General features: G+C 39.9%; 5 protein-coding genes across 11 annotated transcripts in view; 1 reads left to right on the forward strand and 4 right to left on the reverse strand.

Annotated features, from left to right (window-relative positions):
* The first annotated feature begins 8967 nt into the window (after positions 1-8967).
* Positions 8968-14294, forward strand: LOC128735493 (uncharacterized). Its single transcript, XM_053829974.1, has 2 exons — positions 8968-11326; positions 14275-14294. Exons 1-2 carry the CDS (start codon positions 8968-8970, stop codon positions 14292-14294), a joined length of 2379 nt encoding a protein of 792 aa, XP_053685949.1.
* On the reverse strand, positions 14295-26659 carry LOC128733650 (calpain-B-like). 2 transcript variants are annotated; one of them, XM_053827388.1, is made up of 5 exons: positions 26543-26659; positions 25228-25450; positions 16168-16851; positions 14704-16108; positions 14295-14643 (listed from the first exon to the last, which is right to left on the reverse strand). In XM_053827388.1, exons 2-5 carry the CDS (start codon positions 25336-25338, stop codon positions 14585-14587), a joined length of 2259 nt encoding a protein of 752 aa, XP_053683363.1. In that variant the 5' UTR covers positions 25339-25450; positions 26543-26659; the 3' UTR covers positions 14295-14584. The 2 variants fall into 2 exon arrangements, with proteins under 2 accessions (XP_053683363.1, XP_053683362.1); XM_053827387.1 differs by lacking the exon at positions 26543-26659 and adding an exon at positions 25661-25785.
* An 11974-nt stretch (positions 26660-38633) lies between these two features.
* Positions 38634-51309, reverse strand: LOC128734341 (calpain-B-like). Of its 2 annotated transcripts, XM_053828487.1 has the most exons (6): positions 51171-51309; positions 39928-41445; positions 39680-39715; positions 39201-39567; positions 38813-39139; positions 38634-38747 (listed from the first exon to the last, which is right to left on the reverse strand). In XM_053828487.1, the coding sequence occupies exons 1-6, from the start codon at positions 51294-51296 to the stop codon at positions 38662-38664; spliced, it is 2460 nt and encodes an 819-aa protein (XP_053684462.1). In that variant the 5' UTR covers positions 51297-51309; the 3' UTR covers positions 38634-38661. The 2 variants fall into 2 exon arrangements, with proteins under 2 accessions (XP_053684462.1, XP_053684463.1); XM_053828488.1 differs by lacking the exon at positions 39680-39715.
* Positions 51310-68887: 17578 nt separating this feature from the next.
* Positions 68888-118619, reverse strand: LOC128734337 (calpain-A-like). Of its 5 annotated transcripts, none has more exons than XM_053828480.1 (9): positions 115473-115575; positions 112868-112956; positions 112630-112788; positions 83678-84349; positions 82758-83615; positions 82040-82181; positions 80987-81214; positions 69557-69883; positions 68888-69479 (listed from the first exon to the last, which is right to left on the reverse strand). In XM_053828480.1, exons 2-9 carry the CDS (start codon positions 112880-112882, stop codon positions 69394-69396), a joined length of 2487 nt encoding a protein of 828 aa, XP_053684455.1. In that variant the 5' UTR covers positions 112883-112956; positions 115473-115575; the 3' UTR covers positions 68888-69393. The 5 variants fall into 5 exon arrangements, with proteins under 5 accessions (XP_053684455.1, XP_053684456.1, XP_053684457.1 ...); XM_053828481.1 differs by having other exon boundaries at positions 115468-115532; XM_053828482.1 differs by having other exon boundaries at positions 112868-113000; positions 115473-115514.
* Positions 118620-137450: 18831 nt separating this feature from the next.
* LOC128735494 (tyrosine-protein kinase receptor) overlaps positions 137451-144179 on the reverse strand; it is a 19609-nt gene continuing 12880 nt past the window's right edge. The window contains exons 5-17 of the mRNA XM_053829975.1: positions 141799-141956; positions 141557-141723; positions 141298-141485; positions 141072-141237; positions 140711-141002; positions 140052-140652; positions 139891-139989; positions 139619-139826; positions 139330-139545; positions 139144-139213; positions 138153-139079; positions 137882-138086; positions 137451-137836 (exon numbers count right to left, since the gene is read on the reverse strand). Of these exons, the coding sequence (XP_053685950.1) occupies positions 137451-137836; positions 137882-138086; positions 138153-139079; positions 139144-139213; positions 139330-139545; positions 139619-139826; positions 139891-139989; positions 140052-140652; positions 140711-141002; positions 141072-141237; positions 141298-141485; positions 141557-141723; positions 141799-141956 (3683 nt within the window). The remainder of the gene's footprint in view (positions 137837-137881; positions 138087-138152; positions 139080-139143; positions 139214-139329; positions 139546-139618; positions 139827-139890; positions 139990-140051; positions 140653-140710; positions 141003-141071; positions 141238-141297; positions 141486-141556; positions 141724-141798; positions 141957-144179) is intronic.

The following is a 144179-nucleotide window of genomic DNA, read 5'->3' on the forward strand; positions in this document are numbered from 1 at the left end:
AAAGCAGAGCCCGAATGATCCATTCATCCATCGAAAAATGGGGTTACTCAGCAGCAAAACGTGCAACGGCAAGACACTAGCTTTACATTATATTTTCTTTTTCTTGCGTTTCTGCGTTTTTTACGCTTCACTTACGCCTCGTCCCTCGAAAGTGCGGTCATAGCCTTGGAGGGTGTGGACCAGCGGAATCGGGGGATAGTTTTAACTCATAGCAGACTATTCGATCATTTGGTTTTTGGTTTATCCAAACAGCAAAAATAAGCAAAATTAGATATTTACCCTTTTTTCCCGAAGAAGCACGTCAGTGATGTCCCTTTTCTATGCAGGCTTTACACCAAGTTAAAAACAAAACCTGTTTTAGGTGCCGGGTACCAGATTGCGAAAGAAGACAGCCACTTCCACACAGTTGCACGACTTTATTCCGTATTTGGGTTCCCTTTTTTCACCATCGCAGCGAGTTTTGCACTTTTTTAGCCACTTTCTCTAGTTCGCCACGGCGCAAGATTTTTTGCGCTCGAAACGTAGAACCCCACCTTCCGGTCTTTATGATGCACAGAATCAGATTGTCTAACCACCGGAAGACCCTAGGTTATTATTTTCGCAAGCAATTTTCCACTTTGAAAACGACCACTTTTTCACTCATTTTTGCTCAAATTTCTTTAGTTGGGTTTCTTCTGCTGCCACCTTTTTTTCTTATTCTGGCTGCTGCCACACACTAGTGCTGGCGCTGCACTGAAGAAAAAAAAACCTACGGCTTTCACACACACACTTTTTTCAGCAGCAGCTCTTCCTCTTTTAACACTTTTTATGACTCCTCAAACTCGACCAAGGTGAAAAACAGGAAAATTTTCTCTGCATAAAATTGGCTCCCACCGTTTGCACACGATCAAAATCCATGAAAAATCTGCACAATTTATTCGCGACGTCAATTTGATTTCACTATTCACTAGCACAGGAGGAAACGCTGCTGGTTTAGCTCAGCTTTGCTGTGGCCCGAAGAAAAATCCAACACATCAAAACTCCTCGGCACAGCCTGCAGTAGGTTTGCCTTCCCGCACGAACGAAACGGAGCCAAACTTACTTCTGTGCTGGCAAGTGAGCTGCGAGACTTGGTTGCTTTCCTTCATCAGCCATCAGCAGCCGCGAGACGAGAGCCTTGCCTTCTTTTCGCCCCTGTTGGTTACAGTGTGCGTGCCAGTTTAGCCAAAGTAGCCGAAGCAGCACTCACACTTTCGCGTTGCGGATTGATGAAATTCGCCTTTTGCCACTTTGCCAGCCCAGTGGACATTTTGTTTTACACATTTTACATCTTCGCACACAGCGCTAGATGCTTTTCGCTCATGGGTCGCAAAAAGCTCCGAAAACTTACACGCAACACACTGACGCAAACTCCTGTCTGGATAGGGAAAATCACCAACACACTTGTTCGACACCAATTCAAGCGAAGCGTGAGCGAGGCCGCGATGGGAGAGAAACTGCAAGCAAAAGTACCGTAATCGCCAGAAGTTGAGCGATGACAGCAGCTGTCAAAGAATTTCGCCGTGCAACTGCTGTAATTCTTTCGGGAACTGCAAACTGGCAGGCAGGGTGCACCCAGTGAGTGTGAACGGTGAGAACGGATGATGTGCGTACACTGAACCAATTTTTAGAAACAGGAATTTATCACTTAAATTTAATATTAATAAATAATCATCTGTAAACATATCTCCATATCTCTGAAGATAAATTCAATATTTACTGCAACTGCAATGATTCACTTGTTGAGAGCTCGTTAATTGGGGGATTTGACAGTTAGGCTTGTATAAATGCAGTGGTTAAGTAAATTTTGTTGGTTTATTCTATAAACATTTATCTGGTTTGCGTGGATAAAGAAGTAAAATGAAAAGGCTAATAATGAATTATTCATTGAGTTCTGTTTTTAGCGGGCTGCTTAACCAGCAGATTTGCAAAGCATTTCAACGATGATGATGTTGAAATTATTAGCTAAACCTAACCAACTTCGAAATCGTTCGAGTTTTCTCAAACGGCACAGAGTGGAATAGTAATCACTAAACAACCCAAGAAACATTTATACGCTGAATAAACATTTTAGCAGCCATAATTATTCAGCCATAGCTGGATATGCATCGAATAAAATTTATGTAAACAACTGTACAATACTTATTCAGCCGAAATTGGAGAACTTATACAACCTATTTTATTCGAGGCGGAAAAACACTTGTTAAGCCGTTATATCGCCTCTGTGCGCCTTGTTTCCAGCTTTGCGCAAATTGGTTATTTAAAAACGCGCAAAAGCCTCTATTAAGCTACATTACAGCTTCAAAGCAGCTATTAGCAAGCCCGAAGCTTGACTTAGATGTTTAAGAGCTGATAAAAGGTTTTTATTTCTAATACTATAGACCATAGTTCAGCCACGGGTTAAATAAATTCAGCTAAAAACGTTTGATCAGCCAGGAATTGTAACTTGGGTAGTTGCTTTAAAGCTGCAATGGAGCTTAATAGAGGCTTTTGCGTGTTTTTAAATAACCAATTTGCGCAATGCTGTTAATTCTATTTTTAGAACGAGAAATAGTTTCGCAATGCTTTTTCAGTCGCTTAATCAATGTCTCATCAACCTTTATGCAGCCAAAAATAATCTATTTTTAAATTTCAAAAAGAATAGAACGCCACATATTTATTTTGCTATGGCGTCGTATGCTATGTTTTAAATTTTGAATAACTTGAATTCGTATATGCACAAACTAATTAAAATTGCATGTCGTCATCTTTCGAGAATTGAACCGCCATCCTCTGATCCATAAGCACTCATCGTATGATCCGCCCCATCTGCACCTACAGAACAGACAGTGAAAATATCTTTACACTTGAAGCAGCCGATAATGTCGATAACTGACATATATTTTTGCTGTCAGTCTAATTGCGAAACTCTATGATCTGATAGTATGTGTGCTGTAAACCGAATGAAAGCTTGGTATTAGTTTGTAAAGCCACTTTAACACCCTTAAGCAGCTTTAAAATAGTTTGAAAGCTGTGAGCCTAATGAAAGCGTCTACTGGTTTATAAAGCCACTTTAACACCTTTAAGCAACCTTAAAACGGTTCTACGTTTATGGCTGTTTAGAAGCGGATTGTTTAGCAGACAAATCCGCTATTAAACTTGTTTATCAGCTTTGGAGGAAAGCTGGTTTGGAAAAACTTAAAGTAGCTTAAACATCGCTTGGTCAAACACCATTTGAGTGCTTACTTTATGCAGTTTGGATCGCCTTAAACCAACTTGTAAACAGCAATTGCTCTTGCTGTTTACGAGTTAGTTTAAGGCGATCCAGTGTACAAGATTTTCGTAAACAGACGATGAAGCCTGCATGTCGTAGGCGAAATACGTATCTGTCACGAATAAATATAAACAGTAGAATTTAATTGGAAAGTTTTTAATTTCAGAAGATGGCGGTTCAATTCCCGAAAGATGGCGACATGCATTTTTAATTAGCTTGCATATACGAATTCAAGTTATTCGAAATTTAAAATATAGCTTATGACGCCAAAGCAAAATAAATATGACGCGTTCCATTTTTGAAATTTAAAAATAGATTATTTTTTGGCTGCATAAAGGTTGATGAGACGTTGATTAAGCGACTGAAAAAGCATAAAAATAGAATTGACAGCATTGCGCAAATTGGTTATTTCAAAACACGCAAAAGCCTCTATTAAGCTCCATTGCAGCTTTGGAAGCAGCTACCCAAGTAACAATTTCAGGCTGATCAAACGCTTTTATAGCTGAATTTATTCTACCTGTGGCTGAACTACGGTTTAGTATTAGAAATAAAAACCTTTTTTCAGCTCTTAAACATGTAAATTTGGTGATTTTATCAAGCATCGCGCTTGCTAATAGCTGCATTCGAAGCTGTTATGGAGCTTAATAGAGGCTTTTGCGCGTTTTTAAATAACCAATTTGCGCAAAGCTGGAAACAAGGCGCACGGAGGTTATATAAAGGGCGATGCATATTCAGCTATGGCTGAATAATAATGGCTACTAAAATATTTAATCAGCGCATAAATGTTTCGTGGGAGGGTTGTTTATTAAGATGATAAATAGTTTAGTCAGTTAGTATAGCACAATTATTGAGAATATTGACGGGTTGTGGAAGGGTTGAAGATGCACCTAATCTGCTTGTGACACTATTATGTGAAGGAGCTGATTTACAGCGCATTCGGTGGCTGCTTAATCATTTATAGAATACAGAGGTCTTTGCTTAAATTTATTCAGCGTCTACCACCTGTATTCAGAGTTAAATCAGCTGTGACCAAATCAGTAGCATTTTAATTCAGCTTCGGTGTTTGTTGGGAATACATTTAAGATAAGAATTTCAGTTTTATAATCAAGTTAAACAACACTAAAATTTTGTTTTCTAGAATTACCTTGTTAATAATCAAAATTGCAACGTAATGTATAAAATTTTATTAAATGTTCTCAATTTTATTTGTTCGCCGCGTTTAAAGCTTAACAGCAGATTCAGGAACCAATATTTCAAGCTAAGTTTAAATATTTGCAGGTAAATTCTAATTCTAATTTACCTGTAAATAGATTCGATTGAGCAAAAACTTGGTTAAAACTATTCAAAATGACCTTAAAGTGTACAAACTAAGTTTTTCAAGAAACACAAAACTCAGCACCAACTTTTCAAAAGGGGTCACCTGCAAATGTAAACAAATCGAGTACAGGCTTTTTTCCTCTGTGCTAGTCCAGCAGAAAATAATCCTAACTCGGTTTGTTTAAATTTTTCAGATTGGCCCCTTTGAAAAGTTGATGCAGAACTGTGTTATTAGTTACAGAGAAAATAATTCAATTGTTGATAGCAAGTAGCTAAAGTTGATGAAATTTTCTACTCAAAATGTGAGTTTGTACAATTTAGGAGAATTTTGAATAGTTTTAACCTTGGGGACGCTTCAAATATGACGTCCATCAAATTTCTGCTTTTTAGACCCCCCGCCCCCCTCTGTCCGATTGTGTCACAAAACTCAGAATCCCCCCTCTCCCCTTTGGACGTCACACACTCAAAAAAAAAATGTTAAAAGTACAAAGTTTCTAAGAATTCCTTATTCTTTCAAAAGTTTAGTGTATGATTCATTAAAAGAAAACAGTCACAAATTTTCTCGGAAAACTAAAATTTAAATTTTCCAATTATAACTAAAAATTTGGTTTCCAAGTGAAGTGCACCGTTTCGCTTCAAAACAGGCTCCAATCTTCGTCGGTGGAGCAGGTTTCACTACATCATGACAGTAGCTTTTAAAGCACGTTTTAAAGTTTAAATTGTACTTTTCTATCAAATTTTTAGTAGAAGGTTAAAAACTTTGAATGCAACTGGTATGGTATGAAAAATCTAGTCATTGACAAATCGTGCCTGACTTTCAATTTGAAACAATCATCAGTTTCAATTGAAGCTTGCTTGAATAGTTCTATTCAACAAAGAAAACAAGTCGCTTCATGTGTAAAGCGAATGAAAGTCAGAATCAGTTTCATTTATTTGTTTCGATAATATCGGGGTACGAGTTCCTAAAGTCAGCTATCAAAATAAATCAATCAAAATAATCAAAATAAATCGATGAGTGATGAATGACTGAAAAATATATTTTTGTAGCCTTTTTTAACCCTTAAATGCGCAATGTTGCTTTAAAACATCATAGTTTACTCTGGGGATGTAAATTATGTTTATCGCCTTTAGATAAGTAAGTTTTCTTTATAAATGAATTTTTCAGCGTGCACATTGAAGGGTTACTTTTTTTTTCGATGGATGTCACATTTGTCTACACCCCCTCCTCACCTCTGTCACAAGCCGTGGACGTCATTATTGAATGGTCCCTTGCTGCTTTTTGCTAATCCCAACCTATTTACAGGTAAACTCAGTTAAGAGCACAGTGGACCCCCGTTCGTTTGAACGATTCCTCATGCTAACTAACGGGATTTGTTTTTAATTTGAACAACTGGCAACCCTAAATATGCTGGAACTTGTATGAACTGGCCGCTCTAATCTATTGCTTTGGTGGTTTGATTCAGTTGGTAATTGCAAGCAGCGAATATTTCATTCTTCGATCGGATTTCTATCATAATCGTTGGGAAAACACAATGCGAAACATATTAAACACGATAGACTAGCACAGAGAACAGACATTCATCTTAAACTCGCTACGTGTGTAAAAGCTCAGCCGTCATTTTGAAAGTAAGTTGTAATGCTCCCGCTACGTGGCGCTCATATCACTAAGAGGATTCATTTTGATTTTTAATGTCTGTCAATGCATATCAAAGTATTCATGTTTTCACCAAGGCGTCGCTATAGCACTAGCGTGTTGTTTATGCAATCTGTTGAACCAAAAATGAAAGTAAACAACATTTATTAAAAATAGCAGTGCTTGAGTTATTCCTTTTTAACTCATCCGTGAAACTATCTTTGTGTAAATAAACCAACTTTTTTGCATTTTGGTTCAAAAAGATTCTGTGCGGCTTCCCGCACCCGTTCGTCTATACGAAAGTCTTCATAACGGTAAGGTTCTCTGGAATGTGATCAAAGTTGAGAAGGCTGCTGCATGTGCCGCCGCCTTTTGGTTTCTATTTTCGATTTTCAGCCAGGTTCAATAAATAACATAAACAAAGTTACTGCCGTTGCTACAGTAACTTATATCAGAGTAGCCCTAGGTAGCCAGTATTTCGAATATGCAGAATATAACAAAACAATATATTAAATTTGGCAACGAGGATATTGGACAACTGGTGCACCTGATGTGAGATGTCGCTAGTGTCTTATTAAAAAGTTTACACACCATTTGCTTGATATTTTATATGAGCATAAATGTCTGTTCTCTGTGAGACTAGTACAGACAAATCGTGTTTATGTGCATTGTCTGCATAAGAAAATGTGGCATGCTGAGAATGACATTTGAACAATTCTCGCGTAACTTTTCAAAAGGACCTAAGTAACAGACTCTATTTGGCTCTTCTGATTATTACGGCGACATAAATGCATTCTAACAACAAATTTCCTCATGCTTAACTAGATAGTGACGCTAGCAACCGATTCATGCAAAGCTGGTACTTTAAAGTGCATTTGAAATGCCGTGGGAGGTGAAAGAGAAGAGGCACAAAGAGAATCTCTCATTGTTACTTAGGTCCTTTTGAAAAGTTACGCGAGAATTGTCGATCAACATTTGAAAGGGGCGGATAAGCCAACTGCCAAACAGAACGAGTGAGTTATTTTTTGCTGGAGCAGCACAGAAAAATGAACTCTCACTAGTTCTGTTTGACAGTTGACTTATCCGCCCCTTTCAAATGTTAGTCGACAATTTTTAATTCTAGATAGAATTAACAAAAGGGCTCACTCGGTTTGTTTACGCCTGCGACATTCGCCCTTTTGTTAATTCTATCTTCAATTTGCACGTCGTGCAAACCAGCGGGATTCAAATTAAAAAGTGTTCAGATTAAAAACGGTCAAACGAACGGGGGTCCACGGTATACATTTTTGTGTGAAGTAGACGTCAATTTATAACTCCGTTGGTTATTTCACAGACAAACCAACATAATGCTCACTTACGCATACTCCGCACGCTATAATGATCATTTCAAATTTTGTTTTGTTTGAAAATATCTCCGTATTCGGCGAATTGGCTTCTTTTTAGCCAACGAAGAGTATCGAAACCATCTATGATCACCTTGCACTTCCGTAAACTGTTTGCCGAAGAACGAGCTGATCGTCCGTATCGCATTTACCAGTCGAGAGCCGGGATGGCTTTGTACTTCACCAAAAATAGTCCGTAACACCTTTCGTTCAAATACAGCTAGTGCATGTATGTCTTCCGTAAGCAAAGTTACTGTCTCAAGTCCGTAGAGGACTATCGGTCTGGTTAGCGTTTTGTACATCGTCAGCTTTGTGCGGCGGCGTACACTCCTAGATCGAAGTGTCTTGAGGAGGGAAAAGTGACACGATTTCCAGCTTAAATGCGTCGATGGACCTCCTTACTCGTATTATTGTCGGCGGTGACCAGAGATCCCAAATATACGAGCTCATCAACCACTTCCAGTTCATCGCCGTCAATAGTCACTTTTCGTGGGAGACAAGCGTTGCTTTCTCTGGAGCCTACCATATAGGGTACGGGAGAGTATTTTCAGCAGGTTTCTAAATTCAGCCTATTTGCCATTTCTTTCGCCAATAAATATACTTTGCCGACATACAATTTTAATATGTTATAACTATTTTCTCGAGACTGTAAGTAATCTACTATTTTTATTCAAAGAACGTCAAAACCACCTGTTCTTCCACTAGAACTAGACCATAGGTCGAAAAAATAGATGCTATCGCTTAATGGGCTGAAAATACCCTCCTGTACTCTATTTAGTTTTCAACGCATTGATTTGTAACCCCATCCTCCTAGCCTCCGTTTCTAGTTTGGCGTAGATATCCTCCGCCGTCCCAAGGTTTCTAGTAATGATGTCGAGGTCGTCTGCGAAGGAGTAGGAGTAGGAGAACTGCTTTCACCAGTCGATCACCTTGCGCTCATCTCTCCACATATTAGTTTTAGGTGTGTAGCCATATTGAGCTTAATTCATATTCTTGTAAAACTTGCGCGTGTCATTAATCCGGAATAGTTGTTCCAGCTCATCACGATCTCTGTCCTACTTCTGGCGCTTTTTCCTCCTCAGGATCGTGGTCAACTCATTCCGTGCTCGTCGATACTAGGCCAAATTCTCACGTGGATTTGCTTAGATTTCACTTCCACTTCTCTTAGTTGAATAGATGCGAAACTACATCTGGAAAAGTTTATAAAATTGAAACCAGGAATAAAAACTACAAGGTATACAGCCCTAAGGGTTGTACGAAAGGGTGACGTAGGACTGTGTCATATAATACTCATTACATTGATAACATGGCCTACCAGAACCACTCGTGACCGTTTTACTGCCAACCTGTTACTGCCAACGGGCATGTCTCATCTCGTCAACATTCAACACCCGTGTCATCGTCCGAGTCATCATTTTTCACCACCGGGACGCTCATTGGACTGCACTTTGGAAGCTCCTGGTTCCTCTAGCCCAGTCGTACCGTCCCCTGCCAGTATCCAGCAAAGTCGTCCCGGACCTGTGGCTAGATGTGGATCAGGGGTCTTCCAACTTGCCCCCTCATGCAAGTATAGTCACGATATTGTTCATTCGCTGCCTGATGTTGATCCGATTCACAGTACTGTGGACTACGTTAATTTTCGCGAAAATGGTCCAGTTGCGCCATCTTTTGACAAGAGGATAGCCCAGCCCGCCGACGACGGCGAGAATCCTGTTTGCTTCAGCATCGAAAATGGACAACATCCACCTAACGTATTTGTCAGAGAAACGGATTGCTCCACTCCGAGCCGCAAGGAAGATATCATCGTCTTCTACCAAAACGCCGGTGGAATGAATTCTCATGTTGAAGAGTACCGACTAGCTGTCTCAGATCGCTGCTATGATGTCATTGCCCTTTGCGAAACATGGCTCGATTCCCGAACAGTCTCCAGTCAAGTGTTTGGATCCGATTACGAGGTTTTTCGTTGCGATCGGAACCCGAATAATAGCCGCAAAGCTATCGGCGGTGGTGTTTTGATAGCTGTCCGTCGCGGGTTAGAAGCCAGGGCTATCGAGAACAATGCATGGAACTGTGTAGAGCAAATTTGGACGGCCATCAAGCTAAGTGATCGCACACTTTTTCTTTGCGCTTTATACATCGCACCTGATCGTGTCCGCGACAACGATCTTATTGATGTCCACTGTCAATCGGTGTACTCTATTATGAGAGGGGCGACTCCTCTAGATGAGATCATCATTCTGGGCGACTTTAACCTGCCAGGTATATCATGGAAACCTGTCCATAGCGGATTTCTCTTCCCGGATCCTGAAAACTCGACGATTCACGCTGCTGCAGTAAACCTTCTCGACAATTATAGTGCTGCAATGCTCCATCAAGTTAACCATGTAGTTAACGAAAACAACCGTTGCTTGGATCTCTGTTTCGTGAGCTCATTAGAAAAGCCCCCCTTCATCACCGCAGCTCCATGTCCGCTAATTAAGCCAGTTCTGCACCACCCACCCCTGATAGTCTGTATTGAGGACAAGCCCCTTCGCGACTTCATTGAATTTCCCGCGGCTATATCCTACAACTTCCGTAAAGCTGATATGCATAGTATTAATGGCGTATTGTCCAGTATTGACTGGGCAGAGATACTTGACCCAGAGGACGTTGAAGCTGCGGCGCAAACCTTTTCACATGTTCTGTTATATGTTATAGATCGACACGTCCCGAAAAGAAGTCACCGCAACACTTCTCACCCCTCTTGGTACACGAATGAGTTGCGCAAACTGAAGTCATTCAAAAGAGCAGCATTGCGGAGATTCACGAAGCATCGCACGCTTTCGCTAAAACGTCATTATGCGAGAGTGAGCCACTTATATAGGCGAGCCAGTAGGCAATGCTTTTCACGGCATCAACAGAGCATTCAACGGAAACTAAAGCGTCACCCGAAGTGCTTCTGGAACTATGTAAACGATCAACGCAGAGAGTCCGGCCTCCCGTCTTCTATGGAGTATAACGGGGAAATCGCTGCCGCACCTCAGGATATATGCCGTTCCTTTTCCAGCAAATTTGCAAGTGTTTTCACTAACGAGGTATTGAGCGTCGACCATGTTGCCCTAGCAGCATGCAATGTTCCAATTTATGGTCAAACACTAGGTGCCATTGATGTCAACGTCGAGAAAATCTCAAAAGCCGCTTCCATGCTTAAGTCGTCCTTCAACCCTGGACCTGATGGAGTACCTTCTGCATTCCTGAAGAGACACATATCCTGTTTGTTGACGCCATTGCTTTACCTATTCCGAATGTCTATCTCTAGCGGCGTATTCCCATCATGTTGGAAATTTGCGCATATGTTTCCTGTGCATAAAAAAGGTAGTAAACGAGATGTGAACAACTATAGAGGAATCACATCGCTCAGTGCAGTTTCAAAACTATTTGAGTTGGTAATCATGGAACCTCTATTGTCACACTGCAAACAATATCTAAGTGCCGATCAACATGGCTTCATTTCCCAGCGCTCTACCACTACTAACCTGCTGTGTCTAACATCATACATAACGGGAAGTATGGACCACCGTGCTCAAACCGATGTCTTATACACAGACTTGTCGGCCGCTTTTGATAAGATAAACCATGACATCGCAATTGCAAAATTGCATAGACTGGGCGTTAGCGACAACCTTTTGCGCTGGTTTCGCTCATATCTGACCAATCGACAGTTGGTGGTTGCCATTGGAGATTGTAGGTCCGATAGCTATCTAGCCTCTTCAGGTATACCTCAGGGAAGCCATCTTGGACCTTTGATCTTTCTGCTCTACTTCAACGACGTTAATTTGGCTATCAAATGCCCTCGACTCTCGTATGCAGATGACCTAAAAATGTTTTCCCAGATCCGTTCGACAGACGATTGTCACTTTCTCCAAAATCAGTTGGAGGCCTTTGCCGCTTGGTGCGATGTGAACCGCATGTTAGTGAACCCGGGGAAGTGTTCAATAATCACTTTCTCCAGAAAAAAAGACCCGATCCTGTTTTGTTATGAGCTCAATGGCACACCCATCGAACGTGTTTCGTATATAAAAGACCTGGGAGTTATCTTGGATCCGCAGTTAACGTACAAGGAGCATATTTCGTACATTATCGCTAAAGCTTCGAGGTCATTAGGCTTCATTTTCAGGATCGCGAAAAAGTTCTCTGATATATATTGCCTTAAGTCACTATATTGTTCGCTGGTGCGGTCCATCCTGGAATACTGTTCGCCCGTTTGGAATCCTAACTACAACAACAGTACAGAGAGAATTGAATCAGTTCAGCGCCGATTTCTTCGATTCGCCTTGCGTAGGTTGCCATGGAGAGACCCGTTCCGTCTACCTAGTTATGTAAGCCGCTGTCAGCTGATTGACTTGGAACCTCTCTATGTTCGTAGAGCTGCCTCTAGAGCTTTGTTTATTGCGGATTGCCTGCAGGGTAGAATAGACAGCCCTGTGCTTATGGAGCAGATTAACATAAATGTACAACCACGAGCACTGCGTAATAGCGCCATGCTGAGACTACCAGTTCGTCGCACTAATTACTCTATGAATGGCGCTTTCGGTGGCTTGCAGCGAGTTTTTAATTAAGTGTCGTCATTATTCGATTTTCATCTGTCGCGTCGAATACTTGGCAGAAGATTTGCAAGCTTTTTTTCGGGAGCAATAATCCGCGAGTGATGTAGACTTATATTTTAACTGTTTTTGTATTTGTATTTTACTCACTTGACTGTATTTTTATGTAACTATCGACAATCATTGGGGCTATCTCGAGCCCGTTGATTTAATAATAAATTAACAAATTAACAAATTAACATGTTTTAATCGATGAAGTATAACTTTATGTCTGATCCTTAGATCAAAGACTAATGCAAACTGCATTTATGGCATATGCATATTTGAGTATCTGTGAGTATCATTGTTTGAGTGTTTATTTATAAAAGAAGAGCGTAATATTCTGATTTAATTCTTCATTGAATCAATTGGTGGTTTTGAAAAAAACCGTTTGAAATTGTTTGGTGGCCCTGAAAAGAACTATGTTTGAGCTGATAGCACTTCTTAAAAATCAGTACTATAATTACTGTTGCCAATATATAGATATGTCGCTATTCGGTCCTTCAGACTCTAGGATGATGGCTGCCCGCTAATACAGGAGTGATAGGAAATACCAAATCACTGTAAAGTAGAAATGGATTAGTTTTATCAAAATACTGACCGTTCGTCAGTGCGATAAATGAGCAGACGGCGAACCTAGTGTGCTATTTTATAGTCACTGGCACTGCCGTTGCTACTTGTGTAGGTGTGGGAGGAACCAGATCGGCTGCTGCTGCTGCTCAAATAATTATCCGAATGGAACGTTAACCATTTAGAAAATGTAGAAAAATCTTTCCATTCTTCAATTACTATAGCTCTTATAAGAACTGTTTAAGACCACAACGGCCTGCTGCTGAATTTACTGCCAGTCAGTCGTTCCGTTTCCGTTTGCCATCAGTGTTGGTTTACGATAATTGCGATCGAAGTTGCCGCCAAAATGCCATCGGGTTTGCCTCGAATTGTCATCGAAGCTGACATTAATTGCGGCAAAAGTCCTTGGATTTGTCTCCTATTGCCGCCAAAATGCCATCGTTTTTACCTCCCAATTGCTATCGGTGTTGCCTCCGATCGCTGGTGTTGCCGCCAAATGCCGTTGGTTTCGCCACCAATAACCGTCGATGGTAAATACTGACCGTCCGTCAGTGCGATTGTGCGATGATTGAGCAGACGGCGAACCAAGAGTACCATTTTATAGTCACTGGCACTGCCGCTGCTACTTGTAAGCTAGTGTAGGTGGTGGAGGAAACCATATCGGCTGCTGCTGCTTAAATGATTGTCCGACACTGATTGAGCAAGCTATCGAACAATTTCGCATGTCTGCGATGGGGATAATGCAAAATGTAATGTTAAGTGCATCGTGTGGGATTTACGTTGGCCATTGTCCTCTGATTCCGCTTGTCTTCGGGGTCGGTGTTGCCGTCAATAGCCATCGATGTTGCCAATTGGATTGGAAAAGGGGTGTGGCTTACAAAGTGGTCTCAAAGGTTATCATTTGGATCCAAATCCTTTGGTGTATTTAATTGTCATCCGTGCCTGTGAAGCTAGGCGATCAAAAGGGAAATGTATGGGAAAATTCGACCTTAAAACTTTACACACATTTTCACTATTTAGCGTATAAAAAATTATTATTAATATGTTACTATAAAATTGCTGGACATTTTATCTATCCAACGACATATTAACTGTTGTTTCGTTCAGTAGTATAGTAGCTATTAGCGTTTGAAATATTTCATTCAAACGTTACACTTCTATTTTTCGTTTTTACAAAATGCTACCCAGTCCCAGTATAGTAAACAAAGACGTAGTCCTACGTCAAAAAACCTGTATTTTAAAATTTGTTTTCGGATGTTCTCATGAAAAATATTGTCATTTGGTTTGAACCAGCCTCAAACCCATCAATGTTGCCTTGGTTACCTACTGCATTACGTAAACAAACTAGAGATATGGAATTCTAACGAAGTCGCTTCGAATTAAAATTAATTTAGACTTTTATCCGTGTAAACTTTCAAGAGTGCTTCGAATAGTAACCGTGTTGAAAACCTTATTTTAAGAATCTACCTTTCGTTGTAGGCAACATGAACGTTAAATAACTTAAAAGAAGTAATGTTTAGGGCTTTTAGTTCCTGCTACTTACCGCAGGTTAGTTGCTTTATTTTTATTTCACTAAAATTGAAATAGAATAACAGAGAATAACGGCTTCCGTTATTAGCTAGTTTGTATATATAAGCATTTAATATTTTTATCCCACTTATAGCGATTTGTTGATTGTCATTCATTTATCAGCATAATATAATACGTATTGATTACAGCTTCTAATAAAAGTATTGGCACATTGATTTTTTTGTAAGCGTGTGTAAAGCATTGCATTTATAGTGACGTGCTATTTGATTCGACTGATGGCAGAGTTGGGAGCTTGATTATCCTTCAGTTGCAGTTTTTCTAAAAAAAAAATAAAACTATGAAACCTCCAAAAACTGCAATCGTTTAGCACTTTCTTACCAATAGCATTCCGTCCTTCTACGGCACATAACACGAAATCCACTAACTCCATTGATTCCAGTCCTCGCTCTCGGCATCGCTTCATGAGTTCATGAAGAACACGATTGTTAACGTTAAAACCGGAAGAGTTCAGTGCATTTTTAAGCTCCTTTCGATCGAGGTGACCACTGTTGTCCTTGTCGTACAGTTTGAAAACAGCCTGCCATTGTTGTACATCTCGGATGACCGTACGAAATTGATCGTAGTTCAATTGCGCCGACTTGTTCAAGTTAACCCGCGAGATAAGCAGTTGAGAAATCTTCTGTACAACAGCTCGGTTTACCGTGCTTGCACGTCCGTTGGGCTGCTTTGGTCGAACCGAGCAAATCCAGAAGCAAAATAAAACATGCTGAAATCTCAGTTGAACATCTTTCCAAAAGCTTGAACGTTTTTTCGGTTTCGGTGGAGGAGCGAAAAAGAATTTATTTAAAATTGCACCCAACGCTAGGTGATCAATTTCTCCCTTTCGATCGGCCATATCGTAGAAAGAACGAACCATCTGCTCCCAGTCGCCGTTTTCCAGCAATGGCCCGGACACTCGATCATCCATTGTTCCGAAGCAAATCGTGCAGTCGTTCTCTTCCAAACAGTTTTGCATTTCGGAGAAAATTCTAAGTAAAAATTCACCCTCCTCGTTGGGTTGCAAGGTAGTAGGTAAAATTAGATAGATTCCGGGACTTAGTTTCAATCGGCAGCTGACCTCTCGCGAATTACTGTAAATGGATCGCGAAACAATTCTGTATGCATTCTTTTTGAAAAATTTCAGTGGAACTGGCTTATGACGGAGATCTTCTTCGGTAACTCGATAAACAACGAAACCAATGGTCAAACTGGCAAGATCCTCAGCTCTACGATGTTTCTGCATGAGCGCAACAACGACCGTACACATTCCAGTGTTTCCATCACGATCCGGTTGGTTCAGCCTTATCACATACTGTGGGTTTGTCCAGAACGATTCCATAAAATCAATACATCCACCACCAGTGGATCCTTTTACCCATTCTCCATCGACTGTTGATACCTGCCAGCCGCGCAGCTTAGTTTCCGGATCGTCTAAAGGATCTGGCGACAAATTGCAAATTTCTATACGGTCGAAACAACGAAGAAAATCTTTAAAATTCATCCAAAATTCGCCATCGTTGTCGATGGTGAGCCCTATCTCCTTCCGTTGAACTTTGGGAATCGCATCCCATTCCTTGGATCGATCGCTCCAAGGGCCACTCCACTCGATACCGTCACCCCACGGGTTGCGTAGCCGCACCAATTGGTGCAAGGTGGGATCGAAAACGTGTGCTTTGGTAATGGAATATGAGTGGCCTCTTAGTAAACCTTCCGGGGTGTGAACTGCCGAACTTTTTGGGTCAGGCTAAAATTTTAAAAACAACTTAAGGTCAAAGAAATTCGTTGAGAATTAATACTAATTACCAGAATGTTGCAAGCGAACATAGATCCCCTTTCGAACCCACTGTGTATGATCTCGAATAAATTTTCTGGTGGAGTGTCTGCCCCTTTCCACCGATAGGCCTCCGTAATGCCTCCAGTAAAATCTTGCATCGCTTCTCTGGCTGTTCCACCATTCAGTGCTTCATACGAACCGTGCAGCTTAGCGTACGCCTTCTCCAGCAGTGCACTCCAAAATTCGTTCTTGTGGCTAGACCGCATATAGATCAACTCACCCTTCCGAGTCGGGAGACGATCATCGATCACTACGTCAACCCATTGTCCAAACTGCCAGAAACGAAAGTGAAATATTCCACCGTATTCGTCTTCGGCGAAGGAATTATCCAAAGGAACTGCCTTCCGAAAGAGTCGTTGATTAGCGGTAAGATTAGCGGTCGCCGTCAGGAGCCAACAGTCGTTGAGACTGCCCTGTCGAACGTCGAACCGAGAGGCACCGTCGATGAAGAACTTGGGCTTTCGGCACATTTGACCGGGACGTAGCCATTCGATCGCCGGATCCGGATTGGTGGGACGTTTTGTTAGGGAGCTATGATCCGGTGGAAAGTCCGGATCCTCGAAAAGTGTTCCCTCCGCTATGCAACGCTGCTTCAGATGGTAGAAATCTTGGGCTGGTGGGTTCTGGTGCACGTTGAATGATTTGTGTGCGATCTGAAAGGGAGAGAAAATTGGAAAAAATATGAATATTGTGAGTTTCATTGAAAGTTAACCACCGCGCAAATCAAAAATGAAATGCTCTTTCATGGTTGCCGGATCGATTATGATGCTATTGGAAGAAATTACACAGAGAGGATAAAGTTTTAGTTGTTTTTGGCACTACAGTTATGTGAACAACACCTTTGTTTACAGCATTCTGGCAACAGTTCTAGCGCGGTGTTTGCTTCCAGTGCGGTGTTTACTTTAGACCGCGTTTAACTTTGGGCAGTGGTCGCAGTGGTCAAATCTTCCGACAAAAAAACTTTGGGCAAAGCTCCCAATACCTAGAGTTGCATTGATTGATATAATACAGTGGACCCCCGTTCGTTTGAACGATTCCTCATGCAAACTAACGGGGTTAGCTTTTAATTTGAACAACTGGCAACCCTAAATATGCTGGAACTTGTGTGAACTGGTCGCCCTACTGTTTGTTATTGTTTTGGTGGTTTGATTCAGTTGTAAGTTGGAAGCAGCGAATATTTCATTCTCCGATCGGATTTCTATCATAATCGTTGGGAAAACGCAATGTGAAACAGATTAAACACGCTAGATCAGTACAAACAAATCGCGTTTATGCGCATTGTCTGCATAAGCAAATGATGTCATGTTGAGAATGACATTTGAACCATTTTTAATTTGCACGTCGTGCAAACCAACGGGGTGCAAATTAAAAAGTGTTCAGATTAAAAACGGTCAAACGAACGGGGGTTCACGGTACACATTCGCTCAAGCGCAAATCAAATACTTGGGCTACCTGCTCGACGGCCACGGCCTACGACCGGATCCAGCGAATATCCAAGCTATCACTGACACGGTTTCTCCCACCGATGTTTCCGGTGCACCTGGTACAAGCAGCAGCGGTATTTGCTCTTTCCTTGGAGCGGTTAACTACTACGGCACCGGAAATTTAACCACAGGATGACTCTCTTCGGTACCTGTTGGATTATCTGTTCGGGGCTGGAACGACAGAATACCGTTGGTAAACAGAATGGCAGCAAGCGTTTAGCTTCGGATTTGCTCCTTACGCATCACAATCCGAAACTCGACATCATCGTATCGGCAGACGCTTCTCATACCGGCCGAGCGGAACTACAGTCAATCTGATTGCCAAGGCCTAGCGATCAAATTCGCTGTGACACAGCGACAAAGACAAAGTTCCACCGAATACTGTTTGGTAGGCGATTCCACTCGCAGACCGATCATGCGCCGCTTTTTCGTATTATCGGTTCGAAGAAGGGCATTCCGGTCTAAACGTCCAACCGACTGCAGTGATGGACACTAACGCTGCTCCTGTACGATTTTACCATCGACCAAATACCTACAACGAAGTTCGGCAAAGCAGACGTACTCTCTCCACTCATCAGCCAGCACGTGAGATCGGACAAGGATTAATTATCGCAACGTTATCTGCACGACGGGTGGCCAGCATCGAAGCAAATCGACCCTGAACTGAAATGTTTCTGTAACCGTCAGGAGTCCAACCACCACTGTCCAAGGCTGCATCCTATTCGGCGATCGTCTGGCCATTCCTTCGATGTACCGTCGGCGCTACTTGGAGCAGCTTCACCGTGGTCACCCTGGCATCCAACGGATGAAAGTAATAGCCAGCACCTTTGTCTACTGGCCTTTTCGTGGACAGCGAAATTTTTCGACTACTTCAAGTCATGCCAACATTGCGCCACCGCTGCAAAGTCTACACCGAAGTGTGCTCCGGTATCGTAGCCAAGAGCTACGGAATACTGCTTCGTCATCGTGGATTCGTACTCAAAGTGACTCGAAATGTTCGAAACTCGTAGCACGACAAGCGAAGCAACAATCGAAATCCTGACGAACGTATTTACTAGGTTTGGCAACCCTCCAACTTTGGTCAACGACAATGGGCCGCAGTTTACGTCCGGGAAGTTTGAAGACTTTCGTATGCGGAGATCCATCAAGCACCTAACCATTGTGCCGTTCCATCGACAATCTAACGGCAAGCCGAAAGATTTGTTGACAGCTTGAAGCGGTTTGTTAAAAAAAAACCAGCAGGGAAGAGGCATAACACGCGAAGTACTCCACACCTTTCTGGGCACCTACCGAAGCACTCCTAATCTTTCTGCTTTAGACGGTAAGTCACCGACGGAAATCATGCTCGGTCGTCGAATCCGAAACTTCGTCCGCCGTCTGACCGCTCGAACCACAACCAACCGTTGAAGTTTATCAAACGATGCAAAACTTGCAAAACTCTAAGTCAACAACAACTGGCACTGGCCACCTGGAGTTGGATATTACCAATTCTCGGGTAATTCTCGGGAGGATTGGTCACATATTACCAATGTACGCACACCAGCCTAGGGGGGCTAGGAAGGAGAGAGAGATACAGAGAGACAGAGAGAAGGAGAGAGAGATCGACGAAATTGCTTTTCCCGATGCCACAGTTCCTGTCTGGATCTGGACCTGTCTCTGCGTCCACTTCGCTTCACGATCGTCCATCAAAATACTTCCATGTTTATCCCGAGCCCGACACATTTCGGCCCGCGGTACAAAGCCATTACGGGATGCGTTCAGTGCCGCGTTTCTTGAAAAAGGTACAGCTGCTGTTCCAACTCCACATACTCCTGCTCCAGCTGCATAACCAGGTAGCGCATTTTTCCCGTTCTTCTTAACGAAGACTTTTGGCTTTATCCCATGCATTATCGGATCAGGTAGTCCGAGTCTACGTTAGCTCAATGGCTCAAGTCGTCAATGGCGTCTAAAAAGTGCCGACAAACAATCCGAACGTGGTCGATTGTCCGTAACTGTGATTCTGATTTGCTGACCTTCAGGTGTACTTATGCCCAAGTTTTGTGCTGAGCAAAGGTAACATGTTCTTTAACCCTCCGTTATTCACGCTGTTGTATTATATACAACGCCTGTGAACCGTCACCGTTATTCCAGAATAACTCGGGATTCCAGCAATATAGAAAATTACTATTTTTTGAAACGATGGTTCTACAATTGATGAAGGGACGGTAGAGAAAAGTAATGAAAAGTTTTTTGAAAATAGAGGGGAAAGCGTGGAAAGGTGAGGGCGCTGGGGGGCAGGGTTATTGGTAGTTACGGTTAACGTGTTGCGTATGACGCTGTTCGTCTGTCAGCGTGTTAGTCGCGATTGTCAGCGCGGGTTTTCGGGAGAAGGCTTCGTTCCTATGAAATAGACTAAACCTCGTGTTTTTAGTATTAACCTTGAAATGTTGTGAGTTCGAATCCGGTTCTAATTTCAGATTATAGCTTGGTTCGACCCATGCACCTTCCAGCATTGAACAAAAGGTATCAGGCATAACGACAACTTGTTAAGCGTAGCTTATATATGTTTGAGCGCATTTCAAGGTCAAGACTAAAAACACGAGGTTTAGTCTAGAAAATTACTGTTTTCAGTAAAGTTGATCCGCAGACCAAGATCTTTCAAATGGTGGAAAAAGTTTCATAAGTTTTTCATCAAGTGACATTAGTATTCGAGTGAATTCTATTAGGTTTTAGCATGCCTATAAATCCAAGTTGGCGCGAGTAACGAAAGGTTAAAGAGGTAATGTCTGTAACGCGTTGGATCGCGCTGAATTTTAAAATTACTGGTTTGTATTCCTCCTTCTGACTGATTTGGGCGTTGAAATCTCAAAGTTTGGGTAATGGTCGAATTCCTCCTTGTCATCACATTTCTAATTCTACCTTTCGCTAACTGTTAACCACTTTCACTTCTGAAGCGACAACTGCCACACTTTCCCAGCTTCTGGGCTTTAAATGTTACTAGAAATTAGAATTAGGTATCAGCATAAAATTGGTTTTGAAATCGGCAATGAAATGGAGGTTTAAATTGAAGTTATGTGCCCCATCCAGGTTACGATAGTGACTGGAACCGTTGGTTGCCATTATTGGAGTAATCGTTGAAGAAACAATAGAAACAACAACTACAGACCTTACTAAACTCTCCCCAATTGTTGCCCCTAACGTCACCGAGACCGTTGAGATTGCTGTTTAATTCCGTTCTGCTACTATATGTGCAATCATTGGCGTAGCAGGAGGGGGTACTCAGGGGACCAGGCCCTCTCCAGACTTCTACAGGCCCCTCTAGAATTTGGAAACCGGATAAAATTCCGTATATATGTTCCCAAAAATAATTCCCTTCTTATTTTTCTCGCGCAAAAGCCATTCGTTTGGCATTAACAGCTTTGTAGTTACGATATTACACACCGAAGCCTGACATGTGATAGGGACGAAGAAGGGAATCTAATCAAAAACGAGCGCGAGAGGGTCCTCAGGGGGAAGCAGTTCTTCGATGAACACCGCAATGACGAAGTTCCAAAAGGAGGCGAAACGGAAGTTAAAGTGGAAGTGCCCATGGAAGATTGTAATGTCTCAGCACCTGATCTTCCAGAAGTCAAACGAGAAATCAAGTTACTGAAGACCAATAAAGTCGCTGGTAAGGACTTTCTACCGGCAAAGGAACGCTGACAACGGCTCTACAGTGGGTTATTTCCAAGATTTGGGAGGAGTAGAAGCTACCGAAGGAATGAATGGAAGGAAAGGCATAACGCTGATAAAGCCGCCTACAAAGTACGCGCCCAGATCTTGTTACATCGGCTGTTACCGATAGCACACACCTTCGTAGGGAATTACCTGGCAGGCTTCATGGAGGCTCGTGCAACTATGGACTATATTTTTACCATCCGACAGATCTTGCAGAAATGTCGAGAGTAAAACGTGCCCACTGATCACATTTTTGTATTTGAAGCAGCATACGATACAGTCGATCGAAACCGGTTTTCCGCATAAACTGACGGGACTGGTCAGAGTCACATTGGGTCGAGTGTGTTTTTCGTGCGCATCTCGGAGACGCGCTCGAGTCCCTTCGAAACGCAACGAGGGTTGAGACACGGTGGCGGCTTGAACGGATGTACAAAATTATCATTAGATCGGTAGTTCTTTATGTAGTTGAAGCCGGAACGCTGCTCACGGACGACATACGCGCCATTGCCATGTTCGAGCAGAAAGTGCTGCAGACGATATTTGGTGGAGTACAAACTAACAGCGGAGAGTGGCGGAGGCGTATGAATCACGAGCTAATGGTATTGCTTGGAGAGATTCCCGTCGTACATCTGGCAAAAGTCGGTAAGCTACGGTGGTCCAGATACGTCGTATGGATGCCGGACGAAAATGTAACGAAAATAGTTCTCTTCAACAACCCCACCGGCACCAACAACAAAGGGGCTCCACGTGCAGGATGACTCGACCAGGTCAAAAGTGGCTTGCTTCGTTGAGACCTCTAAGACGATTGGGAAATTGCCGACGAGCCACTCCGGCTCTATGCTGTTGACAACAACGACGACGATAGCGCTTGTATGTTTTTATACAAAGTGATTTTTTTGAAAACCCCCCTAGGCCCGTCACAGGGAAATTTCCTAGCTACGCCAAGGTATGCATACATACTAGGTCTGTCTAAACGGTAGTATCGGTAGTACCGACCAATTTTTGGATACCGAAATACCGGTTTTGAAAAGGTAAAAAACCGGTGTTTCCGATATTTTCTAATATCCTAGTTTTTTAAGCTCCTTATCGAAGAATTCAAACTAAGTTTGATAGAAGATTGTGAAAATCATAGTAAAACAACTTGGTATTAATTCTGATGATGATGCTAGCAATTAAGAGGGTGAAGCTGTGGGCCAAATAATTATAGTTCTTGAACCCGTTTAAGGCACAGTAGAGCATCTTTGCTATAAAAATTTTCGATTGTATAAGCCAGACGTCGCGTTTAAATTTATTCTTGAACAACTTGATATTTAAAAGTCACCAAATTATTCGAAGCTCTCAAATAACGACTTTGCGAAACAAGATCAGCTCCCAGCAACGTCACTTACAATAGTAAATCATCACTCAACAATGAAGTAATGAAGCTTAAGTTTCAACTGATGCAGCGCCGCTTCGTTTCAAAATTGATTTCAATCAGCGTTAATGATCAGCGTTAACGGTCTTCACTTCATCACATTGCATGACGATCGGCTTAAAACTTTCATTTGTATTTTTCTATCAAATATTCAGTAGAAGGCCAGGAACTTTGAATGCAATTGAATTGATTTGAATTTGATGTTACTCATTCGAATTTGAATTTGATGTTCCTACAACTTAGCGCATATTGTAATTACCCTACTCAACATCGACAAATCGGGCCAAACTGTCAGTCGTCTTCATTTCAAACAGCTACTAACGTCAGCTGGAGCTAGCTTGAAACGTTCTGTTCAACAGAACTCCATGTATGAAGTAAAGATAAGAGAAAGTCAGCGTCATTTATTTGTTTCGACAATGCCGGGCCCTGATCAGAAATGGTGATCTTTGCGTTTTTTGAGCATTCTTGCCATCAAAGGATTTGTCAGAAAAGAATTTGGAACATTTTCCAAGTCTTTCGAGTGATACATTGATCAAACTCCAAGCCTCTATTTGCGAATAGTCGGATTGATAACAGAGAAGACAAGGTATCTGTAAACGATAATGAAGAGGATACAAAGGTCCCATTTGGCCGACCGCCAGTACAGCTAGGGCTATTTGGGATTGGGATACAAAGGTGTTTCGGTTTGGGGATGGAGAAAAAATTCATGAAGATACTGTAAGAGGCCGGGGCGTTGATAGTGCTGGAGGCTGCAATACCGGAATTTTCGAAAATAGTTTTGAAAGCAGGTTTCCCTACAATAAGCTCGAAGAAATAAAAGGAAAATTACTGATGCGCTTGGAGCCGTTCGTCAGACTTCGATGAAAGCGGAAGTTTTCCAATCGTTGGACGCGTTGCAACAAAATCCGTTCTAGCAAGGGAAATAAATCGCTAAGCGTATTATATCTGCTTAAATTCTACTTTGACAAGTACCAATACTGAAGCTAAAGTATGAAAATAAAGACTTCTACTGAAAATCATCAACATTTCTATTGATTTCGAATAATCTGCAAATACCGGTATTTTATCGGTATTACTGGTATTTTCCACGCCAATACCGACATACCGGTTTTCACCAAAAGGGCCCAATACCGACAGCCCTAATACATACATACATACTACGTTCGAAACTACAATTTTTCTAACATAATCTATCACGTCACATTCCGCATATAGCCTTGAAGCTGTGACGCTCCTCACATCTTCTTATCTATATATATATAAGAGCCTTGTCTGTAGCCAAAGCGAGGGGCGCAATATATTTTCGTGGTAACAATCGCCCACATTAAGCAGACTTAAACCAATCATACCAGATTGCATTCAAGACGAGCAAAAGTATCGTGGTTGCACCTCATTGAGCGTTAACATTACGTAACGTACCTCCGATTTGCTCTCAATTAGACGTGACGCGACGCATGCGGGCTACAGCCCTAGTAGGATATACGCGGCCTTGTCATTTTCAGGTGGAAAGTGCTGCGGACGATGGGCCCTATTCTCACAGTCACCTGACTCACCACACTTCTCTCACGCGTCGTATTCTTACAGTCACCCTCTCTTCACCTTACGAGCCTCATTTGTCGACCAACATTTGAAAGGGGTGGATAAGCCAACTGTCAAACAGTTATTTTTTGCTGGAGCAGGAAAATGAACTCTCACTCGTTCTGTTTGACAGTTGGCTTATCCGCCCCTTTCAAATGTTGGTAGACATTTGATTTGTACAGTCGCCCAGGGGAACGGAGTCACCTAGGTAACTCTCAGAATTGCAAATTTTCTCTCACATAAAAAAATTAGGTGAGGTAACTGTGAGAGTAGGGCCCGATATTTAATGGAGTATAAACTGAAAGCGTAGAGTGGCGCTGCTACAGGCACTGTTTGGAGAGATTTTCATTGTACATTAAGCGAAAGTCGTAAGGATATCTAGCGACAGTGCGATAAAACTGGTTCTCTTCAACAGCTTCCCTGTACCAGGAATGGAGCAGGCCAACGTGTGAGATGGCTCGAGCAGGTCGAAACGGAAGTGACTTCTTTCGTAACATTCTCCGTCCGACGTCGGACAGGTGCAACCAAATCTTTTGCTTGCGTCCGTCCAATGTCTGACGTAGAATTCTCACTGAATTGCGAGTTTTGAAAGGCCTCGGAAATTGCTGACGAGTAGCCCAAGATCGAGTTGAATAGAGACGACTGTTTGAAGCAGCACGAGCTACGCTGGCTTTATGCAACCGACTAGGACGACTCCGTAAACCTTGACAATTTAAATTATTATGTTTATAAAAATATACCCTGAATTTCAATTTATGGGATGGGTATTAATTCCGTAATGATTCCGTTCATGATTTTTATACCGATTTGTTCTTGATTTTAAGATATTTTACACTTATTTATAAAATTTTACTCACCTCTTCATTATCATTTGTAAAATCCACCACAAGAAACTTGGAAGACCGCCTACTAATTGTCGAAGATCCGTGGTTGCCACCGACACTTGCTTCTATTATCCGCTTTGTCATATTCAACTACTGTTTGCCTTGTAATTTTCGTATGCAACAGCTCACCTTATCGTTCGAACATCATATCACAGCCTATTTTATTTTATGCTGCGTTGGGTAAAACAATTGAACCCTGGAAGTAGCAAGGTTATCAAAATTCACTTGATAAATCTAAATACGTTCAATTTGGTACTAATAAAAATATGCACAGTACACACCGATCACGGCGACTGTCAACAGTTCACTGACAAGAGTAGCGCCTGATAATGATCGCACATAGTCGCCATTCGGCGTGGTTCATGAGACACCGCGCACTCTTTTCTTTGTTTACCAAGATACCTACCAAGGCAATATAGCCAATGCCGGCTGCGCTGGCAATAAAAAAAATTCATTCTCAATTCTGCACTGATAGCCAGCTCAAACTTATGCTTGCGGCGTGCTATCTCTGTATTATATTTACTACCAGCGTAATGATTTCTTACGCTGCAATTGTGTGAAAGGGGTAAAGAGTGTAAAATAAATATATATTTCGTTTTTATATCAAGAATAGTATAGTACTGAAACTGGGAGATAGTTTCTTTTTTATGTAAAACACTAATTAAACATTTTATTTGTAACTCCTTCAAATATTATGTTGTGAAACTACTCAGTATATTTTAAAAAGCACTTATGTTGTATCACTAGAATATGCACACGAGTAAAGCGGTTTGTTTTTGTTTTCAATTTGATTCTTCGTTCTACTGATCCCAGATCTTATTGTTGATTGAATATTTTTTTATCTTGTTTGAATTAATTTAAACAAATAATGCTGCTACCGTGGCAACCAGTACTAAAACCAAGTTGCTTCGTCACCAATCATTGTTACTGCAATTAAATGGAGACGCACGGTGTATGTGAGGATCAGTTCTACTGACAGTAGGTTCCCGTTGCATCGTTAGCACGAAACAGCTGTTTAAACATATCCACCCTGAAGGCATTGCAACTAGAAGGCGAATTGATGACGCAGGCAGTCGCGGGCACTCGTAAAACATTCGTTACCATATGGAACGACAGCCTTTATCATACGTATCAAACAACTTTGAAGGATTTTCCTTGTTTCAAGTGAAAAGCCGGCGAAGTACACGTTTTTATTGATGATTCTTCCGGCAGGTCAATGCACCAGCCGAGTTACTAATAACTAACAGCAATATTGCACGTGCACTAGCTGGTTGTTTGTTGTACTAACCATTTGTACTTTTTCTGCCACTGACTGCCAGAGTAATTTGATCGAGACGCAGTAGTTTCAACCGAGCAACGATAACGGACTGAAGCAACGGTGCACATCGAATAGGTTGTCACCGAGTGGCATGGCGTTGATGAGACAAAAACTCAAACCAGTTTTATCGAATGAACGAATGGTTCACAAGAGAACTACTCTCCTACTCTCCTGGATGGTTTTGTTTTGTTTAGGATGAAGTAAATGTTTGAATGTAGACTAGTTTACATTCATGTTTTAGTGTTTTACTTGTTTATAGTTCATGTTTTAGTGTTACATCCAGCACAAAAATCCTATCCTGGAGAAGCTCTTTTTTCCAGATAACATCTTTAGGTTACCTGTATTGCAACAACAACAAAATAAAATATTCAACCTTTCTGCAAAGAAACAGTTGTTTATGCTTGGATGTGTCTTGCGAAAATGAATATAAACTACTTATAGTTTTAATGAGAAATTTATATCACCAAAAGCTTTGCTACACGCATTCGACAAAAAATATTATTTAGATGAAATGAGATTTAAACAAATCAAATGAAAAAACCAAAAGACAAAAGGGTAATACCAAATTAAAAGAAAATAGAAATAAAATTAATACCGAAATTAACTATACATCCACAACCGTTCAAAGCTGGTACGACATAAAAGCAAGTTTAAAATAAATTAGGATAAAACGTAAACGAAGTTGAGATACACGCATCATAGTCAAAATGAAACAAAATTGAAGTGTATAATAATAGTATGGGTTATTATAAGTCAATTTAACAAGAATTCAAGTTGAAAAAACATAATTAAAGAAAAGTTTAAATCAAATTAAAATAAATTATGAATAGAAATAAAATTATAATAGCAATACAAAAAGTAAAATAAAATAAAGATAGGGTTTAAGTAAAATAATAAATTTTTTAACAGTCTGATTTCTAACCTTTTAAATCTGGTTCGAAAGATTAAATTAAATCAAATTAAATGAGACGTAAACCTGTTAAGGATATTCTAGAGCAGGATTTATCTTGGTATATGAGAGTTAATATAATCATCTAAATGAGATTCAAACGTGTTTCTGGTGGTTGAAAGACATCGAATTTTGGCGGACCTTGGGATTCATCAAATGCAAATTGCCATTCAGTAATTACCCATTTATTTTATTGTAAATTTTGAAATCTACTATGATGAAACCAAGGACAGGTACAGCAAACTTTTAAAAATCTAATGTCAAATGAATCTACCAGTAGAATCCGGTTTACGAACGTTGACTTAAATGTAATGTTTAAATTTCTTATTTAGTTATAACTAGTTGAGCCCGAATCTTACGATCCGAAAAATATAACTGTCTGTTCAGAATCTCAGAAAACTGCGGATACATTCCATTGGCCAGCGTGTGCGAAGATGTTTAATCTTTGTATTAGTTCTTTGAGTTCTTAGATTGCATAATATAGCCCTAAGATGTTGTACACAAAAGAGTCAGCCGAAAACTGAAACAAATAGTTTTTATGTTCGTATTGGATTTTTTTAACCGAATAAAAACTTCTGGCTGTTTGCAACATGTATGTAGTCTGATTAAAGTAAAATGTTGCTTAGAAAATTCTTGCTGTTCAGTCAAGCAGTCCGGCCGAGCAGTTGAGTCGAGCAGTTGAGTCGAGTAGTCAAGTCGAACAGTAAAATCGAGTAGTCCAGTCGAGCAGTTTAATCGAACAGTTAAGTCGAGTAGTCCAGTCGAGCAGTTGAATCGAGTAGTCTAGTCGAGCACTTGAGTCGAGCAGTCGAATGGAATGGTTTAGTCAAGCAGTCGGGTCAAGCGGTTAAGTCGAACAGTTGAATTGAGCAGTTCATTCGAGCAGTCGAGTCGAGCAGTTGAGTCGAGTAGTGCAGTCGAACAGTTTATTTGAGCAGTTGAGTCGAGTAGTCCAGTCGAGCAGTCGAGTCGAGCAGTCGAGTCGGGCAATCGAGCCGAGTAGTTCAGTCGAGCAGTTGAGTCAAGTAGTCCAGTCGAGGAGTTAAGTCGAGCTGTCGAATCAAACAGAAGTCAAGCAGTGAAATCGAACTGTCAAGTCGAGCAGTTAAATCAAGCTGTTCAGTCAAGCAGTCCAGCCGAGCAGTGCAGTCGAGCAGTCGAGTTGGGCAGTTGAACCGAGCAGTCGAGTCGAGCAGTTAATTCGGGCGGTCAAGTCAAGTAATCCAGACGAGCAGCTGAATCGAGTAGTCTAGTCGAGCAGTCGGGTTAATCGGTTTAGTCGAGCAGTTGAGTCGAACAGTTGAGTCGAGCAGTTCAGTCGAGTAGTCCAGTCGAGCAGTTGAATCGAGCAGTTAAGTCGAGCTGTCGAATTAAACAGTTAAGTCAAGCAGTTGAGTCGAGCAGTCGGATTGAGTGGCTAAGTCGAGCAGTTAAGTCGAGTAGTCTAGTCAAGCTGTTGAATCAAGCTGTCAGTTGAGTCGAGCAATCAAATCGAGTAGTCTAGTCGAGCAATTGAATCGAGCAATCGGGTTAAGCAGTTGTGCCGTCCAGTCGAGTAGTTGAGCCAAGCAGTTAATTCCAGCAGTCGGGTTGAGCAGTTGAGCCGAGTAGTCCAATCGAACAGTGGAATCAAGCAGTTGAATCGAGCAGTTGAGTCGAGCGTCGAATCGAATAGTTGAGTCGAGCAGTCTAGTCGAACAGATGAATCATGCTGTCCAGAGAAACAGTCCAGTCGAGCAGTTCAATCGTGCAGTTAAGTCGAGCAGTCGGGTCTAGTAGTAAGTCAAGCAATCGAATCGAGTAGTTAAGTCGAGTAGTCCGCTCGAGCAGTTAAATCGAGCTGTTCAGTCAAGCAGTCAAGTTGATCTGTCCAATCAAGCAGTTGAGTCGGACAGTCGAATCGAACAGTTCAGTCGACCAGCTCAGTTAAGCAGTCCAGTCGAGCAATCAAATCGAGCAGTCTAATCGACCAGTCCAGTCGAGCAGTCTAGTCAACCAGTTGAACAATCGAGTAGTCCAGCGATCGACCCGGGAGGTGACTGAGAATACAACCCATTGCATTGCTACGAAAGCATGACGTCCTGTCAGGGACCTGTTTTTAGTTACCGATAAGCCTCTTATGACGTCCTGTCAGAGACCTGGTTTTCGGTACAGACATAAGCCTCTTATGTAAATAGATTATAAAGAAAAATAGATTAATTCCTGAGAATAGTGTTTGTATTGTTGGTTTATGCCTTTTGCAGTTTGATCGGTCAGACTGCCAGTGGTATTAGGAACTATAGCCAAGTTGAACAAATAAATTTTTGTACCAATGTAAGAACACTACAATCACTAGATACAATTGCGGACAAGACACAATAACACTTAGGTATATCTCTTACAAAATGTTAGTGATATAGCCAAGTTTGCATTATCATCCGGAATGTTTCCGTTCAGGAAAGCTGCTTACCATAACGCTCTCTTAATATTTAGATTCGCTGAGGTCGTGCATACAACGAAACCAGATTGGGGATCAAAATGTTAACATCAAAATGAGATTTGATTAGTAATTATTGGCAATTAATAGAAGCTTAAAAACGTGTTTCGTTTCTTAAGAGGCGCTTCGTTGTGCGAGAAATCTACTCCAGCCAGTATAGGTAATAATGGAACGTCCCGAGGGTTGCACATTATGAAGATTTCGGTCCAAACTACAACCATTATCCCGAATGATGTGTTAGTTACCTAGGGCATTATTTTGACGTAGGACTACGTCTTACGGCAAGGTTTGAGATAGGGTGTTATTCCAAAAAATCAAGAAATACGAGCGTCACGAAAATATGAAAGATTTTGAACGCTAATGGCTTTGCCAATTATGAATGGATTTTCATGGTTTAGATACTGATCGACTTATAATAGATGTAGCAATCGACGAGATCCACAATCTCTTTTACTCTCACGAACTTTCCATATGGCGTATGAGTGCAAATCTGTGCATTTTTATTCCTGTCTTTTGCACTCTTTAACAAATTCCTATCCCAGTTCACTCGTATCGTAAACTTTTATAGGTGGCAGTACCGTAACTCCGTGATCGCGAATAGGTCGAAGATTCTTTACGACGTTCAGACTTATACTAATTCTGTGCTTGGGAAGTACGCCAGATGAAGTGATAAAGTCCTCTCATCCTAACGAGGTTTCTTAGGACCGCGACAAACCTAGTCCAATTTGATGTCCTGAAAGTGAACAGTTTAATAAAAAGTGAGCGATCAACCCTATCTTTTGTCCGATTGTATCCGCATACTGCAAGAATGTATTCAAATCTGATGTCTTGTATGAAAAAGGAGTTAACGGAATATCCATGCATGTGACGTGATGATGCGTGACATCTTCAAAGTGAGGAAGGAGTGTCTAATCCGAAAATAGATTTTGAGTGCTTAAATTGTTGCTTTACAATTAGTTGCAAGCAATTGTTTCTATACTTTCGATTGTATTGCTGCCAGTGAGAACTAATTGATAAACAGAGTGTTAAATAGAACTATCAATGTGTAGAAAACGTTAGCTAAATGATGATATTTTAACTGTCACAATGATAATTCGTTGTTTGTATGTTTGTTGTTATATTATTATAATTACATTTCAAATCAACCTGTCACAATAAATGGTGTATATCAATTGTATATCAACTATTTTCTAGGAAATTGACGGTTGCGAACCAGTAGTAAACGATAGCTCAGATTATTCCTTTATTTTTTCCGTTCAATCGTAAGATGTGCGTCCAACGACAAATATGTTAGGTTTTGAGCAAGATCCTTAAACCTAAGTTGACTAATGGTACATCACACAAACATTTCCAAAATGTGATATCATCAGAAGAACTCTGATTGTGGCCTGATGAAAGTCTTAGGTCCTAGTGAAATACAGGTATCAGCATCTTTGGCTCGAGCAGCACGTAGTGATATGCAGACCACGGGCATTTAGTAAATTTAAACTTATCTTCCTTTATTTCTTGTCTAAATGTATAGGAATGTTTTCAGAGCATTTATTACAATGCAGTAAATTAAAAATTTGGGTGATAAACATTTGCAAAAGGTCAAGCTTTGTCGAATTGAACCTGCATTCGTAGTCCTACGTGAGTCTCTCGTATGTGCCTCTAGGCACAGACCTTCATACTTTTTCTGTATTTGGATAGTTTGGCTAAATATAATAGTGTATGATAGACAGACCACGTGTAACGTGGAGTTTTCAAAATTCAACATTTGTTGCAATATCACCACTTGCGATACATAAATAATGAATATTAAAATTTCCAGTTGCTAAAGAATAGAACCTAATTACATTAAAGTTATCCTGGCAAATGGTTAGATAATGCGGAATATAGACCCCAAAGTGGTCGTTAGTCTCTTATCTAGCAACTCCGGTCCCGACCTCCTCGTGGCACCAGGCGGAATACGAGCAACCTTAGCGGAGATCGAGTAACCAACCCCGGTGGAAACTAAGGTCGTATACTAACCGGGAAGGAGGTATAGTGAGTCTCGGCACTATAAGATGGCAGCCCCATCGCGAGACTCGGTAGTGTTGCGCCAGTACCGCTACACACCTAAATTAAAATACAACACTTACAAAATTCAAGCAAATTCGTAGCGGAATATTCGGCATCGATCTAGGCGACGGAACAAGGACGACGAATGGAGCCTCGGTACTTGGAATTGCCGATCGCTAAATTTCGCAGGTTGCGAGCGGGTGTTGATTTAACAGCTTTAACCCCGTAAACTCGGCATCGTAGTTCTGCAGGAAGTCTGTCGCAAAGGATAGAAGGTGTGGAAGGTCCGTGGCAGATAGCCCCAGTTCTACCAGAGTGGTGGCACTACCAACGAACTAGAAACGGGCTTTGTAGTGTTGGGCGGAGTGCAGGATCGCGTGATAGATTGGAAGGCGATAAACGAAAGAATGTGTGTATTGAGGATAAAGGGCTGTTTCTTCAATTATAGCATCATTAACGTGCACTGTCCGCACGAAGGTAGACCCGACGATGAGAAAGAAGCGCTCTTCGCGAGGCTGGAGCCTGCTCGCCACGGGACATCAAGATCATCATCGGGGATATGAACGCCCAGGTCGGTAGGGAAGAAATGTATAGACCGGTGTAGTGAACGGAATACGGCAAGAGGTGGTACTCTGTTGATAAAAAATAATTAAACGTCGACGTGTTTGTTACGAGGCAAAACCCCGACTTCAAAAAATATATTCAAATAACTTACAAACTTACCTGACCCTAGTCTAGGATAACGAAAAAAATCTAGTACCTCTAGGAAACCTACCCATATCGGTATGTTCGCGTTGGTCGCTGATTGCGTCGATGTACAGCAGAACGAAAACAGAAACGAGACGAAAAACAGATGCAGCACGCCGTTGGTTTACTCGCAATAAACGCATCACCGATAGAGTGCATTACCGGATGATGATCGTAAAACTGCAGCAGTCGCCTCGCTTTGTTTTTTCGTGGCTCTATTTTGGATAAACCATAAAGAGCAATAGTTTATTTTAGATAACTTTCGCTCGCCTTTTTATGGTCCTTTATCTTCCTGCAGTCGAGGCGGCATGGATGGAAAATTTACAAATTTACATCGATAAGTTGATTACGCGTTTGGAGTTTATCTCCCGCATGTTTAATGTCTTTTTCTAGGAAAACGTTCGTTCGAAACGAACCATACTTCAAATGGTAGGCGATAAGAAAATAGCAGGGTGAGTGGCTTTGCAATAGGACCCCATAGCCTGCACACCGACACGAACGATAACGGCCAACGATGTATAAACTTCGCAGCTTCCCGAGGCCTGGTGATCCGAAGCACCTTTTTCCCGCGCAAGGATATCCACAAAGCCACCTGGAGATCACCTGACCAACGTACAATGAACCAAATTGACCACGTTCTCAAATAGAGGGCTGGTTTTTCTCTCACATCACGAACGTACGCTCCCAACGGGGTGCGGTTATTGATTCTGACCATTACCTAGTAGCAGTACATGTGCGCTCAAAGCTGTCCACCGTATACAGGACACGTCAAAGCCGCCCTCCTCGGCTGAACATCAGGCAGCTAGATAACCCGCAAGCTGCCGAGAACTACGCGCGAATACTGAATGAGGCACTGCCTTCTTCCGAGGAGTTAGGTGTTTCAAACCTCGAAGACTCGGAGTACACAAAATGATTGGTTTGATGGGGAATGCCAACAAGCAGTGGAGGGGAAAAACTGCTTGGAAAAATTATCTCAGTATTGCCACTAGAGAGAATCTGGCCAAATACCGACGAGCTAGGAACCAGTTGTCCACGATCCTGAGAAGGAAAAAGCGCCAAAAGGAGGATAGAGATCGTGAAGAATTAGAACAACTATTCCGAGCTAATGACACTGGGTTATTTCGAGGATTTAGGAGGAGGAAAAGCTATCGGAGGAATGGAATGGTTTGTCCCATCTACAAAAGGGGTGATTAGCTAGACTGCTGCAACTATCGCGGTATTACGCTGGTAAACGCCGCCTACAAGGTACTCTCCCAGATCCTGTTACGCCGGTTGTCACCGATAGCACAAGGTTTCGTTTCGGAATTATCAGGCGGGTTTCATGGGTGCTCGCGCAACTACGGACCAAAGTTTTACTATCCGACAGATCTTGCAGAAATGTCGGGAGTACAACGTGCCCACGCATCACATCTTTATTGATTTCAAAGCGGCATACGATACAGTTGATCGAGACAAGCTATGGCAGATAATGCACGAACGCGGTTTTCCGGACAAACTGACGCGACTGATCAGAGCTACAATGGATCGAGTGATGTGTTTCGTACGCATCTCTGGAACACTCTCGAGTCCCTTCGAGACGCGGCGAGGGTTGAGACAAGGTGACGGTTTATCCTGCATGCTGTTCAACATCGCTCTTCAGAGGGTGATCCGACCAGCGGGCATCGAAACGAGAGGCACGATTTTTACCAAGGGTAGCCAACTCCTAGGCTTTGCAGAGGTCTTCGATATCATAGCCAGGAACGCGGGAAATCGGGCTTACTTTGCCCTTCGTAAAACGCTACGATCAAGAAGCATACGCCGCCGCACGAAGCTAACAACATACAAAGCCTTATTAGACCGGTAGTTCTTTATGGACTTCAGGATAGTGATCGCTCGGTAGTTCTCACAATCCAGCTTATCGCCTTTCTTGTAGATAGGGCAGATAACCCCGTCTTTCCACTCCTCCGGTAGTCGTTCCGTATCCCAAATCTTGACAATCAGTTGATGCAGACCCAACTTGTCCGGGCCCATTTTAATAAGTTCCGCTCCAATGCCAACCTTCCCCGCTGCTTTGTTGTTCTTCAGCCGCTGGATGGCTTCTTTAACTTCCCTTATCGATGGGGGTGGCACATCTTCATTGCTTGCTACACCAATGCGGTCACTTCCTTCGCTATCATGGTTTTCCGCCTGCACGCCATTCAGATGCTCATCGCAGTGCTGCTTCCACCTTTCGATCACCGCACGGTTGTCAGTCAAGATACCTTCATCTTTATCTCTGCACATTTCGGCCCGCGACGCAAAACCTTTGCGAGATTCGTTGAGTCTCCGATAGATCTTCCGTGTGTCATGAAAGTGGTACATCTCGAGCATTCTTCGCACTCCTTCTCCTCTTGGTGGCGCTTCTTCTCCTTGAAGAGTCGGGTTTGCTGTCTCCGCTTCTGTTTCTATTGCTTCACATTCTGACGGGTGGCTCTACGCAGCATTTGTACTCGCGTTGCGTGATTCTCTGCCAATATCTGCTGGCATTCCTCATCAAACCATTCGTTACGTCGATTCGGTGTCACACGGCCTCGGACGTTCTCCGCTACGCTGTTAATGGCTGTTTTCAATGCCAATCCCAGCAGTCCTCAGAAGGGGCTTCATCCAGCTCACCCTCTTCTGGCAGCGCGGCTTCGAGAAATAACGCGTAGTTTTCGATGACATCCGGTTGCTTCAGTAGCGCTAGATTATACCGAGGCGGGCGCCGGTATCATATGTTGTTCACAACAGATAGTTTTTGACATATCCTTACCACCACTAGGTACCCAAGTAACACTTTCAGGCTGATCAAACGCTTTTATAGCTGATTTTATTCAACCTGTGGCTGATCTATGGTTTAGGTTTAGAAATAAAAACCTTTTTTCAGCTCTTAAACATCTAAATCTGGTGATTTTATCAAGCTTCAGGCTAATTAATAGCTGCTTTCGAAGCTGCAATGAAGCTTAAGAGAAACTTTTTTGCGCTCCTAAATAGCCAATCTACGCAATGCTGTCAATTCTATTTTTAGAACGAGAAATAATTTTGCAATCTGCTTTTCCAGTCGCTTAATCAACGCTTCATCAACCTTTATGCAGCCAAAAAAAATCTATTTTTAAATTTAAGAAATGAAGCGCAGCCTTTATTATTTTTTGCTGTGAGCATGTTTCGAACGCGATATTTTTAATTTCGAATAACTTTAATTCGTATGATTAAGCTCTACTTAAAAATGCATATCATTTTTTCCGGGAATTGAACCCGCTTTAATTTGATCCTTAAGCACTCACCGTGTGATCCGCCCCATTTGCATCTGCAGAACAGACAGTGAGAATATCTTTACACCTGAAGCCTAGCCCGCCTAGCGTGAAGCGGTTGATAATGTCGATAACTGACAAACTTTTGCTGTCAGCCGAATTGCGAAATTCTATGATCTGACAGTATGTGTACTGTGAGCCGAAAGAAAACTTGGTAGAAGTTTGTAAAGCCACTTTAACACCCTTAAGTAGCCTTAAAGTAGTTTGAAAACGGTGAGTCTAATGAAAGCTTCCACTCTACACTTTAACACCTTTAAGCAACCGTAAAACGGTTTGATGTTTATGGCTGTTTAGAAGCAGATTTTTTTAGTGGAAAAATCCACCATTAAGCTTGTTTATCAGCTTTTGGAAGAGAACTGGTTTAAAAAACTTAAAGTAGCTTAAACGTCGCTTGTTTAAACACCATTTAAGTGCTTACTTTATGCAGCTTTGATCGCCTTAAACCAACCCGTAAACAGCCATTGCTCTTGCAATTCAGCTACCATTGTTACTTGGGAAGGCTCCAGAGAACGCAATGTTTGCCTTCCATGGAGTGGATTGACGGCGACGAACTGGAAGTGGTTGATGAATTCATATCTATTTGGGACCTCTGGTCACCACCGACAATGCGAGTAAGGAGATTCAATCACGCATTCAAACTGGATGTCTGGCTTACTTTTTCTTCCGTAAGATGCTTCGAACAAGGAGCATACGCCGCCACCCTAAGCTGACAATGTACAAAACGCTAACTAGACTTCGGGAACCGTAAAGTTTGATAGAGAACCTTTCTCGAAATCCAGGAATCTGATTAAAATGAAAATTTTTAGGCGGCCATCTTGGATCGCCGTTTTCGGCATAAGCCCCTAACCTATTTTCAGCTGAAGCTGAGAGCTGCTTCAAGAAACATTCATAGAATTAGGTGTGCATTGGGATTAATTAAATAAAAACACTAATTATCTGTAGCAACGTTTACAATTTTCATATAATTAATGTCACATTTCTAAAATTTGCTATGATATAAACAACAAACGACAGGATTTTGTAACGAAGCAGGATAAGACTTTCATATAAAACGAAAAAAATGGCGGCCATCTTGAACTTGGTCGCCATATTATATTTTATCGAAAAATCGTCGTTTTCGTCATGAACCGACCGATTTTAATTTTAAAACCACTTTTGGAAAGCTGAGAAAAAATTCTGCAAGAAATATTCTTCAAATTAGGTGTGCATGGGTAATAACTAAATGAATTAGGGTATGTTGCTGCTTCGTTGTAATTGCCTATTCCTGTCCTATCCAACACAAATTATTCAAAATATCCGCAATTTTTATGACACACAATGCAAAATTAGTTATTCCCTAATATTTTAGTTTGTTTCCTCTCATGCGCGATCAAACAAAGTGAGCTGAGATCTATTTGAGTGCTTTTGTTCATTAAAGAATTCCTAGCAGCCAAATTTCCAACGTTTTTTCGTGCGACGAAGAAGAAAATGTCGACTAATCGTTTCAATTTCCGTCATTCATAAAATGAAAATAACTCATGCAACGCATTGTTGTTATTCTGCAGCCGAGAAAACTTGCATAACCTACAGAAATTTTGCAGAATAATATTTGTCATGCTGTCCTACACAAATGCATGCGCGCTAGCTTCGTAAATATTATTATGATTTTTAGTTCGAACGATGAAAAATTTTGATGGACGCATTTAAAAACGGTACGACGAATTTAGGATATAAAGTCAGTTGCGTAATTTCAATCAAATGCTTTATTAATCGCTTTTTAGTGAATTCAAAGGGCACGGATCGGAAGATAAGTGTGTTTGAGTCAAATCAGCAGCAGAGCTTTTGGAGTATTCATTAAATCTACCTGAGAAATGATGAAAATTATAGTGACTTTCCTTACTATGACGGGAATTAGAAATAAACCCTAATTAAATATCTGTAGCAAGGTTTACATTTCTCATGTAATGCTAAATCTTGCTATTTGTTTCATTTAGTTAATGCTCAGCTCATGCACACCTAATTTGATCAATATTTCTTGTAGCATTTTTTCCAAAGGTGATTTTAAAATTTAACGCTATTGTGTAGTTCGGGATTATTTTTCCAGTTCTTTTCAAAACAAAAATCGTTAGCTGATAAACTGGACAGTATTTAGTGATTATATAGCAGATATTCTTTTCACCGATAAGTAGACTGGTTCATGTTTAGCAATGGAACTTGAATTTCATACTAGCAATCAATAACAAACTGTTGATTTAACTTGAAAAAGTGGTTTATACAACACATCCCATCTTATTCATTCTCGACTTATGGCATGATATACAATACAATAGTTTATTCTGAAAATTTTAATAGGAAGATTGGAAACTCTTTATTATTTTAGTACACGAAAGAGAGAAATTGCAAAATTAATTTGCTGAAAGTGATAAACAAATCTCATTATTTGGCTGCATTTTCATGCACACAAAAGTACAAAAATGTTCTTTTAAGTTTTAAGTGGCAGTCAAAAACTCTGCAGTTAATGGTAAATGAGGAGATTTAATGATTTAAAATTACAAATTAGCCGTAAGACACACTTTAAAATAATGAAAACCTAAGAGTAAATTGTTTTATGGATCCATTCGTCCATATTGAATGAGGCCACGTTCGTGCCATTGACGTCCTTCGCTCGGAAAATGTCTAAAACAAAACAAATGTATGTTACAATTACGTTACCTAAATATATCATTTTCAATCGTCATTACCAATCATGGTTTTAATTTTCACCGCGCAGGTAATGAAATCGTCAAACCAAATTTCCCCCTCCTTCGAGCCGTATCGATGCATTAAGCTGTTGAGAATCTTGTTATTAAGATGATATCCGGCCGACTGCAGTGCCGTTCGCAGCTCGAACGGATTCAAACGGCCGGTACGATTCTGATCGTACAGTTTGAAAACCGCCTTCCACCGAGCGATCTCGGTCAGCAGCTTCTGGAACTCCACGAATCCTAACTTTCCGGATCCGTCTTCGTCCAGCATGGCAACCATCGAGCGGCAGGCGTCCTTCGAAAAGCCTCCACTTGTGGCGACCGCTGAAAAAACATGTGAATTTTTTATGAAAAAATACTTTTGATAGATGCAGTTCTTTCTTACCGGAAAGCAACGGAACTTTTTCCTTTGAAAACACCGCATCCGCGGAAGTGGCTTGCTCAGGCCGGTTATCACCTCCAGCCATGTTGACGTACCAATCCTGCAGGATGGCCAGCAATCCACAACAGACCGGTTCACCTGTGGCAATAGCGGAGGGACTTTTCAAGTGTGTGCCCAGCGGAGCGAACCGATAGCTTCGGGAAAGTCCTTTCGCCGCGATGGCAATGTCATCACGGAAACAATGATCCAGCACCATCTTCAATTCCATCCAGTCCACTTCACCATCTTCTCCGGCTACGTCGATGAATAGTCGCTCCATTGCTTCCCGCTGAGGGTTGGGTTTTGTCGGATCCGGAAGGGTCTGATCGATCTGGGGAAACAATTTATTTGAATGATTAAACTGGTCTAGCTGAAGTGCATAGTAAAAGCATCAACTAAAGTGAATTGCAAATAATAATTTCACACAAACATGAAACACTTACTGCTGCTACTGGACTGCTACTAACACCGGCTGGAACCTTAAAATATTAGCGAAATATACAGCAATGCATAAACATAAATTAGGTGAGATATTAGCGATTTAACTGACTAGTGCAACATTACATCTACCAAACTGCACTAACACTTTGCAGACATTCATTAGAATGAGAATGAAATGGGAGGAAGGCATCTGTCAGGCAGTTAGGAACATAACGTTATGCAGATCAAGTGCAATTTCAAGCAAACTTACCCGAGGGTCCATATCGCAGACGCCAACACATTGGTCATTTTCGCTCATACAGCTGGGGCACTCCGAAAACACCCGAATCAGGAACTCGCCTTCAACGTTCGGGTCGAAAGTGGATGGTATTATCACGTACGTTCCGGGATCCAGTCGGAATCGGCAGGTAACTTCGCGCAGATTGATGAAAGTGGACCTAGCTACGGATGCATTGCGGAGGAAAAATTCCTTTGGCAGAGGCTTATTTACGAGATCAGCTTCGGTTACTCGATATATTATGAACCCTATCGTTAGGCAGTCTATTCCTTTATTGCGTTTCGAACGCCGATGCTTCTGCATCAGTGCAACGATCGCTGTTGCTTTGGCATCATCATCATCTTTGTCCGGATCTTCTAAACTAATCACATACTGAGGATTGTGCCAGAACGTGTCCGGATAATTTCGACAGCCTCCGGCTGTGCTTCCGATCGCCCATTCTCCTTCGAACGATGCTTGCTTCCAAGGGTATTCCCCCTGTTGACGAACGATCGGGCAATTCGGACTAAGATTACAGATCTCAATTCGGTCAAAATGTTTAACGAAATCCTGATACGACATCCAGAATTCTCCATCCACTTCAAAAATCAATCCAATTTCCTTCTTGGTTTCCTCCGGAATAAACCGCCATTCTGGTGACTTATCACTCCACGCCCCATTCCACTCATTTGCATTGCCCCACGGATTTCTTAACCGCAAAAGGGGTATCTTTCCCTTGGTTCTAGGAGTTTCAATATCCACCATCTTAGCCATAGTGATTGAATACGCATGCCCCTTAATTAAACCTTGCGGAGTTTCGGCTTCAAACTTAGTTGGATCTGGTTCCAAACTACAAGCAAACATAGCGTGGTTTCGAAAACCTTTCTCAATAATTTGGAACAAATCTTTCGGAACATCTTTCATATCAAACGTTTCCGTAACACCTCCGGTAAAATCTTCCATTGCTTCACTAGCCGAACCACCTCGTAACGCTTCATAAGAACCAAACAGCTTGGCGTAAGCTTTTTCCAGCAGCGCACTCCAAAACTCATTCTTCTCCGTCGACCTCATATAGACCAAACTCCCATTGATCGTCGGCAACCGGTCATCGATCACAACGTCACACCAGTGACCGAATCTCCAGAAGCGGAAATGAAATATTCCGCCGTAATTCTCCACAAAACTGTTATCGTCGGGAACAATCCGCGAGAACAGCATTGGATTCTGCGTTAAATTGGCGGCAGCCGCCAGCAGCCAACAGTCACCGAGTTCGCCCTGGTTTATGTCGAACCGTGAGTAGCTGTTCTCGAAGAACACCGCCCCTTGGCTGATCTCTTTCGGCCGCAGCCATCGAATGTTCAACCGATAGTCACCGCTGAAGCTCAGCGATGAAGCATTGGCGGGAAACTCGGGATCTTCGAAGAGGGTGCCACCGCGACGGCAGCGGTCACGTAGCTCGTAAAAGTCTTGCGCTTCCGCAGCGCTGCGGGGGTCTTTTTTGAATTGTGGTTGCTGTGGAAGATCAATAGGTAGTTGATTAGTGAATATTTTGCATAGAGGTGTAACCAGCTGCCTGAAATGAATTACGTATTCAACGCTCGACAAGATTCGCAATTTTAATAATTTTATTGTATTACCTATTCTGAATCAAGTATTTCTTCGATAAGAATTAAGATTGTGAATTATATTAGGGTGATCTAAGAATGTTGCTTTGTGCAGAATCTTTATTTTTTCGTTATTCGTAATCAAGATATAGATTGTTGTTTACATTCTTCAAGTTTAATCAAAGTTTTTACGAAAACGGTATGTGAATTAAACCGATGATTTTTATTTGGTAGGTACAACTAGGAGATGCTTTTATAATCATCTCTTCGAATGTCTATCCCTATTCTTGTTTCTAATTCTTGGAAAACAGTTATTGATCTGACATAAATATTAGAATATCTGTAGAATTATTCTCTTTCCTGGTGGACATTATTTCTGCAATTTTATATTACCTCTAAAACCTGGAAATAGGTCACAAATTATTGTTATTAAATTTGAAGATTTTCCCCGCCGCCTGTGACTTGACTTAGATATCGCGCTGATATCAAGAGTTTTGCGATGTTCTGCTGTCTAATATTCAAAAATTTAAAAATGCGTGCTAAACATAGCATAACGCGGATTAATAGTTTCGGCAAACGGTTGCGTGGGTTACTTTGGCACACGGTTCTCCGACCGTTTGCTGAGCTTCAACTGGCAGAACTCGTGAAATATAGCGCAAGATAACTTTTCTTCACAAGGATATTAAATTTCACAGCGTTTACTGTCAACTAAAAATGTCATAAACAAAATCCAGCCAAATCTGATCTGTCTTCTTTAGATACAATTATGAATCAACATTAGAAAGGAAAGTCAAGTCAAGCGAGTCCAAACTTTGCTCTCTTCTATACTGAGAAAACTGAATTTAAATACAATGTTTAAGTTTGATTTAGGTTTTTTTGCAAAGGTGAACCAAAAACATGCGTTTTTACCAAAAAACAAACCATCATGCCAACAAGTTCTTAGTTTTCCGGAAAAAATCTATACCTATAAAGAAGGATTTCTGTCTGTCTGTCTGTAAGTTCCTTATAGAATCGAAAACTACTGAACCAATCGGCATGAAAATATGCATGTAGAGGTTTTTTGGGGCCAGGAAAGGTTTTAGTGATGGTTAGAAACCCCTCCCCCCACTAAGAGGGGGGGCTCCCATACAAATGAAACACAAATTTCTGCATAACTCGACAACTAATCAAGCAAATACAACAAAATTTGGCATGTGGGTGTTTTCGGTGACAAGAATTTATTCTATGGTAAATTGAGACCCCTCCCCTCTTTATAAGGGGAATTATAACTCCTCTCCCCTTTAAGAGGGGGGGTTTCCATACAAATTTCCTCATAACTCGAGAACTAATCAAGCAAATGGAACCAAATTTGGCATGTGAAGGTTTTCGAGGGCAAGAATATTTTCTATAGTAAATTAGGACCCCTCCCCACTTTAAGAGGGGGGGCTCATGTACCAAAGAAACACAATTTTCCTCATAACTCGAGAACTAATCAAGCAAATGGAACCAAATTTGACAAGTGGGTGTTTTTGGAGACAAAAATTTTTTCTAGGATGAACTGGGACCCCTCCTCACTTTAGGAGGGGGGCTCCTATAGAAATGAAATACAAATTTCCTCATAACTCGAGAGCTAATCAAGCAAATGAAACCAAATTTGGCATGTGAAAGTTTTCGAGGGCAAGAATATTTTCTATGGTGAATTAGGACCCCTCCCAACTTTAAGAGGGGGGCTTCTATACAAACGAAATACAAATTTCCTCATAACTCGAGAACTAATCAAGCAAATGGAACCAAATTTGGCACGTTGGTGTTTTTGGAGACAAATTTTTTTTCTATGATGAATTGGGACCCCTACCCACTTTAAGAGGGGGGGCTCCTATACAAATGAAATTCAAATTTCCTCAAAACTCGAGAACTAATCAAGCAAATAGAACCAAATTTGGCATGTGGAGGTTTCTGGAGGCAAAAATATTTTCTATGGTGAATTAGGATCCCTCCCAACTTTAAGAGGGGGTGCTTCTACACAAATAAAATACAAATTTCCTCATAATTCGAGAACTAATCAAGCAAATGGAACCATATTTGGCATGTGGGTGTTTTTGGATGTAACCATTTTTTCTATGATGAATTAGGACCCCTTACCTTTTTAAGAGGGGGGCTCTCATACAAACGAAATACAAATTTCCTCATAACTCTAGAACTAATCAAGCAAATGGAACCAAATTTATCATGTGGGTGTTTTTGTAGGCAAAAATATTTTCTATGGTATATTTTCTATGGATTTCCCCACTTTAAGAGGGGGTGGGCTCCTATATAAATGAAAAACAAATTTCCTCATAACTCGAGAACTAATCAACCAAATGGAACCAAATTTGACATGTAAGTGGTTTTGGAGGCAAGATTTTTTTCTATGGTGAATTGAGACCCCTCTCTTCTTTAGAAAGCGAGTTATGACCCATCTCCCCTTTAAGAGGGTGGGCTTCCATACAAATGAAATGCAAATTTCCTCTTATTTCGAGAACTAATCAAGTAAATGGAACCAAATTTGGCATGTGGGGCTTTTAGGGGGCAGAAATTTTTTCTATGGTGAATTAAGACCCCTCACCTGTTTAGGAGGGGGGGCTCCTATACAAATGAAATTCAAATTTCCTTATAACTTGAGAACTAATCAAGCAAATGGAACCAAATTTGGCATGTGGGAGATTTTGGAGTCTTGAATTTATCTTATGAAAGAGACCTCTCACCCCTGTGGTAGGGAGATATGGACTCTCATACAAATAAAACAGAAATTTTTGCGAAACTCAAAAACTAATCGAACTTGAGAAATTCGAGACTCTTCTATAAAACATTCGTCAATAACAAAACCACAAAAACTATCTATAGTCACACTAGATCATTCAGGACGAGACGACCGCGAGTGTTGCCGACGACCCGCCGTTCGGAAGCGCCGCCCACTGGGGGGAGGCAACTCCTCGCAGAAATCACTACAGTCTAGGTTTATTTGTTTTCCTAGGTCTACCTGGGTTTCCTGGAACGAACGACAGCGAGTAAGGAGAGGATCGCAAAATGGTACTTTCCACAAAAAAATTTTCCGTGAAATGGTACATTCCGCCTAAGGTTTTTCGCAAAATGATATTCGGCGAAATGTTGTACAATCATGGCGAATATGGCGAGGAAAAATGGCAAATTTGTATATTAAACTACCCATTCCTGGTAACTAATAAGCATTAACATAAGCAGCAAATCAGCGTGGCATTTTATACTGCACGTTGTTGTATATTAGCTTTTTGACTGCATAGGTGTTGTAAATTGGCATCCAAAATTGTATTCAAATTCTTCGTGTCGGTAATTAGCTGTAAATTAGCATTGTCAGCACTATAAGAAGGTTATCAGTAAAGTAGCTGTATATTTTGCCAAAATAGCATTCAAGCAAAATAGCATTTAAGTAGCATTTGAATAGCATTGGTGATGCTTATTGGTTACTTGGGATGCTTTCATAGTTACGTAACTGCCAAAATGAATCATCTAAGGTCGAACTCCTCAGAAACTTGCAAAACTCGAGATTGTGACAAAGATCATCCGAGATTCATGATTTATGTACAACACAGTTTCATTTGTGGCAATACGAAGTTTATCGGGTCAGCTAGTGTAAAATAAAATTAGATAAGTAGTGCAAAATTACAAGAAATTGCATCATAATATCAGTGTTGTGGTACGGATCGTTATCGTCCCGACTTTGTTTATTAAGGATTATTTTGTTTATTTAGTTCTTATGGAAGTAGATCCGCAAGCATGACGAGAAGTGTTTTATGATCGATCCATCTCACACGTAGGGTCTTATCAGGTAGGGTATAGATAAACAAAAGAAAAGGAAGCAGAATGCACAGGGAGATAAGGATAAAATAAATTCCCGACCAACAGTTGAAAAGGGCCCAAGTCGAAAGTGTAAACAAACCGGGTGAGGGTTTATTTTCCTAGTCTAGCCCAGCAAGGACATAACTCTCACGACGTATATTACTTTCAACAGAGTCCACTTTGAAAATTTCGGTGATCGTCAAGGGTACCCAGCGGGGATGATAAACAAATTCAAATATTTGAAGACCTCTCTTGACTAACCTTTTAAACTCAATCTTGCAGCACAAGTTTTATTACTTTGTATTTTATTTGCCTCTAATATTGTTTGTCTCCACATGAAGAGAAAATAGATATAATAAAGCCGGTATTTATTGAGTTTTATCTGAAAACCCTAATCTGTCCCAGCATACACGGCCTCCCCTGCGATTATTGCGTTGAGAAATTATAGTGTTCTACATTAAATTTCTACAGAAGGTGATGCACATACTGACGTTATCAGTTTTTCGTCATTTAGAACATGTATGCTAAAACTGATTGATGTTTGAGCAGTTTGATATTATTGTCAAAAACGAACATTTTTGTTGTCAAAATCAGTTCGTACCAAAACCGAAAATCCACTGAACATGGATCGAAAGTAGATCCTGGACACTACGGAAGAAAACAATCGTTTTTGAGTCCCGGTACCACCAATAGCGGATATTTCGAAGTACCTAAACTGACATAAATTAAAGCAAAATATCCATTCCACAGCTCGTCGTTAAAAATTTTATTATAGGGTATGTTGCTACTTCGTCGTAATTGCCTATTCCCGTCCTATCCAACACAAATTATTAAAAATATTAGCATTTTTATAACACACAATGCAAAACTAGTTATTCCCTAATATTTGAGTTTGTTGTCTATCACACGCGATCAATCAAAGTGAGCTGAGATCTATTTAAATGCTTTTTATAATTAAAGAAGTCCTGCTAGCCAAATTTCCTACGTTTTTTCGTGCGACGAAGAAGAAAATGTCGACTAATCGTTTTGATTTCCGTCATTCATAAATGAAAATAACTCACGCAAGACATTGTCGTTATTCTACAGCCAGGAAAACTTGCCTGACCTGCAGAAATTCTGCAGAACAACATTTGTCATGCCGTCCTACACAAAAACATACGCGTTGGCTTCGTAAACATTGGTGTAATTTTTAGTTCGGATGATGAAAAATTTTGATGGACGGTTTTTAAAACGGTACGACGAATTTAAGAAAGAAAGTCAGTTGCGTAATTTGAATGAAATACTTTAATAATCACTTTTCAGTGATTTCAAAGTTCACGGATCGAAAGGTAAGTGTGTTTTAGTCAAATCAGCACGAGAACTTTTGGAGTATTCATTAAATTCATCCAACAAATTATGAAAATTGGAATGGTTTTACCTACTACGACGGGAATTAGAAATAAACCCTATGATGATTATATGGCCCATTCTTACTGAGCGAGAATGAAACTGATAACTTTGAGGCAGTCAGTCAAGCAGGTTTATATTCTTATTTCGTCTGCTACTGATTCCACGCCGTTTCGAAATCAAATAACTACGTCAAAGCTGGTGCCAAATTTCTACTGAACCACATTCTAATCCGGTTGTTTTAAAACTACCTGCTTTAAAGTTCGAATAAGCTTTCAATGAAATAGAGCCAAAAGTCGTAATAATTGTTGACATCGGAAACGTAAAGATCAACCGTAACAATCGGCTTTTTTCTATCGCAGGAATCGGTACTCTTCAGTTAGTAGAACAGACTGGTAGGCTGATCGACACTAACGTGATAGTATGGTGAGCAATGTTGCTTTTATGTTTGTTTTTCTCCCAAAAATCGTTGTTTTTGTGTACATAATGGGTACTTTAGAGAGTTAAACTCGTTAAACTGCAAGCAATCTGCTAATATAAAAAATACAGCAATACAGTAGGGTATTGTCGTTATCGTCGGGCCATTGTTATGGTCGGGCCATCACGATTTTACAGTTTTAGTAACTCATGATATCTATGATACAACCACTGTAAAACTTCTTACTGTAATAGCTAACTTTTCACAATATTGTGAGTTTCAATCGTGTATTCAAAACACCCGTACTGAATTCGGTGACTAAATCTTACAAAAAAAGTTTTCCAGCCGCAATGAACTTTTCTTCAAGGAATGATTCATGAAATGCAATTATCTAGATAAATTTTGAAAATGAATGAAGTGTGTTGTGCTGCACACGAAGACTATAGAAAAATCTCCTCCAGTAAGGTGTTTGGGAAGGCTAAGGTAAAATACTAGAAAAGCGCTATTTGTAAAGGTCGGGCCACTTGAGTAGTCACGGTTAGGCCACCATAATTTTAAGCGCAGAAGCGCAATAATCGCTAGAAAATATCAGTCACGTAAAATGTGATGAAATAAAGCAAAATTTATACGATAAAAACCTAGATTTTTGTTGTTTTTTTCATTGTAGTTGAACATTTTGGAAAAGGCGATTGTAGCAATATTAATTTTACAAGATCGCTAAAATTTCGCAAAAATGCAATAAAAAATAGAGTATTCGTACCTATATGAGCCGTTGTTGAAGGAATTCATTCTTTTCATGTCTCTATATAGAATTTCAATACGTATGTCTTAGATTTTCTGCGGTGGCCCAACCTGTACAACATGGCCCGACTATGACAACATTTTTTGTCTTCACGTAAATACCTATAACTTTTTTATTTTTCAAGCAATCAGTTCAAAACTTACCGGAGATATACCTTATTGTTAGACCTTTGCAACGATGTATTTAAATTTCCAAAATTCCTTTTGGGTATGGGCGAATTCCAAAACGTGGCTCAACCACGACGACACTCCCCTAATAATTATAATTTTTTGCCCCTTACTCACGTTACGAAAATATTGGTTGATAGTGCGAGGCGCAGGGGGGAGGAATAACTTTAAGAAAATATTTGTGTAGACCCAATTAGTAATTTAAAAAAATTATAAATGTTGATGTAGAAAATCAGATAATTCCTCTAGATAGATCAATTCGTCTCATTACAGACATTTAGAGAGTTGCTAATTTAGATTTAAACCAAGTCGGAGAAAATCGATTCAAAAATTTATCTTTTTTCTCATTGCCTGGCGTGGGTTTGCACAATAAAAAGTTGATTACTAACAAACCGGCTATGTATGTTTTGTGTAATATCGATCTGGACTAAAATTTAAAATAGCACCGGAAATAAATTTCGTCAGCATCATATGAGAATTACGACATGATGCTGAAATTCATTCTCTCTGGTTGCCTATGCGCCATTGGCGTAGCTAGGAAATTTCCCTGGAGGGGGCCTAGGGGGTGCCTTCCAAAAAATTTTTGATTATGATCTTGTTACTCTGACTGTCACCGATAGCACAAGGTTTTGTAGGGAAATACCAGGTGGGCTTGATGAGGGTCCGCGCAATTACCAAAAATGTCGGGAGTACAACCAGCTATAGAAGATAATGCACGAACACGGTTTTCCGAATAAACTGACGCAACTGAGCAGACCTACATTGGAGAGAGTGTTGTGTTTCGTGTGCATCTCGGAGATACTTTCGAGTTACTTTGAGACGCGGCGAAAGTTGGGACAAGGTGACGGCTTATTTTGCATGCGATTTTTTGCGATGTTGAATACGCACTTGAAGGGGTGATTCGAAGAAATCGGAATCTAGGACGAGTGTTCTAAACATAAATGCGGCCAAGACCAAATACTCACAGGAAACAAACGCGTGTCTCTCGCGGACGGTAACTGTTAATGGCGACGATCTAGAAGTGGCAGATGGGTACGTGTATTTGGGATTGCTGGTGCACACGGACAACAACACTAGTAAGGGGATCTAGTTGGGTAATTAAGCGGGAAAATAGGCTTCCTTTGCCCTTCGCAAAAGCTAGGCATACGCTATGTTCGAGCGGAAGGTACTGCGGGTAATATTTGGCGGAGTACAAACTGTAAGTGGAGAAAAATGGCTCGACCAGGACGAAAGTGATTTGCGACTTCTGTGACTGGGAAATTTGTGACGAGTAACCCAAGATGTAATTGAATGGAGACGAATGCTTGAAACAGCATGAGCCGGGGTGGCTACTAAGCTACTGACGACGACGACAACTACGCTTTTGCGATGCCTAGTGAAAAAGAAAATATCTACACAGCGGGAACATATAGACTGTGCTTTTCCCGGTTTCCAATTCCAATGAGGAAAATTACTGGAGGGGGCCTGCAGAATTCTGGAGGGGGCCTGGTACCCCAGGCACCCCCTCTAGCTACGCCAATGCTATGCGCACAGGCACAATCGATGAATATGAAAAAAAAACTGTGGCATGGCAATAACGAAGCTCCCGAGAAGAAAGTTAGTTACACAGTGGAACCTCAAGGTTGGAATTTCGCAAAAATTCTCATTACACGACAACGAAGCTAGTAGATTGTTACTCATCGGCAACATTTAGACGCGGGCAGTAATTTCTCACCAATTTATGACTGTGGTGCCTTTGTTGATAAACGGGCGGTTTGCTCTTATCACTGATGAACGATTTACGAATTTGTGCTGTTTGCTTACGATATCACACGTTTGGCCCCCATTTGCAATGCATTAATAGTAATATTTTGCAGCTGACTTATCATTATGTATACAGTAATTCCATGAACAAAATTAAACGAATATTTTAGGCAAAAGAAATGCATATTTATGGCATGTCCTTGTCAAAAATAATGTTTTTTCTTTAAAAAGAAATATATTTTAAACACTAAAAATTGTACACTTCTCCATTTTTTGTATGTTACAGAAAAATCCTCTGCTTTTCAGAAAATTATAAGAAAAAATCGGAGTCCAACACTTTTCTAAAAAACACATTAAAATATCTTTCATTTGGTATCAAAATCACTCAAATCGGTTCAGTGGTTCAAAAACTATGAATCTTTAAAGAAAGAAAGGTAAGAACCACCAAATTTCTTGTAAAGGAATAAGTAGGGTAGACGCACCATTAGTGGTGGTAGTACCAGTAGTGGTGGAAACTTGAATTATTCCTTTATTTTTGCAGATTTTGGTACAAGTTTGATAAGTATCGAACTACCGGTAACAGTATTATTTGAAATATATCAAACTTGTACCAAAATCTGCAAAAATGATGGAATAATTCGAGTTTCCACCACTACTGGTACTACCACCACTAATGGTGCGTCTACCCTAGATAAATATGAACAAAATCAGAGTACTTTGATTTTTTCTATGTCTTTTGTGGATTTTCTGAATATAGAACCATTTTCAAAACAATCCGGATTTTTCTCGTACTGCTCGTCTCGTACTGGAACTGCCGGAGGCAGACATCGTTTGTTCGCATGTCCACATCATATCAACAGGTAGCGAGAGAAGCCGCCACGGTGTCTGAAATCTTCTTGCTCGTTTTACCCTTGACAATGAATTCTCATCGCCCCATCATCGATGCGTCGACGTCCAAAACACTATTAATAATTTTAACGCTGTGTTACTCTTCTTCAAATTACTGGCTTTTGTTGCCAAATTCCCCAGCACAAATCATTCGTTTTCCTTTCATTTAGATTGAGATTAGACGGACACTCGCTTTTCGCACTGTGACAGACAGTTCACATTCGTTTTCACTCACGTCGTCGTCGTCGTGGTTGTAACCGAAAATAATGTGTCGCACTTCTGTTGGCTAACTATTTCTAAAATTATCCGTTGTATTAGAGCACACAAAGTCTTGTCGAGCTTCGATTAAAATCCTTTATCATTCGTTCTTTTTTTCCTAGAACCATATCTCTTACCCCATCTCGACCGAACGTAACGGGCATAAAGCGCGTTCTGGACTGGTGCAACCGTTTCGGACCACTGGTGTTATCATTGAATTCCTTAACCAAGGATTCGATTGTTGTACGCACTGATAGCGGCATGATGATTGATTAGCACTTAGTTAGGATCACACACGATCCGCACAACCCGATCGCGATAGACGACACAGCGTCCTGGCGAGCTGCTAGTACGAACGCGTGCTACAGATTCAACGGCCACTGACGGACTAACGAGCTGTTTGCTGTGGTCTGTGGACGAGAGCTGAGAGCTTAGACGATATGCTCCACTCCACATCGGAAGCAAAAGTTAATCCAATGTTGTTGTTATTATTTATATTTTGCCAAAATAAAACCACGATGAGCGCGAGAGTTAAACCGGCATTGCCGATTGGCACTGTATTTGCACATGATTCGTCGGTGCGGTGCTGTTATTTGTCAATGAATGACCGGAACGGAGAGTGGAATTGTGGATCAAACCGGTACATTGGCGACGTGCTCGATCGATCCATGCCGCTCGCTCGGTAGGAAACTCCAAGTCTGGTGGGTAATAGTAAATACGTCACAAAGCGCTTGGCTCGGGGGTTCGGCTTAGGCTGGGACGGACGATGATTCGTTCGTGTTTGATACGCACGTAAAGGCGCACACATATGGTATTCCCACAAGAAGGCCGTCCAATCCATCAAACTCATTGGCGGTAATTGTTCGGCTTTGTAAACCAATACAAGTTAATCCTAGATTACTTGGTGAATCATGTAATAAGAACAATAAATCGCGAATCTATTTTAATCAGCAACTTCGATTACAGAGAAAATTGATTATCGTTAACTGATAAGTGCAATCAGCGATAAAAGCAAAACAAACAGCTCTATCGAAAATTGTTTTTTTAACAGCCTGTTTGTCATAATTTTTTCGCAAATCTCGATCTCAATCGATTCTATAGATCTTGAAATGAAATATTGCTAGGTTAAATACATAAATTAATTTTGAATATTTCTTATTGAAATATTCATCAGTCCAATCATTTTCTTATGTTAGTACCGCAAAACATAATTTTCACTCGGTTTGTTTGCATTTCGTGTATTGGCTTTTTCCAATGTTGATTGAGATATAATTCCAATTCCTCTTTTCAAAAATATCTGTTCATCTGTTTAGATAAAGGATGTTACGATCAAAATTTGGTCAGACAGAATACGTATAAATTGATTAAATTTTTCATTTAAAAAAATTATAAAGTCCGATTAGTATAAAATACTGAAAAAATGTTCAGTCATGTTTTCGGTTGAACGAATCCGAATTACCATGCTTATTGTTTAACTCCTGCCATCAGATTTTGCACAACCATCAATCTCGTCCACTTTGTTCGCCTCAGAACGCTATCTTGACTGCTTCTCACATCCAACTGTTTTTCTTCAGGTCGACGATGATGACCCTGGACCCAATACATTTGATTGGGCGATGGTTTGGTGTATATGGAGGGTTCTTGTCCTTGGGTACTAGCTGGCACGTAGTTGGCAGCGCACCACTCCATGGTCTTTGATCCGTAATGGTAGCATGCCCAATCTGGCCAAAACAGCACGGAACTACTGCGTTACTGCAGGAAAGCCAGCTACAGTGTTAAGCACCAGTATTGTAATCTTTTGCTGCGCAAATTACTCATGACATTCAGATAAAAATTTATTTAAACGGTTAAAACACTTTACAATTTACTAATTCAAATATAAACTACGACAGTTAATTTGAAATTAGCGATTAAAGAAATTATCGATTGGTACGCTCTGATGGATTCCCGACTATCGACAGTCGTTCCCCGAACACTTTTATGACGTTTGTGACAGTTGACTTGGCCTTTTATAACGATTTTGCTAACTCGACGTGCGAGTAGTTCTCGATGTTCGAGCAAAATTTTAAGCTGTGGCTTCTTTTGCTTGGTTGGATTTGATTCAAGTTGACTGACGAAATAAAACGATCGAAAATAAGTATGTCTGTAGATCACATATCTGAACGGCCTAGGGTACGCAACCTCGCTAACAGGGAAGTGGACACAGTGGCTCCCGCCCGTCTTAAGATGGCAACCCCGTCAGCGGGATAAGGACCTTAGGTTAACAGCCTCCTGTACCGGAAAACCAAACGCTAGTGAAAATGGAAGAAGAAGAAATCTATCTGGATAATTGACAACGACCTTTAGCATGAAAACACGGAAACGAATCATGGAACAGGGAACATACTGACCCTTGTTCAGCAGGGCAAGCTGACTCAACTGGTGGAACGAGGTCCGCTGGCCGGGTACTGGCGAACACAAGACATCATCTGTGCAAGTCTTGCTCTGGCATACGAGGTGAAAATGCTACTCGAGAAAGAGGAGTTGTATTCCTACTGAGCCCAATGCCACATGCGGCCCTGATGAAGTGGGAACCGACAAACGAAAGAATAATCGTTTCCAGATTTTGAACACAGGGAAGAAACCTTACAGCAATCCAGTGCTATGCGCCAACAGATGCTACCGACCTGCAGGGCTGCAGGAGAAAGAGAGTTTCTACAGCCAGCTGAACAGCGTGGTTGAGAGAATCCCGAACGGGGACATCCAAGTCCATTCGGGCGACTTCAACGCGAAGATTGGCTCAAACAACGCGGACCGTGAACGAATCATGGGATGCCATGGCTTAGGAGAAGTTAGCGAAAACGGGGGAGACATTACAACACGTTGTGCCGAAAAAAATAAGTTTTTTTGGATAATTAAGATAATATATGAGATTGATAGTATTTAGGTTTATAGCAAACATTTATAAAAGGTTCATGTCTTGGCTGATTATGAGATTACTACCCAAAGGGTAGTCTGGCTTCTGGCTACTGTGAGTCCTGGCTACTGTATAAGGCGGCAGAGATATGTTCCTGTACTAAACGTACAAAATCTCGCGATTTAGATCGGTAGTTTTAAGCGGCCATATTTTTAATTTATTTAATTTTCAAAAGATTATCCGCAAACAATTGAAAGGCAAGCCGCTTAAAAGCAAGCGAATGAGCTTAAAGCGGACATTTTAGTAACGGATGGGCTGGAATAAAGAAGTTGAATCGGTGAAAAGATTCACATTATTAATAATTTAATTGTTCAGAAGAATTGAACTAGTGCCTTTATAGTTAATCAAAAAGGTGTGTAAAGTGTAAATTTATTTAATTGTTTATTAGATAGCTAATTATAGTGTTTTATAGCTATATGGTTCGGTGTGTTATCGGGCAGCATTTCTGTTTGCGTTTGCCGTATTGTGAATACGGTTTTGTAGTAGTTTTCGTCCGTCCGTTGAGTCTGCAGTTGAGCCGTGCGAGTCGTCCCTGGAGAGTTCTCAAACTAATAGTCGGGCAAACACACGACCGGTGGTCTCCTGTATTCGGGAGTGGCGCAAAAGCCACCGTGTTAACCGTAAAACTTTCTCTCGATCTCGCAGCGGTTACACTGTTTTTACAGAATTTTGTAGTAATAACGACATGGTCATTGGTGGATCGTTCTTCCCCCATAGACCAGTACATAAAGTCACGTGGATTTCCCGCGACGGCCGAACAGAAAACCAAATCGACCACATCTGCATCAGCCGAAAATGACGAAGGAGCCTTCTTGATGTACGCAACAAACGCAGCGCTGATATCGCATCCGACCATCATGATCTTGTTACCGCTGAAATACGTTTGCTCGTCGCACGTGCCCAACGGACGGGAGGAGAAAGTTGGGGGCCGCTACTATGTCCGCCGATTAGAGAATCCTGAGGTGAAAAGGGCCTTTGTCGAACAACTTGAATCCCGAGCCTTGGAGTTGCCACCTGGTGGAACTGTCGAAGAGCAATGGACCGGCATCAAGTCAAGGACGCCTTCATCACGACCAGTTTTGAAACCCTCGGCAACCCGCGTAGCAGGCGGAGGGGGAATGGATTTCGGATGAAACTTGGAGGAAGATCGACGAGTGGAGAGAGGCGAAAGCCGGCGTTGAGCGAGCGCGAACCAGGTCGGCTAAGACAACTGCCCGTCAACGATACGCCGAACTGGAGAGGGCTGTTAAACGTGCTTGTAGGCGGGACATGAAAACCTGGACTAACTCTCTAGACGAACAAGGAGAAACCGTCGCCGCCAATGGTGGTATCGGTTTTTTGTACGATATTCCGGCTTAGTGGTGCCAGGATGAATACAAAGATGCCGCTAAAGGACAGAGTTCGTCAATTACTGACTGACCGTACAGAACAGCTTAAGCGATGGACCGAACATTTTGACCAAATCTTCCGAGTTTTAAATGTCAGAGACCAACAAAACCAGCAGCGTATGACGCCTACAGTTCGTCGAATTTTTGCGTCAACTCGGAGGCGCCACCGCTGAAATTGTAACAGCCATCAAGAGTATGAAATCCAATAGAGCGCCAGAGATAGACTGTATTTCAGCCGAAATGCTCAAAGCTGACCCATCTTTGTCAGCCAAGATGATGCATCAGCTTTTCAACAATATATGGGAAACCGCAACTTTTCCGGTGGACAGGATGCAGGGCATATTGGTCAAAGTCTCTAAAGGCCCCCATACACGTACGCATATGTTGGGTTGGAAATGAACAAAATGTTGGAGGTTCATTCCGGTCGAGCGGCGAGCCGAACATTTTCTTCTGTCAGCTTGGTTCGTGGCACTCACACACCGGCGAGCGTGTTGGACGAGCATGAATTCACCAACATTTTCGGCCAACATGTGCGTACGTGTATGGGGACCTTAAGAAAGGAGACCTAACTGAATGCGGTAACAGGCATGGCATTACGTTGCTTTGTATTACTCCCAAAGTACTATGTAAGGTATTCCTCAACCGGATCCAGGAGAAGATCGACGCTACTCTCCGGGGGCAGCAAGCTGGATTCCGTGCTGGCCGATCATGTGCAGATCATATCACAATGCTCCGCATTATATTGGAGCAGATCAATGAATTCCAGGACTCTCCAGGGTTCCCAGAGTCCCCCAAACATGTCCATATATGACCAAACTTGACCCAAGATAGCAGCTTTGGCTTCCATTGACCTAGCTATTGAATTCTAGTGTGATTTAGGGTGCCGCACGATAAGTTTCTGTTCATGGATGAAACTGGTCACTTATCTGGGAGTTCCCTGAACTTGTCCAGATATAACCAACGTGGTGCTAGGTAGTTGATCTGACTTCGATGGATCTAGTTTTTAAATTCTGGCGTTTTTTGAGGTGTCGTATGATAAGTTTTTGTTCATGTTCGATACTGGTCATTTCCCACAGTGATAACTTAATCCGGAACATTTGCGGTCAGTCTCAATACAGCGCAAAACTCCTAAAATGGTCGCCAATGGGCATATGTTGCATAAAACATCAATACCGGCTGTGACTTACGTTCATTTTGGAAGTGTCATTGAAGATTTTTATTTACTTTATTTGAGCAATCTGCTCTTTAAAACTTCAAGAGGGTGTAACTCAAAATTTCGTTGAACATTTTTTTTTAATTTGGCTCAGAGGCGTGTAGGATGGCAATACAAACCAATTTTATTTTTTAATAACGGTATTTTGAACACAGTGCATCAGTCTATTAAGAAATTTGATGAAAAAATGCGATCCTGGCAAAATTAATTGAAAGTTACTAAGTACATTGCTTTTTTAGTTTGGAGATTTTCGGATTCGCGAGTACCGATTTTCATAACTTTTAAAGAGCATCGCAACAAGAAATTAGTTTTTTATGCTGAATAATATTAGTCATTGATTGGACGCCATGTTACCAAAGAAAGGGCAATTCTGAATCCACAGACAGACAGACAGACGAGACACTCGCGTTAATTCCATCGTCCATTCAAAAACCACTTATTTTTCAAAAAAGCATGTTTCTCAACATGGCCACACCGCGGCGCCCGAGTGTTGCTTCGAGTTTCCAGTATAAAACCATACAAATGTAAAAAACCTGCAAATGTTAAAAACCTACAGTACAAAACCCTGCCAATGCAAGCTACTCCGCAACATGCATAACAGAGAGCGCTAGTGTGCAAGCAAAACGTGTCCTCTGTAGGACGATGGTTTTTGAAGAATTTTCTTCTATGTGTCATGTCAGTTCGTCAGTGCTGAATCTGACCTAAACATCTTAGGAAGTGCGTCAATTAATTGAATAAATATTGTTTGAATCAATATTTTATACCATTGACTAATTAGCATGCGTATTCTAATAACCTGTTGAGACAATCTTCTTGGCGAAGATGCTTGTGCTAGTCGACAATTTAGTATGTATATTCGAACATGTGCGGAGGTATATACATATACAACATCTTATTACCGCGGGAGTTCATTTTCCTACTAATTTGGAGACCATATACGTACAATTTATTTAACAATTTATTTTAAATGCAGCTGGCAAAAGCCACATAATCGTTTTCAGTCATCCATGTGATTAAATGTGGTATAAATTAAACATCACATCGTTTGGCATATTTGCGACGTCACATGCAGTGATTCCGACATTCAATCAGTATAAAGGTAAGCTAAACCAGGTAACCAAAAAGCATTACCTATGCAATTTAAATACAAGTCAATAGCCATTTAAAGGACGAACACAAAATCATTGTTACACAGTAAATTTTCTACCAATTCTTTTGTATTTTTTGACGTAGGACTACGTCTTTCAGGAAGGTAGCTGGTATAGGGGATCTTTCCAGAAAATCGAAAAATGCGAGCGTCACGAAAAATGAAAGATTTTGAGCGCTGATAGCTTTAGCGGTTTTTCGAGCAATATTCAATATTTTTGCACAAATCGATCGGAAAATCTTCTACGCATCCACACCAATAATGAATCCTATTGATTTCAAAGTACGTACTATTGAAAAATTGAAAATAAAGAAGCATTGTCCAACTGGAAATCCTCGCTTCGTGATTGCTTGGAAGATTCTTTACGATGATCTAAACCTATATCAATTTGATATCTGTGCTTGGGAAGTAACTCAAATCAAATGAAAAGGTTCCTAGTCTTAACAAGATTTCTTAACATCACGATTAAACCTAGACCATTTTGATGTCCTTGCTTGGGAAGTACGCCAGAAAGAGTGATAAAACCCCTTCGTGCCGACAAATTTCTCACGAACGCGATTAAAGTTAATACAATTTGATGTCTGTGTCAGGGAAGTGTGCCAGAAAAAATGACTAAAGTCCATTGCCCCAACAGATTGCAAATGCTTTACGGCGAGACGATTAAACGGTGATTATCGGCGGATTTAATATCTGTTGAAAAAGTGCGGTACAGCTGTAATGTTCGGTTACAATATGATTCTGTATCGATACGCATGTTTGCCGTTGCATTGGAAGTGTGGTGAAAAAATGTGCTTAAATAGGATTGAATTGGTAAAATCCATTCAACGTGGAGGAACCATTGGTAATAAAAACAATCTTTAATTTCTGTAACGTAGCAGCAAAGCAATTTGTGTTCTTGATTTTGTTAAATTGTTTCCATATGCACATAGAAATAACTCTGAAATCTATTGAGGATTGAACGTTTACAATGTTACTACTTTGATAAATGTTACATACAATACATGCATATAGCATGTATATGCATGACGAATCGAATGATACATGCAAGTATACGTGCTGCCATCACTACAAAGAGATTTACGTAGTCCTGCGTCACCTACATATGCGGGCGTGTCTTGTACAAAAGCTCTCTGATTATTTAATGTTTATTTTAATGCGATTTTAACCAGTTGGTCATTCACCACGCATACCGTTTTGTATTTATTGGATTAAAAACCAATTGTTTTTCAATGGTTCATGGTTAATTCTTAACGAAAAATTATGAAAACTATTTCAGTGTGGATTCAGTAATTGAGCAAAAGCATCAAAACTGTGCAAAATATCAAGAAACGCCATAACATCAGAACCTACAAGAGACAACGAGCACATAACAGGACACACTGCACAGCAAATTTCCTCGAAGAAAAGGTCACGGATCTACGGTATATTTTCTCCTGGAAAAGTCCGATCGATGTGTTTTGCTGGATGATGAAACGTACATCAAATTGGACACAAGTACACTTCTGGGTCCCCAATGTTTTAACACTGTACAAAGGACAAGCGTTCCTGATGAGTTACGATATATCAGAAAAATTCAGAAGCAGAACAGAAAAGTTTGAAAAGAAGGTTTTGGTATGGCAAGTAATATGCTCGTGGGGATTGAAAAGTTCGTCGTATTTCACAACGGGCATAATTAACTGCCAGGACTATAGGAAAGAGTGCATTAAATTTTGCAATTTTGTACATATGCAACGCAAATTTATGAATTACTTCGAAAATAAACAGTTTCCTACTAATAATAGGTGTCCACTTTATAAAATGAATAGTCTTTAATGGTAGTTAACAAGCTGCAGAGAACGTTCGCTTAATGATCTTGGTATGATTTTTCCTCCTTTGTGTTTACGGATCCGTGATATTGATTTTTTGGTCGAATTGTAATCGAATAATTTTTCCATGTAAAAAGCAAACTTTGGAAGTCAGTTTGAGATTGAGCCATTCGAAAAACATAAAATTCTCGTATGTGTCCTATGGCTATCCTCGTCGCAAGACCTATGGCAGTCAAATAGTCCTTTTAAACTTCAAAGTTCAAACAAAATAGTCAACTTCTGTCCTAAACTATAAAAATGAAATTAAATATATTAGTATATCAACGCAAGGGAAAACACTGACAAGTGAAACACTGTTTAGACGCCAGTCAAAACGTGAAAATAAATCAACCGTATAAGTACCACTGGGAAAACACCGCCCCGGCAAAGTGTAGGACGGGTTTTATTTGCATTTTTACTAGCTCAACCGACAAACAAAGGACACATATATTTTCTTTTTCTAGACCGGGTGCGACAATATGTTAAATATTTAGCATCTTCCACCCGGCAGCATGGGACAGATAACTGATTCGCACTATTCGAAACTGACATTTGAAGCTGCAGAGAAAAGATGAAACGGCAACAACTTCGGTGATCAAGGTCATTTTCGGTTGTTAAATAAACGTGAGCTCCCGATCTACAATGTGTTGACTATTAATTAGTTTTTTCTAATTAGATCTTGGCGAACATTATGCACGCAGCTAATCTACTCGTATGCAAAGATATACAAAACTTCAGTCAACCATAGCTTATAGGAAGCAGGTGTTAAATAGTGCAAATCGATTGCGCCACAACGCAATAGGAATCTCTACTGTTTAGAACTATATTATTCACCCTTTGCGATAAAAATTGCATGCTTTGAACTGCATGAATGTGTTACTCACAAGGGGTGTTTGAGCACATTTTCAAGAAGATCGATTTGAACAACAAAACAAACCTTTTGTTTGTTTAAAAGTAAAATAGCATCAGAAAGGAGCGTTGTTAGTTTAATTTTTTCCTTTTTCTAAGCGGATCTACAAATGCGTGCGTCACGAAAAGTTGTTAAATTATGAGCGCGAAAAATTCAGCGATTTCCTGATCGTTTAGAACCAATCGACTGGACATTTTTACTCGTCGACTTTAATAAAAAAAATGCGCTATTGAAAAAGCTGCCTTATGTTAAACTATAACTAATTTTTATCATTTTCGCTACATTTGCTAATAGTTTCGAACGAGGTGTTTTACTTACAGAGACTGTAGTTTACAGAGGCGTCGAGACACTCAAAATCCGCTAAATTTTGAAACAAATCGGAGAGTACCATCATAAATAAAAGTAACTCTCCGTTTTGTTTCAAAATTTAGCGGATTTTGAGTGTCTCGGCGCCTCTGTGCTAGTAAAACTACAGTCTCTGTAGTTTTACTAGCACAGACATCATCTTGTCAGTACAGGTGCAGACAAACGTAGGTACGCTTGTTTTGCGTTAACGATACATATGCTTCCACTTTCAAGGGTTTGTTATTGGAGTTAACGTGGAGTTGAGAGTTTCGACCGCGATTCTACGAAATATTTGTGTAGTGTATAATTTTGGTAACGAAATACTTTTTAGTGAATATTTTTGTGCACGAAGTATTTGTGAACGTTTTGAAACTTATGCTAAGAGACTCAGAACTTCTCATTTCAATAGATTTGAATGGAAGACATTGTTTTAGTGTTGAGCACCCTTCCAAAGAGAATCATTGATTCATCAACCGATTGTGATGATGTGGGCTTTGCTGCCCATTGGCATGCAGTTTTTGACAAATTAAGAAGTGGACGAACCTTGTACAACTTGTCAAATTTATCGGAATCCCTTGGAGGCATTGCACGGTTGATATTAAAATATAGATTTTTCAAAATTTTCTTACAACTCTTGCATGGCATAACGAATGCAATCTCACCTGTACGATAAAACTAGTACAGTTTCTTGGCTAGTACAGATCAATGTTTGGCAGTGTCTTGTGTCTCATTAGAATGGAAATCTGTAAAAAAAGCTTTAATTTCTGTTTCAGTATTGGCTCCCATTGTCGGCTGTGCTGTTGATTTGTGTTACGATTAGTTGTATAATATCGTTTTCAAACATAATAAATAAAATGTATTTTCAAATGTGCTTCAAGCAAAATAGGCTACAGGTCTTGTGTTGCTTAAAGGATAATCTAAGACTTGCAGAAGTGTATTATCTAAGCTGACTGCAGGTATCTATTTGAATTGTAACTAAAATCTGTAACTAGGGAAAAAACTCTGAAACACTTACGCATCTGAAGACCTCGTCCAATGGTGTTTGTTTAGATATTTGAAATAACATCCCCGGAAGCTCTAGAACTAGATTTATTCGTACCGGAAATTGCAGTAACTGTCCGATACTCAGTTTCAAGTACACTCGTGTCTTTATACCGTTCCTTTTTTGAATGTGATCATTTTGCAATGTATGGAAGACTTGTAGGCCATATAATTATCTATCTTCAGAAAAAAAATCATTGGCTCCTGAGATGGTCTTTTTTGGAAAACCGATTTTTAGTTTTTAAAATACCTTTTCTTAGTGATAGAAAATAATTTTTATTTTTTTCAGTATTTTTTATGAAGTCAGAATTTTTTTTTAAAGTCACTCATAGATAATTTTTGACGTAGGACTACGTCTTACGGCAAGGTTTGGGATAGGGTGTCATTCCAGAAAACCTCTCGAAAAGTGGTCAGGTTTTGAATGGTAATAGCCTAGTGGTTTCTCGATAGATTTTTAGATAGGTCTTTTATATCGTCATATAAGCAGTATTAGTACATATTAGCAGTTTTAGTGACATCTTTTGCGTCTTCATATAAGAATTTCTTCATTCTTAAAAGAACGGTTGTTGGTAATTGATGAAACTTAGGAAACTTGGAACTTAGGGCTTTCACTCGGTTTTATTTAGTAACACAAATCCATCCATCACCAATGCTACAGTAATATGTAGCGTAAGTTTTCTTTGGGAGCAAAAGGTGAACGCCTCACTTTGCTCATTTGTTCAGAGTGAAGTTGAAATGCTCCAGTTTGTTCAACGTAAATGATGGAATGATGTTCCATGGAAAAAAGGCGGGACCGTTTTTTGTCGCTTGCTCTGGTATATAACTCGACGTAAGTCGGCGAACAGCATTATTTAATCGCTAACTGAGCTACTGCCAACACCTCATTGGCATGTCTGGACGCGACAAAGGAGGAAGCATCAAGGGCAAACGAAAGTCACGCTCGAGTCGTGCACGTCTGCAGTTCCCGGTCGGTCGTGTCCATCGGCTGCTGAGGAAAGGAAAGTATGCTGAGTTGAGCGTGTTGGAGCTGGAGCACTCGTCTCGCTGCCGTGACGGAATATCTGGCTGCTGAAGTTCTGGAATTACCAGGAAATATGCTGTTCGCGACAACAAAACAACCAGAATAATCCCACGTCACTTGCGGCTGGTCATCTGGAAAGGTATTTCATCGTGAATCATGACCAAACACGAACTGCTTCGTCGATCGCATAGCTGCTGAGGCTTTCCGGTTGGTCCGTTGCAACAAGCCGTGCCTGGTTTGCGGTTATCGGTACTCCAGTTTACCGAACAGGGAATTACGTTAAGTGCGTTAGAGCAAGCTGGAGTTATGATAATCATACAATCGGTCCTTTTAAGGGCCACACGACGATTGAAGAGTTTGTTATATTTTCTTGCGCCGTTAATACCATAATAACACAGGCAACGAACGAAAACTTGAATTTTTCGCCATTGCGGACGACCAATAAATGACGGAAATAAGTTTGCTGGTCACGGGCGACATTTTCTGCCACTTCCAAAACGTTTGCAGCTTGTGAATGTCTTTGTTTGTTTATTTATTTGTACATCAACAGGCCTTGTGGCCCAAATGATAATTTAACCTAAAAACTACGCGCTATTGAAAAAAAGCGATTTTTCAGCACGTTACGGCTGACGTCAAATTCGAAGCTGGTGTAAAAGCGGTTAAAATGGCGTTGGAGACCGGTAATCGTGCTGAAGCTGCTGTAGTTAGTCCGTCGATTCGGCACGTGTAAAAAGTGGCTATTGCGTAATGTACGACTCCGGACGTGAATATCAAGGTTTTGCAATATATACGGGCAATCCACCCGTGAGGTCAATAAATCGGAAACAATTGTTGCTCTATTTACATCGCGACGAACATGAAGGGGGTCCAGGTCGATGAGCTTACAGCGTTGTTCGTAGCTTGGCAGCTGGAAAGGGTTATTCCACGGAAGTTTCCGAAGAGCAAAACGAATGAATCTCCGCTGCACTGACTCGATTCGGCTAACTCCATTTTGATAGTATGGGCTCCAAACTGGAGCACAGTATTCAAGGTTGGAGCGGACTAATGCACAATAAAGAGCTTTCAAGCAGTAAACATCGTTGAAGTTCTTGCCGATGCGCATAATGAATCCGAGGTTTCTGCAGGCTTTGTCCACGATGTACGCGATGTGCTGTTTGAATGTAAGTTTAGAGTCGAGCAGTATCCCCAGATCCTTGACGCAGTTTTCACGACGTAATGGCGTATTTGACAGCTTGTAGTCAAAAGCGAACGGGCTCAGCTTTCTGGAAAATATGATGACTTCACACTTGTTGGGGTTAAGCAGCATTCGGTTGTCGACACACCATTTATCAAAGGTCGATAGTTCCTCCTGAAGGACAGCGGCGTCGGATAGATTTTCAACTTTTGAGTATAACTTGAGGTCGTCAGCAAACAAGAGTCGCGGACCTTTAACCAGGTAGTTGACGTCATTAAAGTAGATTAGGAATATTAAAGGACCAAGATGGCTGCCTTGTGGTATTCCAGAATGAGCAGTGAACGATCCAGAGAGACTGCCCTCAATGTTCACCTTTAAGTGGCGATCGGATAAGTATGAACGGAACCAACGCAGCAACGGACCACCTATGCCAAGCTTATCCAATTTAGCAATAGCGATTTGGTGGTTCAATTTGTCGAAAGCAGCGGAAAGATCAGTGTAAATGACATCTGTTTGCGACCGAGCATCGAAACTATTTATCACGTAGGATGTGAGAGTCAAGAGATTGGTAGTCGTGGAGCGCTTGGGCATAAATCCATGTTGGTTATCAGAGATGTACGGTTTGAAAAATGCAAATACTGGTTCAAACAGGGCGAGCTCAAACAGTTTCGAAATTGAGTTTAGAGCAGAGATTCCTCGATAGTTATCTACGTTTTTCCTATTTCCCTTTTTATGCACAGGGAACATGTAGGCCGATTTCCATGCTGAGGGAAAGACACCTGAGTTAACGGATAAGCTGAAAAGATGACTCATTGGAGCAGCGATAGCGTGGATGCATTTTTTCAGGAACACAGGTGGTATACCGTCCGGTCCAACGGCCCGAGAAAGTTTCAACTTCGCGGCGGCCGATGTAACCATCACTTCGTCGATGGTGAGGTTGTTCAATGAATGACCCAGGAAAGGAACACACTCGGTCGCTGTGGATATCTCTGCAATCGTCAAACCAAATGTCTTATTAGTATTCTGTTGTAAGCCGCAGAAAAGTTGCGCAAAATTTTCAACTTTTTGGAAACTCGCGCGTACCGTCTATCGATTACCAGAGGAAAAGCACCGAAACAGATCATGAATATTTATTTACTTTTTGGTTTAGTGTGACTTCGATTCGTTTTAATAAAATTGATTCATTCAATTCATGGATATAACTTTAAAATCGATTGAACTATCTATACCTATAAAGAAGGATTTCTGTCTGTCTGTCTGTCTGTCCGTATGTTCCTTATAGAATCGAAAACTACTAAACCAATCGGCATGAAAATATGCATGTAGAGGTTTTTTGGGGCCAGGAAAGGTTTTAGTGATGGTTAGAAACCCCTCCCCCCACTAAGAGGGGGCTCCCATACAAATGAAACACAAATTTCTGCATAACTCGACAACTAATCAAGCAAATAGAACAAAATTTGGCATGTGGGTGTTTTCGGTGACAAGAATTTATTCTATGGTAAATTGAGACCCCTCCCCTATTTATAATGGGAATTATAACTCCTCTCCTCCTTAAAAGGGGGGGCTTCCATACAAATTTCCTCATAACTCGAGAACTAATCAAGCAAATGGAACCAAATTTGGCATGTGAAGGTTTTCGAGGGCAAGAATATTTTCTATAGTAAATTAGGACCCCTCCCCACTTTAAGAGGGGGGGCTCCTGTACCAAAGAAACACAATTTTCCTCATAACTCGAGAAGTAATTAAGCAAATGGAACCAAATTTGGCATGTGGGTGTTTTTGGAGACAAAAATTTTTTCTATGATGAATTGGGACCCCTCCCCGTTTAGGAGGGGGGGGATCCTATACACATGAAATACAAATTTCCTCATAACTGAAGAACTAATCAAGCAAATGGAACAAAATTTGGCATGTGAAAGTTTTCGAGGGCAAGAATATTTTCATTGGTGAATTAGGGCCCCTTCCAGCTTTAAGAGGGGGGGCTCCTATACAAACGAAATACAAATTTCCTCATAACTCGAGAACTAATCAAGCAAATGGAACAAATTTTGGCACGTGGGTGTTTTTGGAGACAAAATTTTTTTCTATGATGAATTGGGACCCCTCCCCACTTTACTCCTATACAAATGAAATGCAAATTTCCTCATAACTCGAGAATTAATCAAGCAAATGGAACCAAATTTGGCATGTGAAAGTTTTCGAGGGCATGAATATTTTCTATGGTGAATTAGAACCCCTCCCCACTTTAAGAGGGGGGCTCCTATACAAATGAAATTCAAATTTTCGTCATAACTCGAGAACTAATCAAGCAAATAGAACCAAATTTGGCATGTGGAGGTTTCTGGATGCAAAAATATTTTCTATGGTGAATTAGGACCCCTCCCAACTTTAGGAGGGGGGGATCTCATACAAATGAAATTCAAATTTCCTCATAACTCGAGAACTAATCAAGCAAATGGAACCAAATTTTACATGTGGGTGTTATTAGAGACAACATTTTTTTATATGATGAATTGGGACCCCTCCCCACTTTAGGAAGGGGGGCTCCCATACAAATGAAATACAAATTTCCTCATAACTCGAGAATTAATCAAGCAAATGAAACCAAATTTGGCATGTGAAAGTTTTCGAGGGCAAGAATATTTTCTATGGTGAATTAGAACCCCTTCCCACTTTAAGAGGGGGGGCTCCTATACAAACGAAATACAAATTTCCCCATAACTCGAGAACTAATCAAACAAATGGAACCAAATTTGGCACGTGGGTGTTTTTGGAGACAAAATTTTTTTCTATGATGAATTGGATCTCCTCCCCACTTTAGGAGGGGGGGCTCCTATACAAATGAAATACAAATTTCCTCATAACTCTAGAACTAATCAAGCAAATGCAACCAAATTTAGCAAGTGGGTGTTTTTGTAGACAAGAACATTTTCTATGGTGAATTAGGACCCCTCCCCACTTTAAGAGGGGGGGGGCTCCTATACAAATGAAAAACAAATTTCCTCATAACTCGAGAACTAATCAAGCAAATGGAACCAAATTTGACATGTAAGTGGTTTTGGAGGCAAGATTTTTTTTCTATGGTGAATTGAGACCCCTCTCTTCTTTAGAAAGCGAGTTATGGCCCATCTCCCCTTTAAGAGGGTGGGCTTCCATACAAATGAAATGCAAATTTCATCTTATCTCGAGAACTAATCAATCAAATGGAACCAAATTTGGCATGTGGGAGATTTTGGAGTCTTGAATTTATTTTACGATAGTTAGAGACCTCTCACCCCTGTGGTAGGGGGATATGGACTCTCATACAAATAAAACAGAAATTTTTGCGAAACTCAAAAACTAATCGAACTCGAGAAATTCGAGACTCTTCCATAAAACATTAGTCAATACAAGACCACAAAAACTATCTATAGTAACACTAGATCATTCAGGACGAGACGGTCGCGAGTGTTGCCGGTGACCCGCCGTCGGAAGCGCCGCCCACTGGGGGGCTTGCAAAACTCGAGATTGTGACAAAGATCATCCGAGATTCATGATTTATGTACAACACAGGTTAATTTGTGGCAATACGAAGTTTGTCGGGTCAGCTAGTGTGAAATAAAACTTATAGGCTTACAAAATGGTGCGAAAAAGTTGACAAAATATTATTGTCACTAATAAATATTTTCAATATTCGATTTATCTGGATATTTTTTGAATTTTTTTTCTACCATAAATCAGTTGCATTGCAAGCGTTGTGCAATTTTGCGGTGGTTTCGCTTGCCGGTTAATACGATAAATTGCAATATTTACAAATTTTGCTGGACTCGGTGCGATAGGAAAATTTGCTGCGGTCATTGTGAAGCAAATATTGTAATTACCCAGCAGGGTGGTGGCGAAAACATAGTAAACAAATTTATCACAAACTCAAAAAAAAAGTTTTGTAGAAATTATGAGTAACGGTGAAAAAATATGTAATTAAGTATTGTGAATTGACCAATTTGCATTGATATTATTTTTTAAATAACGCTTATAAAACAAAGTCTGTGTGTCTAGAGAACGACTTAAATTTCTGCCTTCGGTGAATAATAACAATAACGGTTCAAACAATCAAAAACGTTTACTGACATTTGGTCAATTTTTCCTCGTCAACCATAACCCTGTTATCGATACCTTTCTTGTTCTCTATATCGATTCTGCCTGTCGTAAATTAGTCCGCGCAGTGCTATATAAATGCTATTTCCTTCGGAAAGTAATCACATAATGCTTAAGTTTGCTCTAGTTACAGGAATGAAGGAGTTTTACTGATAAGATTTAAGTTAGTTAATAAGACTATCGGTAACAAAAAGTTTCATACTCAGTCGAAAATATATTTATAGGAAAATAGATCGTCACTAGGATCCGACGGTGTAGCAATGAAGGATAGAAAAACATTAGCGACAGATGATGAATTAATCCTTCAGAATTGGCAAAAATTCAAAAATATACAAAAAGGTGAGTGTAAGTGTTGCCATACGTAATGCAACTTAATCTTTTTTGTGTTCACTTACAGACTGTTGTTACTGCATCGTTGATCATCGAAATCAAGTGCGGTTTACGATGAAAACAAAAACGCTAAGCGTAAAAGACAAACTGTCTTTTCCAATTATTGTTTTCATTTCTATTATTTCGTTTATAATAATATTGTAGTAAGAATCTGTAATGGTTTTAGTAAAAAAATAAAATTACAAAAGATAATAAAACATTGTTAAAAATGGTGAAATACGAGTTATTGTTAAGTAAAAAGAAGGTACGTGATATCTTCTCACTTGTAGGTTAACATATTTTCGACACGAACACAGATTTATTAGCTGTCGATCAAAAAATATAATTTAGAGTAATCGTAAATAGTTTCGAGTTTGTATTTAGTTTATCTGTTTCCGATTGACGGATTTTTCTTTAAAAGCACTTCAACGATTTCGAACACGCGTTCCTTCATAAAAGTGAATAATAATTTATAATCGTTTCATACATGTTCAAAATTGCAATTCGCGACAGTGGTGCGGTGCAAAACTTATTTACACTAGCAGAGATTAAATAACATTTAAAATACACCGATGCTTACTGATAAGTGGTAAAAACAGAAAAAAATAATTAATACAAAATAACATGGATAGAACTAGACGGGTTGTTCATATTATTTTATCTTGCTGATGGGCGGAGGGAAATGCGTTCTGTTTGTTTTTGCAAATTTTGTTTTGTCGGTTAACAACTAAATTTTCAACAATCATTTACAGTAGGTAAATAGTCATAAGTTGGAAGATTGTTGACGGTACATTTCAGAGCCAGAGGCGATCGGCACATTACGAGTATAACGTTTTCTCGACCCATTCGTCCATACTGAAGGTGGCCATGTTGGTTCCCTCGGTATCTCGTTCTTTGAAGATTTCTATCGGATCAGCAAAGAAAAACACACACAAAAATGATTTCAGCGTTCTTCAATACACGACTCCTGGAAAAACTTACCGATCATGGTTTTAATCTTAACGGCACACATAATGAAATCGTCGAACGCTATCGAGCCATCCCGGGAACCGTACCGATGCACCAGCCCGTTGAGGATTCGATTGTTCAGATGGTAGCCGGCCGAATTGAGCGCTTGCCGCAGCTCGAACGAACTTAGCCGCCCGGTCCGGTCGCCGTCGTACAGTTTGAATACCGCCTTCCAGTTGGCGATGTCCGTCAGCAGCGTTTGGAACTCTTCGAACCCGAGCTTGCCGGACTGATCCACGTCCAGCATGGCAACCATCGAGCGGCATACGTCCTTCGAGAAACCGGTTCCCACTTGATCCACTAAAGGCAGAGAGGGTAGAGAAAAAAAACGATAATAGGGAATTATTGATATGGCAACAAATGGGTACTCCGGAGGAAACTTTTTGTTATCCTAAGCATTGTAATGATTTAAGCACAGAAACTGGACTTTATGTCGAGATCAACTAACCTTGGAATACAGAAACCAGCTTAATCTTACGCTGACGTGACAGAAGCATATTTTAGTTACTGAAGAAAACTTTTTGGGAAAATTAGGAACAAATTCAATGATAATAAAAATCGTATTCAATCATGTTCTAAAAAAATTGAGGTGAATATTGCGGGGAGATTTTTACCCATCAACGTCTTTGTTGTTCATTTGTTACTTATTGTTATTTACAGTGAAGTTTTCAAAATCAGCATTTCCTAAGCATTGGTATATTTGGTACCGCCATCCGGGGTGAGATTGTGCCAAAAACCAAAAATGTTTATTTGTGAAAATTTATTATGTCTATAGAAACAGGTGACATAAATTCAAAATGATGATGAAAATAACATATTTATTCATAACTTAGAATGGAACACGGATAATATTAGCAAATTATTTAGCCTAAACAGGGTTTCAAAGTTCGCGATCAAAAATACGCGGAAAAAACGCTTGTAATAAATGGCCCGCATAAACTAACCCAAACAAGAAATCGCATCAACTTGCTATCTTGAAGGTATATAAACTGATCATTTACAATGTATGGAAAGGTTATTATGCGTTGGATAAGTTTTGATTACGAAAATAATATTTTTCGAAACTTTGTACTTTTCAAGCTTCACGGAGGTGAGATTGTGCCAAGCCATAATGATCGATCCAATTTGTGGATTTCACATACACAACAAAAATACGTCAGAATACACCAGTCCACTCACATTCTTTACTATTGAGCACAATATTTTGACAGATTAGATTGCATCATCCATTTTGGAGCAAACAGCATCATAGGTCTGCTAACTAATTTAAACTAATTTTTACTTTTTCTCTGGAAATTTCAGATACTTTGAATAAACACTCTAATATAGGACGAATATATTATACCGTGTATAAACTGCTAGTTTTGAGGAGGGGGAGGAGGTGGGATAGGCCACATGTTTTGCGGCCGCGGGTTCTCGAACGAAGTAATGGTTACTTTTGAAATAGGTATGCCCCCTTAGGATACACCTCTTCATATATCTCCCCCTTGTTAACCCTAGAAACGCTATTGGCTATATAAAGGCTGTCCATTGACTACGAACTCATTTTTAGTTATTTCAGACCTCTCCGGGTTATTTTCGTTAATACTTTTTGTATGATGCGTTGTTTTTGGTCGACCCCCTGCCCCTAATAGTCCACTTAGTTCAGGATGGCTAGGATGGCTCCATGTGAAGTACTTTATACTTATATTTATGAGTATTGTTTATAAACATGCTAATGTTCACTGTGTAGGTTTTTAGCCTAACTTTATGTTTTTGGCACAATGTCACCCCCTAGAAGGGGTGAGATTGTGCCAAAGTTCATGCACTTCCAGTAAAATTAGGTTTTATTGTAACTAAACCATCTCTACGGTAGTTGTTAATTGAACAATTTAGGATATATATACAGGTTTGAAATCAACTTAGTTCCTAAATTGTGTGTATACTGAGCTAAAGACCAAAAATATATGCTTTTTTGGCACAATCTCGCCCCGGATGACGGTATTTTAAAAGAGATTGCATTTAATGAAATGTTTCAGAACGATCAAGCTTTATAGGCATTTACATCAAAATCACAATAGAACAAAATAGTGATCGCAGTGATAGGGTCCATTCAGAAAAAAAGAATTAACATGCTTGAATAATTTTCGTCATTTCCCACAATAATTTTAAAGGGTTGTTCTGGTTTAGTAGATATTCAATAAACTACCCAAGTAACATTTTGGGTTTTATTACACTCATATGATGGCATTTAAGACCAAAATTAGTCATGAAGACCGCCATAAGAGTACAATAAAACTTGCATTGTTGCTTGGGTATGTTGAATTTATGTCATAAAAGTATCATTTGCTTTTTGATTCGGCAACTACGGTAACGGTCATAAAACTAAAACTGCAGGAAAAAAATTTCACACAGACACCCAACGATGTTTACAGAGAATTAAACATACATAACCATTGTAGCTCTGTTAGTATTAGTGCCACATACGTTTTACATAGGCTACTGGGATTGTGTGCTTATTGCGTCTATCGAAAACACGTGTTGAAAACAAGTTAACAAGTTACTATAACCATATTGGGTGTTGCAAGGTCCAACGGTTCTAACAGTTTTTGAAAATTTACTCGTTCAGATAGCGTAAAAATGCACAGAGAAATTTGTTTTGATTGAGAAATAAAAGAAAATGATTTCTTCCTATAAGGATTTGGGATCAATAAATCGGATAAAGTAGTAAGAAAATATTTGAAGGGATCCAGAAAACTGTGCTGCAACCAACCGAAAGTCATAAAACCGAAGTTGTCAGTGAAGAGTCAACGATCCATTGTAAAATTGCCTTTCTTTCCATCTAATTTCACCATCTCACTATCGAAAATCAGGACTGCGTCGAATCTGTCACTTAGCATGAAAACAGTTCATAAGATTTTGTACGCCAGCCACAATATTATTCGATATGAAATGAACAAACTTCTACCTACATTTAACTCATATTCATGAAAAACGTTAGAAATTCGCTAACATGGCACACCCTTGGAACTTAGCAAACCGGTTTCGTCGAAGGTCTACAGATTAAATATCTACATTGCGGCATATTCTTCGAAAGGGCCGTGAATACAGAGTTTTCACGCACTATTTGTTCGTTAACTTCAAAGCTGCATATGATACCATCGACCGTGGCTATGAAAAATAAAATCATGAATGAGAACAGCTTCCCCAGGAAGCTCATCAAACTGATTCAGACTACGATGGATGGTACTCAGTGTTGTGTTCGGATATCGGGTTGATTGTCGAGTTCATTCGAATCCTAGTTTTTGACGAAGGGTTACGTCGTTGTTTACTATACTGGGTAGGGCTATGTGAAAACGAAAATAGAAATGTAACGTTTGAATGAAAGATTTCAAATGCTTATAACTTCTATACTACTGAACAAAACATAACAGTTAATATGTCGTTGGAAAGATAAAATATCCAGCAATTTTATAGTAACATACATATTTATAATAGTCTTTCATACGCTTAATAGTGAAAATGATTGTAAAAATAAGGTCAAATTTCCTTAACATGGAAGGATAGCGGTAAGTACGAATGACAAGCGGGAGCAGACTGCAGTGATAGCTGCTAGTAAAATCTTTTCGGTGCAGGATACAATGAATCGATGCCGATAACGTACATGCCTGTTGCCATCAGGGATGTGAAATTGTCAAAATTTCCATCGATCGCGACAACTCTGAAGTAGCCTTCATATCGAAAATAACAGCTAGTAATATCTTGGAAATTAAATAAAAAGATAAAAGTCTTTTTATTTAATTTTCAGGTTTCGTATTCTTCTAAGACGCTCCAAAAACTTCAGCTAGTAATAGTTAAATTATTGCTAATAGGCTGTGTGTAAATGCTTCCTGATTAGTTTCAGTTGTTTTAAGATGAATCAATCAGTAAGTAGGTACTAGGGCTAAAAGTACCAGAACCAATAAGTGGGACATGGACCCACTGAATGGTTGCTATTCATACCAAAAGGGAAGACATTCGACTGGCACTGCATATTTGGCTTTGATGTTATTTGTAACCAATGCACTATGGTCCAGAAAGCGATTTAGGCTATATCTTATTACCTCATGTAGATAAAGCAAAATAGTCTTCTGGAAAAATATCACTCTCTTACGTATAATAAATTTTGTAGAACATCATATTAAGCTACCTGTTGAGATAAATGAGTTATAAGAGGAAATATGATTTTACGGGTCGCCCATAAACAAAGCTCCACTGCTGAAAATACTGCTGAAGAGTTAGAAATTTGATATGTTCAGAAAAGTTATGTTGAAATTAATTTATTTTTAATGTTTTGAAGCTAAAATGAAAACAAACTTATTTGAAAAATTATTACTTGAATTGCTGTTACAGTATTATCTGAACATTGGACGACACCTACAAAAGATGCATCATGTTTTCATTCAAAAAGTTGCCGAAGACTTCGTTGAGCTAGAATATCTCGTTTAGGCGCAATCATTTTTGTCCGTCTAAAATTGCTTTCTGGACCATAGTGCAATGGCCCTTTTCAGGGCCACCAACAAATTAAATGAAGGTTAAATAAAATTTTTCGTAATCTGCACTTCACATTTATAATTTCAAATTAACTTTCTTGTGAAAATGTTTAGTTTATCGTACCTAAAACGCTAAATATATGTTACTTTTGTGGCTTTCCCTTCAAAATACTAAGTTACAACACTGTAAAATTCCCTAAAACAATTTTGCCGTTGCTGATACATCGAAGAGGTATGTTCAACTGAAAGAGAATTATTACTTTTACTTGATGTTGAAGGCCACCAAGCCGGATTGATGAATGATATTTACATTTATCTTGAAACATTTACTAGGAGCTCGAATGTCATGATAATTATGTGCCTTCCGGGACGGCATTGTGGCTAATTCACTCACCAACAAGAAACGAACGAAGATCTGAACCTTACGAGCGGTTTCCGTAGCGCATCTGCTCACTGTTTTAACGAACCAAGCTGGAAGCGATAGATACTTATGAATATACATATGCCGGAAATGCAGTCTGCATTAGTCCTTGCTCTAATGATCTGACATAAAGGAATACTTCATCGAGTAAAACATGTTATCAATACAATACAATATAATGTTAACATAGGCCTACGTCACCCTTTCGTACAACCCTTATGGCTGTATACTTTGTAGTTTTTTCTCTGCAAGACGCTTCGACCAAGGAGCATATGCCGCTCCACAAAGCTGACGACTATGGACTTGAGACAGTAGCTTTGCGTACGGAAGACATCCGTTAACTTGCCGTACTTCAACAAAAGGTGCTGCGGAGTACAAACGGAAAGCAGAGAGTTACGCAAGTGTGTGAGCCCCGACCTTGAAGAGATTCCCATCCTCATCTGGCGAAAGTCAGGGGACTATAATGGGCCGACTACGTGGCAATGATGCCGGACAACTGTGCTGTACAATGACATTGACATCTGTTCTCTTCAAGAATTCATCCGGCACCAGACACAAAGGGGCCGAGACGCTAAACGAATTTGTGACGAGTATATCAGGACAGATTATACCTACTGTAAATTCCAAACTGTTGTGAACACAGTTTTCATATTGTCAATTCAAAACTAGAAGTGAAGGCCGAGACAAAATGTCGGATCGCTCTCTCGTAGAATGGAAGATCCGCGCCCGACTATTTAGCGTTTCTAAATCAAATCCATCGAGGGAGATAAAAGTAAACATCCAGCGCCTATCAACAGAAGAAGCAGCTGCAAATTACTCGCTCTAGGTTGCTGAGCGGGACAATAAGCCAGTTGAGAAGGCACTGAATGAATAGTTTACCACTACGCGAAAGGCGCTGGACACGACTGCAGTGGTCACCCAAGTTCAGGAAATCGTGCGAAATTCCAAAGCCAGTAAGTTTTACTCGAAGTTTATTAAAGTTTTATTGCGGAATTAATCATTACCTTTGGTTTTAATACGATATTACGCAATATCAGGAGGATGCGAGTCAAAACACCCTTATAGCTATAAAACCATAATAAAACGGTTAATAAAGCAAATTTATTGTGGTTGCTTATATTGCCATACTTCAGTATTTTGTTTTAGTTAACAAAACGTCATCAAAGCAAAGTGTTTTGCACAAAGAAAGTTATTATCAATTGATTTTCCTGCTACAGGAAGCAACTAAAATGATTTCCAACCAGTTTCCGAAAATTCATATCAATATACACGATAATAATTTAATGCGCATATGCAGCAAACCAAACCGGAGATTTATTTAAATTTATTAAATATTCCATGGGTTATTTTATTATGGTCGCTATAAACCAAATCGATCAGGATGATCTGACACTAAAACTTCAACTTTTCAGCTCACGGATGTATTGTAAGTTGACAAAGCTGTCGGACTGATTTATTAAATTATGGCGGTGGCTGTCAAGTTGTCAGCGAAAGCTTAATCAGTTTTATTGTTTTTTTCAGCGGAGCGACTACTAGAGCTTATAACCTGATCCTTAAAGAGGTTATAAAAACCTCCAAGAGTGGACCACTTGTTCGGAAGGCAGTTTTATGGTGGTCATCAGAAAGTATTAGAGGTTTTATGATATCGGCTATGAAAACCACTAGAGGAACGTAATAAAACCTAGAATTGTTACTTGGGACGTTGGCTACAGTTGTGACATAAGTCAGTGCAGAACGAGATATCGAAATGCTAGAGCAGCCGTAAAGAGACTCGCGGAAAGTTAGATCAACACTATAAACTTCTTCTTGCGGAGACGCGGGATTATTTCTGCAGGTACGATGCGTGGAGCTACTGTAAAGAGATCAACAGTATCAACAATGGGACCGTACCAATCCTCGTTATGTGAAATCCTTACTAGCACGCCAGGATTCCTGCTTTTAGAATCTCGGGGAGTCCTATTTCATAGGGAACGTGATTCCTTAACCGAGTTAAAGCTATCCCGGGGATTCAACTGTTGGATTCTCATATAAGAATCCTGGTTATATAAGCAATGCATTCTGTACGACTGATCTGCAGAATTCATCGACATGATTCCTGTGCGAGGAATCTCAGAGACTCTGTGCGAAACTTTTTGGTTCGTCCGGGATGTCAGATAAAGGAACCAGATTGCGAATAAATTGGAGATGGCCAAACGATGGCGACAATATGGTGCTGTTGAATAGCGAGGGAAATGAAGTTGAAAGTAGCAGAGTTAGAGATCGAGAATTGCAGGTAAGATGTAGTAGCCCTAGTAGCAAAGTTGTTACAAATTAGTTGTGGCAACTGACATGTGACTAATTACAGTCATAAATGCGTTGCTGCAACTAAAAGTTTCTTCTTCTTTCAACCGAGTTTCGGCAGTATTTGATTTTAATTTATCACAACGAGTGTTACGTTCGAGTTTTGTCTCTATGTTTCGACGTTTTATGTATTAGTTATTAAGGTCCATTAGGGCAAGTCTTGCCTGTTGGTAATAAATTTGAAATTTGAAATTTAAAAGTGCCAAATGTGTGCTGCGTGGGGATGCACCAACCTTGCTTGAGATGCAGGAAGCAGTGAATGGGCTGAAGAAGAGTAAGGCAACAGAGGAGGACCAGGAGAGCACATCCACCGGGCTTTTGAAAGACGCAAGCCTTGTGAATTCACTAAACCGACCAGGTAGCTTCGAGGTACGATGCTGGTACCTCGGCTGGGGAGTGTTGCTTTAGTCAGCAAGATCCTTGCACTAGCGTAATTGTCCTGTACTCTAATAATCGGCTGTAAAGTCTATAGATCCAGTCTTAAGGACGCCCAAGGCCGCCTTTCGTAATCCACTGGATCATCCTAAAGGCATGGAACTACGAAGAATTACTTCAATTCGCGAGACCATTATGTTCTGTTTACAAGAAAGACCTTCGTCTAGACTGTAGTAGCCACTGAGGGTTATAACTTTCCTCAATTCTGCACGTGAAATTCTCATCTCATCTTGTACCACACACTGTGGCTGATGCAGAGAACTTATATTAGCGAAAATCAGTGTGATTTTCAGAAGGAACGGTTTCACAACGAACCAAAGTTTACCTTGCGACAAATCCTCGATAAATTTCGAGAATTTAACCTGCAGATCCAATATCTGTTTACAAACTTTAAGGTAGCGAATGATTCAGCAGAACTAGACGTGTCACCTTTGATGATTTTGCATTAATAAGATTGCTGACTGGTACGTAACGTACATTGAAGCTAGACTTCTTAAGAGAGAAGTTGCGAGAATTTCACACATCATCATGCGAGAATTCCACACAGGCAAACAATTTAGTTACGAATTAGTTTCGAAGTGTTGGGAATTAGTTTCGAAGTTTTGGGAAAACAAAAGTAATGAATGAAAAATCCGTTCATTGCTGTACGCTGGGCTTGAGCGAACACCTGTGGAGAGTGCCCACAACAAAATGAATGAGAATCATCATCGGGGAAGTAAAATCACACATCTGGAGGAAGGAATTCTCCAGTCCTGTCATTGGCAGACATATCCTTCAATTGTCAACCAATGATAAAAGGTCTGACGCTTATAAATTTTCAGGTCCTTCGTCGGCCGGTACCAAGCTAGTTTTCGTGAGGGTCTTCCCATGGATCAGAAGTTTACCCTGCGTCAATTACTAGACATGTTCCGGGAGTGCAACGTGCAGACTCATCATCTGTTTGTGGACTTCAAGGCGGCGTTCGATTTAGTCAAACGAACGTATATGGTTGCTGGCAGGAAACGTGGGAGTCCGAAAGGTGTTGATGCCAAGGTGGAGGTGGATGGGGAACGATATGAAGTAGTTGAACAATTCGTATGTGTCGTGATGTGTGACAACGATGTTAGCCACGTAATAAAACGACGAACTGCAGGGCGAAATGGGCTTTCTACGAATTACTTAACCAACTCGAATGCCGTAGCACAATGTACAATGTGGCAAGCTGCAGTGGAGTGGGCACGTAGCAAAATGTCCGATAAAAGAGTAGTGAAAACTATATTCAGCAAAAAACCAGGCAGAGACCGTAGAATTCGGGCAAACCCCGCACCCGAACCCGATAGATGTGCATTGTCGAGGACGATGCACGTTCAATTGGTATTCGAGGGGATTTGAGAACGGTAGCCCAGGACTGACAGTCGACTAGAGGACCATAATTCGTTCGGCGCAGGCAGGATCGATAACGGGCTGTCACCACTAAAGTGAAATAAGTATAAGTTTTTGTCTGATTGGTTACGAAACTAGAGATAGGTATGTTGCTGCTTCGTCGTAATTGTCTATTCCCGTTCTATCCAACACAAATTATTAAAAATATCAGCATTTTTATGACACACAATGTAATACTAGTTATTCCTTAATACTTTAGTTTGTTGTGTATCATACCCGATCAATCAAAGTGAGCTGAGATCTATTTAAATACTTTTAATCATTAAAGAAGTCCTACCAGCCAAAATTTCCTACTTGTTTACGTGCGACGAAGAAGAAAATGTCTACTAATCGTTATAATTTCCGTCATTCATAAATGAAAATAACTCACGCAAGGCATTGTCGTTATTCTATAGCCTGGAAAACTTGCCTGAGCTGCAGAAATTTTGCAGAATAACATTTGTCATGCCGTCCTACACAAATACATGCGCGTTAGCTTTGTAAACATTGTTGTGATTTGTAGTTCGGACGGTGAAAAATTTTGATGGACGGATTTTAAAACGGTACGCCGAATTTAAGAAATAAGGTCAGTTGCATAATTTTAACAATACGCTTTAATAATCGCTTTTCAGTAATTTCAAAGTTCACGGATCGGAAGGTAAGTGTGTTTTAGTCAAATCAGTACAAGAACTTTTGGAGTATTCATTAAATCCATCCAATAAATGATGAAAATTAGAATGGCTTTACTTACTACGACGGGAATTAGAAATAAACCCTAGCATAAAATAGCATTTCAATTTTTAAAACAAAGAAGCAATATCCCCAGTAAATTTTTGCCCCACGCTTATCTGACCAAAATAGTATATTTTTATGCTATAAACACATAGTACTGATCTACGGTATACCTAGTTTCTCCCTTTTACTGCAATGTTAGTAAGCAAAAAGTAAGCGGAAGAAATAAAGCAATAAATTGAAAAAAGCAAAAGCGAAACAGTCAAACAAATAAAAGCAATAAGTTCATAAACAATATTTAAAAAAAAGAAACATAAAAATATCAAAATTTTATACTTCAGGTGCAGACGGAATGTTTAAGAAATAGTTCAAGTTCTAGATAACTAATCGATAGTAAAACGAAAATATGATAGAACACCTATAACTATAGCATAGCATAGCATAGACAACTGTACACACCATGTAGAATACCTATAACTATATGCCTAAATATAGAAAAATAGGTATGAAATTCGACAAGGCAAGGATAAATTAGAGATTTCGTGTAGTGAACGATTATGATAGCCTAAAGAAACCAACCAAATTTGCAACAATTCGTGCAACAATGTAACAACAAATCAATTTCGCGCATAAATGTTTAGTCTGATGACTTAACTCCACACTTAACTCCAACTCTCTCAGCTACATTAACATCTTATTTGACATTTTAAGAAGAACAAGAGCAATAGCAGTTATTTTTGAGTAGGACTAACTATGGGCTGAAAGTAAGTTTACAAAAGAATGAAGCATAGAACCTGTGAAGATATATTTTTTTTTTTGAAACGATGGTTCTACAATTGATGAAGGGACGGTAGGGGAACGAAATGAAAATTTTGGTGAAGGAGGGGGAAGAGCGGAAAGAAAGGGGGGGGGGGGGGGGTATATTCATTTCGTTCCCCTACCGTCCCTTCATCAATTGTAGAACCATCGTTTCAAAAAAAAAATATTAATATATGTATGACCTCATTCCAAGGTCAAGACTAAAATCTTGAGATTAGTCTGTGAAGATATGTCAAACGTGCCTAGAAACCGTGCTTTTTCAAATTGCTGCAAGATACAGTTGAAACTAGGACTCCGAAATATTGACATTTAGTCGCAATTTCTTCATCTAAATTGACCATTAATATTGCTTTTTACAATATTTTCGTTGTCATAAGATTATACAAATAGAGAGCAAATCCAATTGATCTAATTTACGGATCCGAAGCAGAAGCCAATAATGTTAAATTTATCTGCTTTGTGGTTGAAGCAGATATTTCTAGCCGTAACGAGCACAATTTTGAACAATTTTCAAACAACAATCATTTCGATTTCATATTCTTAGGGGATAGTTTTTAGACACAAAGTTTGCCTTTATTGTTTTAGTACCGCGGTAGTGCTAGTTGCATGATTCATAAGCAAAACGAAGTTCAGATCACATAAACACAAATTTCGTGATTTCTTTGTACTATTACACTTTCCCAACAAAAAAAAATCAACCTGAAAGTAGACAAAACGTAAAAAATTAGCAAAAAAATCTCTCACCGTGTTGGATGGGAATAATTTCATTCTGTACATTCGTGCTGGTATCCGCCGGTCCACCGCTGGAGACACCGAACGCTTCCGCCAGGGGTGTGTCCTTGCACAGAAGACCACACAACTGAGCCAGCAGGCCACCGTTCGTGTCTTCACCACCTCCGTCGTAGTTGGCCGCATTTTGTTGGCTCGCGTGTGCCTTGTTCAGTCCGTTCATCGACGACGATTTGGGTAGATCTGTTCGGGTTACAATACTCACGTGGGTCACGGTTGTGTGGTGTGCGGATGTTCCAGCCGAGGTTGTTGTTGATGTTGTCGAAAACGCGTGCGTATTTGTGTGTAGTGTTTTTGGGAAGATGGGGTAGTTGGGATGGATGGGTTCGGTTGGTTTTTGGTTGAGAATAATTCAGAAAATTTGTTTTTTTGACGATCATAAAATCAACATATTACGCATGGGAAAAGAGAAAGATAGTGGGAAATTTTCATGAGATTCTAGTTCAACTAGTTGGATGAAAGGATAACATAAAACAAATTATACTACAATACGACGCATGATTAACCAATTGCCGAACCAGGACAAAACACGGTTTGACGGGGACGACGAGTAACTTTCATAAACGTAATTTGCAATGCATAGGATTTGCTTGATGGAAGTTTCTGGTTTCTTGCAGGTTAGAGTATTAGTGAAGTTAATTTTGTCTATACAAAAAAATAATTTGGCCAATGACACATGGTACGGTATGATTAGTTTGTTTTTACAGAATACTGTACTAAAGTTAATCCATTTACGACAAAAAATCACATCGAGATCATGGCTACCAGTTCTAATAACCATAACTAACTGTTTCAGAAAACCTTTTGGAAATACTCTATCCTATTGGAAAGGGAATTTAAAAATAACTAGCAGTTAAGAAACTTTACTAAGAAGTGCAACGAAATAAATAGTAACTGTAACGTAACATACGAACATCCCACAGTGGTATTTGAGTGCATTTTTAGAACCACGGTAAAAGACTAAATCATCCCGTTTTATCAAATAATGCAGAAGTTTGCGGTACTCACCATCACGGAACGAGTGGTCCAGGATGCGCTTCAGTTCCATCCAGTCGACCTCACCATCAGCACCGGCCACGTCCAGAAACAGACGTTCCATGGCCTGGCGCTGTGGCGAGGGTTGCGACGGAATCGGAACGTCGGGTGCGATCTGTAAGATAAGCAAAGCAGCGGAAATGAGTTGATTAGAAATTTGTGCTTCGAAACAAAACAGGAACGAGAAATAAATATAGCTCGAAATCCATGCGAGGAATTAGAATAAATCAAAGAGGGATAACGAACTGGACTTACGTATCCATCGAAACCATCATGACCGTGGTTGGCCTGATAAGCAAAAATTGATTAGCGTTTGTTTTAGGCCGCATCATTTGTAATTATTTGTATTAAAAGCAGGTCACAAAAATCATACTAAATGACACCTTTTTGGCGGTCAAGTGCGGGGAGATTTATTTATATTTTACTTTTTTAAATTTTGAAATGTTCATCACAGATTTTTCCAAACGTTCATTTTTAAAATATGCACAATTGTAATCTGAACAAAACACAAATTGATTCTAGCTAAAATTTCAACTTGCGGTCTGAGCCATTTTCTGAGCACCAATAGATATTTTCTACCTTGCTGGTCAACTTGAATTCCTCACTCATACAGAACATAATGCAACATTGTTTAATTTAAACAACTTATCTAAAGTTGAAGCAATTAATCAATTATCAAAATTGCACTCACCCTATCGTCGATGTCGCCAACGCCGACCTCTTCGTCGTTCTCCTCCATCGAGTTCTTGCTTTCGGAGAACACTCGAATCAGAAACTCTCCTTCCTCGTTGGGTTCGAAAGTCGACGGCACAATCAGATAATCCCCGGGCGGAAGCTTAAAGCGGCAGCTGACCTCACGCAAATTGATAAAGGCCGGCGAACGCGCCACTGACGCATTGTACTTGAAGAAATTCATTTTCAGCGGCTTCTGAGCCAAATCTCGCTCGGTAACACGGTACACGGCGAAACCGATCGTCAGGCAGTCCACGCCCATGTTTCGTCGCGAGCGTCGGTTCTTCTGCATCAGTGCGATAATTACTGTACACTTGCCCTCGTCGTCGTCCTCATCCGGATCCTCCAGGTGAACCACATACTGAGGGTTATGCCAGAAAGTCTGCAAGTAGTTACGACAACCACCGGCAGTGCTGCCCATTGCCCATTCACCTTCAAAGGTGGACATTTCCCACCGCAGTTTACCACGGTTCGCCTGTTCCTCACTGAGTGAATCGGGACTCAAATTACAGATCTCAGTACGATCGAAATACCGAATAAAATCTCGATATGACATCCAGAACTCTCCATCAACATCAAAACTGAGGCCAAGCTCCTCTTTCTGTTCGTCGGGAATGAATCGCCATTCCGGAGATTGATCACTCCAAGCACCATTCCATTCTGCTTCATTTCCCCACGGGTTGCGCAGCCGAATAAGTGGGATTTTACCAGAAGTAGATGGAGTTACAATATCGACCATCTGTATCTTGGTAATAGAATAAGCGTGACCCCGGATAAGACCTTCGGGGGTTTCCGCTTCCGTTACGTTCGGATCTGGCTGCAAATTAAATTGTAAGTTTAGTATTTTTAACTATCAAATCATCCAAAAAGGCAGCTTACCTCAATACTACAGGCAAACATCGAGTTCCGCTTGAAACCCTTCTCGACAATTTGAAACAGATTCGGTGGAGTCTGATCCTTCAGATCGTACATTTCCGTAACCCCTCCGGTGAAGTCCTCCATCGCTTCACAGGTGGTGCCACCCTTCAGTGCTTCGTACGACCCGTGCAGCTTAGCGTATGCTTTCTCCAGCAAGGCACTCCAGAATTCATTCTTCTCCGACGATCTCATGTAAATTAGCTCACCACGGTAGGTTGGCAGCCGATCGTCGATGACCACATCGACCCACCTTCCGTACTGCCAAAAGCGAAAGTGGAAGATACCGGCATATTCGTCCTCGAAGCTGTTGTCCTCCGGCACGACACGAAGGAACAGTTTCTGATCCTGAGTCAGATTGGCACAGGCAGCCAGCAGCCAGCAGTCGCCCAGTTCACCCTGCTGCACATCGAACCGTGAGAATCCTTCGACGAAGAACTCCGGACTATCGCTGATCTCGTGCGGACGAAGCCACTCGTAGTGTCGATCAGGACGGCGTGAGTACATCAGCGAAGAGGATGTTGCCGGAAATTCCGGATCCTCGAACAGGGATCCATTTTCGAGACACTGGCTGCGTAGAACGTAGAAGTCCTGCACATCGGTTCGGGTTCGGTAACCACTGCCCTTTTCACCGAGCTGGGGAGAGAGAAAAATTGGAACAATTAAAAACTTGTTGTGGCATATCGACGATATATAAGATTGCTTTCGAATGAAACGGGATGATAAACTCTGTTCTGTGGCACCAGCATTGTTCCCAAATATTATATGAAAAGCATATGAAAGCGCCCAATTTTTCCCTAACAAAATTACTTTTATCCCTCATATTTTTGGGTCATCAGAAATTTTATGATTTGAATTTGTATGTTTTAAATTTGTTGGTTTTTGGAAATTACAAAAGTCAGAATCTAGGGTGTCTATTTTGAACAGGCATTATGCGCCCTCAATTTTGGAAATTCACGGCAAAATCAAATGGAAATATTCAAAATAGAGTACGCGTAACCAAAACAGATGAATCACCATATTTTCCAACAAAACTTGGTTTCGAGTCGAGTTTGATATTCATGAAAAAATGGAATCAAAATGAAATTCGGGTTCGTGCAAGGTTTGGGTTTGGGAAATATAAAACTCGATCATTTTTTGTAGAGAGTTCCACACGAATGCGCGTTCGATTGCGATCGACTTTTTTCGATTCGGTTAAAGATTGTATTTTGGATAAAATTGCATATTAACGCTGTTGTTTTTCGGAGAAAAATGCAGCAATTTTGTTTTAGTTTTTATGAATTTGTTTCATCTTCGAGATTTAGAACAAAAATCAGGTATTTCTAATATTTTTAATTTTCTCAGATAATTCAAATTTTGGTGATTTGATGATTTCTGAAAATGTTTGTCGAACGTCAATCATCTTTACCATTTATAAATATTTCTAAAAATCAGCATTCAAAAATAATTGAAGCCCGGTTTGGTCTCTGCTCATACCGGAATACTAATACATGCAAATTTCCACTTGTTTGATTCAGAAATATAGAAAAGGACACTTTACTCTTCTTTCTCCTTCTTTTTTTATTGGAAACTTCGATTACTTCATCCATTATTTCAACTTTTGTGTCCTCCTTCTTGACTATTAAGCGAAACTGGTATACAACACTATATACACTCAAATCTTTTTTTTACACGGGGGATGCATGCCGTGTAAAATAAAACCGTTTAAAAAAACCGCGTTAATTCGAAAAATGCTGTGTAAAATACCGCGTAATTAAAAAATCGTCATAAAATAAACCGTGTTAATTCAAAAATCGATGTAAAAAACTGCGTCAATTCAAAACCACCAAAAAAACCGCTCGAATTTAAAAATCGCTGAAAAAACCGCGTTAATTCGAAAAATCGTCATTAAAAAAACCGTGTCAATTCAAAAAACCAACTCCCGCTGCACTGATCCACGCCACTGCACAAAACTTATAACACAACCCAAGCAACCATTTAAGCTTTATTGTACTCATAACGCAATTTTCAAGACCTAGATAATAAAACTACATAGTAATGAAGCTTCGAAATCACCCACAACCTCCTGATAACAGCTATAAAATCGCTGTTGCACACGTTCAACCCGTAGGTTTCCACTTAGCTGCTTGGGAAACTAATATAATACTTTAAAATAGAGTGCATTCTTGAGTTTCAACAAATCTTAAAGATGAATCCAAGCTGCCGAGACGCTTTGGAGGTAACTGGCTTACGATAAAATTTAATTTCAAATTGTAACCAAAGAAGGTGACCGTTTTAAATCGTTCACATTTGAATGTGTCGTCTGTATGTCCTATTGATGCAAACAATTGCAGTTAATCGGTGGACACTAACAATGTAGCCCAAGTGTAACGCCACATCGGTAAATAACAAAAAACTAAAGATCCCATGTTGCTGCCTTGAGAAACTTCAAACTTATTGGTAAACACCAAGTTACCACTGCGGCATAGTTTAACCATTCAACAATCTATTGGCAAGCACCAAATCGAGACAGTTTCCGTAAGAGTATTAAGCATAAGCATAAGTATAGGATGCCGCCTGTGTGCTGCTACTTCGTTATCGACCAGAACCGATGAAAATTGCAAAATGATTACAGAAATAAGCACGCTTGGGACAGCACGTGCACCTCATTGTGTAATCTTATAAAGTCCTTGCATGCCGATCAATACCGATGCCGGTCACGTCTGAATGCGGGTCCTGGCGGAATGGAAAAAAGTAAGTCCAATACTTGTTGATACTAAATCGAGTTTCCGTAAGATTATTCCATTAAAACAGTTGTCGTCTTTTTTTGGGTATTTCGCGCGGCTGTTTCAAAATGCGTGTCGTTTCTCCCGAGAAAACCTAACGAATTGTGCACAAATGGGGCACCGTGAGTGGTCTTTCGATCAGAAAACTAGCTAAAAATGAAGGTGTAAGCGTCTGAACAGTTCCACCCGTGTAGAGGAAGCATGGAGAACAGTGCACGTTAGAAGATTACCTGAGGCGTGGTAGAAAATGGCCTTCTGCGACTGTTGCTGGAATTTGGCCATTTGGGTTTCGGCCGTTCGTGATACGGCTATTTGTGTTTCGGTCATTCGGTACCAGCCTGACGAAACCTACAAAAATATCGAATCGACTATAAAACTCTGCCAGGACCGAAATTTTATACCTCACCGAAGCGGAAGGACGTTCCTGGATCAGTAAAAGCTTTTAAAACCGAACAAATCGGCAAGAAGGTTCTGGCGTAACGAAATGCCAATCCACAAAAATGTCTCATTAATTCATTACAACGGCAAAATGAATGGAAGAATTATGTCAAAGTGGCTGGTACCGAATGGCCAAAACACAAATGGTCGAATCACGAATGGTCGAATTTCAAAAATAGTCACAGAAGGCCGAAAATTCGTTTTGCTGAATCACGAAAGGTCGAATAACGAATGGCCGAATTTTCTCGGAATGCCTAAATGACTATTTAAAATTAAAAACATGAATCGGCAAGCACTTAACAAATAACTTTAATGAATCAACAAGTAAAATAAGCAACACATCTGTTTACTATAAAAAACATGCTTGAAGAACGCCTTTGTTTGGCTTCTTTCTTCTCCTAAGTGCAAATGATTTACGTTCATTATAAGGTGCGAGACATATTTACTGCGTCAGTAGCAAATGTTTCTCAGATGATTTAGGGTGAGATGGCCGCAGGCCGCAAGTGTGCACCGGTGATCCGCCGTCGGAACTCCCCCGGGACCGCTTCTGTTTAAGTGCATGCATTTTTCTAAGTTTACTGAAGAGCAGGGATTATCCCCTGGTTAAGTCCGAGCGAGCGGTAGCGAGTAAAGACAGCATGTACCCATCGTTTGTGCAGGTTAAAGGCCGTGAATATTTTCGGCCGAATATTATGTTCGGCCACTCGTGTTTCGGCCATTAGATATATTATGCCATTTGTTATTTCGGTCATTTGTGTTTCGGCCATTCGTAGGTAATCCCGTCAAAGGGTGTGTGCAAAAAAGTTTCCCAGGCTTGATCAAACAACATAACATTGCTATAATCTTTTGGCCTGATCTCGCCTGTTTCGATGATGAAGCCAGCAATGTTACATACGTACCGGGAGACCTGAACTCACTAAGCTATCCAGAGACTCGTCTTATCGAGATTTTTTGAGTTTTGATGAAGGTGAAGTTGAGGAAACACGGGAAACCAGCGAATAGTGTTAAAAATTCATAAGTAATTAGTCCAAAGATTTAAAAAAGGTCGGAGAAAGACCTGTACAAAGGCATCGGCTAGGCCCACTGAACAACATTTGCCGCAGAGATGATTCTTGAAAATGTAACAAAATTAAATATTATTTCAGCAATAGTACATTATCGAATCTACAGCAGAAGAAAAAACGGGGACAACAGTACCATCCATTCCGATATTCCGTAGTTATAAACGTTGGGAATATCATCGCTGAACTTACGTTATTAACCATAAGTCAAGCTGCATTAGATCAAGGCGCCTTATTTTACTCTGAACATATCTTATATTTTGAGCATAACAACTGCTTGTGACAGTCCCCCGACAGGACGCCTTATCCTGTTGTTATAAAGTTACTACAGTGACTGATAAATAACCATTTTAAGTGATACATTAGTTGGAATAACTCAGTAAGTGGAATAAATCAATAGCGTTTTCCAAATGAGGCCTCGCGCACCCCCACGTTTCATTAAAAGTTTAGCTCACAGTAAAATAGTATACGGAATTCCGTCCTCTGACTAACCAAAAAAGTTGAGAACCATTATAGTAGCAGACAAATTTTTTTATTGATACTTTCATATCGCTGATGAGCTTTATGATACTGTTGACTTATGGTCACTATCGAAAAGCAAGTCATGCTGTGACATGCGTTGGTTTGGTCTGCAATGGAAAATACTGACCAAGGCATGTTTTTCTAGCATTTTTTGTGACAGCACCTAATTCAGATCACTTATGGCATGATTCACCTTTGAGTCCTCACTGAAAAGTAAAACTTTGACATTTATTTACATGGTATGTGTCTTCAGCAAGTATTTTCAATTATGTTTCATGGAAAAATATTAAAATGCCTAAATTATTTGCCGAAAGTTACAAAAAATGCATCAAAGTATGATGTATCAGTGCACCTAATTCCGATCATCAATTTTAAGGGGTGATTCTAATTCCGATCACAAGTGTATCTAATTCCGATCACGTCATGATGAGCTGTTGAAGTAAAAAACTATTGTTAACTTGTACCAAATGGATCTGAAATGTTTTGCGTTTATATAGTCTGAGGACAAACCCCCTACCAGTCATCTCCTGCTTGCGTTAATGATCATTATTATTATTAGATTAATATTCATAAAATTTGTGTGCTTGCTCGACTGGCGGATTATGAAACTTTTATCTTCATTTAACTGTTACAATAAAATTGGGCCATTCAACGTATTCATAAAGTTTCGATCATAAATACTAAAGTCGCTTTTTACGCGGTTTGTTTTTTACGCAACTATTTTTACGCGAATTTCGAAATTTACGCAGATGTGCTCAATGTTCAGAGAAATTTCTCAGCATGAAAAACTCTTTCTCATGATATGAATGATTCTTTTCCCCCTAAAAGTAAAATACAAAATTTATTTTTTAAGCAGTAAGAGATAGAGCAAAACAATGTTCTACAAATTTTTTGAGAAGATTATTATAAAGAGCTTTGCTAAAGAATGTCATCTTCTAGCTATTATAGTTGTGGTGATAAGAAACAACTTTTGTGGAAACTTCACGACAATCAACTTTTTGAACACAGTTCTTTCAACAGTGTTTTAACACATTTGACATGTTTGACAATGATTTTCAAACAGTCAAATTACATACTTTTCTAGAATATAGTAACTTGCTATCGTCAATATTTGAGAAGAAAATTCCATTTTTTTGTAAAAATCATGCAACTTTCAATAGCAATAACTCCCAAACATACAAAAACATGCAAGCCATTCATTACCCATGTGAAAGTACAACAAAAATACTACAAAATGCTAAACAAATTAGGCTGACCCTCTACCGAAAAAATTGCATGGAAAGTGGTTACTCAGTTGGCATTATCATGGCGTAGTTCAAAAACAGTGTTATCCAGATTAAGTAAATGTCAGATATAATTATTCAAAATGTGTAATTCAAACAAGATAGATTATTTCCAGAGATTCAGAACAACAATTTCAAATATCCTTTTTGTATGGAATCCAATTAGCTGCAGTTCAAGGTGTACAAGTTTCAAAGTGTATTTGTAACTTTTTCATTATCAGTATCGCTGTTACTGAGAGGCTGAGAGGCGTATTTTGATACCATTGTGATACTATTGTGTAAAAACTGCGAATTTTTTGGAGGGTGGTATCTTTAGAGAAGTTTATTAATTATATATTATTAATAAAATATAGTGAATATTATAATAACTTCGCCAAAGATATCACCCTCTAGCCTCTCAGTTATATGCTAATATATTGTTATTATGCATTTTCTAACACACTTCCTCCCGTAGTACTAATACTAAAATGCACAGCAAATCCCTCCTTTTTCTCTCTAAAGCATAGTATACAGTTCCAAGCGAAGTGAAAATCGAAGCAAGTGAAAAAGCGTGTCTTTTCGCTCGCGGGAAATAAAGACTGTGGATCTCTTCATAATTTCATGAGCTTTCGGTTTACAGTTCATGCGAAGTGAATTGAAGGGTTTACAGTTCGAGCGAAGTGAAAATAAATTTAAAGCCAATGCGGTATTTACAAGTGGGGCAATGGTGCTGCAGTAATTAAGTGTAGCGCAAAACATTATCAATACGTTTTTAAAACCGAAACACCAGTAATAACGGTTTGGCGTGACGTCTAATTCTACAAAAAATCCGCATTGCTCGTTGCGGTATGTTTTTGGAGTCATGAAGTTTTTTTTGCCAATATTAATAAATATTTTCCTTTTCCACACCTCTACACACTCATTGACTTGAAACGTCAAGTTTTCGCTAGCTGCAGCCTTGTTCACGAACGTAGACGCGCGCGAAAGAAAAATACCCAAGTGAAAAAGATGTCATCCACAATCTTTAATTTCGGTGGATCACGTTTGTTTACAGTTCCGAGTGAAGCGAAATGCAGTTTTTGCGCTAGTGAAAAAGTTGAACGTTTTGTATGGGATTTTCACTTCGCTCGGAACTCTATACAGGGCTTAAGAGTCCAATTACTGCTACGCTGCTGCACATTATACATCGTAAAAGCAATAACATATGAAATCTAAGCAGAAAAGCAGTTCATTTTGACAAATCAAAAGCATGATAAAATCGGGAAAAAACGTGACAAAATCGGGGAGTGACAAAATCGGGTTACCACTGTAGTTTGAATCACATAGTTTTAATCGGTTACTTCGAGTGATAAGCAGATTCTTTTCGTCGTATCCAAAGCACTAGCAGGCAGAAAAACGAAAATTGTGTTCTTTTAGATTTTTTTTAAATTGTGCTGAATTACATCAAGAGTGTATGGAATCCCCAGTATGGAGTCCCAGTCCCAGCATCTATTACTCCTTAATTGCCTTTGGCAGAAGTGAAACAATACATAACAAATAAATAAAATTGAGTTTGAGACAACTGATAATTGATAATTGATTTGAAATAATAACGAAAACCCGCACTGTACTCGATAGATGTACTCTCCGTCCGTGGTGTAGTACGCCTTCAGTGGAATCTGCGGCAAATATCTGCGATGTACCGGACACCGATAGTTGTAATTCCTGTAGTAAAGAGCCTCCAGAGGATTCTCCTGACAGTACCGGCCGTAGCACCGATCGTACATTCCGTACTGATACGCTACGGAACCTGCCCTTCTCGTGGCTCCTTCGTTCACACTCGGCGTTCCGGTAAAAATGTCCGGACTCACAAACACCAAATTCCGCTCGACTACCCGCTGAACCAGGGTTTCCACGACCGAGGAACTGGTCATCCCCGAACCGGCACTAGCTGAAGACTAACCGCCAAGTGTCAAGCTGAAAATGCTTGAGTGAGGTTGAGGTTTTCATCTGCTGTCCGAACATTTACGTACGTTTCTCCTTGAAGGCAGGAGGTAAAAGCTTTTGCCATGAACATGAACCCTCCATTACGGCGGTACAGGACAACCCGCTGAGAATTTTCCGCTGTTCGAAGTAAAGCACAGCACACACGGGATATTCGCACGGTGACTGGTTTTCGGTACGAACAATGGTTCGTATTGGTTGATGTATCAATGACGAAAAACTTATGCCATATCTGCTAAATATTTTGCATCCGATAGGTCCTTGAACTTGATTTTGGATGAACGAAGTTCGGTTCACGGTTCACCGGAGCTGGAGTTCAGTTCACGACTTTTGACCGTGATTTGTAATTACGGTAAAAAAGCTCTTACGTCAATAATGACGAGTGGGTACTTTCGATAGTGTTTGTTATAAATTTTAAACTAATTTCGTTGAAATACCAAATATTCTTACTTACCACCATTGGAGGAATCATATAAATCGAATAACAGTAACAAACATGTCAATTTAATGCTTCTGTGCTAATATTGAATCGAATTTTGAATGAAGCAGATTAGTTAAAGTTGTAAAGTTATTTTCAAATGCGATAAGGTTTATCGATAATAGCCGCTCTTGCAATGTTGGAAACAAAAAAGAGTAAACGGTTGACAACAGTTTAGTTTCATTCGATGGACGGTAGAAAAGAAGCTCAATCATAAACTCTTTGAATCTCACGATCTTCCAAATAAATCAAGATTCTCTTCTAACTCAAGATCATAATTTTCTACAATTTAACTATGATTTATATTGCAACAAATAGTGGCGTTTCTATCACGATTCTTAAAGAGGAAAATGGTTATGACAGCAATTAACAGGCCGTCTCCATTGATTTCATACAATAAGGAGACGCATCATTAATTATCTAACATAGCATGGTTTTTGTTCAGCAAATAAAGCCACTTTGAAGGGATAGAGTCTTAAGTTAAGGCTTTAAGTTATTATTTCCAAAACATTGTATTTTACACTAGTTCGGTTCATATTTTTATAAGTGGCACAAGACTTATTATTTTCTTTTAATTAATATGTTAATTGAACACGCGGACCGTTAACGAACATTCGTATGCTATAAGTTTAATCGGATTTTGATCCAGTTTCGGTGCCACTTTAGGGACATGACCTAATATTTTCTGAGTATTATTTAGGCGAATCGCTTGGCGTTGCTTGTGTGAATAATGTGTCAATCAAGAAGAAAGGTGTGAATATATTTGAGATTGAACGATTCTAACACACCTTTAAAGAGGCACGCTCTAATACTCTACTGAAATACTCTATCAGTAAAACCGCGAGCTAATTCGATGTTAAGCACTCCTTATCAACAACGCACAGGTACCGAGTTTTTGTTTGTTTGAAAATTAATTACGCTTTAATGTAGCTGCTTATCAAACAAATCACTATAGAAGCAATCCAGCGGCGATTCGAGGAAATTGTTAATAAAAAGAATCGTAAATTATAAATCCAATTGAGAAAATTAGACTTGTGACTCTGATTACTTCCACTGTAAACTCACATGTTGAAACCTACGAATCGAAGGGAGGAATCTCGTCACTGCTGAGGAGACACTTTTAAGAACTTCTATGATTTCCTGCCGATTGTTAGAATCATCTTCGCAACTCATTTCTAAGCACTTTTTAGTCCTTATTTACCCAATAAACTATGAACACATATTTACACTATCACACAACTTATCTTCCCGCATTTCTAAATCGTTCTGACACGCAACGAAACGACTAGAATATTTCGCACTAACATCGCACTATAGTGTGTCATTTAGTACTGGTATGCCAATTTAATTTAGTTTTTATTCTAACGTATAACGGAGGCCAGCCGGATAGCGGAGGGATACCATCACACATCACACCTCGTGATTGCCAACCAAACCGACTAAAGCCTCCAGCTGAACTGCGCGGATTGAAAACGAAATCCATCTTATCCGTCCAGCGAGTGTACAGGCGCATATGTTTGCAGCACAACAAACGCTGACGCCGCAAAAAGTATGTATATAAAAAGGTATTGGTTTGGATGTTATCACTAACTGCTGTCGGACTAATCTGATGTCGCATAAATGGCACAAAAGCGTGAAGCTGAAGTATCATTTTGCTCCGTTTGTTTTTGACGTAGAATTACTCCTTGCCGCAGGGTGTCATTCCTTAATTTAGATTCTAGTTACCGTCACAAAAATGTAAAAGATTCTTAACGCTAATAGCTCTGCCAATTTCTTTACAATCGCCTCGCTTCTCAGGCAGGGACGACCCTTAAATACACCATCTGTTTATTGCGATTTCGATAACTTTCCTTTTAGGAAAAAAACCTGATTTAATCCACCTAGTGGTGAAAGGAACCTTTGTTATACCGTCTTACTTGCAATTAGAGATAGAAATCGACACGTTTGGTTTACATGAAATTTTTGGAAATTGAATAAGTTTACAAAATTTGAAGCAAATAGAAGCACTTATAAATTTTGATAGTTTCTTTTCTCATGAAATTTCTGAGTAAGTTGTTACTGATGAGGGTAAGTGCAAGTAAAAGTAAGTTGTAAGCTGAAATATTATTCTTTAACATATACATTGCGTAGTAAAGGTCTAGTTTATAGGTTTTTGAACTATGCATAATTTCCTGTAACGCCATTCTATTTGATTCACAACAATAAAGTTTTCTTGAATAAATTTCATCAATTTTTATGAACCTTCAGTTACTCACGTTGTTGTATTTTGTACACCATATGTAGGTTTTTGAATGCCATATTGTTATATAGTTACAAATCGTATATTACGTATATACTAACGTATATTCTTCAATAAACTTGTTATGAGCAAAATGTCAGAATTATTCAATGCATTATTACTTTAAATTGTTAGGAAAATAGATTAGCATAAACCGACATCACAGAAACGAAGCAAGTAGCATGTGAGGTGTACCGCAATTGACCCCAACTGGAATTTTCTTTCGTTTCTTCATATGGAAAATGGTGTCTGTGTGCAGCAAAACTACCAGTAAATGTAAAATGTTTAAAATGTATCCGTCTGTTGGTAGTCGAGTAATTCGGGGTCAAAATCAGGATATTTTTTATAATCAAAGTTCTACAGTTTGTAAACAAGGAAACATAGAGGTATACTATATTCAGCAAAGTTGTGTATTTCTATTATTTATACAACTTTGTAATACATGAAAAAGTCATACAACAATTACAAAAAGAGCTAAAATAGAAAAACTGATTTTTCAAATTCATATACAATAAATAAGATCTCTTCGTTGAAGAGATAGTAGGTTACTGTCTTCAGCAAAATTTCTTGTAATAATATGCTCTAAAACTTTGCAGAACACATCAATGTGTTATATTGAAACTGAAGGAAAATAATTTTTTTATTTCACTTTTAGGGGGATTAATCAATATTCAAATTCTACCAGACGATAGAGCATTCAATTTCAAGAAACTCTTTCAAAGGTTCGATAAACTTAAAACCAAGTTTTCCTAGTCAACACTCTAGTGCGCACGTTTTCTTTGGTTTTGGGCTATTGTGCGCGCGAGTAACCGTGTTACAAAAGTTGGCGCGTATGTTCAAGGGTTAATATCTTTTGACCGGCAAAACCAATTCTTATGAAATTTTGCATATATATTCGTAGTGTGAAAACCTCTCGTTTGATATTAAAATAATTGAAATTAGGTTATTTTTCTTGGTTAAAATCATTATAAATTATTGTTAATTTTGGTGTGGTGTATTGAATTACTCATAACTTTCAAATTAAACATCCAATCAAAAAACCATTCAATAGTGATCTATCCGGCTATATTACCTGCCAAATGAAACTAATAGCACGTAAATCGGTTTGGCCATCTCTGAGAAACAGGCGATCATTTGAACCTTGTCAAAACTGGTTTTTTAAGCATAACTTTCAAACCACTTGTTTGTTTTCAATAAAAATTGGCGTGAAGCTTAGCAATAGTAAGAGCTTTTATTTGGTACTAAGATCGATGAAATCGGTTATGTGGTTCCGGAGAAAATCGTGTCACGTAAATTTCACATTTTTGCTTATAACTTTTAAACTAAAAGTCAGACCACGAAACCATTTAATCGTGATATACTAGGTAAAAATACCTTTCAAATAAAAGTTATAGCAGACGAATCGGTTCAGCCATCTCCGAGAAATAGGCGATTGAAAATTGAAGCGCACACACATACACACATACACACACACACACACACACACACAGACATTGCTCATTCGTCGAACCTGATCGATTGGTATATGTGACACGGCCCTCCGGGCCTCAGATCGATTTCGTGTTTTTCGACCAATTCCTAAACCTTTGTTATATTGTATAACAAAGGTAAAACAGGTCAAAGATTCTTTAGGACGATTAAACCTAGACCAAGTTGATGTCTGTACTTGGGAAATACGCCAAAAATAGGTTGAAGATTTTTTATGTACGACGATTTAACCTAGTTCAATATGTTGTCTGTGTTGGGGAAATGCATCAGAAAAAGTGGCAAAGTCTCCTCGTCGAAGATTATTTCGAATTGTAGAAGAAATCTAGGACAATTTGATATCTGTGTTGGGAAAGTGAGCTACAACTGTACTGTTCGGTTGAATATGATTTTTTATATGTTCATATCTATGTATGGGCATGTTTGCCATGTTATTGGAAGAGTAATGAAAAGAGATTCTATTGTGTTGTGGCAAGGATGTGTCACGTGCTATTGAGAAAAAGGGATCGAATAGGACACCATACGAACCGTTGTTTTTCAAGAGATGGCGCTTTTCTAGGGGTAGTAAAATCAAAATTTCTCACTTATCTATGTTTACCTTCCTGAAAAACAATCACTAATCATATTTTATTTGTGGTACAGTTACTCTGTTATACTTAATTTTCATGACTTGTTCCTAATTTTGATAAAAAACAAACTTTTCCTATACCTCTCTATAGCATCTTACTACCATTCATCCGAGAGCCCGGAAAAGTGATTTGATACCGTACGAGAGCCAGGAGCTGCGATTAGTTATATTGCGATTAGCGATAAACACAAAAGAAACTGAGATGCATGAGAGATTAATATTGCTGTGTTGAGTAAATTTATTGTCGCGCAAAATTGAGCTGTTTCCGAAATGTACAATATGCGATGAAATATTAGCGCCAAATTCTGTTATTCATTGTCAGAAACTAGAGGCGGTGTCCTATAAGTAAAAATACTTAAAACGCGTATTTTTTTGCACGGTCAAAAAAATCTCTGTTTTTTTTTCGCCCCTCCCTTCAAGTGCCCAACACCGGAAGGACAAAAACTTTATAAAATATGTGTAACTAGCTGTAACCCCGCGCGTCGCCTCGCGTCTAATTGAGAGCAAATTGGAGGTACGCTATGTAACGCTAACGCTATGTAACTCTATGAAGTGCAACAACGTTATTTTTGCTCGGCTTGAATGTAATCTGGTATGATTGGTTTGAGTCTTTGCTTAATGTGGGCGATTATTACCACGAAAATACATATCGCGCCCCTCATTTTGGCGACAGACATAAGCCTCTTATATTTATGATGGTCTAATCAGAATTAGTCATATAAGCAGAATCCATAACAACTTTATAATAACTGTGTAGGGATGCCAACAAAATTTTTAATATAAAATATATTAAACACTAAATTTCAACAAACTGTTAAATTACTTCTTGTTGCACAATATCGAAAGCATACACTTCTCTTTAAGGAAAACAAATAAATTTAATAATTATCTGGAGCAAAATTGCAAATTTTTTTTTTTTATATAATTTGAATAAGCAAGCTTTTAACTGTATAAAAAACCAACTTTGCGTGGTCATACATTAATACGGCAGTTAGTCGGAGCCTTGGCCACGAAGTATGCTCTATTGTCCAACGTCCAACATCAAGTAGGTCTCGTCATTCTCTACCGGAAAGATGTTTTTCGCCAGTACCTTCAGCCGTGATTGCCTACTGCTCGCTCAGATATGACCGATCTCGACGGACGCATCCACCTTGCTGCTCTCGGTGTTCCTTTTCAGTTTCTGGAGCGCTTAACCTTTCTCCAGGAGAGAAAGGATGTTGTATGTGCCGAATCGGCTATATCCAGCGAACACGAAGTGCCTTACAGTGTCCAACTTCTGCATTCCGGGTTGCAGCTGACAGTACGAACAAAGCATCTAGTGTAATTGCTTGACTGTTTTTGTCATAGCTGCTGCAAATCAATTGATAACGCTGTCAAATTATTCTGTACACAATAGGGTTGCTACTATAGGCGGATTCATCACCAGCTGGCTGGATACCCTTATGAATAATCGCTAAAATCAGTTCATAAGCTAAAATCATGCATATGTTATGTCCACAAATTAGTAATTGTCAATAGTTATTTTCGGTAACTTTTGGGTAATTTAGATTTAGCGATTAGCGAAGCTTCTGAATCTGAGTTTTTGATTAGCGAGCTAGCTTTTTTGGTTAGCGGATTAGCGGTTAGCGACGCTAAATTTTCCTATGTTGTAAATGTTTTCCCCAAATGGCGTCGAGGTATGATGCTGGTCTAACAAGCCACGTGTCGTATGTTCGAATCTCAATCTCTGTTGAATAGAAACGGAAGGCCAAGTTTCAAAAATAGAATGTAACATTTAGGCTTCATTTTCCAGTTGTAAAAGGCTGTGGTAATAGTTTAGTGAAATTATTAATGAATAATAGTAAGCTTTCCGAGGTACTGCCTTGAGGGCCTCCGAAGTTGTTACTAAACCAACTAGAATGGAACAAGCTCAGACCTTGTGATAATAGTCATTAAGACTGTTGAGTAAAAAACCGAAGAAAAATTGGGGAACAATTTTGATATAGAAATCTTTTATTAATTTAAGATAAACTTTTCTAAAAAAATTAAACTCAGTAGGAATGAGTCATACAAAATCCGCAACATGTCGGCTATACTCATATTTCAGTACAAGCTGTAGGGTCAAACAAGGAAAAACGTTCCCTTACACGTTATTTTATTAAAAAACTTGATCGTATCGTATGATCTTGTGACTTTTTCTACCTTCACAACGAATCGAATTTGGACTGTAGTACTAAATTCTTGAGTATAATGGGGCAAATCAGACATCTAGATTGTGTTGTATCAAAATAAAATTGTTCATATACCATTTTCCTAAAACCAACCAACTTTCCTTACCATAGAATCCCAAATTAGAGAAAGTTTGTACATAATTCTTCCAAAACTATTAGAAAAAAAGGGTGAATGGGGCAAAATGGGCTACTTCTCGTTATTTCCGCGCGTTGAAATCATCACCCATCGATTTTTCGTGATTTTTTATATAAGAAAAGTGACTTTTTACCACTTAAAAATAGCGGCAACAAAAAGTTCCGTTTTTTCGGTCGATTCTGCCCACTGTGCATTGGTTTTAATTCCGACGGAGTGATAAGTGAGAAAGGACAGCATGCGCCCGACATTTAATCTGTCCGAAGGTAAGCAGTTTCGTTCATACCCGGCAAATAATGTACGATTATATTTACTATAGAGATATTATATTCCGAATTTTACCACATTTTTTTCTATAAAATGTAAAACCACTTAGTTAACGAAATGTATTTGCTTTTAGAACAGAAGAGACATATATGCTGTTAGGACAGTTAAATGACTTTCGTTTGATTATATGTAAACAGTAAAGGTAAAATATTAGTCAGTAAAAACAGTACGGCTGAGATAATTGGCACTTTTCCTTCAACGATTTAATTAAACCGGCTTTTGTGAATTGATACTCCATCGTTAGTAGAACCAGGTTCGAGGTAAAGTTGCACTGAGCAAAGTGCTGAACGCATTCTACTGGTATCATAAACAAAGCAGCCGGAAACAACATTTAGTTGACATCTGAGACCTGACATCGGAGTCTGTCTCACAGAAGCTCGCCATAACATATCATTCAAATATTGAAACTTGAAATGAATTGTTTATTTAATATACTTGTTTAACTTTCGGCTAATGATCTGGATTCTATGGTTTGCATTTTGACACTCTATACATAGAAAATTTTCAGTAGAAGTGATTTCATTAGTGTGATGGTAAACTATATAATTCTATATAAATTTACCATACGTCGTCAAATTAGACTTATAAGTGATAGAATCACCGCTGCTTTTTGTTTATATATTCTTGATATTAAATAACACGATAACTTTTTTCGGACTTGTTTATTGTAGTTGAATCGAACGGTTTGTGAGCAAAAAGTGTTTTGAAGCCATGTTATTTTATTGTGATAATAAAATCGTTTGAAATCTAAAAACGAATCCAAATTCTAAATCGATTAGATAGAGTAAATATGTTTTTGGAGAAAAATTAGCTGTGTCGATATAATAAGTTCCATATATTGTCACAGCTTTCAGTCTACGTTTGACTTGCTTCTGATAAAAAATAAACATGTACCCAGTTCCTTTTACCAATGTGTAAATATTTCCGGAGAACTCTAAATGTAGTATTCATCGACGTCAATTTTACGAAATCCAGATAGAAATCAAATGATTGTAATTCCACAGAAACATGACAGATAGCACAGATACCTGCTTACAGTTTATGCCTCCGTAAATGACAAATTGATCGAAAGGGAAGATCTACTAAGAGAACCAACACGTAAAAAATGATTACAGTGGAAAGTTTAATCATCACACCGTAATTACTGCTCTAGCTATTAGTCCCACATCGTCATCAGGTGTGGTGCCTAGTCCTTTAGTGGAGGTATAAAAACAAGGCGCAGTCTTGTAGTTTATTTATCACTCAGTCATGATTGTATTATCAGTGAATCTGTTATGGTGAAGAACTACCTCGAGCAAATTGGTAGGAGTTTTAGTTTTTTTGGTGTGGAAGGTTAGTTTTAAGAAATTACCTTTTTAAATCTTCTCACATACGGTAGAAGTCTGACAATATCCGCAATACTTTTGAAGCAAAACCTTTCCTGCTTCTCATTGGATCGTGATAAAGTAACTTTTTCATTTGCTGGTACCTGGCTGTAGTCAACTGAATCTAATTCTACACCGATATCAGCCTCAAATGCTCTTAGCGGGATACGTTCCTGCTTGCTAACAAAATTAACGGTACAACTTTCAGCTTCACCAGTTTCAATTTCGGAAATTTCCGAATCTAGATCATCCATTTTTTCGATTTTTTATTTTCAATTTGGATTTACAAAGTGACACGGCAAGTGTTACGTCACAAGTTCGCGCGCGATTCTCTTCCTCGTGACAGTGGAGAACCATTCGAAGCAATTTTGTTTTCGGTACTGATAGTCTGCACTGCATAAACCATACCTACAGCAAAGCCGCGCTGCGATTATAAGTTATAAACAGAATACCTAGAGCATAATAATTTCACGTGTCACGGACACCAAAATTGCAAGCGGCCGTATCCTTCCGACCGCGTGTAAATAGACAGTAGATTCATCATTTTTGACCGGCAATCGTATATTGACGAGTCAAAAATATATTGCCCAAAAAACGTCAAAATTGTGATTTTTTGGTGTTTTCAGTGTTGATAAAAATATCAATTATGCTAAGTCAATGCCAGCAGTTATTCATGCTATAGTGATGTTCGTAGGCCAAAACTTTTCTCAAACAACATGTGGGTGAAATTTATTCTAGTACGGTTGATTGCATCGAAGTTTCGGTTGCCTAGGCAACCTTATTTCCGATCAAATCAACAAAACTCAATGCAGTTTGTTCGCACCTCTACCTACAGAAATCCTGTTGCATTTCGTTGTTGTTATCGGCGAAAAATTGAAATCAAAACACGGATATTTAATTGGAACAGCTTAACTCTGGATTAACTGGATTATGCCATAATGCTAAATTATTGCAAAGCATTCTGTCTTGATTTAATATATAAAGTAATTGCTATCCAGATTACTAGAAAATACCATGAAGGTCAATTGAAGCAGGCCAATCTTCTGCATACAACTTTTAATTAGCTGGCAAAGGTTATTTAGCTGCCGGGAAAATTACATAGCGAAAGCGCATCCTACTAGACAACCCTTCTTAGTGAAACAACGCAGTAGGACCACAGACAAATAGACGTGACGTTTGCGCCAGCCAAGCAAAAATCACTCATTCCCTAAAAAAGCATGTTTCGTAACAGGGCCGTCGAGTGTTACAGCTCTAAGTTCTAGCTGTAAAATAAAGTATAACACAAAGTGTCAGTGTACAAGCAAAATACATCTGACGACATTTTTGAAAGAAATTGTTTTAATTAGTCATATCCGTCCGTCCGTGAGCAATACTTGTAGTTTGATTAATTAAAACTATTTAATTATCTAGTCATAGTAAACTATTTAGTTATTTACAATCTCGTGCACATGCGCATATCAGGCATTGTTTCATAATTAACTTACTAGACCTAGCATTTGCACAGTCTACTCCTAGGTTTCCTGGAAGTTGGGAATTGTACTCTTACGGCTTTCTAAGTTTATATTACGTGTCAGTTTATTAGTGTTGAGTTGTTCACAGTCTTCAGTTCTGTACAGACTAGTTTATCTATCAACTTAAATTACCTCTCTGAAATTTGTTTCCATTGCAGTTTTGTGTTATCTTTACTACTGTTTTAAAAAAACGAAATCAGTTCGGAGGCTGAGACGCAATATTTTTGCTATTATGGTCGCTTTTGTTCCTCCTATCATGGTCGAGATCTTCCTAATAGTGCACATTAGCCCTCTCGGCGCTGCGTCCGGTTGTGCGTGCCTAAAACTTTTCCTAAATTAAGGCGGATTATACCTTAATAGATCTCTAATAATGGTCGCAGTGGTTTAATCTACTACAAAGAAAAAAATCTTTGAGAGATTTACATGCTGTTTCAATCACTAATATCAGATACTTAACATGCTGAACTATAGGCGACCGCAATCGAATGCGATACTGGGATGCAATGACCTCGGAACCACCGACCTCTTTACCACAGTCTTGCTAATTCAGTCTTGCCAACGAACAACAACGTCGCGCTTCTGATTATGGGTGCACCCAAAACCCCAGCGCATGCAAATACATAATCTTCGTTAGCAATTTTTCTAATCATGCACCCCCTTTTTAGCAACATGCATGCTCCATAATAGAACTCTTTCAAATCGCCGCTGATCTACTACTAGAATGTGCGTGGGTTTTGCACAAAATTGACGATGTTTTAATGTTGTTGCAGATTCGGATTTCGATCTTCGGTTGCTCGTAAGCAGGCTTCGTTTTGCTCATCTTATGCATACAGAGACAGAGCAATCTGCTTCTCTCAACGATCAAGTGCTTTCGTTTTCTGTTCAACCGTTTCCTCTCCCACCGAACGATGCTTGAATACTGTTTTCTCTTACGACCACTCATCTTGCGCAGAAGGAGCACAACGACAAGCAGAGCTAATATTTTCTTCGCACACTGGAGACACGAGACTATTCGCTCCGTGTCCCAAAGAGAATATACGATAGGCAATTATATGGACTGGAATGATTTGCTCCGTAACTTTGAGAGCATGCATTCGGTAGCGCTCCGACAGAAAAAGAAAGATGAAACCAAACTGATGCTCACTCGCCGGCAGAGCAAACCACTGCAAAAGCAAAACAAAACTCGTCGCGTCGGAGAAGGAAACATCCGACTGAGAGAGAGCAAATCGATTCGGCTTCTGCACTTTGCCAATAAAAAGCCGAGAATTGAGATCTTTTGCAGAGTACAGTAGAAGCCTGCGCATAAGCGCCTTTGCGAATTCAAAAACAACAGAATAGAAGATAAATTCGCTGTAGAGTAAGAATGACATAAGCATAAGGGATATCAACGAATATGCCAACTCGGCTCTATTTTAAACTAGTGTTGAACGGCTTATGAATGTTAATCGGTGATCGCAATCAGCTCGGTTTAGCTGGAAATCTTCCTGCAAACGATGACCCTAGCTTTGGTTATAAAAATTCTAGTGCTTCTGCTTACACTGCTTCTCAGTTTACCCTTTTCTGTTGGTTTCGGGCTTTCTGTTAATTGCTACTATTTAGACTTCCATAGAACGAGTTATGACACCTTTGTCTCATACCATTAGGCAATCTCTGTTTTATTTCCATAACATAATCACAATAATCGAGCAATTTATTAGCACTTGCTTTACTTTGCTTTTCGGCAGCAATACGATTATAGATTCAGTGCTGAATTTAGCATATATCTTCACATTTGTCGTTATGGGTTTCCATCTTCCATCGCTAATAGCATTCGCTTTTCTGGCATCCTGGTCAACAGCGTGCATTCAACGGCTCTGTACTGGCTCTGTTACTCTGTACTGACGCTCATCCGACATCCTAGCTACGAGGCCTGCCTACTGGAGTCTACCGTGTTTTGGTCGCACAATATACATCTAGTATGTTTCATGATTCATGCGCTTGTGTCACACTCCTTTTAATTTACCATCAAGAATTGAATGCAATTGATTAAACTGATATCCTGTCAGCTTCCTCCTTAAAACGCGTATACGCTTCTTCTATTGGTCTATGGCTAACGCCGATAATATCGATGTTGTCTACAAAAGCTAGGAGTATGTGAAGTTTCGTATTGACGGCACCGCTTCCGCGAGTACCAAGTCGATTTCCGATCAGATCAGATGTTTACCCTGCGTTAGGTATAAGACAAGTTCTGGGAGTACAAATCGCAGGCTCATCATCTGTTTGTGAACTTTAAGGCGACGTGCGATTCAGTTGAAAGAAATGAGCTGTGGCAGATAATGCCGAAACTTGATTTTCCGACAAAACTACTTAAGCTTCCTATGAAACGACGCTGGATAGGTCAAAATCATGTATCAGAACAGCGAATGAAACCTCAGCTGCTTTAGTGATGGACTGAAGGAAGCAGATGCACTCTCTAACTTGCTATTCAACATTACCTAGGAAGAGATAGCAAGAGGAAGGAGGAGCAAACGTGGAATAAGGAAATATAACATGTTTCTTGGTCTTGTGGATGCCGTCGATATCAGCGGAATCAAACGTAGAGCAGGCCTCTAAGAGCCAAGCCTTGGGTATAACCGTCATTAGAAATTACTTTTCTTTATCGACAGACCTCGCAGCCGATTATTAGATTACAAGACCGTTTAGGGGGTAGCGTAACGATTCTAATACATTATATGCATAACTTACTGCTTGTAAATATAATACATTACAATACATTTAATGTATTGTATTTCTAAACGCAAAAATATGCATATAAAACAGTTAAAATTAAAATTGGGCCCCCGGCCCCCCCCTTCTGGCTACGTGGCTGATCCTACTGACTAGCAACACCGCCTAGCCGAGATTCAAACATTCGGCTATTGACTTGCCTGACCAGCATCGTACCTCACAGCTGATTGGGCAGAGTCAGAGGCATCTAGGTCTTTTAAATTGGATGCAACCGGTTTGGAACTTAGCATTAATAGCACTAAAACGAAGTACATGGTTGCTGGCAGGGAATGTGGGAGTCCAAATGATATTGATGCCGAGGTGGAGCTAGATGGGGAATGATATGAAGTAATGGAGGAATTTCTATACTTTGGCAAGCTCGTGATATGTGACAACGATCTAAGCCACGAAGAAAAACGATGAATTGCAGCCGAGGATCAGAAGTCCTACGGATTACGTAGTCGGCTGAAGTCCCGTAGTTTGCAAATTCGCACAAAACTGTCTCTCTATAGAACACTAATCTTCCCGGTGGCCCTTTACGCACATGAATCGTGGACCCTGAAGAGAGCTGATTGAATAACGCTTAGGGTTTTTGAACGTAAAATTCTGCGTTCATTACTTTGTGGAAAAATAGAAGATGGATATTGAATAGAAAAATAGAAGCAGATATTGCACCCGATGGATGCGTGCTATTGAGGACGATGCACGTTCAACTTGTGTGCGAATGGATTGAAGACCGGCAGTCTAGGTCCGAAAGTACTAGAGAACTGTAATTGGCTCGGTGCAGGATCGACAATGGACTCTGTAAAGTAAGTAGGTACCGCTTCTCCGAACGCCTGTGCTTCGAGTAACGTTTTTCAACGTTATGTTGAACGGTAGGGTAGGACTGTCCAGAACGCACCGTGGGGGTAGAATGGCCCATGCTATTAATTGCTTAAAAACGCGGAAACTATTTGGTAAAATTATGAATGCGCATTTTATTTTGGTGTAAAACACGCTAATTCATAATTATGTAGCATTTAAAAGCATCAAACATAGCCACATCCAATAAAATCAAGCGATTATCCGCGATCTCATTCCACATGTAAGAAATCACGGTTTTCTCTTAAGCTTTTACCACTAGTCGGTATGCAAATTTCATAATAAATACAGTCTATCTAATTGATATACTGTCATACTCGATGATTCACCACAAAAACGGCATTAACTATGCATATTTTTCACATATAGGGTAGTTTGCCAATTGTTGCTCACCACCCAATTGTTGCCCACTTCTCGGTTTTTGAATAATATCTGAGAATATCTATATTATCGCAGCACTCCAAACAATCAAAACACAAATATATTTCATTTCCTTTAAATATGTGTAAACATGATTGTTAGTAAACAAATATTTGGAATAGTAAAATTCCCTCAAAAAATCCAACTCTTAGTAGAGCCAAAATACGTCGAATGCTTACAGTGTGAATTAAGAAATCACTCATCAAATTTAAGCTTATAGATCTCAACAAAAAGCAAATTTACCCCATATTACATCGTATGCTTTTCAAAATACCCACATTCATAATGTTTGATTAATTAAATAACTAAATGTTACTATTTTTGTGTTCTTATGCATAGTGGTTAATAATTGGGAAAAATTAGGATTTTGTCCATTTCTTGCACACCATCCGCAAATGCCGCTAAGCATGGCCCTACTGTACCATTCTCACTTGATACAACTCTTATTGAAAATTTACCACTATTTGGATGTTGGATTAAAACAATACCAATAATTTTTGATTTCTCTGGAGACTACAACAGCAAAAGCCTAATGATATTACCAGCGTGTAACAATTTTCGTGAATAGAAAATAATGTTCGTATCCGTAATCCACAGTCGATTAACGGAACAATGTGTGCGGAAGTTTATTATGAGAAATTCTTGAGAAATGAACATAATAACGCAGAACAATGCTTCAGCTTCTGTTTAATGGAAGAAGTTATGTTGAGAAGAGAAAAAAGTTATGTTGTGGCTAAAAGAACTTAAAAGTCGAGGTTTTTCTTATGCGCTCGAATGTAAAAAATCGAAAAACTTTGCATTTGAAAAACCAAATCCCAGCCAAAAACGTATACTGCATTTAAATTTGAAAAAGGAAAGATACCGGAAAACAAAATTATATTAATTAATTTTAATTAATACATATATAAATTCAATGGAATAATTTTTACCTGTTCTTGTAAACCATTGTTCGGTGAAGATTGAATTACGTTCAAATACGTGACAACATGGCAACGGTACGGTACTTATAATTGGTAAATCTGTTTTTAAGGAGTTCTTCTTCATGTGTCAGTTTTCTGTACTTGGTATTTCTCCTAATTCCATTTTTTTTTGCCGTGCAACAATTGGATTGAAGGTGTGCAATATTAGGCAAAGGACATTAATCAAGTGGGCAACAATTGGATCTGTATGCTGTTGAACAAAAACTCAAATTGCATAATATGTGCAATATTCCAGGCTATGAAAACATACCAAATGTTTTAGTGAAAGGTCATTTTGTTTATAGGACAAATTTCTATTTTAGTAACGAAATAGTTTCCCCGAGAGATAAGATAAACTGAACGTTCCTGCCTTAGGTGTGCAACAATTGGCAAATTACCCTATTGCAAAAAACTTCAAAATACAAAACAGGGGCAGAATGCATCACAGCGGGATCGAACAGTAATAAAATATTTTTAATTTGCAGTACATCTTTTGTTTCGGATTATTTATGAAAAATGTAGCAATATTATGTATTGTATAGGACTTAGAATTTGCCTTAAACCTAATTGTACATTGTTTAACTTACAATATTTCATCACACATCAGTTGGAGAAAAGTAGATGATTAAATTTTATTGCCAATTATGTTGAGTAATGAACCCATTATGTCCCTGTAAACAAGCGTTTGCAACAAACGCTACAACGAACGCTTTCGCCATTTCGGCAGCCTAGTTATAGGAGTTTATCCAACACGTGATTGAATGGTAAATTTTTTGGTTGCGTTTAACGCCTAGCTGGGCAAACTTGGAGCGTTTTGTCCACGGGCTTTGGCGTTCTGCCTCACATAATGATTTTGACTCTTGCCAAAAATCGTCAAAAATAACAAAAAATACTGGTTTTTGTTAGGAAATTTCACCAGGAGTAAGTGTAAAAAAGATCCCAAAATCTTCTAGAAGTTGAAAAACGTGGAACAAACACGCCGTTGCTCTGCAAAATGATGTTTCGCTTAAGCAGTGCATTCTGCACCTTCTTACCCTACATTCGACAGTCCGTCCTACTCTCCGGTCTTGCCTCAAATGATCTAAAGTCACTAGCGAGTCCTGATGTTATCCTGAGCTATCCTATCCTGTTTGGCATTGAGTCAAGGGTGGCACGTATCAACCTAATCAGTTTCGGTGTAAAGTATCAACTCATTCCGCGTAATCGTATCGCACGCTGCCTTGAAGTCTATAAAAAGAGGGTGGGTGTGTAAGTTCATTTCTTGAAATGCAAGGATCAGTCGCAAGATGAACTTTTGGTCTGTTATGAAGCGTCCTCCCCGAAAAACCATACTAGTATTTTCTAATAGAGAGTTCCTGTAACGTCCGTGGGACAAGATGCGGAAAAGCATTCGATAATCGCTAAATTTGAGTCAATGACCCTTCTTGTAAATAGAGCTTTTGAGACCTCCCAATCTGTCCGACGGTGGTTCGTCCTCGGACCATACCCGTAGTACAATCCGATGAGATGCACATCAGCTTGTCCGTGAGCACCGTCACAGTTTCAAGTCTTTAAAGAACTACCGGTTAAATAAAGGTTTTGTGCATTGCCTGTTTCGTTGCAACTGACTCTTGCTGAAAATGTTGCCTCTAGTTTCTATGATCACTCGGAAAATCACTCCGAATCGGTGCACTATTTGCAATATCTGGTTCGCAGGTGTTCATTAGTCAAAGATATTTAAAAGCTCGAAGTAGAGTGCGGTTTATAGATGAACGAAAATGTAGAAACAGACTAGACTAATTCATATTAGGGTTGAGACGGCACGAAGACTATGAAATACTTTTTTTCGAAGCAATGTTAACACTTCAAAACCAGCTAAATTATTGTATATATGCAGCGAACCTTACTGATATTTACCAACAGATTAGCTATCCAGCGGCTTCAAAATGTGTCGAGAGTGATGGAAACTACGGAGTGATGGATTCATATGGGTCCGTAGTAGAGATGGTCGGGTATGAAAATTTAAATACCCGAACCCGACCCGTACCCGATCAAGAAAAAAATTGAAAACCCGTACCCGACCCGAACCCGCAAGTTTATTATCTTTGATACCCGAACCCGACCGCAACCCGACGGGAACGGGACGGGCCCGGGTACCCGACCATCTTTAGTGTTAAAAAGGTCAATAGAGATACACGACCCGACCCGTACCCGGTTTCAAAAACAAAAATTAAGAACCCGTACCCGACCCGAACCCGCAAATTTTTTTTTTTTCAATACCCGAACCCGGCGGGTACGGGTACGGGTGCGGGTTTTGGGTAAATTTTCCGCTACCCGACCATCTCTAGTCCGTAGCTTAAGATTACCGTGTCCACTTTACAAGTGAGTGGCTGTGGTTCGAATGTTAATAGAATTAGGCCATTCAATGTGGAAGTCACTTTAATTTACCATGGGGATATTCTCAGGCCTCTTATTACCTGGGTTTAATTCTATATAAACCCAGTGAAGCCTTTTTAACAGTGCATAAGTCATTCCTGTTGGTGGTAATGTTCCTCTAATAGTGGATTCCTGTACTAGTGGAATTGTGTTTATCGCTCTTAGTAACGCTTGCAGTGAGCACGTCATCAGGTGGATAACAACGTATGCTTGTTAAGGGGCCGTGCACTAATTACGTAAGGCATTATGGGGGGAGGGAGGGTTCCGCAAAATCTTACAAAATCTTATTTGGGGGGGAGGGGGGCTTAATCATTTCTTACGTAAGATTTTCTCACACGAAAAAATTATGAAAAAGTCACATTTTTAATAGCAACTTATGTTATTTGTTACAAAAATTTTTAAATTGATGAGGTAAGTTGTGAAGTGTCGAAATCTTTCATGCTGCAAGGAAATGCATAGCAACTTGCTGAGTATTTTAGCCTTGTCCACTCAAGGAAATAGCAGTTGGCCTACTTGTTCCAGAGTCTCTGATGTCATCGGTTTATGCTATTATTTATAATTTATAATTTATTCGTATAATTCATAGGACAATTTGGGTCTAAATGAATACTTAAAGATTACTTAATTGTTAGTATTTACATTGTCAAGTGCACGAATACGTTAGCAGTAAATGCGTGATAGTTCGTCAAAAATAAAAAGGTCAGCAAAGCAGTTGAATTGTCTGATCATGGAAGCGATGGGAGAGTTGGCAGCATATTGCGTTGAATAGGAGTCTTCCTGTAGAATCATTCTGGGTCGTAAGACTCTTGAAGGTGCGTAGAGTCCGATTTGCGATAGGATGTCCGGTGCATCATATTCGCCAGTTAAAAGCTTGCAGCCAAACAACGATTGCGAAACCTCTCTACGTCGACTTAGCGTGCTTAAACCCAACAGACGACAGCGGTCTTCGTATGGTGTTAAGTTTTGCTGATCTCTCCACGGAAGGTGACGAAGTGCATGTCGCACAAATTTTCGCTGTACGTTTTCCAGTCTGGCGGACCAGACAAACTCGTGTGGGTTCCAAACGATGCTCGCAAATTCCAGCGTTGACCGTACAATAGAGCAATAGAGAGCTTTGAAGCAGATCGGGTCATTGAATTCACCAGCAATCTTAAATATGAACCCAAGACTACGATTGAACTTGTCAACGATGGCAGAAATGTGGGACTTCATGGTGAGTTTCTCGTCAAGTAATACTCCAAGGTCCTTCACCTGTTCTACCCTATTCAATTTTGATCCGGAAATTTCGTAATCGAACTCTATTGCGCTTCTAGTGCGATGGAAACTGATGACGCAACATTTCTCCACACTCAATAACAATTGATTCCTTACGCACCAGTCACTTAACATGTCCAGAAGCTTCTGCAACATTCTGCAGTCCTCGATTCTTCTGACTTCAAGATAGATCTTCAGATCATCAGCGAAGAAAAGCCTTCCATCTTCATTGAGTAGTAACGCTGCATCATTTATGTAGATACAGAATAGCACTGGTCCCAAATTGCTACCCTGTGGCACACCAGAACCATTTGTAAACGCGGCAGGCCGGCAGTTGCCAAGTTGTACGAAGAGTTGCCTATCCGTAAGGTAAGTTTCCAACCATCTGCACAATCTTGTGGTACACCCAAGTTTCTCCAACTTGCTTAAAAGAATAGTATGATTAACGGTATTAAAAGCGGCCTTCAAATCAGTATAAACTGTATCCACTTGCGCTTTGGCGCTCATACTATTTATGCAGAACTATGTGAAATTCACCAAATTCGTTTCTACAGATTGCCCGGGATCATTCCAACATATTTCGTTGCAATTTCCTATCTCAATCCCGCAAGGCAGCCACAATCCCTTATGATATCACGAGAAATATTTTTGTTTAAAAGTAGCTTACACAATTAATGTATAGCTGTACCAATGGAACAAGTGCTTGATAAGCTACTATACAACAAAAATGTTTCTTGGGATATACTGTTATTCTGTTCCCAAATATCTTGCCTGCCGTATGTGGCCAGAGTGGGGTCAGTATTTTGCTTCAAAGGAAACCGCGGTCATTACAGATCTGTACATTAGACGCAACGCAGTGCCAATTCCAACATAAGACCATGTCGCGTGTCATCTAGAAGAGGCAAAGAAGTTCTTTGTATACTACTTGACGAGGACACGTTTTCAGACGATTTAGATTGGATCAATGCGAATTAAGTGAACGCTAGTGAGTTTTTGAGCATACACCAACATTTATTGACAACCTCAATGCTGAAATACGTTCTGTTCGTGAGGGGGCCATTAAGGGATTTACAATAGATAATTGATATTATTTGTTTTTTTTATGAATTTGTTTGAACTTTGGTTTTTATGAACTTGTTTGAACTTTGTTGACTGTTTCAATATTCTTTCAATGTCTATCTTTTTAAATAAAACTTGAATTTTGATGTTTCAAAAAATCTTACTAAGAATTTGTACGGGGGGAGGGGGGATTGGCCAAAATCTTACAAAATCTTATATAGGGGGGAGGGGGGGTTCAAAAATGAGGAAAAAGGCCTTACGTAATTATTGCACGGTCCCTAAAATGCTACTGTTTGTTACAAATTTCTTAAGGTGCAGTTAACCTTATTGGTCTGCTCAAAACCAACAGCCTAAAATTTAATAGTGCACCTTAGATAAAACTGTTAACAAAAATATATTTAAGGATAGAAAATTGAAATTCTCTCGAAATTATTTTAAAATCCACCAAGATTTTGAAATGTTTCGAGTTTCCACTATTACTGGTACACTCACAATCACTGGTACATCTACCCTAGTTTCCTTGATGGCATGAAATTTGTCGACATTCCCTGATTTTCCTGATCCAAAGGACATCCAAAGGATCCAACATTATGTGACTAACCAGGTAACTCTGAGGTAACAGCCAATATAAAGTTCCACAGAAATTGGAGATAAGATAGAGGTAACGGGTTTCAATTCTCGATAAAATTACTTACTACTTCACAATAAATATCGAATATAGAACCATGCATTTCTATCAATAAATTCAGACTACTTACTACTTTCATGTTCTTAATCGACGGCAGCACTCGCTTCGTATCGGTTTGCTTTTTCTCGAAGATCTCGTTGATGGCATTACCGATGTACTCGGTGGCCGCACTGGTAATCGCTTGACCGGCTGCATCGAACAGCTGTCTGCCGGCCCCGCTCAAGAGGCCCTAAAAGATTAATAAACCATATTATGCTAGTTCATAGTCACCGCCACCGCCGAGGCGGTGGTAGATTCGACTCAAATACCTTCAATTCATCCATGTTTTCTTACAGGACTCGTACCCGCGGTTTCGTGTGCGCAAAATAAGGTTTCGGTGATGAATAAATAGTTTATCCTGAAGTGGCAGTTTAAGAGGATACTGTAATCAATTTTTTCGCGCTACGGCACCGGAAGGGAACCACAATATTCGATTACATTATAAATTTTTGGTTCTGCGTAAGTGAGCATTTTCGATGGATTGGAAATACTACTGCATATGCTAATGATCACAACTATATTAGGGTAACCACCGCAGGCAAAGACTACCTTACACAAATGTACCGGTAGTTTACCTTTCAACCGGTCAGTTGGAAGCGAATTCCATAAATGGGAGATATGGTAATCATTTGACAACACAAACATTCACGCTTCTACTAGTATAGGTATAGTTTCAAGCTACGGGAAATACAACCTGATCTCGCGTCGGACGCGGTAGCGCCAGGTATTTTATCATTCGTTTCGCATGCATACTACGAAGTAGCGATATTCAATTATTTCAGTGAAACAGAACTTGATTCATATTGTTAGGATGGAACTGTTGTAGCACGACTGTGGTGGCTAACGACTGTAAAACAACATTACAATCGTGCTACTAATCACATTCCAGCTTCAATAGCTTGAAACGGTTCGCAGAAGAGAGAGGATCACGAGTGGCTTGTCTCATTTGGTTGTGTTTCGTTTAATGCCTTCAAACTACTCTGACCGCATAACGCACTAAATAATTATTATTCAACAATTAAAAATGATGGTAAACTGTTGGCGACCCTATGCGCCCCAGTCTCCCCTCCTGGATGGGAGTTAAGCGAGCTATTCATTGCGACCTTGCTCTCAACCGTGCGTTAGGTTAAGATTGTTGTTTTGGTATTGTAAATAATTTGATTAACACATATCTAACCCATGTAAATTTTATAAAATTACATGAACAACATGCCATACGAATATGATAGTTCGTTGTAAACATTATGACCTTACACAAGCAGTTTACAGCAATATTGAAATATTTACATGAAATGCCATCTATCGTCACCTTACCCACCTTGCACCGGATATAATATAAAAGAATTTAAAACCCTTCATCTTCTGCAATAATGAAGAAAATATCTACTTTGGAAAATGATTGCTCTAATCTCAAAAAATCATTGAAAATGTGGTGGTCAAACATTCCAACCTCTGACGCCAAAGCAAATAATTTCAATTTAGCTTTCTACTGGTGACTCACCGTCAAATAACGATCTTTTTCATTTTATTCACATCATTTTCCTAGACTTTCGGCGTCCTCCAGTCGCCGTGTTGCTGTTGGTGGAAAATAGGTCACTTTTGTCGCTCTTTGTGCGAGAAAATATTTCGATTTATGGGAATCGTACAGCCAGCGTTGTGAACTTTCCAGGTCAGTCGAATCTCAATGCAGTAAACCGCACGACCAAGATCGAATGTAATACGGCTACTAAAATCCCTGTTCTGTTGACATAAATTTGAGTCTGTGCGAACACTACATATCGGTATGTTACGTACGCATCGAGAAGCAAGATTTTAATTACCGTAGGATGGTTCTTGTGTGTAAATTAAATGTAGGATTTTTTATGCTAACACTTCTCCCCCGTAGAAGAGTTTTAAAAATTGATTTTTGACATTCCAGACAGTGTGTGAACTGTTTCAATAAACAACTTCTTTGTCAATTTGTCAACACTTTTGGAGTATTATAGGTTCAAACAAAAAAAACGGAATGTTAGTTTACAAATTGTAACAGATTTGTTTTTAAAACCTTACAAAAAAATAATGAAGCTAATAACAGTGAGGAACCCCATCTAAGAGTAGTTTAAAAATAACCCTGTCCTTCAAGCCGAATTCAGTGCGTTCTCACACAATTTAATTCCCATGCCAAGCCGGCAAAGCTTCGGCTGTGGAATTGTATGTAAAGCGGAATGATCGTAACTTGATGATACACAAGTGGAACGCGTTTAAAATGTCCAATACTCTATATTGGGTTGGACTACCAGCGATCGCATTAGATGGCTATAATATTTTTATTATTTCCAATTGTCGCGGTGTATGCGTGTATGCGTGCTAGGCCAGTTTGCTATCAGCAAAACTTTGATAACAGCTGGCTGTGCAACGTGAATAATTTTTGTTTACAAACAAATCCTTGGAAAGATTGGATCTCTGCATGCAATGAATTCATGGAACAAAATAATCCAAATGCACTTATAATTTCGCCTTCGGTATCTTTATTAGTGGTGATTAGCCGTCATACATCATCACCCAAGTCTGGAATAGAACACTCAGCGGTCGGCTATGCGACCGAACAGAAATGACATCATCTTCGATGTTTTCCGTCTTCCATCGCCAGGCACAATTTCATAAAACCAACGAAATCCATCGATCTGCAACGTCACTAATGGGGGCCTTAGAGACCAGAATTATACACTGCATATGCTAACACACTTTTATGCAGACACTCCCTCATTAATGCAAAAAGAAAAAATTCCGGTGCACATCAAACTGCTCGAACATTGTGATTTCTTCCGAATCACAAAAGGTTTAACACGCATCAAAAGCTTGAAAATAACACAAAAACCTAAAGATTGACCTCACTTTTGCTCAGAATAGATACAAAATTTAGCCAAATTTCGGGACAAATAACTGCGCACTGTTTACACGAACACTCACTCGCCACCGACTGACTGGTTGGCTGTTTGACTAAAATGAATGAATACTGTGGTTGACTGTATCGAACATAAGTTTATAGGAAGCAAGCACGAAAGTATTCGCTTCCCCCTCACGTGTTGATGTTGTTTAGTGAGAAAGTGAGATCTGTTGGGGTTCGTTCACAGAAGTTTAGGCGCATAGCTTCGATGCACGGTGAGAAGCGTTTGCATAATGGTGATAACCTACTAACATAAATATAACTAATAAATATGTATGGGTTTGCTTTATGCTGTTGGAAAGATAGATGGAAAAGGAGCATAAAAGCATAAGGAGAAACATATCAAAATGATATTTATCTGCTAGCTTAAACACAGTATAGTTGATCTAGTATGCAACAGGGCGCGTTTTATGCCTAATTTTTGATTAAAAGTTACGTTACTACCTACACACAAGTTGAAAAGAAACTATGCTTCATGTGAATGCATAATACCTTTCATTCCAGGACCTATGACTTTAATTAAACAATTGTAATGCAATTATATTAGAATCAAAATGGCATTCAATAATCTACAATGGTTGTACAAAATACAACCCGAGTAACCGAAGGGTAAAGTGCGTTTGCACCACTGCGATAAGCAAAAGAAATACGAAAAGAAACTCTTATTATTAAAATTATTAAAAGAAACTCTTATTATTATTAGATCCTTTTGAAACGTTACGCGAGAAATTTAAAAAAAAACCAAAAATAGTCTGAAAGAATTATAAAAGATTGCCAAAAGATGTCTTATGGAACTCTAAAAGAAAAAAAAATTTACTCATATCCTACAAATTATTTTTTTGCCCCCCGATTTTTCATGCCAATTTCCAAGGGGAGGGGGGGGGTTGACAACAACTTTTAAAATGATTTTCAATGGCCTAATGAATATAAACGCAACTATAGGTGCGCCCACAACTAACGAGTGGCAACTAAAATTTTGAAATTTTTTCGAGCTTGACAACAAACGAGCTCAGAGAGATGAGAGCATATAAATATGTGTTAGCTCTTTCTCTCCTCTTTTTGCCAATTTTTTTGTTTTGTTTATGCTTGCCCAGTATTGCTTAAAATGGCGTTGAAGAATTTTGGGAGCGCGTTGTACACTTCTACGAACTGCACAGAAATCTCGGCAAAAAGTATACGGTACAACATTTAAAAAGCGAAAATGATGCGGCTTCGACTGTTTACCATATCCTAAGATGTCCAACAACTATTCGCAAGCAAGGTAGTGGAAGACCAGCCAAAATTATGGACGCAAAAGGACTTCGTTCTCTTTCACGTGCCTTCAACAACAAGGATTCCAAGATCCAACGCGATGCCGCATAGAAGTTCAACTGTTCCCACTAGTGCATCTGCAAAACATTGAAAAGAGTCGGAATAAACTGTCGAAAGAAGATGTTTGAAGAAAATGTTGAACCCGTGTCAAGAGGTTTCCAGTGTTTCTCCATAGTGTTGTATGTGCATAAAGGATAAATCAATTCATTGCGTTCGTCGGAGGTCTGCTACTGCCATTTGGAAAACATGTTGGGATGACGGCAATAATAACTTAATTCCATGAAGCTTTTGTTAAAATGCTGTTAATATTCTTTTCGAAATAATTCGAGTATAGACTTTACCCCGATTTACCCTATATTTTCGATACTTCACGCACCACATGTTTACCAGATGGCCAGGTCGAAGCTCGAAGCAACACAACTAACGTCAGAGCACCGACGAAGGTAGGGCAATGAATTGGCTTTCCCCATAAATAAACAAACCACCCACAGAGAGAGATTTTCTCTATTTAATGTAAAATTGTTCAATTTTCAATCGATGCAGGATATTGGCAATTGCCAGAGCCACTGTTGCTGGTGTTCAATGAAAAGTGCATAAAGACTAAAGTGTTATTTTTTATTACTTCAGTAATAATACTCACACTTGAAAACATCCCCTCTGCAATCGGGATGGAGACAGCTTGGAAGGGAATTTCCTGTGCTTGTGCGGCATCCTCCGTAGAACTGGAGCCGTACGAATCACCCGGCATTGGCATGGGCATTGAGGGCATTTGTGGTGCATCATAGCCGGCATTTGGCATCGGCATTCCGCCGAAACCCCCGGCGAAGCCCATGGTAGGGTATGGTAAACTGGGCGCTGGAGCCGGTGGATACCCACCGGGGCTAGACGTTGGCTGTACAAAACCATAGGACAGAGACTGACCCGATATGGAGGGATTTAAACTGGAATACCCGGAGGAACCGGGTGTTGGCATCTGCGGTGGATAGGACGGTTGGTTCAGTGCTGCGGGGTTTACCCAACCGAAACCATTCCCATGCCAGTTACGAGGGTAGTTGTAATTTTCATTGTAATGCGACATTTCGCGCGCGGTTATGTTTATGTCCCGATAAGGTGATGTGAAGGTCCACTACTTTTCGTCAACGAACGTCGAACTGTATAACGCGACGGCGGCGAGACGCGACCGAATGCAAAAACGAAACGCGAAATGACCTTCCTCACGCGTAAATATATTACTTTTTGTTATCCTCTGGTTCTTACACGGTTCACGGTACTGAAATTTTTATTCAGTTTCAGAACCACTCACAACACATGAAAAGCCTTGATTATTCAATTAACATGTAAAAAATTTGTCTTATCAAGGCTTTGTATACTGAACCATATGCTAATGGCGAACGCAACGTACAATATCGCACAGCCTCCGGAGAAGCAAAAACACGTTCGCACTCAATTGGCACTCGCAATAAACTGGACGCCAATAGCAGACGAGGTTTCCACGAAAACGAATGATTTTACTGCAGGGATTCGCCGGTTTTCTCGATCTATTTATAAACATTCACTTTCCTTTCCTTAAACATTTGGCATTACAAGCAACTCCTTCCTAGGAAATGTCGTTTTACGACACAACAAAATCCTGACTAACGCAGTCGGTCTGATTTAACGACACAGCCCTGTTTTGCAGTATTTTTTCACAGTTCGATTTTGTGTATTTTCACGCACCACAACACAGTCTAGCCGTGAATGTTCTAATGGATTTCACGAACAGCGTTTCCTATCAATTAAACCCTCTGTTTATCTAGTGACGAACACCACGCGACTGATTGAATCAGCGAATAAGCAAAGACAGCAAAAATACTGTATATTCAGGGTACTCGGGGTGGAGTGGATACGGTGGTGGGGAAGGTTCTATTTTCAAGGGAAAACCCGAAGTTTGACAATTTATCCGATCGCACGGGGAGCACGTCCACAAATGGTTATTGATAAACGTGTTGGTAGCGTGTTGTCTGAGTCACGGTATGGTACTTACGTGACGTTGTTAGTAGTAGTCTGCATCGCATATCAGTAGTGTTTACTGCTGAGTGAGCAGCACGAACGACTGGTGGTCAGTAGTTGTAGCCCCGAAGCATCGTGGGTTCGGTGTGGTGTTTAGTAAACAGCACGATACCACGGGATGGGGTTTATCTATCCACCTACGCGGGGTTATTTTTTCTAAGCTTTCGATTGGTGACAATTTATGTAAGAAATACCGGTTTGTCCAGATAATTTGTTGAGTCAAGAACATCACTGCATAAATTATTCAGATAATTCGATGTATACGTGCAATATACGTAAAAAAAATCAAATTTAGCTTTCTTGATCCGATTTCTTGAACTAATTTAAATGGACAATTAATGTATGGCAAACAAATGTGAAGTTGTTAGAACTATTTGAGCTTCCGAAATATTATTATAGCGTTTTACATTGCTCCCTTATAATTATTATTACATAATTTATCCATATTTTTATATAGAACTAGCTGGTCCGAAAAACTTCGTATTGCCACAAATTATACTGTGTTGTACATAAATCGTGAATCTCGGATGACCTTTGTCACAATCTCGAGTTTTGCAAGTTTCTGTGGAGTTCAACCTTAGATCTAGATAGATCTTTTTTGCTTTGCGCTTTAGTCTGGTGTACTCTTCAGCCACCGCCACAGATGTCCTAAAGATCGTGCCCTTGCCCTGCACGTTGATATTCGCTCAGTTCATAACACCTTGACGAAGCACTCTGTGTGATTCAAATGAACTTTACCATTCATCCGAAATCCGAACTTAGCACTGTGTACCATTTATCGTAGATTGAATCAGTTTGTTGAACTTCCTGGGGAAGCTGTTCTCGTCAATTATTTTCCATAGCTCTTTCCGGTCAGTGGTATCTTATGCGGCTTTGAAATCAACGAACAAATGGTGCGTGAGAACTCTGTATACACGGCCCTTTTCGAGGATCTGCCGCAGTGTAGATATTTGATCCGTTGTAGACCGACCTTCGACGAAGCCGGCAATTGGTGATAGTCCGCGGAAAATGGTTTAGAGCAGCACTTTGTAGGCGGCATTGAGAACGGTGATCGCACGATAGTTCTCACAGTCCAACTTGTCGCCCTTTTTGTAGATCGGGCGGATTACCCCATCTTTCTACTCCTTCGGTGACTGTTTTGTATTACAACAAACGGCCAGCCCCATTTTAATAAGTGCCGGTGCTGATTCCACCTATTCGGTCACCTTACAATCGTCCGTCAGAATGCTGCCATTCTTATCCCTACACATTTCGGCTCGCGACACAAAGCCTTTATGGGATCCGTTCAATTTCTGGTAGAACTTTCGTGTTTCCTGAGAACAATTTGGCCGCATATATCTGCTTTTCCAGCTAGCGCTATTTCTCCAGGAAGATTTGGTTTCGCTGCATCTTCTTCTGTTCTGACATGTTCTGACGTGTGGAACTGCGCTTCTTGGCCGTCCGCGCAGCGTTCTCCTCATCCATCGTTCCGCTGATTCCGGGTCACATGCCCGATGGAGCTCTCCACTACGTTGCTGATGGCTGTTTTGATGGTGCTCCAACAGTCCTCGAGAGGGCTTCGACCAGCTCCTCCTCTTCCAGCAGTGCAGCTTTCAGGAGTGCGCGTAGTTTACGGCGACGTATGGCTGCTTCAGCCGCATGATATCTGACCGAGGTTGGCGTCGGTACTAGAGATGCCAATACCGGGAGGTATTTTGAAACCCGGTTTTTCGGTATTGATAAATACAATACCGGTAAAACCGGTAAAAAACCGGTAAAAGTTAACTCTTGCAAACTTTATTTAAAAATCACATGATTTGAAAAAGATTCTTCCATAATCAACGATTCTCAATATCTGTCGCATAGTTAACCCTCTAGTGCCCAAATTTTTGATTTGCTTGAAAAAATTTTAAAATGCTCATTTCGTGGCCAGAATAATGGAAAAAATATTCTCTAATTACTAAGCTCAGGAATAGTTTGATTATTTATAAAAATTCGTAACCCGTCAATTGGCGGGGTTGGGCACCTGGGAGCAAAAAAGTTGCAAAATCAAATTTTTCGATTTAATTCGGGATATCGATTTCAGAACATCTATAACAGTGCTAGTATTTATGGAACTAGTTATAATGAGCTTCAACTGAAATTTTTGACCATATGGCCGATTCCAGGTCCCGGACAAGTTCCTTTGAAATCCGTTCCGTGCTTGAATCAGAAAAGAAATGAGATGAGGCATGAGATGATCGCCAATCGCTATTTTGTCGAGTGCTGATGTTTTTTGATATGCGACACGACATAATTTACTGATGCTGAAATGTCCCTTTATGGGAATCGGTTCCAGATTTATAATATCCCCCCGAATTCGGATGGCACGCACCATGGCTCATAACTGCGGTAAAGTAACTGATATGTCCACAGTCGATGATATGCTTACAAAAATCAACAGATTTCAATCAAGTTTTAAATATTTGGCAACTTTATCTAAAAGAGCCATGTCACGGTCGCCCTAGGAACTCCGGGACCATATGACATATGACTATTATCTATAGATATTATGAAAATAGAAAATATTTCCGGAAAAATTCCCAAATTTGGTGAAAAAATATTGAAAGATAAAAAAGTTACGGCCATTTTAGTGAATTTTGCAGTGCTAAAAATGAAGTAGACCATAGAGCGGTTAATCGAAGCGTCTTGCGGAGGAAAACTAGACTTGACTTCCAGCTTGAATGGATCATTGAATCTCCTTACCCGTAATATTGTCGGCGGAGACCAGAGATCCCAAATATATGAGCTCATCAACCACTTCCATTTCATCGTTGTCTATAGTCATTGCCCGTGGGAAGCGAATCTTTCCAAACAGACATAGAAACAGTTGTATTTTCGAATTTGGCAATGAATTCAGCAGAATCACCACGATCTTGCCTATTGATGTCCTTATCAGTAAGCAGTTTGCTTTTGGGGATTCTATTACTCCGAATAGTTCCCAGTCGTATATTCCTCTCGTTCCTCTCGAGTGGAGATATAAAATCAATGGTAATGTCGTATAATAATAATCGAAAAATATGATTTTTAAAATCCGGCAAAATTTTAGAAAGGCGAACAACAACATTAGTAGCTGCTCCCAAGTCAGGATTGCCTACATCATAATATGCTTTGAAACTGTAACCTTTGAAAAACCTTTAGAGTCTGATAGAACATGAAACTTAAATCCTCATTTATGTGACTTGTTTGATAAATTGGGTTTTTCATTTTTGTAGTACACATTTGATCACTATAATCTTTTATTGACTTATTCATTCAATTTGTTCATTAACACAAACTTATTAATATAGATTAAAATTTGCTGTTTTAAAATGGTCTATGATAGATCCCATTTTGAATAATATTGTCTTGCTTATCAAAATTTTGTCGTTAAGCAGTAAAATTCGCCGGGTTTCAATGAATCTGTTTCTTGGTTATAGGGTTATGGTTTTCAAATACCATAAAATGCAAAAATGTTTTGTGATATAGCTATAAAGCGTTATATTGCAGCTCGTCAAAAAGGCGCACTGAAAATTAGGTGATAAGTCCTGTAAATTCCCTTTCCATATTAATGCCACTGCATGCTTGTGTATTTTTCAAGGCATATAAAAGAAGCTAACAAGGCCTATAACTATAATTTGTAGTTTAAACACGAAAAAAATCAATAAATACAACGAAAACAACACGTTGTCAAATTACCAAAAAAAAGTTGACGTTAATGCCCAACCCCGCCAATTGGCGGGGTCAGTTCCTTGATAAAAATCGGCCAGTTCCTAAACTTTTTGTCGCAAATTTCCTCTTTTACCATGAAGTACAACTTATCAGCTACTCACCAATAATTTTTTTGTTCATTTATTCCAAGAATTAAGCAATTTACAACAATTTGAATTTCACTCTGCAGAGCAAAATAATTTTTTTCTCAGTTTTCTGGCATTTTTCAAGTTTCGTACGAAATATCTGTTTCAAATTAACGAAATAAAATAAACAAACCACTCGAATAGTTAGGTTAGACTATAATGAGAAGGTATGGGTGGATCTCAACATAAAACGAATAAGCATAGTAGATTTACAACGATTGTGCTGAAGCCCGCCAATTGGCAGGGTTGGGAACTAGAGGGTTAATTGACTAGTTCATTAAAAAATAATATTTAACAATGCGAAGAGAATTTACCGTGCCATCTTTTAAACGAGAACAAATTTCAATGAAAAACTTCCGGAGGCAGAGAATCTTCATTCGGTCTACACAGAGAAAGAAAGAATCATTCCTAGTGATAAATTAGAAATGTAGCGTAGCAAAACCCTTGTTCAATAGCTTTTAATAAGCTGCTTAGATACTGACATTTATGATAAATTATAACTGAAGGTTCAGTTGCTTTGGTTCCTCTGCCAGCTCGGTTTCTCAGTTTATTCCGTTGACTTTTAAAATAATAAAACCTCGCAGAATTTTATTATTAAAACATCCTTGATGCCTTGAAGAATATTACATAGTCATTGCACATAGTGCGGCTAATTATAAAATAAATAAATTTAAATATACGAACTCTCTCTGGAATTCTACCATACAGTAACTCGAACAGCAGTTGGGCGATACTTGAAAGGTGTTCCGAGAGTAGTTTTAGAGTTCGTAGTTCGTAGAGTTTGCAATTTTTCCGGTACAGCAATTCGACAGCAGCCAAGGCTGGTTCTAGCACTGCGACAATTTCTTATTTCTTCATGAATTACTCATCGCTTAAGTAAAGCGTATCCTTGTTTCTCAGCAACGAAAACAGTTCTCTTCAACGACCCCATCGACACCAGTAACAGAGGAGCTCAACATGCAAGATGGCATGATTAGATCGATAGTAATTTGCGACTTCTGAGACGACTGAGAAATTGGCGACGAGTAGCCCATGGATTGGAACGAGTTGAATGGAGACGACTGCTTAAAAAGCATGAGGCACCGGCTCTATGCCGACAGCGGTGAGGTATTTCAGGATTTTCCCTTTGGAATAACTATATAATTGAGTTCTTATTTGTAGAACCTTCAAGCTTCAATCATGAATTTAAGTTTCCTCGTGCTTTAAAAGTTTTACAAGCGATTCAGGCTTCTTGAGTTGTTATTTGATCATGCAAGTAAATACCGAAAATACCGGTTTTTGGTCTTGGAAAAACCGGTAATTCGGTATTGGAAAATAGCCCGGTAATACCGGTAAAACCAGTTTCGGTAAAACCGGTATAGCATCCATAGTCGGTACCGAATGTTGTGCTCAACGGAGAGTTTTGAACGCATCTTCACCATCTAGTTCACCACTAGTTAGTGGTCTGAGTCAACGTTAGCGCTTCGATAAGATCTGACGTCGATACTGTTTGAGAAGTGCTGACAGTCGATCAAAACATGGTCGATCTGTGATTCTATCTGATTTGGTGACTTCCAGGTGTACTTGTGTAGGAGTTTGTGCTGGAAGAAGATACTGCGTACGGCCATATTGTTGGAGGTGGCAAAGTCTTAGGACCATTTCATTGGTCAGCTGGTGTGCACTGAACCCTCCAATCACCGGTTTGTGTTCCTCCTTCTGGTCGGTCTGAGCATTAAAATCCCCAATGACGATCTAAATATCATGTTTTGGGCAGCGGCCGTATTCACTCTCCAACTGCGCGTAGAATTCATCCTTGTCGTCATCGGTACTTCTGAGGTGAGGGCTGTGCACGTTGATGTTGCTTAGCTGAAGAACCTTCCCTTGATTGTCAACCTGCACATTCGAGAATGGATTGGTCACTGTTTCCGCGTTCCGCATCTCGCCCATCATTTTTTTTTAATTCTATATTTGAAAGGTTTTCAGCCTGCGGCTGGTTCGCCTCTATTCGCCCATCATTATAAAAGCAGTACCCAACTCGTGTGTGTTGCGACAGCTCTGGTAGATGGTATGCCCATCTATGAACGTAATTACCGTTGAACTCTTCCAGCACACCTCCTGCAGCGCTCCAACATCGAACTTGCGCCACTTCAATACATCAGAGAGCACTTGAGTGCTCCCTTGGAAGTTGAGAGATCGGCAGTTGCATGTCCCGAGTTTCCAATCCATAGTCCTCTTTCGTCGCGTGGGTCTATTCCAATTGTTTCAGTCCGAATTTCCTTGTTCTTCGTTCATTGCTTTAGTTTTTTTCGGGGTGGCGGCTTGCAAAGCCTGCTACAGCAACCGCTTGTTTCGCCGGAGGATTAATGGAGCTCGAAAGAAGAGTCCTCCTTCCCTGTTAGTATACGACCTTCCACCGGGGTTGGTCACGCGTCCTTCGTCAAGGTTGCACGTATCCATACACATAAATAGAGGCGGTTTACGCGGAGAGCTGGCGCTTCCGAAGGCAGGTCCCCGGGGAAACTCTTCGGCGCATGGTCGAAGCTATTAGACCCTCGTAAATTAACTTTCGTTTAGTGAAGTAAAATATCACATCTTCTATGATCAGTTCGGTCTATCAGCATCAGCATCTTTGGCTCGAGCAGCACGTTCCTCACAATCATGTGGAAGATTTGTGCCTCAGTTCGGTCTAACTTCTGGACGTTCAGCAGTCACAAATCTCACGGAGTGCACATTTGCTACTTTCAGAACATGGAAAACGGTGATCAAAACGATACTTTCCACAAACACGTGAAAATGGCCTTAGGTCGTGTGGACTAGGCTTTGCTTTTGACCAAACTGAAGCAGGTGGGTGTGATGCGAAACTTTGTGGCCTGGTTGAGGTTATACCTACCTGTTTAACGAGATGCCTTTCTGTAATACTGAACAACGTACATTTGAACCAATTTTGTAGTTGAACTGGTATCTCACAAGGAAGCAATCTTGAACCATTGCCATTTCCGCTGCTCGTACTCGAAAACAACGGCTTGTTTACAAACAAGTGCACCCAAATTATTAGTTTTACAGTCTTCTTTGCTCAAAACGAATCGTAAGTGCTACACAATATAAATATCATAAATTGTCACTATTTTTAAAATATAATTATATTTTTAGCGTAATTCGCTAAAAATTATTATATTTTCAGCGTTATTTGCTAAAAATTATTAAAATAATATAATACAGTAATTTTTCTATGGCGGTTTTCCATTCGTAAATCTTCCAATTTTACTTACCAGAAATACTAATTTCGATGGATCATTGAAGTCACTCCAGCCTGTAAATCCTCCACGAAGTAATCGCGAGCTGCAACGGTACCTGCCATAAGGTTCCTTAGCAACGACAACGCCTGCCGCGATTGGCCTGTAGACAGTGACACAATGTTGCGTTACGTTCCCAAGGAAAACCAACAGAAAATAGAGAAAACGTTATTATCGCGCATGAGCACTAGCGGATTTAATTTCGCGTTTAAAACTTAAGTGATGTTGTCGTTGACACTGTTCGGAAAACTAAAAAACTCACATGCGTTGGAATGACACCATCTGCTCGATACCATAGCGATCGCGTACCAACTTCGTAAACGAGTAACCAACGAGGATCGGTATTCCGGAACTACTGGCGCCGGCGTCACTGCTGACCGAACTGAACTGCCTTCCCAGCTGACCGAGTGACGGAGGTCGCAGATATTGCTCAGACTGATGATACTGGTTCACTTCTGCCATTATCCAAACCAGGAGTCACTATGCACGGTTCAACGCTCAGACACGCGGTTTCGACATTGATCTCTCTGCTAAACACACAAAAAAAACAGGACACAGGCGTATGTACTTTGCAAAATCAACCAGACGAGAGTGTCGCGTCGATTCTAATTAGGTGTCAACATAATGAAATATGAGAGATTAAAAATAGGATACGATACAATCGGAAAATTCACGTTCGAGTTTCGCGTAAGAAAAGAGACAATCGCGCGAAACATTTCTACGCTGCAAGGAGGCGTTCTTTTCTGCTATTTTTTTCTACAGAACAATATTGTCGTCATTATTTATTTATTAGTCAGTTATGATAAGGTTTCATTTCCTTTAATCCTCACTATCATCATTCCCCGTCTCAGTTTTCTGTCACTGTATAATAACAATTGTTTGTTTGATCTAACCTTCTTCTCATCGTGCCGTGTGAGTGTGGTTTTGTTGTAGTGTTTACGTTTTTTTTGCCTTCTTGTATTTTGTCTCTCACTTTGCTGTTGTATGGTTTTTATGTCCTCTTTTTTTATACATAAATATCAATAAATAAATAACATTAATATTCTTTTGTTGTTTTTATGTCATACATATTTGTTTTTTTGCTTCTTGAATTTTAGTTACTTTTTATCCATTTTATGACATCCTCTTGTATATAATATATACATATATCAATTAAAGCATTCTTGTTTTCTCCTGTGCCTTCATTACGTTCGTGGTTTAGGGTTTCAACTTAAAACACTAGCTTTTTTAGGTGTGTTTCACTGTCCTGTTGTTTACCACTGTTTATTTAAGATTTTATTTCGCTCACGAAATAACTGAAAATGTGTTTTGTTTTGTTTTTCTATTTAGTTCTAACCAGAGTAGCCACTTCCGAGTTTACCGTTTCCCGGAACTGTGACTGCCACCACTGTGTGTGTTTGTGTGCCTAACTTTTCAATACAAAAATAAATTTGTTGAAAATTTTGCTAAAATTATCAAAATTTATATTTTGTTTTATCAACTAGTAGAGCAATTGGTTTGTGTTTTACTAAATGTCTGTTTTTTTTTGTTTGGTTTGTTGTTGATGTTGTAGTTGATTATACATTAAGTTCATCAATTTATCAACATTTGTTTGCTCACTTAGTTTGTCTGATTAGAGCGTCAGACACAGTAATTCTATCCTTCCGTGGGGGAGGTGCTTCTGAAGCATCTCGCTGAACCGAAGTTCAATCATTTAATACATTTAGCGCTTTATTTTAGTTTACTTGGTAAAAATTGTGGTAACATATTGTTTTTTTTTACATTTATCTTTTGGTTAAGATTTCCTTTATAGTTTTATTTGTTGTTTTTTTGTTATAAAAGTTCTTCCTCCAAACCTACTACATACTGACAGTTGCTTCTTTTCTTACGTCCAGTGTTTGGCGTTTTCGTTTGCTTACTACACTTCCGGCAGCCCCAAGTTGCCGAATCAAACTGTTCAGCTAATGCTATGTTTAACTCTGTGTGCCCCTCTTAATGAACTGATTATCCTGTACAATTCTATCAAAATTAATTTGTGTACAAATTTTTACTTATGTCTTAATTTTTGCCCTAATTATACAAGCTTTTTAAACGGTCACTTTTCTTTACATTAATATGTGAGTGTGTGAGTGTGACCCTGTTGTAGTCGATGAAATGCTTGCTTTGTTTAACATGTTTTTCGTTTATCTGTGTTCATGTGTGTGTGAGTGTGACATTTTTAGACTATCATGTTTGTTCTACTACTGTTCGTTTGCTGCGTTCAAATGAGTTCGTGATTTATGCTTAAATGCTTTTGCTTGTTATTGACACCTTTAATCTTACAGTTGTTGTTTTGTTTTACAATTTATTCATTTGCTCGAGAATGTGTTTGTGTGACTGTGTGTTATTTTCTGCAGTTGTATAAAAATAACTTTTTCTTACTTATCCATACACAAAGACACATTAACTTTTAATAGGGTTTGGTTTGTTCAGTTTTATCCTGGTTTTTAAACGGCTGCAGCAGAGGGAAACTCTCTGCTGTGTATTTTCTTTAATTTTTGTTACTATATTATAACATTTAGTAGAATAAGAGATACTGCCCATGCATTGCGTTATGTTTTGCCCCAACACATACAGAGCTCGGTTTATATATTGTTTTTCTTCCTGTTTGAGTGCTCATGTTGTGAATTCAGATTCTCCTTGCTTTGGTTTTGTGCTCGCGGATTGTTTTATTCTCGGGACAGGTTATAACAATACGGGGAGGGGACATAATCTGCTGATCTAAATAATCTAAAGGGACATAATCTGGTAATTACAATAATTTCGTTGCTTATACATTTTCTGTTTAAATTTTGTTGTTTTTTCGCTTCATCATACAAGAATAAGGGTAGCAACTACAATAAATTTCTGTTCACTAACCTGAATATATGTGTTCATTTGTTGTGGTTTTCTTAGTTTCATTTCGTTTTACACTATTTATAACTCTTTTGTTTTACTTTTTCATGTAAAAATACGTTTCGCTACGCGTTCACCGGTATGATTTTTTTTAAAGACGGACATTCGTCATTGAATAATGCTTTAGAGCACTATGCCGCTACTGTAATGTTTGAAATTTGAGCAAATAAGTATTTTCGAAAGTCCTAAAACAAAAAACAAACTATCGTGAGGCAGTTTCCTTCTTATTGTTGAAGATATTTTCACGCAAGTTTCCGTGCATGTGTGTGAGGTTAGTAAAACAATAATAAAATAGATAAAAAAAGAACAAATGTCGCAGTGCGTTTTGACAGTTCGTATTACTGTTCGTACATTGATTGAGGTTAGAATTTAAGATAGTTTTTGTTTGCATCTCTGACGTTGCAATCGAAGTGTGTTTAATCTTCTTGAAGAAAAGCCGTACGTGACATTGTGGCGCCCTTAGTGAAGACCCGATTTAGCATTCCCTTGTTTCCTAAATCCATGTTCCTTCCTAGTTTATTATTTTTGATAAAATTTTAAACCACCGACCACTAAATTGTGAACCACAATTTTTATCATATTTTGTTCCGAATTTTGTTACAAATTTCAGATTTGAACTAGATTCTGGACCAAATTATGGTCCACATTGTTGAGCAGATTTTGAACCTGGAACTGATTTTGGACCTGGATTAGATCTCGAACCGTATTTTTTTGATCAACTTTTGTTCCAGATTTTGGAACAGTTTTGACTAGATTCTGGAACAGATTTTGGACTACATTTTCAATTAATTTTTGGCCATGTTTTGGACCAGATTCTGGACATGAACCAGATGTTGGACCTCTATCAGGTTCTGGGCCACATTTTTATCTAACTTGGATAATATTTTGGACCACATTTTTGATTAGCTTTTGGATCAGATATAGGACCAGATTTCGAACCAAGTACTGGACCAAATTTTTGATCAGATTTTGAACAGACTCCGGACGTAGACTATATTTTTGACTTGGACTAGATTGCGAACCGCATTTTTTATTTACGTTCGTTTCAGATATAGGAACAGATTTGGATTAGATTCTGGACAAATTTTTGGACTACATTTTTGATCAGATTTTGGACTTGAAGCTGATTTTGGACCTGGATTAGATCCCGAACCGCATTTTTTTTTTCAACTATTGTTCCAGATATTGGAACAGATTTGGACTAATTTTGGATCAGATTTTGGAGCCCATTTTTGATCAGTTTTTAAACCACCAACCAAGTTTTGGATCAGGTTTTGAACCAGATTCCGGACCTGGACCTAATTCTGGACCTGGACTAGATTCCGATTTTGAACCTGGATTTTTGTTCCAGGTTTTGGAATAGATTTGGACTAGATTCTCGGACCACATTTTTGAACTGAATGTTGACCAGGTTTTGGATCAGATTTTGGATTAGAATTTGGACTTAGATTCTCGACCTGCATCAGATTTTGGGCCAAATTTGAAACCACACTTTCATCAGATTTTTGGTTCTAGAATCAAAGTCCAAATAAGATTTTGGACCACATCTTTGTTCACATTTTAAACCTCATTTTTGATCAGACTTCGGATCAGATTCTGGGCCTGAACAAGGACCCTGGACCACATTTTTGGTGCATCTTCCTTTTTTTCTCGGCCGTCGCTCAACACAAGACATACTCTCAAAGTCACGGAGCAAATCGATTCAATCCGTATAACTGCGCGTCCAGTAGTCTCTTTGGCAAAGCAAAACAAAGGCGTGGTACTATACAGAGTCCTTGAAGAAGACCCGATTAGGCACTTCCTCTTCTCCTAAATGCGTGTTCCTTCCAAGTTCATTATTTTTTATAAGATTTTAAAACCACCAACCAGTTTTTGGTCCAGGTTTTGAACCAAATCCTAGACCTGGACCGTATTTCGGACCCTGGACTAGATAGACCACATTTTTTATCAAATTTTATTCCAGATTTTGTAGCAAATTTTGGAACCGATTTTTCACTAGATACTGAACCAGTTTTCGGACTACATTTTTAATTAGATTTTGGTCATATTTTGGACCAGATTCTGGACATGACCCAGATGTTGGACCTCTATCAAATTCTGGACCAGATTTTGGACCACATTTTTATCTAATTTGGACCAAATTTTGGATCAGATTTTGAACAGTTTCCGGAACTAGACTGTATTTTTGACTTGGGCTAGATTGCGAACCGCATTTTTATCAATGTTTGATTCAGATATAAGAAGAGATTTGGACTAGATCCTAATCTAGACCAAATTTTAAACCACATTTTTGACCAGGTTTTGAATCAGACTTTGAATTAGATTTTGGTTCCCAGATTCTAGACCTAGTCTGAATCCAAATAAGATTTTGGACATCATTTTTGTTCACATTTTAAACCTCATTTTTGATCAGATTTCGGATCAGATTCTACACCTGAACAAGGTCCTGGAGCTGCATCAGATTCTATGTAGATCACATTCTAAACCTGCGTCAGATTCGGAGTCAAATTTTGGACCACATTTTAAACCAGATTCGGACCAGATTGTGAATAAGATTTTGGACCACATTTTTTATCACATTTTGGACTTCATTTTTTACCAGATCCTTGACCTGATCAAGATCTTGGAACTGCATCAGATTCTAGATCAGATTGTGGACCACATTTTTATCAGATTTTGACCAGATTTTGGATAATATTTTGGGCCATATTTTTTATCAGGTTTTGGCCCACATTTTACAACAAATTTGGGTGCAGGTTCTGGAACCGGACCGGAATATCAACCAGATCGTGGGTCACATTTTTTATCCGATTTTAAACCACCAACTAGGATTTTGGATGAAGTTTTGAACCAGATTCTAGACTGGGACCGTATTTTGGACCTGGACTAAATTGATTACAATTTTTATCGAATTTCGTTTGTCCAGTAACAAATTTTTTAGTTAGATCTGAACCAGATGTTGGACCGCCATCAGGTTCTCGGCCAGATTTTAGACTAAATTTTTATCAAATTTGGACAGGGTGGACCACTGTTTTCATCAAATTTTGGATCAGATGTGGTACTAGATTTCGGGCCCCAACCCAGATTTTGAGCATGGAATAGATTCTGAAGCACATTGTTTATCACATTTTGGACCAGATACTCAAATTGGGTTAGATTGTAAATCAGATTTTGGACCACAATTTTATCAGATTTTGCACCACACTTTTTTTTCAATCAAATTTTTAACCAGCAACCAGATTTTGGATCAGGGTTTGCACCTGGACAATATTGTGAACCACATTTTTATCAAATTTTGTCTCAGATGTTTTGAACCACATTCTTTATCAGGTTTTGGATCAGATTGTAGACCTGGTTCCAGAGCGTTGTAGCGTTGCATTGCAGTAGTCTTGGCAAATACCCGATTTGGTGGTCCTTCGTTTCTTAAATCAGTGTTCCTTTGTACAACTCGTACTATCCAGTACTTCGATACACTTGAGAGTGCTTCACTGAGTTTCATGCCGTTTTCGGTGCCCTCTACAGCTGGCGCCTTTGACGGGGGTCAACCTGGCCAACTATACGCAACAGCGCAGCGAAACACATGTACATAATATGGCTACTCTGGATAAAGCGTAAGAACATTAGTAGCAGCAAAGCTTGTCCTCTGCTGATCCTTTAGATAAAGAAAAGAGCGCTGCCAGCTCGCAGTCAGTTCAGTCAACTGTCGAATAATTGGACGGTCATAGCAGAAAAGATGGTATTCCCCACCACACGATTTACGGACATTCATACACATCAATTGTGGCTTTATCACATTTCAGAGTTCCATCCATACAAACAAATCTTCCTGCAGTCGAGGTGACTGTGTTTGTTATAGGTTTCGAGCTTCCTCCGACATAAGTACGACGTAACGTAGTCATACGTCTACTATGCGGACGCGTTTTCAATACAATCCCACTGTTTTTATCGATGTCACCAATGTAAGGTCTTCTCGGGGACCACTGTTTTGTTGTTTGTAACTTGCTATCGAACGTACCAAAGTTTTGTACAGAGAACAGAGAGCACAATGCGTTTCATCATCCAGCTGTTGGTGGATGAACTACAACTGCTTTGTTTACTGACAGCTGGAAGGAGCACTTCCACACTTTGTTGAATAGGAAGGATATTGTGAATTGGTCACGCTGTGGAGTTACAGAACGAGGTCCAAACAGCCAGAGGTCAGTGAGCTGAAAAACGGCACGGCTGTTGGAAAGGACGGTATCCGGGTCGGACTTCTGATCGCGGGTAACGAGCAGCTGTCCGAAGCGATTCACTGGATCATTCTAAAGATCCGAGTGGATGTGCAAATACGAGCCGAATGATTGGATAGCTTCAATTTGGCGGCTAGCTTATCTACAAAAAGGGACATCGACTAGACTAGATTGTAGTAACTATCGACGCGAAACCATTGCTCAATGTATAGTGCTTTTCCGTATTGTGTTATTTAAATTGAGACCTTTATCGGACCGGAGGGACTAAATGTTCTATCTTCTGTGTCAGGTCCCAGATATGTTCCGGGAGTTCAACTTGTAGACTTATCATACTGTTGATAGATTTCAAAGCGGCGTACGACTTAGTCAAGCGAAATGATCTGTAACGAAACTGATTAATCTAATTTGTCACAACTGTGGGCGCTTTCGTGATGTGATGAATGGACTGAATCAAAGCGATGAAATCTCAATTGCCTTCGAAGACGCAGTACAAATACCAAACGTGCACGAGATCTCGTATGGTTTTTGGTTTTGTAGACGACATCAATCCCATCGGAATCGAGCACAGAATTCCGGAAAAGGTACTTCGACCTCTTAAATTGGGAGCAGCAGGTTTGGGATTCATTATTAACTCTGTCAAAACAAAGTACTTACTATCTGACAGAAAACTTGCAAGCAGGGCTTGAAAAGGGATTGCTAGTTGACTGTGACTGTGTGAATGCGTACGCTTTTTGCATTCAACTTGCACTTCAAACACGATCATTTGTCTGTTTTTTTGATCGCAGTCAATCTGTCGCTTGCGCAGACTGCAGCCTACAATCCATGTGGCCTCTCAAGAGAAGCCAACAGTGGTTCTCCCGCTTTGCGTTCATATTGGTGGTGTATTTTTTTGTTTCTCTTTTTTTTCCAAAACGCTCGGTGACGGTCAGCCGCTAGCAAAATATTCGCTCGTGTCGGCGGTGTCCGATCGACTTCTTCCATGTACGTGTAGTGGTTGTTTTTTTTTAGTACCGTCATCCGGGGATACTTGCAACACCGGGGTTACTTGCAACACTTCAGCGCATCGCGCTTTTGACAGCTCTAACGCATTTGTTTTTTAACATAACCATTTGTACCCAATGCCATTTTAAAGAAGGGACGTCTACCTATTGTTTAGTTAAGTTTAATCCATTATATCATTGTTTTGCTTGTTTTTATACGATTGGAAAGTAATTTCACTTTCCGAGTAGGAAAAATGGATGCGCAAAGTTGCGTGAGTTCATTGGCATGAAATTATTTTTTATCGTTTGGTTCCTGCATACAATTAGTGCATCATATAAGCTAACAAATAGCAACTTTGAGCTTTGTTTATATTTTGAACTTGGAGAAGAAACGATGAATTCGTGTTGCTACTTCCAATATGGCGCGGCTTGTAGCACTTGTAAAAAGGAAAATTATCGTAATAGATAGCATGTACAAAGTAAGTTTGCATCTGTACGATGCTATTTTGTCTACCACCATCTCCAGAGAAATTAAAATTGTCAAAAATTCCATGTGCCTTCAAACGGCAATTTGGAGTTTGCCGACATGCTGCATTTTCACCGAATATCTTTAAAAAAGCGATAGACGAAATTGGGAAACAAAAAACGCCTCCAGTATTTCTTGTTTTACTACAAATACATTCAAAATATCTAAAAATAGTCATTCAAGGGTTAAAATCAAACATAAAATCATAAGAAACGCAAAATCAGAAAAGTGTTGCAAGTAACCCCGTTTACTGGGTAACTTGCAACACCCCTATTTTTGGTTAATTCTACAGATTCATTTAGTTTATTTTTTTTCTCATAATCATAAATCAAAAGTACTAACCACTATACAAGTTTTGGCGACTTACACTTGCACCTAAATGGTATACTTCGAAAGTTATACTAAGTCAAAGTTCAAAAGTGTTGCAAGTATCCCCGGATGACGGTATTGAATCATACGATAGTGCGGTTGCAACTCGTTATTGTGGTGACTTTCAGTCAATTGACTGACTATTGTAATACGAAGTGTAAGTATTTAGCTAACATTGCCCTACTTTTATACATAGTAGATTGCATGAACGATTCTAGGTAGAATTTTTAGCAAAACCTTTTACCTTCAGGGGGTTATAAGAGTCATGACGAAAATAGTAAAGCAACTGCGCTCAACGCTTTGTTCGTACTGTTAGCTGTACCCGAAGTGAAGAAGTTGAACATCGGGTTCGCCGGATAAAGCCGATGTGACAGCATCCTCTCACTTCTGGAGAAAGGTGAGAACGTCGAACAGAAGCCTGGTTCTGACCGCGCCACGGTGTTGTGTGACTGTAAAGACTGGCAGAAGCTGAAGAGGACGATCGGGAGCAAAGTGGTCTCGTCATTCCGGACCAACTGGAGAAGAAGTACCTGGACATTTGTATACGAAAGCGTGTCTGAGCAGTAGGCAATCATCCAGATAGAGCAGCATCTGGGTTCCAACTTGAAATTGAACTAGAATTTGGACTTGAAACTAAAAAACTAAAACAGATTTGAAACCTTGCTAGAAAAGTTGGATTTGAAACCTTACTATAAATTAAATTTATTTGATCGCAATCTATTTACAAATCGCAAGGATCCCGGGTGATTGAAATGAAAACTGTGGATTTTCGGGGTACACTTAGTTGAATTATTTTGTTATGCATTGAATTTTACAGAGAAGGTGAAGCACGCGCTCTAGTTTGGACCCGCTAGTGACGATTACTCACAACCAGGGATGGAAAATCCATTATTATGATTTGTACAGTGAAATTTTAAGCTTAAATTCAAATAGATCGCTCTTTCAAAAACTCCTAGCAGACTTCCAACATGGCAAATTGATCATAGGCAGCCTAATTCAACATTAATTGCGTAATTCGACCTTTATAATTGCATTTCCTTATCATGTTCATTAAATTGAGACAGTCAGCTAAACTGGTTCCACGATGCATTAAGTATTTACTCTTCGATTGATCCTAGATAAACTAATGGATTGATGGATTTTAAGGCGAGGTATCGTTCAGTTAGGCGAAATAAAGCCGTGATTTTCCAAGGAAACTGTTTGAGCACATTTGAATGATGCCTCCAATGCAGGACAGAGTAAATGAAGATTATAGAAATAAATGATTTGAAAATTTAGATGTAAGTTAAAATTTGAACATGATAAAGAAAATTAGATTATTTTCTACCTGCAAGAGAAAATACCTTCAACAACTTCAGTTACACAATGGACGACGCATTTTTACCGCTGAACATTCCGGTGTTAAGCTAGTACAAAATCAATTATCGCCGAACCTTAACTTAACCAGTGAACTAAAGCAATTGAGCAAATGTTGCATGCAAAGTTATTCGCTAGAACATCGCGGTGGCGGGCAAACGCGGGCATCATTCATTGCAAGCCAAATACATATTCGCAACGGGCGCTAACTATCCATTGTTTTTTTTTTTCTTCTGTTGCTTTCGACAGCGACTTAGCTAAAACTATTGATAACCTTAACGTGCAATTGTTTTCTGCAGTTGCTTGTTTTTTTTGTTGTTGTTAATAATAACAGGAGGTCAATAAAATCCCCAAAATCGTCATTATCTAAATTATGCACTACCCATAATGCATACATTTACCAAAAAATTGAGCGTACTTACAAATTAAAAAAGCCTACATATTTGACCTACATATATGCTTGCACGTGCTGCTGTATTCACGTGTAGAAGAACCGAAACTCTATCAAAATCCTATAGAGCACTTCCGCAATTGGCCACATTCATCAGCATACTTCACTCTCAGGCTTATGAAACATTTTTGTTCTACAGCTCTGCGCTAACCAACCTCTATACCCTGCCTTAACGGATTTACACATCTAGCGCGGATATTATTATGTATGTTTTTTTTTTAATTTTATTTAGATCTTATATACTCCAATAGGCTAAATAGGACTAATTTTTTTCAGCTTATTCAGCTGCAACCATCGGTTATCTTTAACAAAAAAAATTCTTCGTCTATTTACACTAGTTTTTCGTTACGAAATACTTTGTTAAATTAGTGATATCACCAATAGTAGTTTCATGTTTATACTTAAGCATTAGCAACCTCCCGCAGGGTTGGTGTAATCCATTTATATGTAAAATCTATTTGTATCCTTAGCCTAGGTTAGGTATTTGGTTTTTGCTCCATCGAGGGATTCTTTTTTTTGCTTACCTGTTTTACTGTAACACTCTTTAAAATAGATGTTTCGTCTTGTGGTTGAAACTGGGCTCAACCGTCTGAAGTCTGTGGTATTCGGGACCATCTTAGCAGCTTATCTCCGAATGGTTCTCTTGGTTTATGTACCGATCGCTGAATGTCTGAATCGTGAATGCCGTTGTCCGAGTATCATTGCTCTTGTCGCTACCACTGCTGTTGCTGTGATGGTGGTTACCGCCTCCGCCAACATTAGCACCTCCTCCTCCACCTCCTCCACCACCTCCGCCGTTACCTCTTCCGCCGACCAGTTTTTCACTGAGATCGCCATTGTTCAGATTGTTGGCGTTCATCATCCGAATATTGGCGTACGAAGTTCCACCCACACCGGGCTGTTGCTTGTTCAGCGTCGAAGGATCCAGCGTAATCGGTGGTGGAATACTGTTCAACAGTTTGGCCGTTTCGATTTGATCATCCGACACCGGAGGTGGTGGTACTACTACCATGTGGCTGTGACCATTGTGACTGCCATTGCTGGAGCATCCATTCCCGTTGGAGATTCCATTGCCGTTCATGCCATTGCCATTGCAGTGGACGACCTTGTGGGGAACACCCACCGAGATGGGCGCCGGAACCACCACCATCGGGCCGACGTGCAAGTTTGTCATCGGTGTGCTGAATGAAATTGGTGGCTGAATGCTGGTTGGAGTTTGCTGAGGTGTGTCCAGTGATATCAATTTGTCGGGCTGTAAAGTGAAAAAAAAACAAATGTTATTACAGTTAATTTATTTGATAGGAAGAAAATTTACCACTCCCGGACATCCAGGGGGCTCGATAGGTCCATTTTCATTCACCAACAAAGTGGGATCTTGTGCGGCCATCGTGGGCACTGAATTGACCACTGTGGGATGCTCTCGAATGAAGGATGTTTCCCAGCACTTTCCTTCCTGCGGTTGTTGGGGTCCGTTCATGATTCTGGGCGAAGCCGTCTTTGGTGGAGTGCACGTAACTATTGAATCAGGAATCGTAACACCGGTAGCCTCGCTGAGTAGCCGTTCCGCCACGGACCGTGGTCCGGGAAGCGGAATCAGGTAGTCCGACGAGTTGGGAACCTGGAGGCAGAAATCGTCGTTTCCAGGAGGTCTCATTATCGTAGTGTCCCGTTCGTTTGACGGGATCGCGAAGAGGCATGGCAACGGTGCGTTCATTACTTCTGGATCTTGGGTGCAGGTTGTCAGTCGCTCCAACAGGTTTGAGAAGGTTGGTCGTTCTTCCGGCGTTGGATTCCAGCAGTCGGCCATTATGCGGTAAATAGCATTGGGACAACCGGGTGGAGCATCAAGACGACCTCCTCCGGTGACTAGTTGCATCACATCACGGTTCGGCAGCCCGGTGTACGGCATCAACCCGAGGCTGAACACCTCCCAGAGCAGTACACCGAACGACCATACATCAGTCTTTGAGGTGAAGATACCATCCAGAAAAGCTTCCGGAGGCATCCACTTTATCGGCAGCATCGCTTTACCGCCTTTCCGATAGTAGTCCGATCGATAAATGTCACGTGCCATGCCGAAATCGGCAATCTTGACCACCCTTCCTGGACCCTTACTGCTGAGCAGACAGTTACGGGCGGCTATGTCACGATGAATGAAGCGCTTACTCTCCATGTACCGGCAGCCTTTGGCCACATCCAAGGCGCAGAAGATTAGGTCTTTCATTGTCAGAGCAGATGGACGTTCCTAGAGAATAAGCGTTGTTATACCTATACATGATTACGAGAAAGCAACAATCAAAGTTACTTACAGGTTTATTTCGACCTTCCCGAAGGAAGTTCTTCAGATCTCCTCCGGCCAGAAGTTCTAGCACAATAAATCTGTAATAGGATTTTAAGATTAGCATTCTAGCGACTAACCCACGAGAAGAATCATCCCGAGTGAGATCATATTCATGGCTTGCTGAGAGGATGAGAGGTTCGGAAATTCTACTCACCTTGGATGGCGATCGAAGCAAACCCCTATCAGATGAACGATATTTGGATGGTTAAATTTGGCCATAATTGCTGCCTCCATTAGGAAGTCCGATTCTGCCTGACCCGTAGACATTTCCGGCAGTGTTTTCACAGCAACCGGCATTTCGACGGCGTCCCCATCTCGGTGTCGATACAGACCTTGGTAAACCTCGCCGAATGCTCCTTGACCGAGCGCTCTAAAAGTTAAATAATCATAATGATTTATTAAGTTTTGTTGCGTTTGGCAATATTATTATTATTATTAGTTACTTGACAAGTCGCAAACTCTCGCGGGCCACTTGCGGTAAACTTTTGACATCCACATTTCCATTCAGAATTCCGTCACAACCGTAGTTAGGATTAAAGTTGGTCAGTCCCGTATCGTCCGGCGTGCTGCGCAGGCGACTTAACTGTAAGTCCTGCTCTATTAGCATCTTATGTCGAAGAGCGGCTTGCTTCCTACGTTGATAGCGATTATCTAGAAAAAGGGTAATCCTGAATAACCAAAATCTGATCTGAGTGTAATCTTTTTCCACACTTACATAATATGAGTACTAGACCAGACAGTGCTACAAGTAAGCCTACCGTAATGACGCCAAGGGCAACGAACACCCACGTCATTTCCCACGGCTCAGTTAGTACTGCCAAAGAAACCACAAAAGCTTAGAATTATTTCCCTTATACACCATCCTGAAAAACTTACATTCACAAGCAGTATAGTTATCAGGTTTAAGCGTCCAACCATCCGGGCATATACAGCCAACCATAGCTCGATACTCATCCAACGCAACACATCGATAATCGCAGCCACACCCCTGGATGGCGGGAATGATCAGAACCGCTCCCTGCCCGCTGTTCACTCCCGCGTGTTCCAGCGACAGTTCCGGAACGTTTCGCTTCGACGCCAGAAATGAACTTCCACCCTGTCCATTGGTGGAATTGACAATTGTATCTCCGCCGGAAAACCCACCGCCACCACCACCGGTATCACAACCTCCGCCGCCTCCACCAAAGCCACCCTGTCCGTGGGTGCCACGAGGAGGATAACACGGCTGTCCACCACGGCCACCTTCCAGCAATGAAGCTCCGTAATACAGATTTAAGCCCATATCCGCTTGAGCACGCCAGCCTCCTCCTGGGCCCGCATGACGCAGCGAATCAGAGTGAGCTGTCCCCGAAACGTCTTTCTTACCCGGCAAGAATGTTTTCCCATGCTGCACATCCTCGTCGAGATAGCGACCTACGCCAAGACCCCCACCGCCGCCTGCTACCAGCAGTGGAACAGCGGTGTTCGCAGAGTTGAGCTGCAATATCAAACTCGTTAAATTTGGCCCTTGCCTATCCCCCTGTCAACCAACTTACCAAAAACACATAAGTTCCTCCACCGCCGCCGCCAGCTCCATCCTCAATCACTGTATTTTTTACCTGCTGCGTTTTGGAGGTGTACATCTCCTTCGAGTATTGCCTATTGCGGGGCTCACAAGTCTCATCCCGATAGCCCATAGATTTGATACAGGCGTGCTCGCCGCTCTGTCCGACGAGAATGTAGATTTCCTCGTCCTTGTGCAGTTCCAGCACGCTCAGCACCATCGCGCCTCGAGATGACCCAACTCCACCCGAGCCAAGACCTCCGCCGGCTCCCTTAGCGATGATTCTGAAAACGATGTCCAAAAGATATGACTTCCTCTTCACTTCCAGTAATGAAATTAGATGTCAAACTTACGTATAGTAGCCTTCATTGGGAACTTTCCACGCTTGGATTCCCTTGAAGGGATGACTATCGATCACGTGAACGGCATTGAAGGCTTCTGTATTGTTGTACGAAACCAAACAATCCGCCGAAGTTGGACCTTGCTGCCCTTTAGCACCGCATGTATTGAGTTCGATATCTGACGCAAAATCATTCGAAATTAGTCACACTATAAATCATCCCCAACAGTAACACTTACAAGACTTCCCGTTAAAGTCCTTGTGAGGTTGTTTGATCCCACCGATTCGTGGATCCCAGTAGTTGTACCCTTGCAGGTGATCGGCAGGAATGTTAAGCCCGAAGCACTCGGGACTTAGCGAAAAGTCATCGATGGCCACATCCGAAAAGATACGCATTCCCATGCGTGCCTCGAATTGAAGGTAATACCTGCAAAGAAATAGGAGAATATGAATTAACGTTACAAGAAAGCTGGTTTAAGCAACGTGATTGTAACATACTTTGTGGTAATATTGGGAAGAACAATATCCTCCCGGACCCAATCCTCGCCAAGGTTCTTGGAGCTCCACCACAGCGTGGTGGTAACGTTTTCCTTCTCCTTGATTTCCACACTGGAAAGGTTGATGCTGCCCGGATTCATTCCGTACTGGTGCACGTAGAAGCGGACCTAGATGAGAAAATGAGCGAATGTTACCGAATAACCTTTCCGCAATCCCGTTTGTCAATGGTTGGTAGAACTTACGACACACGAATTCCGATACGGAGACGACACATTGCTGTGCACCAGCGGCGGTGGATTGAAGATAATGCTGTTCATGATGGCGTTGCTGGCGAGACCGACCAGGGTCTTTTTCTCGCTATCGTTGGCATGTTGATTCATGTTAACGAACATGTAGTAACCTGCAAAAAACATTAAATGTTTTTAATGGATAACCATAGTATTTGATGGAAACACCCGACGACGCAAGTTTGACAGTTGTCACTAGCTGCGTGTGCAAAGGATGTGTCACTATAGTACTAGACGTGTAATCTGTAAACAACGTTGTGTTGTGATTCGATTGCGCAAAGTGAAGTTGTAAGAATTTATCTCCGATGACAGAACGGTAAGTATCGTTGGATTTACTTAGTATTAAATATATTTCCGGTGGAATCAAATCTGATCAAAAATCCCAATTACTAATGCTGCTGTCCAAACATATGTTATTTGTCTTCTAGATGGTAAAAACGGAATTAGAAACCCGAAAGATGACCGTGGACACGGTTTGTCCAAGAACAAGACGGCAAACAGGCACGGGTTGCTATGGCTAGAACCCCGACTAAGACGGTATTTGAATAAGTGAAAATGGTTTTTTGAAGCCAGCTGCCGCCGCTTGGTAGTTTTCCAACAGTTTTCTGTCCGCAATAGGAGGAGCAGTTGGTGATGCATGCTCTCTAGAGTGCTGAATGCTTCTATGGATAGTCTTCTAAGAAACTGGGCAACATTCCAGATGGTTGCGAAAAATGATATTCAGCATCGTTCTAGGCTAGAAACTGGAAGAACTTCTAGAAGAACTAGAGAACTTCTAGCAAATAATTTAGGCAAGTAAATCAGATCGGTTTAAAATCCGGTGCTCCTTATTCTGCATAGTCATGCGCATCATACTAAAAACTTGAATGTGTTGGAGGCCAACCATCGTCAGGTTGAGGAAAGAAACAGCTCCAAACGAAAGTTATACAATAGCCAAGAAAACAATGGATGATCTCAAATCCCACGACCAAATAAATAAACAAAGGAAAAGCGATGTTGGTAGAAATAAGAATAATTGTACACACCTAACATCTTTCCCAAATCGAAAGTAGCATTAGGAAGCTCATGCCTGATTCGATTGTTCCACAGCAACTGGTTCATAAATGCTTGTGATGTCTGTGTTAGAAAAATTAAGAAATCGTGGACACAATGCACGGAGAATTTATATCTGTTCACTTATCTATTTTTACTATTTAGCAACTGAACTACTTAGGATCTTAGACTGACATAGACTGAAATGGTCCAGCCAGAGGTCACATTCGTTGCGAACATCCACCTAGTTACAGTAAGTTCTATTTCTACTTCCTCATAGGGTCAGCTGGGAGATCAGTGGAGATCGGGTTTTCAGCTCTGGCGGGACCCAGATTGGATAGGTAAATTATGAAATGCGGCATCTCAACAGCCCAAAATGGTAGTCTTTCCGCGAGACTAAACATCGCTACCTTAGTAGACCTTAGTGCTCAAAAACCCATACTACGAAAAACTTAGGAAATAATACACAACGTAATGATCAGGACGGCAATTTTTCGAATCGAGCGAGAAACAAATGATGCCCATTTAAACGCGTGTGCATCCAACGCTTACGCCACTGACGCAAGCGTACAACAAACAATCGCCCGTACTGTGTGCATACATTCTGCTACCTACACACGCGAAAGCACAGCAATTCGTGAGCAGCGAACAGCTCGTGAGGCACACTAGGTTGTAGTTGGACCCACATTGTTGAGAGTGCCAGCCTTCGAGATCGGTATCAGCTGCTCGGGATGCAATGACGAACGAAAGCGACGACCGTGGCTGACAGCTAAATACATACTCGCAAAAACTCGTCGCCGTACATGAAAAAATAAGACCGTGAGTCCGAAATAGTTGCTCAACCCAGCGTGTTTGTTAGAACGAGAACGCGTGTGTGTGAAATTTAGACCACACGAGTGCGGCTTCGCAACACTGTCAGGATGGACCCTCGTGGAACATAAAAAACAACGATTATTGAAGACTCGGTAAGACTTTCAGAAAGTGCGATGACCCAAAATGGACGAATAAAATGTGCCATTAAGAAAAGGTCTGTCAATGCGTATTGAGGATTAAGGGCAAATTCTTCAACTACAACTAGACTCATGGTTTGCTCTTGCTCTTTGTCCGATGTGACCTGCTTCAAAAACCAAGGAAAAAAATTTCTTCTGCAAACTGCAATGCTTTGTTTTACCGCCCAATGAGTGTCAAATAAGAGCCTCCCAGTTGGCCTCGAGGTTTGATGCTGGCCTAATAAGCCAGTCGTCGTAGATTCGAATCTGGGAGAGGCTGTTGGAATCAATAGGATCGTAGCTACTGGCCCTGCA

This window comes from Sabethes cyaneus, chromosome 2 (assembly GCF_943734655.1).
Source record: "Sabethes cyaneus chromosome 2, idSabCyanKW18_F2, whole genome shotgun sequence".
Taxonomy (NCBI): Eukaryota; Metazoa; Arthropoda; class Insecta; order Diptera; family Culicidae; genus Sabethes; species Sabethes cyaneus.

Excerpts from the sequence above, each read along its gene's own strand:
- LOC128735493 (XM_053829974.1), top strand. The coding sequence starts at position 8,968 with ATGTCTCATCTCGTCAACATTCAACACCCGTGTCATCGTCCGAGTCAT. Across the intron at positions 11,327-14,274 it reads GGTGGTTGCCATTGGAGATT|GCAACATGAACGTTAAATAA; the intron begins GTAGGTCCGATA and ends CTTTCGTTGTAG.
- LOC128733650 (XM_053827388.1), bottom strand. The coding sequence starts at position 25,338 with ATGACAAAGCGGATAATAGAAGCAAGTGTCGGTGGCAACCACGGATCT. Across the intron at positions 16,109-16,167 it reads TGTTCGCTTGCAACATTCTG|CCTGACCCAAAAAGTTCGGC; the intron begins GTAATTAGTATT and ends TTAAAATTTTAG. Across the intron at positions 14,644-14,703 it reads AGAAGGACGGAATGCTATTG|AAAAACTGCAACTGAAGGAT; the intron begins GTAAGAAAGTGC and ends TTTTTTTTTTAG.
- LOC128734341 (XM_053828487.1), bottom strand. The coding sequence starts at position 51,296 with ATGCCGCTATCAGTGCGTACAACAATCGAATCCTTGGTTAAGGAATTC. Across the intron at positions 41,446-51,170 it reads TTACGTTCGGTCGAGATGGG|CAACCACAATTCAAAAAAGA; the intron begins GTAAGAGATATG and ends GATCTTCCACAG. Across the intron at positions 39,716-39,927 it reads TCTGCGATATGGACCCTCGG|GTTCCAGCCGGTGTTAGTAG; the intron begins GTAAGTTTGCTT and ends TAATATTTTAAG.
- LOC128734337 (XM_053828478.1), bottom strand. The coding sequence starts at position 117,913 with ATGTCGCATTACAATGAAAATTACAACTACCCTCGTAACTGGCATGGG. Across the intron at positions 83,616-83,677 it reads TGTTTGCCTGTAGTATTGAG|CCAGATCCGAACGTAACGGA; the intron begins GTAAGCTGCCTT and ends TTTAATTTGCAG. Across the intron at positions 82,182-82,757 it reads TTGGCGACATCGACGATAGG|ATCGCACCCGACGTTCCGAT; the intron begins GTGAGTGCAATT and ends CTTATCTTACAG.